This window comes from Manis javanica, chromosome 4, assembly GCF_040802235.1.
Source record: "Manis javanica isolate MJ-LG chromosome 4, MJ_LKY, whole genome shotgun sequence".
In the NCBI taxonomy this organism is placed as follows: Eukaryota; Metazoa; Chordata; class Mammalia; order Pholidota; family Manidae; genus Manis; species Manis javanica.
Genome location: NC_133159.1, coordinates 45537915 through 45682093, shown reverse-complemented (window position 1 = coordinate 45682093; position 144179 = coordinate 45537915). Strand labels below are relative to the sequence as shown.

Genomic DNA, 144179 nt, shown 5'->3' with positions numbered 1-144179 from the left:
GGGCTTGTGTTTATTGGGTACCTACTCCACTGCTTATCTGTAATGTAACCTTGTTAACTTAGCTTCTCTAAGCCCTAGTTTTCTTATCTGTAAAGTAGGGGCTCACCATTAACCCCTCCTTCAGTGGTTCTCTATGGTCGGGGTTCTAGAGCACATATGATTATCTGGGAGTGTTTTCAGTCCTCACAATATCTGGAAGTAGTTACTGTTTTGTAGTGATGGGATGGGGCAAAGACATAAATATCCCAGAATGCCTGGAGCAGTACATCCTAACTAGCAATTGTTCTGTCACAAAATGTTGGTAGTGCTGCTATTGAGAAACAGATAAATCAACTCCTAACAAATTTCCCTCTGATAAACTAATGAATACTAGATGGGAGGACAGGGTGTTTTATGATAAAGAAAAAAAAAGTCCAAATTTAAAATGTATGAGAATGTTCTGCCCTGTTAAAATAATAATTTTTAAGTTGTTGCCTGCAAAAGTCTGCCCACTGCAAATCTAAATCTTCCTGCTGCTATATGGAAAGCATATTAAAATCTCTGATCAGCTCACCATGCAGGTGAAAGGACTACTATTAATGACTTTAGAAACAGCTAATTGGTTTCCATTTTTGTCTGTGTTTCTAAAATATTACTTGACTTCAGTCAAATCAAGTAAGCCATATTCCCAACTGTAAATTGCATCAGATATTTGTTGGATGTATCTGTCTCTTATTCCAGCTGCTGATGGGCCAGTCAGCTCTGTACAGTCTGACAAAGTTCACACTGGCCTGACTTGAAAGCACTTCACCTCCTGGCCCTACCTGGTATATCTCTCCTCCACCCCATAGCTTCCTATTAGGACCCTAAATGCACCCAGATGTATGCAACCTGGAAGTGTAGGGGGCGAACCTAGGATCTCAGAGATCATAGCCAATAGATGAAATCTTCCTCTTTTCTACCCCTTCCCTCTCTAAGTAGCCAGTCCCCAAATTCTTAAGAGCATAGTCTTTTGAATTAAGCAATCCATCACATTTTGCAACAACTAACATCTAATGTCTTCACTTGGGTTTTCTCGGGGTCCTTGCCTCATTTTCCTTGCCCTTCACTCTGTATTCTTTCATAAAATAAGAGCACATAAGCCCGCTGCTTCAGGCTGTGCTTTTGGGAGATTCAGGCTAAGACATAAGTAAAGTGAAGAACTGAAACCATCATCTGCTTAATTCAGACCAAACTCTTGCAGTGATCAGTTTGGATCAATTTACATGACAGGATGTTAAATCCAAAAGAATGGTAATATTGCTAATTGACAGGTTCAAAGGAGCTGTCAATGCTGTCCAACCGTCATACTACTTGTTTCACTTTATAAGCGCACCTTCACATTCTCTGAGATATGTTTCATAGAATCTCTATCCTCAAACATTCTATCCCTGTAGCTATCACCTTCCACTGACAACCTCTCTTCACACTTAATTGGGAAAACAGAAACCACCAGATGGGCACTCTTTCATAATCTCATCACTAGATCAACAATCCCATCTGGGCCTGCCCGCATCTCCTTTTCTCCTATTTCATCTGATGAAGTGTCAGCCACTTCCTCAATATAGATCCGATTCCCTCTGGCGTTCTGTGGGGCTTGGTTCCTTATTTCTTCCTCCTTGCAGCAATAATCTCTCTCTCTACTTCATCATTCCCATCTAAGTTCAAAATACCTCCCATTTTACAAGACCTTCCTTTCCTGCACACTGTCGTCCAGCTATTTCTACATGTCTGTACTTGCTCTCCCAGTCACACTTACCTAAAGGGAAAGCTGCCCCAGCTTTCTTACTTTCTTGTCACTCCTCAGCTCACTATTATTAGGCTTCTACCTCCACCACTTCAGTGAATCTCCCCTTATGGAAGCTACCAATGACTTCTCTGTTGCTCAATCTAATGATCAATTTTTATGGCTTCATTCTAATTCAACCTCAAGCAGCAATCCGCACAACTAAGCATTCTCTCCTTTAAACACGCTTTCCCTGGCTTCCTTTCAGTCTCACTCGTGAGCATCGATTTCTCTATTACATTTGTGTGCTCCTCCTCCTCCTTCTGGCTGTTAATGTTGTCAGTCTTCAAGATGTGCTCTAGGCCTCTCCCATCCTCATTGCATAGCTACACATTCTCACATACACCCATAATTTCAAATTATGTCAATAATTGGTGTCACTGCCCCTCAAGTCACAGAGGCAGAAATAATGTTAAGGGGAACAGCCCCTTAACCAGTCCATCACTAAGTCCCATCTATTTGTAGACAGTTTTAAATATTTTAATTCATTTAATTTATATTAAATCTGTTTTAAAATATTTCTCAAATCTGTCTACTTTGCCACCCCCAGTACCCCCAGAGTGTATCAGTGTCCCTCACATGGACTAATCTAAGTTTTGTTCACTCGGCAGCCGGAATGATGATTTTAATACCCAAATCTGACTGTGTCACCCTGTTGCCAAAATCTTTAAATAGTTTCTATATATTTTAGAATAAAATAAGGAATCCTTAATCTAGCCTGCCAACTCTGCATGTTCTGGCTTCTACCTGCCTCTACAGTTTACTTTCTTTTACTCTTTGTGATTCTTACTCCTTGATTTTCTCACAGTTCCTTCTACATTACATGCACTCTCCTACCACAGTATCTTAGGACATACCTTCCCTATGCCTAGAATGCCTTTTCTCTAGTTCATGCCTGTTTAGCCTTCAGGTAAAGTTTAGGAATTATTTTATTAAGGTAAGTATTCCCTGACCTTCCAACCAAGTCAAATTGCTATACACTCTACCCTATGCACCAAGACACCAATAATATGTATGAAAGAGTATATCCAAAGAGTTTTCAAGAATTTGAATTAAAACAGTGGATTTAGGGATTCGAAGTCAGAACCCAATTTGAAATATCCCTAGAAGGAAAAATTATTTTAATTTTATTCTACTTCAGGGGTGGCAAGCAATAAAAGAAAGGTTGAAGGAAATTTCCAAATGTCTGACTTGTTTGACTGGACAGAGAAAGGTTCCTTGAAGGGAAATGATGTATTAAAGAGTGGAAATGGGTTTAATGGCAAACTAAAGAATGCATGCCAGTTAATAACTAGCAAAATTACATACTCATTTGCTCTTTGACTTGGCAATTACACTTCTAAGGTTATCCTAAAGACAAATTGATGAAAAACACTGAAAGCAACGCAATGTCATCAGTTAGGGATTAGATGAACACGTTACAGCCCATTCATATAATAGAGTACCAAGCAGATTGCAAAAAAGAAATAAAGATTTCTAGATATTAGATATTCTAGTTAACTTTAGGATATAACATTAAATGTAAAAGGCAAGGAGGAGAAAGCACTCATAATGTTTTGCCATTTGTCTAAGAAAAGGAAGGGAAGATTAAAATATATACATATATTAGCTGAAACTTGAACAATATGGGTGTTAATGGTGTGGATCTGCTGCCCATGCAGTTGAAAATCCACATACAACTTTGGCTCCCACAGAATTTAACTACTGAGAGCTTACTGTTGACTGGAAGTCTTACCAATATCATAAACTGTCAATTAACACATATTTTGTATGTTATGTGTATTTATATTGTATTCTTATACTAAGCAAGAGAAAAGAAAGATTAAGGAAATTATAAAGAAGAGAAAATAAATTACAGTACTATACAGTATTCATTGAAAAAAATCTGTGTATAAGCAGACCTGCACAGTTCAAACATGCATTGTTCAAGGGTCAACTGTATTCGCTTATATTAAAAAAACAATATGACAAACCATAGATATTTTGAATGGTTACCAATAAAGGGAGGGCATAAGACTCCAATGCAGACCTAACAGTCTTAAACTAACCCAATGAGGAGCTCTGGAACAAAGTTTAAGAGCTCTTGTTGGGTATAAATGTCCAGGCTATACTAAGCCGGCTAAGTTGGCTTGGGCTGTCGTAATAAAATGTCATTGATTGGGTGGCTTAAACAACAGAAATTAATTTTTTCACAGTTCTGGAGGCTGGAAAGTCCAAGATCAAAGTCTGGCAGGGTTCAGTTCCCGGTGAGAGCTCTCTTCCCTGCTTGCAGATGGCTGCCTTCTCTCTGTCCTCACATGGCCTTTCCTCTATCTTCAAGAGGGGGAAAAGATCTCTCTTTCTCTTCTTATAGGCCACTTATCACATCACCAGGGCTTCACTGTCATGACCTGATCTAACCCTAATTAACCTCAAAGGCCCCATCTCCAAATATCATCTGTCTCAGTCTGTTGGCTGCAATAACAAAATACCACAGACTGGGTAGCTTATATATAACAGAAATTTATTTCTCATAGTTCTAGACGATGAGAGTCTAAGGTCAGGGTACCAACACAGTTGGGTGAGAGAGCCCTCTTCTGGGTTTCAGACTTCATGCTGTGTCCTCACATAGCAGAAGGGGCTAGGGAATTCTGGGGTCACTTTTATAGGAACAGTAGTCCCATCCATGGGACTCCCAAAGGCCATGCCCACTAATACCATGTACACTGGCTGTTAGTATTGCAACATGTGAATTTGGAGGAGACACAAATACTCAGATCTTAGAACCATCATGTTGTGGGTTAAGGCTTTAACATATGAATTGGTAGGGTGCAGACACAAACATACAGTCTGCAACATACATCCACTGTGTTTAGTCATTAACTTGTGGCTCCCCAGGAAGAGTAAGGTCTCAGTTAAAAAACCAGGGTGAATCCTGAAGGTGCTGAACATGGAGGCTGTCAGGTAACTTCACTCTTTGCAGCTGTTGCTGGACAGCAAGTTCTCTCTTGGAGCGAGAGCTAATCAGTGTCCTTCTATGGCCACTACAGTCCACCCCTTGTACCATGCAGTCCACTTCCCCCTATTTCCTCAAGGGTTCTTTAGGGTTTGGGGCACTTGATTATGCAGTTTACCTGTGCCCTTTGGTTATGTTTATATTTGATCCCAGATGTAACGCTTTCATCTTATGATGGATTGCTACTGCGATAGCCCAACTTTATCACTTAGTGGTCTGACAGAACTCACAGATCGTTATTGGCAGTTTTGAACACCTGCTAACTTATTGTACTGTGGTCAGTCATTCCATATCCACTAGGACCCAATAGCATTCAAGGAGCTGTTTTTCAAAGGACATGTAATTCTTTGCTGTGGATGGAGCATCTTTGCTCCAAAAACCCAAAAAAGCCTGCATTGTGATCCTCCCACTAGAGCTTGTCACAAACTACACTAGAATTTTTCCACCACTAGTACATCCAACACTATAGGATCTGTTAAAAATTGTATGGCCCAACTGGCAAAGCTGCTTGCACCACAGCCTGGATCTATTGCAGAGCCCTTTCCTATTCTAAGTCCCACTCAATGCTGACAGACTCTCATGATACCAGTATATGGGCAGTATTTCTGGGTGTGGAATTTGTTACCTTCAGAACCCAAAAAAGCCTGCAGACATTGTGCTTCCTTCTTTATGGAAAGATATAAGATGCATCAATTTGTCTTTTGCTTTGGTGGAGATGTTCTAGCATATGCCTAATGGCTGGAACTTTAAAAACTTTACATGACAGGTCCTTGAATTATCAGAGGATGTATCTCCCACCCACTGGAGTGTGTGCACATGTTTTATTCAGGCTTCTGGTGTACTATCCACTTCTTACTCATCCTGCAAATGCAGCATGTCATCACTGTAATGGACTAATGTGATGTTTTGGGAAACATCTGGAAAGTCCATGTCTCTTTGGACTGCAGTAATGACAAACAGCAGAGTAGTTAACAGAGCCTTGGCATGACAAAACTCTGAATGTATATAATTGTCTGTCCCATAAATGAATTCTGGTCCTTTTCCTTGATTGGGATAGAAAAGAACACATCCTTCAAGTTAATGGCCACATACTATATACCTAAGGTTGTAATTAATCTACTTTAATTGAGATACCATGCCTACATGTTAACTGCAGTTGAGTCTATTACTTGCCTGAGCTTGCAGTGGTCTGTCATTCTCCAGAATCTATCATCTGGTTTCTGCAGAGGCCAGGCCAGCTGGACACATGGAAATATGGTAGACCACCATCCCTTAAGGGTATTCTTTATCCATTCCATCCTCTCTGGAATACAGTGTTGCTTCTATCATGATTAGGTGTGAGGGTGGAGCAATTTCATAGGCTTCCACTTGGCATTCCCTACTATTATATTTTTTAACTCCACAGGCCAAGACTTATTCCTAATGCCAAGTATGTCAATCTGAATTATACATTTAGAGATTGGGGAAATAACTACCGAGTGCATACACAGACCTAGTATACTGATTCTAAGCCACAATTTGACCAAGAATACATTTATTCCCTGGCTCACTTTTACATCCATTCTACAGAGGGTTACATCACTGGGTTTCTAGGTATCTGTATTAATTAGGATTTTCCAGGGAAACAAAATCAAGAGGGGTGTGTGTGTGGTGTGTGTGTAAAGAAAGAGGTTTTAAGGAATAGGTTCACATGATTATAGGGCCTGTCAAGTCTGAATTCTTCAAGTCAGGCTGACAGGCTGGAGACTGTGAAGAGTTGATATTGTAGCTCAAGTCCAAAAGCCATCTGGAGGCAGAATGCCTTTTTCCTATAGAGGACCTCAGTCGTATCATTCTTAAAGCCTTCAGCTGATTGGATGAAGAGAGTAATCTGCTTTACTCAACGTCTCCTAATTTAAAGGTAGTCGCGTCTGAAAAATATCTTCACCACCACAAGTAGTCCGATACTTCACTAAACATCTGGGCTCTGCAGGTTAGCTAAGTGAATACATAAAATTAACCATGATAGTATTGATGTCATATGTCAGACTCTGTTCCAGTAGTTTTCCAAATAGTATTGGTATTTTTCTTTCCCCAGTGCACAGTCACTCAAGCAAATGGCGATAGGTCCTTTTGGGAAAAGACAGGAGATTTGAGAATGTATTTGCTGTGGTATTTCAGAGTCCTCTTTTCTACAGACAAACCACCTCTTTACTCAATGGTGTGCTAGTTATCAATTACCTTTCAGCTCCAAATTCACCCTTTGATACTTACTCTCTCATATGGGTGGAATTCTTTTAAAGATTCATCCTTTACAGTGAGCAAAATGCTAAGCTTTTTCATTAGAGGGCTAGAAGGATGTTCCAGGAGGAAGGCACTTCTTCCACTCATTCTGGGGACTGTGCTATGGGTCAGTGATGTGGCCAGTGGTGCTCTGACCCTGCCATGCCCCAGAATGCTCAGTCCCCGCCTAGCCTGATCTTTCCATAGACCTCTCAATTCAGACATTTGCCCTACAACGTCCCCTCTCCTTCTGCCGGCCTCTACCCCTCCCCAGAGGTTCGTCTCCTACATCCCTGACAACGGGATAGCCTTCCTGATCTTAGACACTATGCTTGCCAGGTGGCCCATCTTCACTAGCATTCTGACTCCCTCTGCAGGCCACCCTCCTCCACAAAGGAGGAGCACTACCTGCTTGCCCTGCAATTGGATGAGATCTGGTCTGGGAAAACCAGCACACTTCTCTGCCATTCAGTGGTTGCAACTGTATCTTCTTCAAGGTCTGAGCCCCAGCCTTTCAGAAAGAACTCCCTCTTTAGAAGTTTGCCTGTCCCTGGGCTCTTTCCCTCAGCCCTAGGGTACTCTTATATCATATACTTACTTTCTTAAATCAGTTTAATTATTTTGAATATTGAACTTCCTCTTTTTAAGTTGTGGTATGGCCCCTGTCTCTTGACTGGACCAGACTGGAGTGGTCCAGAAAGTTAGGATTCAGGAAATAAGTTGGCTATGCCCTGGGCTTGACTGAATGCTGAGCACATTGCTAATGTGAAGTGGGATGCTAGTAACTCAAGGCAGGCAATGGCATCACAATTAATCAAGCTGTGTTTGGTTGTGATGAAGTGCCAGATGAAGTGTGTGCCTGGGAACGTAAGTGGCTTCTGTGTTTGACCACTATGGCAGTCATGATGACTGTAAGGACGGTGGAAGGGGATGGATCTTTGAAAGCACTTCAGCACTTACAGAGAAAAACCCCAACAAATTCAAGCTTATTAACTCTGAGTTCCCATGCTTATATAGCTTTCTCCTGCACCCTGTGCATGCCCACTGGTTGTGGTTTGCTCCAGGTGGTGCTTCTGCAGACCAGCGCTGGTCCAGGAAATTGGAGAATTTTTCACCATCCAGTGGGCTGTAGTTCTCTAATTAGGTCCAGACTCCAATGCATGCATGTCCTTCCTTGGTTACTCTCCCCCAATCAAGGTATATTTATCTTATACTTACTCTTTTATCATAACTTGATAATTTTTTATATTGAACTCCTTGTTTAAATCACAGCATGGTTTCTGTCTCCTGACTAGACCCACACTGAAAGAAATGGACTTCCAGTTTAGCATATGGCACAGGTCCAGAAACTTAGCAAGGAATCATGAACTTTTATTAAGGCAGTGGTCTGCAGCCCTCTGTTTACCCATTCTTGGTTTCTTGTTTCTTTTGATTAGAGACATAAAGCAGTCCTTTTTTATTTTTTTGGACTAAGCTTTCTCAGTACTAGAGGGATATTGCTGGAGGAAGACACTTCTTCCTCTTATTCTGGCTGCTCTATTGCCAGAATTTCACCCATCTGTTTTGCCCCTAGGGACACTGTGTTCTAAACTCTGTGGATCAAGTCCTCTTGGAGGCCACATCAACTTTGCCCATCATAATGGTCACTGTAAACCTGTGGCTTCTGGTGGTTAACCACTGCCACTTGGCCTCATTCCCCTTCCCATCAGTGAGCCGAGTTCTACCTCCCCTACTGTCAGACCCGGCCTTTGAGGAGATCCACAACTAGGTGTCTTAGCGATGACCTCTCTCTCACTAGCATATACCACCTGATGGCCTTGCTGAATTGCGTGATCTTCCAGACTTCAAGGAACAAAATCTTCTGGTGGGTCTTTTAGCCTTGTGTATGTCTACTCCAGTGTTCCCATTGCCTGAGCTTTTTATTCTCTCTGTCCACCATATGACACAGAAATCCAACATTTCAGCTCAGCATAAGCCATTAATTTCTTTCCTCAACCACCCTTCCATTCAGTTTGCTCTGTGCCCCAAGTTTCTCAGGAGAGTACTAAACCCAACATCTCAAGAGCATTCCCGTAAGTCAATAAACTTCCTTATTCAGTCATATGCTCTAGCTCCTTTGATAAAGGGTTTTTCAAAAATCCAGTTCCACAGGATGGTTCCATGTGGACAATGCTGACTAATTCTCACACAGCCCATTTGGAGTACAGACTCTGTCCTCCCTTATTAGGCCCAACATGGACCTAGCTGGGTCATGCTGTCACTCCACATAGCTATTGACTTGGCAGCTTGGGCTGAGTTTTACTGTGCAGGAGAGGTCTCTACAGAGTATTCCTCCATGAAGACAGTGTTAGCTCTTAGTGAGGAGTGGTAGACCTCATCTGTGAGGGTTTAGATAAGACCGGGGAGTAAAAATCTTCAGGAGATTTGCCGATATTCCCATCCCATGGTTCAGGAATCCAGTTTTTCCCAACCTGACTTTGGCATAAAAGACTTACTTTAGTTACATGTTCATATAAGCTAGGAACGCTATTCAATTCTGAGTTTTGTTTTTAGCTTTTCTTGCTTCTCACTACAAGACATAAGGACCTTTTTCTAAATAACAAAGAGGCTCTCTGGCCTCACAATTAATTTTAACACTCCCATTGTTAACTGCCCTCAACTTTTCATTATTTCTCTGCAAGACAGAGGATCTGTAAGATGCAATTTAATAACAACTAGTCAGTTCCACCATCCTTGTATGCTTTGTCTCCCCGTCTCATGCCTGAATCATTACACCAACCAAGGCATCCCCCTTCACTAGAACATTCTTTCAAGTCATCACTGGTAAGTTTTAGCAATTGGGCCACCAGGTTATGTCAGGGGAAATCCATGCTCCAATTTCCACCTGGTATAATTTTCTTTCAGCTTGAGGAACGTCCTTTGTCATTTCATATATTGCAAATCTGTTTGCAATAAATTCTCTCAGTTTTTGTCTGAAAGAACCCATATTTCACTTTAATTTTTTAAAGGATATTTTTCCCTAGTTTCCAATTTCAGAGTAATTTTTTTCCCCTTCTATACTTTAAGTATATTGATACATTTTTTTCCAACTAGCATTTTTTCTGACAATGTCCCCCATGGGTAATGTGTCTATTCTCTGGCTGCATTAAGATTTTTTTATACTGATGTTCAGTAATTTATTTATCAGGTGCTTTGGTTTGGAGTGTGCGTGTGTGTGTGTGTTTCTCTGGGTTTATAGCTTTTATCAAACTTGCAAATTTTTCAGATTCTCTTCTAAGACTCAAATTAAATGTACCTTATATGACATAATATTATTCTACAAGTCATTGCAACTGTTCATTCTTTCTCAGTCTTTTTCATCTTTGTGTTTCACTTTGGATGTATGTCAGTTCACTGTGTCTTCAAATTCCCTTATCTTCTTCCTATCTTATCTGTAGGCCCTGAATTTTTTATTTGGGATATTATATTTTTCCACTATACAATTTCCATTTTATTCTTTTTAAAAATCTTAAATTTTCTCTGCATTATATTTATATTCTCCTTTACATTCTTGAACTGCTTTAAAGTTCCTGTCTTCATCTGTCAGTTCTGAGTCATTTATACTAACTTATTTTTCTCCTGGTTCTGGGTCACATTTTCCCACTTCTTTGCATGTCTAGAAATTCCTCATTGGAAGCTCGGCATTGCAATGGTATGGTGTCAGTTATCAAATTTGATGTATTTTTAAAAAAGAGTGTGGTTCAGGTATCCGGACGATGCTGCGGTTGTGGCTGCATCCAGCCCACCGTCTCCTGGACTTGCCATAGGAATGAGGAGGGAGATGTCTAGGCTGGCATGTGCATACAGTGAGACAACGAATTTGACCGGATCTGTACTGTTGGAACTCAACCAGGAGTTGGGAGGGGTGCAAGTTGTAGCACTCCAAAATCTCATGACTATAGACTATCTATGGTTAAAAGAACATATGGGATGTGAACAGATCCCAGAAATGGGCTGCTTTAATTTGTCTGATGGTTCAAGTACATTTGGACAATATCCATCATATCATAGATAAATTTTCACAAATGCCTAGGGTGCCTAAATGGTTTTCTTGGCTTCACTGGAGATGGATGGTAATTATAGATTTGCTTTGTTTATGTCACCGTATTCCTATTATGTTAATATGTGTGTGCAAATTAGTTAGTAGTTTAAAACCTATACATACTTAAGGTACTATACAAGAAGATATGTCAAAGAAATAATCAATCCTCCCATGTTTCCTTCATATGCTATATCTATAGCTTTTCTTCTTCCTTCCTAATTACAACCCTTAAATAGAATTCGTGCCTCATATCGAATTTACCGAGTATCATAATTCCTCCAGGTGGTAAAGATACCTCGAGACAAGTGCTGGGCATAGAGCCACAGGGCATAAATCTGCAAAGAAATAAAAAGCTAACCTTTGCAAACAATATGGCTTCTCTCTCACTTACCAACTTTACATTTCCCTGTATGGCCCCGGAAGATGACTGGTTAGCCAGAGACGGGTAAGATTCCTCAAGGGAGGAACAACCTAAGACAGGCACAGTCGCAGGGGGGCCATCAGGTGAGAATTTGGGGATCAACAGAGGTGAGGCTCAGAACCTCACCCCCCCTGCTTTGAGAGAAATCTTCTGCATCCGTGGATGTCTTGCTGCCCTTGTCTAGCCTGGATTAATACTTAGTACATAGGCACACACCTGATCATCTGATCATCTACATTTGCCCTCTTACAGCACTAAACTGTTTTCTACCTTTATCTTGCATCTACCTACCACTTCAGCATTTTATTAAAAATAAAAATAATAATAATAATAGGAGAAATGTGGGATCAACATATAAATCAAGTACAAAAATCAAACGAATATTCATATTTGACCTGATTGTTTATAGGTCATAATGCATGATCAAAACTGAAAGTTTCTGTGATGAATGCCCTTGTACTGTTCACCATGTAAGAATTTATTCACTATGTAAGAATTCGTTCACCATGTAAGAACTTGTTCGTTATGCTTCAGAAGATTGGAGACTGACGAGAATTAGGCTTGAGATGGATTAATGATTGTACATTGAGCGTTGACCCCCCTATACTGAATTTTATTGTTAACAACCATTTGATCAATAAATATGAGAGATGCCCTCCCAAAAAAAAAAAAAAAAAAGAGTGTGGTTATTTTAAAATCAGTTTGATGCTTTTGGGGCTTATTTTTTTTAATGCTAACCCAGAGTAGCCTTTACTCTAGAATTAATTTAGTTTTACTACCATGGTATGACTCTTGAATTTCTATGGGATGCTCTAGGTGTTCAACAATATCTCTTTCCTCTGACTTGAGTGGATCTCTATCCCCTCTTTGGTGAGTTCTGAGAATTGTTTAACTTGCAGTTCATCATTCTTCATCCAGCCTCACGGAGTTTTACTCAAGGTATTCACAGCTTAGAATTCACCAATTCTCAGTGGGTTTCCCATGCAATTTACTGGGGATTCTTTTCTTTTTAGCTCCTGCTGCTCTGGTACTTTTCTCTGTAAATTCCAGCCATCTCAGCTTCCCTGATTTCTGATCTCTTTCTCTTCTCAATTCAGTGAGACTGTTGTACTGTTGGTGCTCTATCTCCTTGCACCATATTCTGTGAATGGTGCAAGTGAATTTCTCCAAGTGAAAAAATGGGACAATCATAGTAATTCTCTCATTTATTTCCCATTCCTCAGGGATCAGAGCTTTGTTATGTTTATTGTCCGAATTCTGAAAATAATTGTTTCATGTATTTGTCCATTTTTCTAGATTTCTTATGAATGGAGGGCAGGTCCAGTACCAGTTATTCCATTATTGTGGAAGTGGAAATTTTTCATAATAGGTGTTTTGATAGATCTTTTTTCCAACAGTTAATCCAAACATATAGGTATTATACTAATCTCTCAAAAAGAGTTTCCAGAGAAAGTAATACCTCCTTTAAAAGAGAAGCTGAAAAGAGAAGGTACAAAGGATGTTTCAGGTAAGGGAACAGCATGAATAGAGGCACAGAGGCATCCTGGAACTATCAAAGTATAGCCAAAGCCTGGAGTTGGACTTGCAGGGGATGGGGAAAAGGAATACATAAGGATTATTTAGGAGAGAATGAATCATGAAACCTCTCATGGGTAGGTAGCATGAGACTAAAGAAGGATGCTTCATGAAATTATGGTATAGCCACTATAATTTCTTTTAAAATGATGATTATGAAGACTATTACCAGTGAGGAGGTGCATATAGTACATTAAAGGGAAAAAAGCAGTATTTGAACAATATTGAACTTAAAGGGAAAAAAACAGTATTGGACTAAAATACGAAAGGTGATTATACTAATGTGGTGCAAAAAGGGTAATAGTCCCCACACTTTTTTATGTTCCAGGTATTCAGAACTTTGATATTATAAAAATGCCAGTACATACATACATACACATACATGCATACACACAGGCAGTCTTACCCTCAGTGCCTTGGTTTCCTTCTCTGTAAAATGGAAATTTTGCTAGTACCCATCTTACTGAATTATTGTATGAATTAAATGGGATATAATGTAATTAAGCATTTAATGCACACTGCCTGGACTACGGTCAGTGCATCATTTTTCTTTTTTCCAACAAGACTGCTATTGCACTGCACAGGATCATTTATTACACTTTGTTATGCAAAACTCATGAGTCCTACCCACTAAATGCATATAACAACACCCAGTCATAGTGACTACTGAAAAAATGCCATCTTATGTTTCCAAAAATTTTTTTTGAAAACCACACGTATAAGAGTTACATATTAAGATATACACACAGGAATAGATGTATGAATGTAAAGGCTCTTTCTTTCCCCTATTCCTTATTAAAAAAACAGAATCCTTCACATGCAAACAAAACAAAACAGAACAGAAATGAGGTGCAGTGGAAAGTACACAAAACTAGGAGAGAGAAAATCTGAGAACTTGATTTTTCTCTACTTTAAGTAAGTCCCTTAGTCTCCCTAGGATAATTTCCTTCTTATAAAAATGAGGTTCAAGCTACAAGAGAGTCCTTCTAGCTCTAAGATATGATAATTTTTATGTATAAAAGCAGTAAATCTGCAGAGGTGCCTTCTTTCTGTGGCAAAGGTGGACACTCAGACCTGCTTTGCAACTTATGAATTACAGAGGGGAGGAGTTTAGATTATATCACCCTTCCTCCTGTTCAGAAGCAATCAAATAATCTAGAGGTCAAATGACAAAGCTCAGAAAGAATTTAAATAGCGCCCAAGATCTTTCAGATGAAGATTTCTCTTGACTTATGGGAACTCTCAGTCTTATCTGTTTGTCTTTAGCTCTTTCTGTTTCGATGCATTTGTTTGCCTCATCTAGAATACTAAACTTCTTTCTTCATTTGTCTATACCTTTTAGAAATGTGAACATTTCAATTAGTTACCAAACGTGAAGCATTAATCCTCCATAACAGAATGTAGTTTCTAGGGAGTGGTCCCATTATGTCAAAGAATTATGAAACAGTTACCATGAATTGAACATTTTTTAACACTTTATGTACACTTTAAATTTCATCTGCATGGAAAGCTGGAAAACAGATATAGCTCTCATTTCATAAATCAGGAAACTCAGGGACAGGGAGCTGAGTAACTTGCCTGTGGTCACACATGCTAGTAAATAGTACAGCTTATCTGACTTCATACTATCATGATATCGAAATTAATCAACCGAGTTATTTAGGTAATTCAAGGAAGACATCCACTTTTCTCCAAAACCAAAAATTCAGAAACATACCCATCAAGGGTTAAGAAACTTAAACATCAGCCCTAAACTTCCGTGTTTCCTTCCCTGTTTTAAGAGAGAATATCTATTCAATCCTGGAACCTGAATAACTACTGATTAGTTATCAGTATCAGTCTTAGGAGAAAGACATAGAAAGAAAGCTCAAGGGCACAGATAAACATTTATGTGTGATTACCTTGGGACAGTAACCTTGACCTCCACTCCAACCACAGGTTAGGGCATTAGACAAAATACTTTGTATAGATTCACCTGAAAAATAATGTCTTCTCCATTATTATAATGAAAACTGGATTTTAAAAAATGGAAAAATTTATTTTAAATATTATTGTAAAAAACAAAGACCATTCTTTTATTTTAAAGATAAATAGGTTTATCATTCTTTTAAGAGATTGCGGGGACAACCAAGTCCCTTTGCCTGAACCTTTCTCTGTGATCCTATGGGACTACCTTTATTACTGTTAATCTTTCCCAGTTAAGTCACTAGGACCCCAAGCCCCCAGGTGTCTGCCTTTTCCCAGGGGCTCCTAGCTGGAGTGCTTCTGCTGCTCGGGGTGTCCTCTGCTGCTTTGTTCTAAAGCTGCTCGTTCTAAAGCTGGGCTCATTCTAAAGCTGCTACTTCTTCCCTTCCTGGTCATTGGTCATGCCTGGGAATGGAAAAGGGGTCTCTCTTTCCAGCATTCACAGCTTTGTATTCAGCTCAGAAAGAGCTTTATGAATTCCTCCATCTTAGCTGAAATGAAACACACTTGATAGTGAGTCAATGTCCTATTTGAAACAATTCCTCTTGTCAAAAGATCAATTTGAGTCCTAATCTGATTTCTGTGTCTAACTCTTTCCTTCCTCAAGATGATTTTACTCCATGGAAATTAGAGATGATCTTTATCTCTCACTGCCTTTTTTGAGGCTTAAACACCTCCATGCTATATTCCTCAGAATCATATTTGAAGTTTATTTCATGCTTCCTCAGTAGCTCTAGGTACCACAATGAATATCTGTGAGAATCTTGAGGACAATTTTTTATTCCTAGGATTTAACAAGAGCCAATGTTCAATTGGTGTTTGAGTGAATGGTAAACTGATGAAACATGGTTGTTAAGTAGCACAATAGTTATGTCACATAAGAAAAGTTGTGTACTCTCAGCATTTTTTTTAGATATTGTGTATTTCTTAGATACTATGATTTATCTATTGGGATATATAATTTCTAACAAAGTATAACTGTATATGTTTTGAAACACTTCTTATCAAAGAATATAATCCAGACTTACATTAATAAAATGATGGGAAGCACTTAGGCCAAGAAAGGATGAATCTACATCTTTATCTCTATTTCCATTTCTATCTCTAGTTACCTATACCCTCTCAACTTACTCTGCTAATATTTGTCTCAATACTCTTTCTTTGTGTTTTTAGTGCTAGTAATGATAAGAGTGACAAATCTGGTTCAAGAATTCATTGTAAATCTCTTCTAAAACACTCACAGGATTTTTCAGGGGTTCTGTAGTTTGGCTGTCCATTCTTTTTATATAGCTGACTAGCAGGGGCACTCCGCTTCCCAAAGGCCGGGGGGCTTCATGGAGGTCCATGTGAATGGAGATCCTGGAATTGTGCAGCCACATATGGCGGCCCTCGGATTACATATATTTCCAAAATTTTTATGGAAAATTTCTCTATCTCCTCATCTGAAAATTATAGAGCATGCCTGTTAAGTGAAATTCCTATTAAAGCTTAGCATTAAAGTGGGAGCCTACTAAACTATTCCAGTGAAGAACTTTGATCATTTCAACAGCAAAAATAATGTAATAACAGTATATCTTCTCATAAATTATTTTTTTAAAGGCGATTTTTTTTGAACTAGAGTCATTTCAGTCTACAAAAAGTCCACATTCATTATCTTACTGTATTTCCACATTAACCCAGTGTATAAGGGCTGCAATTCTCGCTTTATCAAATTGGGAACTGAGACTTAGGGAGACAAAGCAATTTGTCCAAAGTCACACTACTACTTAATGGTAGACTTGGGATTCAAATTGCTTGTTCTAATTGCTATAATATTTCCACTATGCTACTTTAAAAAAAAACTCAAAAATACCTCGCCTGTGCCAGAGAGAATTCCATGACCTCATAGGTGTATATAAAATTAAAAGCAGTATAATGATATTACAAAAAAGCTCAAAAGAGCAGAAAACCACCCACGGACATCAGAAGGGTCCTCCTGGGAAATTTTATTTTATTGTATATTTGATTTTTTAAAAGTTATATTATTATGGATAGTTTATTGACTCACTCACTACTTTCATATACATTTTTGGGGAACATCTGTTATTGACAAGGCACTGAACTGAACTGAACACTCTGAGAGCTGTAAAAATAAGTATGAACAATTACTGGCCTCATGAAATGTATAATCTCTAAGTGCATAAATAACATAACAGGCAGAATGTTACAAATGCCATACCAGATGTGTGAGTACAGTGTTATGAGAAATTAGCAGAGAAATTAGCAGAGGCAACATAATTTTCATTTTTGTCTATATTGAATATGTATTTCTCTTGTAATAATAATAATAGTAGTAAAATTAATCTCTTGGTTTTTTAAAGAAGAGAGATTAAGTTCATGGAAAAGAAACAAAGGTATGGAAGTGCCCATGGAGAGTCAGAAATATATATTAAGATGGGGTTATGTCCCAATAAACCTATCATAAATTGAAAATATCATTTCAGTAAAACCTGTATTTCATAACCCTAACCTGTAGAATATCATAGCTTAGCCCAGCCTTCCTTAAATGTACTCAGAACACTTCTGTTAACCTACATTTGAGCAAAATCATCTAACATAAAGCCTATTTTATTGTAGTGTTGAATATCTTTAAAAATGTATTGCATGCTGTACTGAAAGTGAAAAACAGAATGATATAGGGTGTAGAATGGTTGCAAGTATGTTGGTTATTTACCCTCCTGATGGCTTGGCCGACTGGGTACTGTGACTCACTGCCACTGCCCAGCATTACAAGAGGGTGGGAGCACGTACCCCTAGCCCAGGGAAAGATTCGTCAAAGTGAAATAAGTCAGACAGAGAAAGACAAATGCTGTACAGTTTCACTTATTTGTGGATCCTAAAAAAGGAAACAAATGAACAAACAAAAATAGACTCATAAACACAGAGAACAGACTGCTAGTTGCCACAGAGGAGGAAGGGAGTTGCATGAAATAAGTGAAGGGAATAAAGAGGTACTAAATTCCGATTATTGAGTAAATTAGTCATGGGGATGGGAGGTTAGTATAGGGAATGTAGCCAATATTATAATTTCTTTGTATGTTGACAGATGGTAACAATACCTTTCATGGTGAGCATTTAGTAATGTATATAATTGTCCAATCACTATGTTGTATATCTGAAACCAATAGAATGTATAACAATGATATTTCAATTAAGATGAAAAAAAAAAACCCAAACTAGACTCTGTGCTTCTATTTGTCTCTACCTGGTCTATTCTCAAAACAACCAGAATGATTCTTTCAAAATTTATGTCAGATCATCACTCTTCTGGCCCCAGCTCTAAAATAGATTTTCATTTCACTCTGAGTAAAGGCTGGAATCCTTTCACTGGCACAAATGTTTATAGCAACATTGTTCATAATAACCAAGGAGTGGAAACAATCCAAATGTCACCGAGTGGATATATATATATATATATATATAAAAACAAAAATGTGGTATAGCCACACAACAGAATAATGCTTGGTAAGGAAAAAACATCAGGTACTAATAAATGCTACATCTTGGGTGAATCTTGAAAACATCCTAAATGAAAGAAACTGTCACAAAAGGTACATATTACATGACTGCATATATATGAAATGTCCAGAATAAGCAAATCCATAGGAACAGAAAACAGATTGGTGACAACCTAGGGCTGGAGGGATTAGAAGAAATAGGGGTACAATTTCTTTTGGAAATGTCTTTTGAAAATCTGGAAATGTCTTATCAAAAAATTAAAATGTTCTAAAATTGACTGTGATCATAGTTGTACACATCTGTGAATATACCAAAACCACTGACTTTGACATTTACTGGTAAATTTTATAATATGTGAATTCCATCTCTACAACCATTTTAAAAAAAGGTAATAGAAGGAAGGGAAAGGACATAGTAAAAGGAGCAGTATAGGTAAAGACCCCAAATTGGGGGGGAACAGAGGGAAAGCCGACGCTCCTAGACTGCATGAGCAAGGTGGGAAATGAGCTGGAGGGTCAGAGAAGGACCACATTATGAGGGACTTAATAAATTTTGTCACAGGACTCAAGGAAAGTTTGAAAGAGAGGTAAGCAGGTAACATAATCAAATTTCCATGTCAAATATCATTCTGGCTGGTGTATGGAAAATTAGAAGTGAGCAAATGTAGAAATAGAGCACTTAAAAGGTAACTGCAGTAGATGAAGAAGAAAGAGTGGTTGATGTGGAGACAGCTAGGAGATTTCGGGAGGTACTTTGGAAGGAGAATCATGGAAAGTTGGTGGCTGATTGGACACGGCATGAAGAATATGAGTAGATAAGGATTGCATTTACTTAGAGACTAGGGGAAGAGTGGCTTTTGGTGGTGTTGTTTGGGTATGCTAAATTTGAGATTTGAAAACAACCAAATAGATAATGTACATAGGTAGTTTGATTTATTTAGGTTTACTTTAGTAACATTCCTTGAATATCTAAGACACACTGGTTCTTTTCATATGTATTATATCATCTTTTCACGTTAACCCTGTGAGATAAGAGCAATAGCTACCACATATGTTGTGCTTATATGCCAAACCCAAAGCCCTTTGCATGTATTATTTAATGCATATACTATTTATTGACTCTATGGGAAAGACGCTATCATTATTCTCATTTTAGTTTTAGGAAAATGAGATTCAAATAAGTAAATAACTTGCCCAAGGCCACACAGCTATAGTCACGGTAGAGCCAGCATCCAAATTAGGCATTTGGGGTCCAAAGTCTGTGCTCTTAACCAAGAAACTATAATAACCCAGTAGGTTATTACTTGGCTATTAGAAGTTACGGTTATCTCCATTAACATATGAAGGAGTCAGGAAAAAAATAACTTTTCTCAATGTCGCATAGCTAGTAAATGGGACAACCAATATTTGAACCCAATCATTTATAGTTATCAATGGATTATTATACTTTGTTGGTTAAGAGCACAGACTTTGGACCCCAAATGCCTGATTTGGATCCTGGCTCTACAGTGACCGAAGCTGTGTGGTCTTGGGCAAGTTACTTAACCTCTTTGAATCTCATTTTCTTTTCTTTCTTGTTTTTTTTAATAAGATATCACTGATATACACTCTTATGAAGGTTTCACATGAAAAACATTGTTTACTACATTTACCCATAATATCAAGTCACCCCATACCCCATTGAAGTCACTGTCAATCAGCGCAGGAAGATGCCACAGAGTCACTACTCATCTTCTCTGTGCTGCACTGTCTTCCCCGTGACTCCCCACGCTATGTGTACTAACCATAATACCCTTCAATCCTCATCTCCCTCCTTCCCCCTCTGCCCTCCTACACCCCTCCCTTTTGATAACCCCTAGTCCTCCTTGGAGTCTGAGTCTGCTGCTGCTTTGTTCCTTCAGTTTTGCTTTGTTGTTGTACTCCACAAAAAAAAAAGGGAAATCATTTGGTACTTATCTTTCTCCGCGTAGCTTATTTCACTGAGCATAATACCCTCTACCTCCATCCATGTTGTTGCAAATGGTAGGATTTGTTTTCTTCTCATGGCAGAATAGTATTCCATTCTGTATATGTACCACCTCTTCTTTATCCATTCATCTACTGATGGACACTTAGATTGCTTCCATATCTTGGCTATTGTAAATAGTGCTGCAATAAACATAGGGGTTCATATGTTTTTTAAATCTGAGAACTTGTTTTCTTTGGGTAAATTCCTAGGAGTGGAATTTCCGGGTCAAATGGTATTTCTATTTTTAACTTTTTGAGGACCTCCATATTGCTTTCCACAATGGTTGCACTAATTTATATTCCCACCAGCAGTGTAGGAGGGTTCCCCTTTCTCTTCATCCTCATCAGCATTTATTGTTCCTAGTCTTTTCGATGTTGGCCATCCTAACTGGTGTGAGGTGACATCTCATTGTGGTTTTAATTTGCATTTCCCTGATAATTAGCGATGTGGAGCATCTATTCATGTGCGTGTTGGCCATCTGAATTTCTTCTTTGGAGAATTGTCTGTTCATATCCTCCACCCATTTTTTAATAGGGTTATTTGCTTTTTGGGTGTGGAGGCATGTGAGTTCTTTATATATTTTGGGTGTTAACCTCTTGTCAGATATGTCATTTACAAATATATTCTCTCATACTGTAGGATGCCTTTTTGTTCTGTCGATAGTGTCCTTTGCTGCACAGAAGTTTTTTAGCATGATGTAGTCTCATTTGTTCATTTTTGCTTATGTTTCCCTTGCCTGAGGAGATGTATTCAGGAAAAAAGTTACTCATGTTTATATTCAAGAGAATTTTGCCTATGTTTTCTTCTAAGAGTTCTATGGTTTCATGACTTACATTCATGTTTTTGATCCATTTCAAGTTTACTTCTGTGTATGGGGTTAGACAATAATCCAGTTTCATTCTCTTACCTGTAGCTGTCCAGTTTTGCCAACACCAGTTGTTGAAGAGGCTGTCATTTCCTCATTGTATATCCATGTCTCCTTTATCATATACTAATTGACCATATATGCTTGGGTTTATATCTGGGCTCTCTAGTCTGTTCCATTGATCCATGGGTCTGTTCTTATGCCAGTACCAAATTGTCTTGATTTCTGTGGCTTTGTAGTAGAGCTTGAAGTTGGGAAGCAAGATCCCCCCTGCTTTATTCTTCCTTCTCAGGATTACTTTGGCTATGTGGGGTCTTTTGTGGTTTCATATGAATTTCAGAACTATTTGTTCTAGTTCATTGAAGAATGCTGTTGGTATTTTGGTAGGGATTGCATTGAATCTGTAGATTGCTTTAGCCAAGATTGCCATTTTGACAATATTAATTCTTCCTATCCATGAGCACGGGATGTGTTTCCATTTATTGGTATCTTCTTTAATTTCTCCCATGAGTGTCTTGAAATTTTCAGGGTATAGGTCTTTCATTTCCTTGGTTAGGTTTATACCTAGGTATTTTATTCTTTTTGATGCAAATGTGAATGGAATTGTTTTCTTCATTTGTATTTCTGCTAGTTCATTGTTAGTATATAGGAATGCCACAGATTCTGTGTATTGATTTTTTATCCTGCAACTTTGCTGAATTCAGTTGTTCTCATTGTTTTGGGGAGGATTCTTTAGGGTTTTTATGTACAATATCATGTCATCTGCAAACAAGGACAGTTTGACTTCTTCCTTGCCAATCTGGATGCCTTTTATTTCTTTGTGCTGTCTGATTACCATAGCTAGGACATCCAGAACTATATGAATAAAAGTGGGTAGAGCAGGCATCCTTGTCTTGTTCCTGATCTTAAAGGAAAAACTTTCAGCTTCTTACTGTTAAGTATGATGTTGACTGTGGGTTTGTCATATATGGCCTTTATTATGTTGAGGTACTTGCCCTGTATTCTCATTTTTTTGAGAGTTTTTATCATGAATGGATATTGAATTTTGTCAAATGCTTTTTTAGCATCTATGGAGATGATCATGTGGTTTTTATCTTCTTTTTGTTGATGTGGTGGATGATGTTGATGGATTTTCAAATATTGTACTATTCTCGCATCCCTGGAATAAATCCTACTCGATCATGATGGATGATCTTTTTTATGTATTTTTGAATTTGATTTGCTAATATTTTGTTGAGTATTTTTGCATCTATGTTCATCAGGGATATTGGTATCAATCTCATTTTCTTAACCCTGAAATGAGAACAATGATAGCACCTCTCTCATAGAATCAATAAATAGTACATGCAAAGGGCTTTGGACTTGGCATACAAGCACAGTATAAGTGGTAGCTATTGCTATTACCTCACAAGGTTAACATGAAAAGATGATATAATACATATGAAAAGAACCAGTGTGTCTTAGATGTTCAAGGTACGTTACTAAAGTTTCTTTCCTTATTTTTCCACTTGGATTTTGTCTTTAACATTTTGCTCTTACCCAGATTAGATTAACCTGGGACACTCTCTCACTATAGGAAAGCTCAATAAGCTTCTCAACAGTTTAAGATGGGAAATAAAGACAACATTGCCCAAGGAGGGAAAATGGAGAGAGGCTGGGGAGACAGAATGCAGTCAGCAAATATGGAATTCATCTTAGATGGTGAAGCAGACAGTGTAATTCCCAAGAAAAGTGGAGCTGGTTTGGAACATTGGCTGCTAAGAGATCAAACCCCACAGCTGTGTCTTTTCTCTGATGAATAATAATGAAGCAGTTCTCAAGTGAGGACTCTGATTTGACAACTAAAATTATTATTAACTTTTTCTGAGATGTTGTGTGTGCTACTACAGCTAGCCATTCACTCATTCATTTATTTACTGTTTCATTCAATAAATATTTGCTAAGTGCCTGGGACTAAGGAGACAAAAGGAGAAAAAAATACAAAAGTTCTTATCCTAAAGGAGTTTGAAGTCTGGTGCAGGTAGAGAGGGAAGAAACAAATAACATAAATTCTGTGAAGGAAAATAAAGCAATGGCTTCAGCAAAGACGTGGACATGGTGAATGAAGTAAAGGCCTGATGGGGAACATTCCAACAGAGGGGACATTCAGTGAAAAGTCCCTGTAGCTTCCTGCCCCTGCTTTTCTGTGTCCCATTTATATCCCATCCATATCTGGTCCTTTAACTTTTAAAGAAGGAAAGGGAGAAGTTTCTGTTGGACTGAAGAAGATAATGTACTCAGGAACTCAGCATACTAGTTTCTAAGGGCTGCTTTAACAAATCAGTACAAACTGGACAGCTTAGAATAACAAAAAATGTGTTATCTCACAGTTCTGGAGGGCAGCTGTCTAAAATCGGCAAGACTGCACTTCCTCAGGGCCTTTAGGAGAGGAGCCATTCTTTGCCTCTTCCAACTTCCGGTGCATCACCAGCCCCAGCATTCCTGTCGGGATCACTGCAATCTCTGCCTCCATCTTCGTATAGTCTCCTGTGCATGTCTGTGTCTGCTACTCTTCTCTCTTAAAAAGACACGTGTCATTGGATTCAGGTCCCATCTGTGTAATCCAGGATAATCTCATCTCAAGATTCTTAATTTAATTACATCTGCAAAGACCCTTTTTCCAAATACGGTCACATGCGCAAATTCTGACTATTAGGACACAAGTATATCTTTGGGGAGTGACCATACAATCCACTACACCCAGTAAAGGTATTTCAGATCTCCTTTACCCTTGTCCTGGACTTCCTCATGTTAATTTGCATTTCCGTAATGGCTAATGTGTTGAGCACTTTATCCCATGCTCATTGGCCAGTTGTATATCCTCTTTTGGGAAATGCCTATTTCTAAATGCCCCTTTAAAAATTTTGGGGTTTTCTGTATTTTTCTGATTGATTTGTAGTTCTTTATATATTGTGGACGTAAATTCTCTGTGGATATATGTATTTTTCCTAATTTGTCCTAATTGCCTTTTTACTTTCTTACTACATATTTCAGCTGTCAGAGAATTTTTTCTGTAAAAGGCCAGATAGTAAATATTTTAGACTTTGCAGGCTATATGGTCTCTCTTGCAGCTATTTAACTCTGCCACTATAGCACAAAACAGCTGTAGACAGCCTTACATTAACCGAATAAGCATGGCTGTGTTCCAATACAACTTTATTTATGGACACCGAAAGTTTGAATTCATATACATTTCACATATCATGAAATATTATTGTTCTTTTGATTTTTTTTCAACCATGTGAAATTGTAAAAGCCATTTTGGGCTCACAAAGACATGCCCCAGGATGAATTTAGCCCACAGGCCATAGTTCGGTGAACTTGGATGTACTTTGTAAATGTAAGTTCTGAATTTTAATGAATTCCAATATATATGTCTTCTTTAGTCATTAATGCTTTCTATTCGTGTATATCTTTACCTCTTCTGAGGTCTGAATATATTCTCCTTTGTTTAACTCTAAAAGCTGTATTTCAGCATTCACATGTATATCACTGATCCAGCTGGGATTAAGTTTTGTGTATGGTGTGAAATAGAGGTTTCCCATTTTCATTTCTATGTACTTAAGTTATTATATGCCTTTTCCAACTTCATTATGCAGCTGTGACTTATTTGTTCTGTGAAACTTCCCTGATGGCCCTCTGTGGAGCTTATAGCTGTCAGCTAGTCATTCATTCAACAACTACTTTTTGACGGCTTATTATGTACCATGCTAGATGTGAAGGTTTGGCTTTTGTCTGGAGGAGATTATAGTCTTCTGAAGGAAATTAAGTCTTTACAGTAAAATGTGATAAGTGCCATAACATTGAAAATTTTGTTCATTTTCTCCTACCAAAAATGAGTCTTTTGAAGAAAGGGACCATAAGCTTTGATTATCTCTAGCACCTAGTGTGAATTCTAGTGCAGAATAGGTGCTAATGGAAATTTGATGAGTGATAAAATGAAAAAAAAAATACCAGTACCTTTACAGTGAAAAAATATACACGTTTACAGTGAAAATGTATATAGAATATGTATACATATGAATTCACATAATACACATAAATGTATTATATGTGTACACACACACACACACACAAGCCTTGTCTTCTACATTTCCTTCCCAGACATACACAGGTAAAGTACCTCTTGGGGAAACCATTAATCTTTCCTTTGTATATCTTAGACAGAGGACAAAGTTTATTCAGTATAGATAGATGATTAAAGTCTTGGTGGCTCTTGTATCTGACTGCGTTGGTTCAAATCCAGGCTCTATCACCTAGTAGCTGAGTAATCTTAGACCAGTTCCTTAACCTTCCTGTGTCCTAGGAACCTCATCTGTAAAAAGGGAAAACCTTCCTCATAGAGTTGTTTAGAATATTAAATGAGTTCATACATACAAAATAGAGACCTAAAGCCTCAATGAGTACAGGAATTTTTGTTTTGTTCATTACTGTATCACTAGCTCCTAGAAGAATGTTTGGTATATAGTAAGTGCACAGGTAAATATCTGTTGCATGAATGATAATTCCTGGGTAGGGAAAATTTCAATAACTGTTGGCTATTATTTCACATAGCTGTAAAATTCTGAATTCTCATTCAAACCATTCCCCAACCGCCAGTTGTGACAATTTTCTCTTTAGGAGCCATAGCAGTTTTCTACAATGACACAAGGTGGCAGTATCAGTCTCCTTTTGTGCCATCAGCTGTGTTCTAGTACCTTTTCTAAAGACAAACTCTCCACTTTATTGGCAAATTCCTCCATCCGTTTTAGATTCTGGTTGTTTAAATAAACAACATTAGCTGTTCGGATTATCATAAGGTTGGCTCTTAACTGACCTAATTTCTAGCTAAAGAAAAGATTACTGCCTCTAGAAAGATAAAAATATTGACATGAGACAGGTTGCTTTACACTAACACTACTGTTTTTGTGTTCCTAAAGCTCCCTTTTTGTAACAATTAACTGCTTGAAAATAATGAACCCCAATCTTCCCTTTCAGTGACACAAGGTGCAACAATGTCATTCCTTTCCAAACCTATAACAAGAGGCAAAACAAAACTAAACTTCTGTTTTTTAAATAAAGATGTGAGGCTAATTGCCTAGTCTTAAATTACTTTGTGAAACCGCTGCTGAGAAACAGGAATTTCTGAGCACCTTTGAGGGTGAGACCTTGCGTTTAAGTGAAGAATCTTGGTTTGGAAATTAATAGACCTGAAATTCTAGTGGTGCTTCAGGAATTGCCTTACCTCCAACTTAAAGCAGATTTCTTATCTTCCCAAAATTCAGGACCCTTATTTCTAAAACAAAGATATTAATCTTTGCCTTATCTACTTGAAATGAAATCAGTGAATGTAAATATCTTACTAACTATAAAGGGCTCTATTTTATACTGCATGAGCTAATGCTAGAATCACTTCCATTTTTACCTACAGGGAAAACCAGTTCTAGCTAGTTAAAAGGACTTGCTTCAGTTTTCTCATCTATAAAATGGGCTAATGGAAGCACCCCTACCTACTTCAGTGAGTTGAAAGGATAAAATAATAGATGTGAAAGTGCCTTTAAAATGAAAGTACTCTCACATGTACAAGATTATTTGCTGAAGGAAATGGTTTTTCTTGAGTTTCGCAAATAATCCTGAAGAAAACAGTATGCAACTAAAATATCTAAATAAAAAAGCATGTTTGGTTTACTACCTTCAGAAATCTCAAGAAATCGCACATTTAAAAAAAGATGGAATTAAAGTGAAAGTGTCATTGCACTTAGGGAAGAATGAATAAAATGAAATGGTGTATTATGAGTACTTGACTATCGCTTTTTGAATATCTGTACATATTTAAATTAGGTGTGTGATTCGTTCATTAAAATTATTAACATTCAACTACTGTTTGTCAACTGCCTATTGTGTATCAGATATTTTCAAATGTGTTATTTCATTTGTAATGTCTTAGTCCCCAGAAGCAGAGAAAAACATTGGGCCCATTTAAAAGCTGAGAAAACTGAGATTCAGAGAAGTTGCTTGGTTTCCCTCAGATCAAACAGCAGATCCAAGATACTCAGAGACTGAATCCCTTATTCCCTCCTGCCTCTTCTCAGGAGTGTTACTGTGAAGGCCTCTCTTCAGTCCTGTCAGAGCATTCCTGATAATTGAAGGCAACACTTCCAGAAACAAACCAGCAATTTTTGTTTAGTAAAAACAGGAGGTGGAATGTAATGGTTTTAAATAACCTGGAGGAATGAGTACTTTGCAAACAAAACTGATCTGTCTTCTTAAGTAAATTTCAATGGATTGGGAGATTTGGACTCTGACCTTTGGACTATACAATTTTATGTAAAGGGACTGGGTTACCTTTCCCTTAAATATTTCCAGAGCCTGTTCATGCCTTTTCGAAAGATAAAAAATGATTAATTGTTGAATGTTAGGGGTTAAAAAGAGAGAGAAATAAAACTATGAGCTAACAAGAGATCTTAGAAATGAAGGCCGTTTAAATCTCCTGGGATGTATCCATTATTTAAGAACGATGTGCTTTTGTCGCCACACATAATAAGTAATCTTAAAAAGGCACTTATCCCTGCTGCTGTTATAGTTTTTATAGAAACTAGGTTAGTGAACTGCATGTCATTTTCAGGTATCAATTTTTGTAAGTTATGTCTATGATGAATTTCAGTCACTTCATTACTTTGAAACAACACCATTCTAAACTATCAAGTCTGTTCCATTGCATTTTACCTGCTGGTTAGACTGTTCAATTTTAGGGTTTAAAACAAAGAGGCCTTCAAATTTATTTATCTGGTTAGGCTGCTTTATTTTCTATTATCTGAAGAATGATATCAACATTGTATTTATGACCAAGTAAATTTTCATGAGTATCTGTAGTGTTCTCTTGAAGAGTTATCCAATTATACTATTTATTTGCACACAGCTACATGTATCATTTAACACTAAGATCTTTTCTTCATGAAAAAAAGAGCCCACGGAGCCTTGTAAATAAGAATATAAAACCCTTATTTAAATATCCACTTATTTTCCCTTTTATCCACTCCTGGAAGAACAGATTTTAATCCTTAATAAGTGGCTGAGTTAAATCCAGAGAACTTGAATACTAGATTCCTCATATTCAATCTAGTGCCAGCAAAAGTTAACAATCTTACCCAATAACTTTTTAAGGAGACCATCAATGATTGCTGAATGAGAAAACTACTTAACTGTAGTAAAAGCCTTGCTTTAAAAAATGTTCACTCTTAAATTAATAAAAGTTATTTCACAGATAAGGCAAAGCAGATGGGAAATGTAAAGGGAGGTAACTATAAAATTCAAATAATAGAACAGAGTAGTATACAATGGCGCGTAAGTGGCTATGTGAGTGGCAGAGATGCCCAAGGACTTTTGGAGGTCCAAGGAGGGAAAGATGAGAGGGTGTGGCAGTTTCAGGAAGGCCGGCACTTACTCTTTTATTGAATTCCTTAAAGGCAAGGTTTGATGACTTAGAAGTTCGAATGATTATAATTACAAAGAGCGTTGGGTGGGCAAAAGAGACCCTGGAATCCCTGAATTCCTATCAGAATATCAGTAATCGTATTGTATTGTATTGTTTCTGCTATTTCAACATCTCAAGAGAAAGTGTTTCTCACTGAAAAGCTATCTCAAGAATCTGTTGTTTGAGTTACCCTGGCCCTTCTTGCTGCTGCTGGAATCAGTGCTGTGACTGAGGCTCCACGGGATACCCCAGCTCTCTAGACATCTTGGAGATTCAGTCACTCTTGATTCCAGAGAACAGCATTTTTGCCTTTCTTTGCCAGCCTGCTTGCTGTTATCCAGTCTGGACTTGAGCATAATTCAGCAGATACCAAGCCCTGTGCTAGGTACTGGGAGATGCTGTGGAGTGATCATCTATAGAGCTGACTAGCTTTTACTAACTGTAACACCAAATCAGACTGTGGTAAGTGCTACAAGAGTGTTACAAGCAAAGTGTTAAAGACGAAGTTAATTCTGTCCAAGGGTCAAGAAAGGGTCCAGAGAGAAGGTGACATTTCAGAGGACTCTAAAGTAAGAGAAGCATTTTGCTAGCTAGAGAAGGAATAGATGTGCCTTACTGGCAGAGGGAGTAGAACGGGCAGGGGTGTGGAGTGTGAAAGATTGTTCCGAAAGGACAGGTGGCTGACGGTGGATATAGGGTTACTGAACCGTGAAACAAGTCAGTGTGAACGTATCGGAAGGTACAACTATTTCTGTATCTGGATGCACAAAAAGAGATATCTGGGAGAAGTGTCCTTTTATTGTCCATGCGTGTGTAGATCTCTCCTAGGCACTACAGAAAATGTAAGGAAAGATCCTTGCTCTGGAAATGTTTATATTCTATCTGGAAGAAAGATTAACTCACATAAATAATTTAAAATAGTATGACAACCTCTAAGGCAATGCATTAGACTGCCCCCAAACACAAGCTGAGCAGATACCTCCAGAGAGCACTCCTGCTGGCCCGACCACCCCCAGTGGTACAGGCAGGCTAGAGGTCAGCTGAACTAGCAGAGGGCCCTAGGACTCCACCTCAGAGACAGGAATAAAGGTCTTGGGCTAACCCTCAGAGAACACTTCCTATGTAGCTGACACTGTTCGAGGTGCTTACATGATTCCACTAATTAAATCTTCAGAATTTTGCTGTTTGGGAGAAATAGTTATTATCTCCAGTTTACATATGAGGAAACTGAGGCAGGGGGCCACAGTCAGAATTCAAATCCACGGATTCCAGTTCCAGAGTCGTGCAGTCTTTTTCATTTTCCTTCCCTGAGAATCTAGCACTGTATCCAGTGCTGGTGTTGAGATCTTAAAAAAACCAAAAACAGTTTTCCTTGAGAATTTTCAGGATAATAAGATTCAAATAAAAACAGACTTGAATGCCCCAAATTTGTAATTTCATTTTAGCTGTACAGCCTCAACTTCTGCCTGACCTAAGGCCAGCCAGAAAATGTTTCTTTTCATTTGCATATATTTTTTCCTTTTGTGACAATTTGGTGTTTCTGAACGCTAGGGGCTCCCGGATTCTCCGGTTCGAGAGTAACTTTTCCTTTTAGTTTTTTTTTTTTTTTTGAAGGGGGTGGGGGGAAATGTGGCCTTAATTATCCTACGTCTTAGGCAGCTTAAGGAAGGGGCTGTGCTTTCTGAATCCCTTCAGAGCCAAGTAAGGAGGTCCCTCTTTCCCTCTCTCTCTCTCGCTCTCTTTTTAAAAGGACCTAGTGAAATAAAAGTGCAGAAAACAAACCCAGGCGATCACAGCGGCAGCCAGAGGAGGAGGAAAAGTTGGGAGTTGGGGCAGGCGCTCGGAGTGGCTGGGCTCCGCGCAGCTCCCATTCATTAGGTAACCGCTGCGGAGGAAGGTGGCCCCGCGCCCGCGCTGCCCACCCGCTCGCGCGCGCACACAAACACACGCCAGCCCAGCGCGTCCCGCGCAGCGCACCTCTGCAAAAGTTTCTGCTCGGGATTCGGCTCTCTTCCCCTTGGACTTTAGAAAGATTTGGGGTTGAGAAAGCAAAGCGGAGGAGCACCAGAGGATCAGAGAACACCACTGTGTGCAGTTGGAAGCGGGCGGCGGGGGCTGCGTTCTCGCCGCCGCGCCCCGAGCCCCGGCCGACCCCTCCACTCTCCCGAGCAGCCTCGGCCAGGAGGAGACCCGGGCGTCTGGGCGTGTGGCTGCTGTCGCGGGGCGTCTTCGCGGGGCGGGAGGCTCGCGTCGTCTCCAGCGCCATGCAAAACTACAAGTACGACAAGGCGATCGCCCCGGAGAGCAAGAACGGCGGCAGCCCGGCGCTCAACAACAACCCGAGGAAGGGCGGCAGCAAGCGAGTGCTGCTCATCTGCCTCGACCTCTTCTGCCTCTTCATGGGTGAGCCCAGCCCCGCTGCCCCTCGGCCCCTCGGCGCGCCGCGCGCGTCCCAGGCCGGCCCCGTGCTTGCGCGCGGGGCTCGGCGCTTCCTGGCTGGCCCGAGGCCGCGTCTCCTGCAGCGCCGCCCCGCACTGTCAGCCCCGGAGGCCCCCGCAGCCGTCTCGGGAGCTCCGCGCCGCGCTTGGCCCCGCGCCCCCGCCCTCCCCGATCCCACTGGCTCCCCGGCCTGTGCATGGGTGTTGAGGCGTGTTTAGGCTTTCTCGGGCAACTGTAAACCGGCTCCTTAAAAGCCGTATCCAGTTGGAATCACAGGCAGAATCCCACGGAAGGTGTGGGTTCGAACTTTTAGGATAGGGGAAGTTGGCTGAACCGTGACCTAGAGCCACCGCGTAGCTTGTGGCCCTCCATCCAAGTAAAATGGATCTCCTGGAACGCCGGGCTCCTGCGTGGAGCCGAGCTGCCTTCTTTCTGGCTGTGTGTAAACATCCAGCCCTTCCGCTGTGGCAGCCTCGGCCCGGCCGGACTTGCAAGCTGGCCTTTTCACTTGCTTTTCTCCTGAACGCCCCCAGGGGTTTGGAAGGTGCATTCTAGGGGCTCGATGCGGGTTATCGATTTAGCAGTCACTTCTTAGGCGCCTACTTGTGTGCCAGTAGGAGGTCGTTTCTGAGCTTCGGTTTTAACTAGCCCTGTTCCCGACTCGGTGCAGTGCCGGTGAGGAGCCCCATTTCACCTACGAGGAAACTGAGGCACTGGGAAAGCCAAGCCGCGAGCATGTTTGGGGACCGCAATTAATTGCACTCCCAGAAAGTTGGGGCGATAGTACACTTGTTTAAGAAACTGGTTGGAAACCCCAGCTCGAAGAGCGGTGGGAGTTAGAGGAATTGGAGTAGAAGAGTAGGAGGATTTATGAGCTCGGTGGGGGCAGGGAGAAAGCTATTGACATGCATTTGCACGAGTTCCAAGGTTGAAGTCAGCCTAAAATGTATTTTAAAAAGCGATTCATGGTGTAATGGAAAGCGCTCAGGGCCTGTCGTCAGAACACTGCCACTCTGCCACTTGCTGGGTGTGCCACCTAACTGCCACATTGGCCTCAGTTTCCTCATCAGGTGAGTGAGTGGGTTGAAACAGATGCTCTCCTAGGCCCCTTCCTCCTTTAAGAACTCGGATTTAGTCCAGGAGCTGTTCTGCCAGCTCTGCTAACTGAAGAAACATCTGTGTTCCCAATTCAGCTGCCTTAAAATAGAACTCCTGCATGGAGTCTCAAGTCCCCTTTGAAATGGATTTGTCCATGCAGAGTGTGCAAACCAAAGACTTATTGGACTGGAGTTAGACTTCCCTTGTGTTTATGACTCTTTGTAGCAGAGCCCTACTGAGTGAGGTCCATCTGTCCTTGGCTTGACTGTTCCTAGTAAATTTTGAGCAGCAAAGAAAGATGGAACTCTTTAAGAATTTAAAAATAAGAGCAGCCCCCTTTAGATACAGAGAGACGGTAAAATTGTGCACTGTGGAATGGGAAAAAGGTGACTGTAGTTCAGGTGGCAAGTCCCAGTCCCACCTCTTAATAGAAATTCAACATTAAGATGTTATGTAAAGGAATTGTCACTGGGGGGCCTCCCTTCCTGAAGGCCACTGGCTTATGGGCTCAGTGGGAAGATTAGTACTTAAAAGTCTCCCTGCCAAGCTATTGAATTTTTAAAAGACCCTCCTCCGACCCCGGGGAGTACAAGGGAAACACTAAACACATTGAAGCTGTTTGCTGTAAACTTGCCTGGGGCTTCCCAGTGTTTACTGGTGTGTTTTGTTGGTGGTAGGCAAAACTCTTGCTTCCCAGTGTTTACTGGTGTGTTTTGTTGGTGGTAGGCAAAACTCTTTCTAGACTGTGCAGTGCGCCTTTCACCTCCTACTCTGTGATTATGAAAGCATGCTTGACAGCCTTTGTACTATTACATTGTTCTCCTCCCTTCCACTCTTCTGATTTCAAAAGGCAGTCCCAAGAGATGGTGTTATAAAGATTCTTATAAAGGAAGAGTGTGAAGGAATTTGCAAAAGGAACACCTATCAGCTATAGTTTTTAACCAGGGAGGCAGAAACCCCAAGACACTCTTGTGCATTGAAGGTGCAAGCAAGGTGTATCTTTACACGTTTTAGTTCTTCATCTGCCTCAACTCACCCTGTGTACCCCCTCCCCCCTCAAAAAGTTAATATCTGTTTATCATGTTTATTCACTGTTGGTCTGTTTGAACAAATGCTTTTGTTTGCCTCAAAAAAGGTAAAAACATGACCATTAGCTATCCATTTTAAGGGTATGTGCCTTGCCATTAACACCATGTCAACAAAGTCATTTTCAAAGTGACTTATTATCAGTGTCTCTCCTATGATAGACCAAATAACAACATCATTGATTTAATGCCTTTCTATCACCTTTAATAGGAAAAGCTGTAAGGTAAATATTTACTTGAGAAATTTATGCAGGGGAACTCTCTTTGGCTTCCAAAAGAAAATTAATAACACAACATATGATTTTAATATTCCACACACCACAGTCCTACAAAAAAAAATGTTTCTACTTGGTTCACTTTTTGCCTAAGACTGTCAGTATGATTTAATTTTTATATAGTTTATTGATCATATGGTCTGTATTACAGGGCACTAATATATTAAAAAGAGAGACATAGTTTTCTGTTTGTTCTCTCACAGGAATATATACCAAGTTTCATCTCCTTGTATCTGGAAAAAATAAAAGCTGATGTGCTATGTAAGTGTTACGTAAGTGGAAATATGCACACAGTGTAACTTGTTTTACATACCTTTTTGGAATGTTAAATTCTTGGTGAAAAAGCAAAATCCTCTCTTATCTGAAGGCCAAAAAAATCTGTTGTCAGAGAACACCAGAGGAAGTTTACTTCCCATTGAGTAGCTGTCTTCTGGCTGATTGCTTCTATAAATACAGTTACAAATCATCTCGAGGTAGTTTTTCTGAAATTGATTATTTTCCTTTCAATTATGTAATAGTATCACTGCCTGTTTTTTGTGCATTGGTCCTTTGATTCTTTTCCTTTCAATTATGTAATAGTATCACTGCCTGTTTTTTGTGCATTGGTCCTGGTGTACCAGGTTATATGAGAGCAGCAGAGACTATCCTCAGACAGGAAGAAAGGAGCATCTACTGTCTTTCTAAGGTCTGTTAGCTTCTTTTATATAGAAGTTAGCTTATGTACTCCTCACTATAACCCTTATGTAGAGATTATCTCCATTTTATAGATGCAATACCCAAGTGTCAGAAGGGAAGGCCTGAGGTTCACACTGAAGTTGAGTTGATACCTAATTCTCTTCACAGCTGGAATCTATTTCCCTCTTTTTCCCTCATTTGATGAATCCTGAAATCCAGATTCGCATCAGAAAATTCTGAAGCTGTTTGCAGAAGGTTCTGCCTCCACTTTTTCTGGTTACTCATTTGCACCAAAGCAGATGCATAAGGCAGTTGGATTCTGGTCAGTGAAATGGTCTTGCTGCTCCCTGGCATTGTTTTGATGTGTGGCTAGTTATAGGACTACATAATTCCCAGATTTTGAGGGCACCTTTTTACCCCATGAGACAGTAGTTCCAAAGAAAGAACACGCAACATACAGGATTAGCACGAGAGCGGAGATTTGATAAATCCATGCCAAGCCTTTCTGTCTCTTTGTTCCCTCATCTCTGTTCCCTTCCAACACATGCACTTTGATGGGTAGGCAGTTTTAGACAGGTCCAGGTTTTTGCCCTGTGGCCTTTGTTCAAGGCCTTTTATCCTCTGGGTTCAGTTAGCTCGTCTGCAAAATGATGATCAGAATGGCTACTTTATTACACTGCTGTGTGTGGGTCGGAAGAAATAGTGGATGTGATGCAAGGGATTTATAACCTGGAGCCCTGGATGCAGGTTTTGTGGTTGTCTTCATATATTGTCTCTCATTGGTAGATGAGACCATGAAACAAATACTCAATAATAATATCATAGTGGGGACCGTAGAACATTCACTTCAAATAAGAGAATGTCACATTTGCCTAGTACATTGGTAGACAGACAACTTCATTCATTGCTGACCTAAACTTTAACTGAGAAGGCAGCCCCTAAAATTTGGCAGAATTCTTGAGCTGTCTAACTGTCATAGTATACCTTGAGCCCTCTTTAGAAAAGGTTCTTTTGTTCAGAAAGAGTGTTCCTTATTTGGTACTTGATACCAGGAGGTAGGTTAGCTGAGTTTATGATAGGGGTGGCAGACATATGGTTGGGAGGCAGTGGGTGTAGTGAAGAGAACAGAGTCTTGGAGCCAGAGGCTTCATTCTTCTGTCCCACGCTGGCCAGGGTCACCATCTAGTGTGGTTGTGGACAGGTTGGTTTTCCATGGATCTCAGTTTGTTCCATCATTAAAATTACTGTGCGGGATTATGTCTGATATCTAAGGCTGCTGAGCAGTGTTCTGTGACGGATTTCTAGTAGAGAAGGGTGACGCTCAACGTCTACCTCACGCACTTTCTCTGCTTAGTTCTTCATTGTAAATTACCTCCGAGAGTTATCATAACAGTGAGGAGACTAGAAACTTGAGTTCTGTCTTGTAATGCGTCTACATCACCGTATGACTTTGGGGAAATTCACTTGACTTCTCTGGGTCTGGGTTTCTTTATTATCCCAACAAGGAGAAGGGATAGATTATCTTTCAAACCCTCCTAGCACTAGCAATTTATGTAGAAACCCAGTCATTGCTTCTCTTTGACCATTAATCTTCAGTTGAAGTTACATATTTTACCCAAGAATGAATGCTGACAATCACCTTATGTTGGTGTTCATTCTGGAGGGTAGGTAAGCAGTTACTAAAGTTAACCCAGTGTGCTGAGAAATTTTTCCTCAGCTGGATGTGTCCTTTTACTGGCCACCTGAAATTTATGGTTAATCATAAGCAAATAAATAAGCATAACAAGTGACTTTTCCCTTCTTCTGTCACTCAGTCATTATATTCACTAAGTATGTGTTTTTAATGACACAACTGGTTATGATAACTTAACCTACCCTGTGAACCACAGAACATAGAATGATTTTCATCGATCACTTGGTGAATTGCCTGGCCACGCATCCTACCTGCTTAGTGAAAAAAAGAAGGGAACCTCCAATTCATAGGTCAGCCCAGCTGACTTTTCCAGGATGGTCTTCATCTTCTGGAATGGCTAGGTTTTTTTTTTTTCCTTAGCTTTTTCTTCCCTAACTTTCTCTTCTAGTTAAAAGACAGACCAGGGGGAGTATGGCTGGCTGCCTTTGTGGAAGATTGCTAAAACCAGAGTTGGTGGCCTTTTTCACTCTTAGCCCTTTTGATTTCCTGTCAATTTGGAACTCTTTCCCCCTTCCTGTGCAATTGCTCGGGCTGGCAAGCCCAGTTGGTCACAGCATGATGTGAATGAGACCATGCTCAGGGCTTCTCTCCTGTGTGGGCAGCTATATTTATGGACACCCCCTGCTCTGTGTGTCAGTCCAACTGGCATTATTTAAGGAGCAGTCATTTTTTTGGGGGAGGCCTACTATGTCAGTATTTCACAAACTCACATGATAAGGAGCCCCATCTGGTGTGAAACAGATTCTCAGTCTTCTTCCTGGGAGATTCAAATTCAGTAGGCGTCTGGCCAGGGCCTGGGGTTCTATATGTTATAAAAGCTCCTAGTGATTCTTATCAGGTCAGTCAGAGAGTTACTGGTGTCTTAAGGGCAGTTGGTTATGTGCTGGGCTTTTTGTCCCTGGACTGAGTGTTCTGGTACTTTTCTCATTGTGAGGTCCTCTGTGCCTTTTCTCATTTGTGGCCAGCATACCTGTCTTTTTTCAGTAACGATAATCAAGTTTGTTAGGACGCAGGTAGGATGCGTGGCCAGGCAATTCACCAAGTGATCGATGAAAATCATTCTATGTTCTGTGGTTCACAGGGTAGGTTAAGTTATCATAACCAGTTGTGTCATTAAAAACACATACTTAGTGAATATAATGACTGAGTGACAGAAGAAGGGAAAAGTCACTTGTTATGCTTATTTATTTGCTTACCTCTGAGTGCGGGCCTAAAGGCCTCCTGTGATTTTTAGTGCAAGGACTTGGTGGTGTCTTTTAATTGCTGAGAGGCTGGGGTTTTTTTTTTTTTTTTTTTAATTTCCAGGTTCTAACCTGAGTTCTTTGTAGTGGTCGTTGCCAGCGAGTGACCACTTTGGATAAATGAGGTGTTAACTTTACAAATATTTTCTTTTGATATAATTGAAGTTTGTGTACATGTGAAAAGTGAAATGTATAAATGAGATTCCTGAATAGAGTCTTTAAAAGATCAAAGTTAGCCTAGCCAACTACTGTAGAAACAACACGAGCGTAGGAGTCACCCAGGTCTGGGTTTGAATCTTGACATGAAGTCACTCATCGATGTGACTTGGGCAAAAATTATTTAACCTTTCCAGGCTTCAGTTTCCTTATCTGTAAAGAAAGCAAGCAAACCCAGTGACACCCTTGTGCAGCTCAGATGAGGTGATGAGTCTGGAAGCCCTCAGGAAGGTTAGAAAGCACTGTCTCCTTAGCAGGTATTGTGGTGCCATTATTACTCACCCTGGTGGTAGTATCAGCTTTTCCAGTGTTCTTACCTCTCAATGGGTCTATGAAGTCCTCTTTCATTTTTTGACAACAGAGTTGCCCGAAATACATTAGGGGAAACAGTTGTAAGGAGAATCCTAAAAAAAACCAGGCAGAGGGAAACAAGGGTTTTCCATTAACCAAAGAAAAGCAGCAGTAGGTTTTCTGAACCCTGTCTGGGAAAGTCACGGGGCAGGAGCCTCAAGGCGTTTTGATGATTGTGTTCTTCCGCTGTGAAAGGGACATGGCCATATCATCTGAAGAGAAAGTAAATACATCTTAGGAAGGGTGGGAGGGAGTTTGGACAAATGGTCTGTTTTAGGGTCGGCTCTTCTCTGTGTCTTTTGACAGCCCAAGGAAAAAAGAGCAGTGGTGGTTGAAAATGATCAAAATGCTTGTCATCCATGGAATTCTCCATATTTCTGGAGGAAGGGAGTAATTGTGTTAGTTATCAAAATTATTATTCAGGTTGACCATGTGGTACAGGTACCAGGTTCCTCCTACTGATGAGGAAACTGCCACCCAGTGAAGCTGAAAGTAACTTGCACAAGAGAACTCAGCTAGGAAGTAGTCACTAAATTTTGCAGGGCTCTCATTAGTTTACCTTGCTGCCCACTTTATGCAATCAATGCAATGAAGACCTGCTCTTTTCTGTTTCATATCATTTAGTTTATTTCAGTTTTTATTGGGTCTGAATATGTATGATGTGTTTTGCAGGACCCAGTGTAGGACACAAATAAGAGTCTTAACTCAGGGAATTATACTGGACAGTGGAGGAGACAGGATTCATAAATGATTGCAAAACAGCCTGCAGTGTGGTGAACGAACCTCTCTGTGGGACACAATAAAGAAAATACCATTGGAGCAATTCTTTATTGCCTAGGTTCACGGAATCTTTAAAATTTTCAAGCACCTTGGAAATTTCATTAACAGCAATACCAAGGTTATTTTATTTTTTATCTCAGAAAAACAGGCCTCTTGGAACAGGGGAAGGTTGGGAGTATGGAGGGGTTGGGGGTAGCACAGGCTTAGAATCAGATGGATGGGAGTTTGCATACTGTTAGCTAAATCCTCATAAGCAAGTTCCTGAATGTCTCCGAGGCCTGCTTTCTCCTTTGTAAAGTAGGACAGTCAGTGTGTTGTGAACTTGTGATGATATGCCTGTGTAGTGCATGATGCCAGACACTCCATTAGTGCTAACTGCTGTCATCATTGCCACTGCATCCTAGTCACTGCCCTTGATTCATTCATCTATGAGGAACCTGAGGCCTTGACTGGTTAGTAATTGTGCAGTGATAGTGACAGATCAGTGTGTAGCACCAAGGTCTTGGCTTTTATACCATTTCTCTTTTCTGGTGTTTACTTGATAGTTTGAAAACAAAATCATTCCCAAGGTAGAGTTCTCCATAGAACTGTATTCTTGTCTTTCTCTTGCTGTGTCAGTTCAAAGAGGAATAAGACGGACAGATTAACTTTGAATCTATACCAGTAGGTGACAGTTAAGTGAGGCCAGAGATATGTGGGGCAAATTTGATGGACTAGGTAGTTTATTGATATATCACTTTTCTTCAAACTGTCACTTATTCTAGCAAATGCCTATTACCAAGGATCACTGCTGACTAAATTGATCTTGTACAGGTGCCATGTTTTTCAAATGATGTATCCCAGGAGAGAAGAAAGAGAACATGTTTTTGAAACTTTTGCTTTTTAAGAGCCTCTTGAGGTAGAAATAATTCTCATCTGACTGAGAAGGAAACTGAGTCTCAGATTAAATAATTTTCTTAAGGTACATTAATTGATGGTGCCAACAATGAAGGCTAGGTCAGGTTCTCAAAGAGCCTTGTGAAACTATTTTTCACTTTGGTCCAGGTTAAATTATAAATTATGATCGGTATTAAAATTCCCAAGTTTAAAACAAGCCAAAGGAAACAACACATGTAAGATCCAGCTGGAAACTTTTTGAAAGAACTTGTTGATTTCTGTGTGCTTCGAAAGTATACATTGCAATCAGAGTATTTGTGGTAAGTATGTTTTTGAGGCTTGTCACAAATTAACAAAATTATATGCCTAGAGAGTTTTGCAGAGATGCAAATCAGCGTAAGGGCCTGGCCATAATAAGCAGTATGCTTTGGTTCCTGTTTATGTATCTCTATAGCACATAATGCACATGACTTATATTGACATGAAGGAAGCCATTCTCACTGGTAGCTTCTTTTTTATCTGGCCCCCAAATTAGTTTGCAGGATCAATCAGTATAATTTCTAGAGATCCTATTTAATTAAGTTTCTGTTTATATTTTTCAAGTGTGAGTCTCATCTTTTGCAGATGTTTCTTGAGCACCTACTAAGTGCCAGCCCCCACTACCCCAGTGTTCCTTGCCCTTGAAGAATTCCAGGCTGGTGAGTGGAAACCAGATGTGCATGAAGTGTTGCTGACCTTGGAATGGTGAGGGAGAGGCTATAGCAGCCCAGTGCAAGTGATGAAGTTGCCTGAGGGCATGGAGCTGGGTCTTCCACGAGAAATAATAGCTTACATGCCTGGAAGGGGGAGAAGGTATTGCAGCAGAGAAAACTGCGGGTGCTGAGACCCGAACACTAGAACTTATTTGGGAAGAGTGAGGAGTCAGGAGGCTGGAGTGAGAGTATTGTGGTTTTGCATGGTGAAGGGGGAAAGAGGATGTTGGGATGAGGCTGGAGAGAAAGGGTGGAGCTGGTTAAAAAGAGGATTGTAAATGGAGACAGCTAAGGAACTTGAACTTTATTTTGGATGACCAGCAGAGCAAATGAAGTTTTATTTTCATTTTTGTTTTTCTTTTTATTATGGAAAATTTCATATAGAAACCAAATACAGTGTACACCTAGGAGTGGAATTGCTGGGTCATTTGTTAACTCCATGTTCAGCTTTTTGAGGAACTGCCAAACAGTTTTTCCATAGCTGCTATGTCGTGTTTTAGAAATGTCTTATGGTTATTTAAAATTTATCAGGAAAAAAATTTTGAAAGTTTTACAGACAACGTTTGGAATAAACACATTCATGAAAAGTTTTTAAGGGCATTAATCTAATCTGGTTCGTGTTTGAGATCAATGGACTTGAGGGGAGGGACGGTGGAGGCTGAGGAGGGACACCAGTTGAGAGTCAGGTGAGAAGCTAACCAGGGCCCCAGGGACAGAGGAGCAAAGGATGGGTAAGAAAGAGATTGCAGGTAGTTCCCGATCCCCTGCTCTGGAACCTCTGAACTGTGGCGATGGCACGCTCTCCACAGATACTCTCCATCCACTGTTTATAGAAGACTTATGAAATCTAGATTATAGGATTAAAAAATGCTTCTTCATATTCATAGTCTTATTGACACATAGGCTGTAAGTTATCTTTCTGGTTTTTTGTTGTTTGATTTGCTCTGGAATTTTTTAGTTTACTAAATGCCCCTTAAAATAAATGGGCCATTAGAAATCCTTGTGGTTTATAGAAACAGTTTTTCATGGGTTATAATATTTTTAAAACTTTTTTTTTAGATAATTCACATACCATACAATTCATCCATTTAACGTGTGCATTTCACTGGCTTGTAGTATACTCACGAAGCTGGGCAACCATCAGCACGGCCAGTTTTAGAACATTTTCATCACTGCATTAGGAGGCCATACCTGATGGCAGTCACTCCCCATTTAGCTTCCGTGCCATCCCATGGCTGTCACTTTCTGTCATTCTAGATTTGCCTATTCTAGACATTTCTTGTAAGTGGAGTCATAGTAAGTGCTCTTTTGTGACTGACTTCTTTCACTCACATAATGTTTTTAAGATTCATGCATATGGTATCCTGTGTGTTCAGCATTATCGGTACTTCATGTACTTTTATTGCCAAATAATATTCCATTGTATGGACATACCATATTTAGTTGATAAATTTGTCAATTGATGGACATGTGGGATATTTCCAGTTTGGTGCTATTACGAGTAATGCTGTTAATGAACATTCATGTACAGGTTTTTGTGTGGACATCGTTTCCAATTCTCTTGTGTATATACACCAGCAGTGGAATTGTTGGATCATACCGTAACTCTGTTTAACTTTTTAAGGAATGGCCAAACTATTTTCCATAGTGGCTGTATAAACCATTTTAGAAATATCTTATGATTAATTAAAATATGCAAGGGAAAACCACAAAAGTTTTACCAAAGACCTTTGGAATTAACATATTCATGAAACCACTATGGTGTCCCTTTGTTCTTAGGGGCATTTCTCACAAAGAAACAAAGTTTTTAATCAGTTTAGTAGTGTCACTGGGTTTCAGATGAGTGAGCAGAGAACAATAAAGCTGACTGAGGGATAAATGCTGGGTGGTCAGCTAGACCCGCTCACCCGCTGAGGAACATACTTCCACAAACCAGGATGTGGGCAGCAGATTACTGCTTGGAAAGAAAAATGCCTTACATCTTCAGAGTTCCTTGAAAATGGTTAAAAGTGCAAATATTAATATTAAGACCTATATATTCATAGGATCTACTTAACCTTATTTTTAAGACCATGAAATATAACTGTAGTTCCTGATAAGGTTGATTTTTCATCCTTTTCTCCCCTAGATACATGGCTGAATACATAATTACCACCTCAAATTAAAATTACCATCCATCTTTTAGATTCACGTGCTGGATGCTGGGACATATTAAGAGTATAAGACACAAGCACAAGCCAGAGATGGGTAAGATTCCTCAAGGGAGGAACAACCTAAGACAGGCACAGTTTCAGGGGGGCCATCAGGTGAGAAATTGGGGATCAACAGAGGTGAGGCTTAGAACCTCACCCCCCCTGTTTTGAGAGAAATCTTCTGCATCCGTGGATGTTTTATTGCCCTTGTCTAGCTTGGATTAACACTTAGTCTACAGGCACACACCTGATCATCTACATTTGCTCTCTTACAGCACTAAACTATGTTTTCTACCTTTATCTTGCATCTACCTACCACTTTAGCACTTTATTAAAAATAATAATAATAATAAAGGAGAAATGTGGGATTTACATATAAATCAAGTATAAAAATCAAACGAATATTCATATTTGACCTGATTATTTATAGTTCATAATGTGTGATCAAAACTGAAAGTTTCTGTGATGACTGCCCTTGTACTGTTCACCATGTAAAGAACTTATTCACTATGTAAGAACTTGCTCACCATGTAAGAACTTGTTTGTTATGCTTCAGAAGATTGGAGACTGATGAGAATTAGGCTTGAGATGGATTAATGATTGTACATTGAGCATTGAGTCCCCTGTACAGAATTTTATTGTTGTTAACAACCATTTGATCAATAAATATGAGAGATGCCCTCTCAAAAAAAAACACAAATAGACTTATTAAGAAAGTATTAAAAAAAAAAAGTAAAATAAATAAAAAAGATAAAACCAATATTATGTTGGTGGTGCCACACCCATACATGTGTGTGAAATGATTTGTCTTCATATCAACTGGTCTTTAGTAACTGTATTTTTCAGTCCTTTGCTCTGCTTGGCACAAAGAAGATGCTTAGTGAATGTTCATAAATCCCACTGGCTTCTGTTTCTCTGGGACTGCAACATACTCGTCTCTCCTTGCCTAATTTGTTGCTGTGATTTTGGAAGTCAGAAAACCATGTTTGCTCAAGCTACAAATAAAGGCAAATCTCTTCTGAAAAAAAAAAAATAGGATGGAGTGAGAGAAGCACTTTCATATCCTGCTGATAAAATTTAAATTGGAACCTTTCATAAATTTCTTACACTCTTTCAATTACCTATCTTAAGGAAATAATTAAAGAAACAAAGATTTATGTGTTTGAATACTTCCCTATTATTTTACATAGCAAATACCTGGAAAAATCTATTGTTCAACAATTTACCTTTTTTTAGTGGTCATATAACAAAATATTACAAAGCCATTAAAATCATGTATTCAAAGAAAAAAAAAGACACAAGCACAAATCTTTAGGTTAATTGGAACATCAAATTGTACACTACACTAAAAATGAAGCTATGAGTGCATGATTAAATCACAAATACTGTAAGGTTGAGGTAAAGTATTAACCTTTATCATTAGGAGCTTTAGATTTTTCGCTTAATCTTCCCAATAAAAAATAATTTTTTTTTCAAATTACATTGAAATGTAATACATGTCGATAACTTAGTTTTGCAACTCAGAGAGGGTAAATGATTTGCCCAAGTTCACACAGCTGGTTTGTATTGGAGTTGGGCTTTATATTCAAACCTGACTAACATTTATCAAGTGTTAGCTATGTACCTCGTTCTGAGTAAAGCAGTGTGCGTGCATTCTCGTATTTATTCCTCCGAATGAACCTATGAAGTCCTTGTTACTATTATCTTCATTTCACAGAACAGAGGTTAAGGGGGTTAAACATTTAGCAAAGGTTATTCGGCAAGTGAGTTTGGGAGTAGGGATCAGACCACGAACTCTACCTCATGGGGCCATTCCTAAGCACTAGGCAGTACTGCCTTTTCTCCGAGTGTTTCTGAAACCCAGGTTTTCTCCCACTACTCCGTGCCGGCTTTCACATTGGCAACATGTAATGAATAGTCCAAAAGGAGTTAGATTCTCCTTCTCAGCCTGGATTCTCTAGACCTGTAAAGGTCTATAGGGCAGTCACGGGGCATCTTGTGCTATTTCCAGTATTTCAGAAACAGGTACTGTACATTTACCAATGATTAACTTGCCTAGACCAATGCAGAGCGTCAGCTTCTGCCCAGACCAGTGTCCTTGTGATTTGACTGTGGAACAACACCTGCCAGTTCACTCTGGTCTACTTGGCTATTTGTACTAGAAGGTGGGGTTTGCACTTTCTGTGCTTTGATTAACAAAAATGGAGAAATGATTTCGAATATAATTTACTTGGTAAATAAACATGTCTTCCAGACATCACAGAGGGTCAGAAAGGAATAGCAAGGGACCTTTGATGGAGGAAAGATTGGCCGTCCTGGAATGGACAGGCAGCTCTGAATTTAGAGGAAGACCACTGGTTCTTGGGAAGGCTTCCTAACAGGAGGAGGGACTTGAACTAGGCCTTTGTCACTCACATCAGGAAGCAGGAAGGGGTCGCTCTGTTAGTGACCTTTTTTATACCATGTGCTTGATCTGCTGTCATCGTGGTTTGGTGTAATCTTTGGGTCACATTGAAGAATTTTGAGCATCTCTGGTTAGTGGCTGCGGATGCAGCACCTTCATTAAATGCAGTAAATAGAACTTCCACCAGTAGCCTCTTCCCCACAAATGACCCACATTGTTGTCAAGTTAGCAACCACTGACAGGAAGTGGCAGAAATGCTTCTCAGCCACACAGTGGATTTCATTAGACAGTTACCCAAAGTAGCCGTTTTGGTCGATCTGGCCTTTGTAGGGTTCTCTGGAGGATGGCTTAATACATTTTTTCTCACTGTTGTATTTGTCTTGTCATCTTGGCCTTAATGGACATTTTGATTAAATACAGTGTCTTCTTTTCAAGCATACTTCGATGGTATTGTTAACTCTTCTTATCAGTCTTCTCCAGAGGAGTTAAAAAGACAGTTCAAGCAACTACACATACTATGATCCTAGGGAGGACCTTCTGGCAGGCTGAGATTTTGAAAATATTTCCAAAGGTGTTACCACTTTACTTGAGTCTTTTGTTTAGTGGCCTTCTCATTTTGATCTGTTTAGAGAGAGTGGCTCCAGTGACAGGGCGGGAGGGTCGATGGGCTCCACTTACCCTGGCAGCCACTGCTGTGGAAGGTCTGTGCCATAGGTATTGTGTGAATGCAGAATTCCTGGGACTGACTGGAAAATATGCATCTTGAGTCAAAATGCTGAAGATAAGGATTTTCAATCCCCCAGAGAAAATAAGCTGTCGTGAATTTAGGTTTAATTTTCTTAAGGCCATTGAAGGCATTAAAGAATCTTTAATTATGACTTTGACATTGGCTGTTTGCAGGTGGGCTGGCCTCAGCTGTGAACTCCAAACATGTATTATTAATCAGTAATCTCTTTCACTGAACAGTTCTACCGAATGATAATGTGTGCATCTGAGAATTTGAATGCAAATAACCTTTCTTTCCCTCAACTGATTTTTCTCATTCTAGATCCACCAGCTCCCCAGCCCTAAAAAGCCAACTAAACAAAACCCTGAAAACACCACACCCAGAATATCGTCCTCCAAGATCAACTGGAAAAAGGCTGGGAAAAGAACATTTTTTTATCCCTTACACGATAGTCAGCATATTCACGGATCTCATCAAATTGCATAACCCTGAAGGGGAGGTCCTGCTGTAGTTAAGTGTTTTTACAGATGAGGCAGTGGCCCTTCGGAGAGGTTGGGTAGTTCACTGGGGATCCTGCAGCTGGAAAATGGTGAAGCGCCTGGGATAAGAACCAACTGACACCTGTGCTCTTCCTCCCACTGGGAAGACTGGCATTGGAATTTGTGCTGACTGCTATTTTCAATAATAAGCATATGAAGCAAGCAAGCAAGCCAGAAAGCTTTAGCATGAAATTATCAGGCCTTGTAAAGTGTTCAAGTGTGATTTGGGGCTTAAAGCCTTTTGCCCATTTTAGTATTGCCTTTTTCTTTGTAAATCCCTAGAGGAGAGAGCTTAGACCCACAACCTGTAGGCTGAGAGGGGGAAGGGCACGAACTTCACTGACTGCTTCTCTGGCAGGCAGTAATGCAAGGGGCTTTACATGCCTTATTAACTTACTTGAATTTCACAAGGACCCGAAGAAGGAGGGGTTTGGAGTTCATTTGCTTTCTCTCAGAATCTGCTCAGCCATGCTTGTCTCAACTCTTTGTGGTGGGTGGTGAGATACTGTATTAATAATTAATAATTCAGCTAGTTAATCACTGGCAGAAATCATTTACTAAGATTCCAAGGGAAGTGCCTTGCTGGAATCTGCGCTTTGAGCTGCTTACTTGGATCATGCATCCACTTTTATTGAAAATATGTCAAATCTCAGCTCCAACTCTGTAGAGCCGTAGAAGAAAAGGGCAGAAGGCATGGCAGGGAAATACTTTGCCAGTTTCATATAGAAATAGAATTTTCAGCAGAGGGATAGCAACTTCAGATGGTATTGTTAATTCTTCTTATCAGTCTTCTCCAGAGGAGTTAAAAAGACAGAGAAATGTAACATTTTGAGTGAAGTAGCCTATAGTTTGGTTAAAGGCTCTGTGTCTTTCCCAGGCTCTTGTAGGGCTCCTATTCAGCTGGGGTTTGAATGGTGGTGTGATTAGCATGAGAGCAAGTGTATAAAGTAGGTCTTTTCTTCCCCTTTCCTAAAAGAAGTTCTGTGGCATTTTTGGCAGAGTTGGCCTGAAGCTTTGACAAACACAGACCCATGGAAAAGTTAAATAGGAATTAGAGCAGGCACATTTTGTACAGATCCTTCACACTTAGAATGCAGAGCAGCAAAGCAGCTGGCAAGAGGCACATTCAGGTTGTAGGAATCATAGCAAAGGATGCTCCTCAACTGTGGACCAGTGATGAATGGGAAATAACCACAAGCCCAATGGGAAAGTATCTCCTTGGCTATTGCCCATTCTCTGTCATCAGAAAACTACAGGCAAGAGCATTCATGGGATGCAGCATCTCTAGCTTATCTATCTCTCAGTATTTATTGAGATAAACAAAAAGACTGAGGGAGATACAAAGAAGTAAAAGAGGCGGATCCTGCCGTCAAGAGGCAGGTGAGAAGATGAGAAGAGAGCCACACAATCAGTCCGCGGAGAAAACAGGCCAGGTGTCTGGAGCTGATAATGAAATGAAATTTTTGAAAGAGTCTAGGAGGCAGCGTCATGCTGATCCTGGGCTCAGATCCCAGCTTTGCTGTATTAGTTGGGTGACCCCGGCAAATCACTGCTATTTTAGGAATGGGGTGATGAATCATTTCTTGTCTCTCTCATTACAGCTACAGAGACCAAAGGGTATGGTCCCATACACACACACACACACACACACACATACACACATAGGCAAATACTTTGGCGCTGTAAAGTCATGTTTGTACAATGAATATAATTTTTATTGGGTGAAATGCTCTATCCTTTCCAGTCTCCTTATTTCTGTCCCATTTGAGGTACATGCTATCATACATACACCTGGATCTGAAAACATTTCTTCACAGGTTTTGTTGCCAGGATGATAGTCTGTCTGTCCTCTTCCATACGTCTTTTATGCATTCAGTATACAGGACTCATTTCTCAAAACTTCCGTTCTGAACACGTGGATCTGTCTCTTTAGAACAGGATTTTTATAACTTCCTGTTGACTACAGAATAAGCTTCTTAGTATATTTGAGACCCTTCAGAATCTGGCCTCACTCAACGTTTTCTGCTCCCCATTTCCTTGCTTCCTCTGCCCCTCTCTACCCCATACCCTGGCCCCAGACATCCATTCAGTGGCTATTCCAGGTACTTTCCCACTATGTCATTCTTTCTCCTTCTTGGGGTGTGTTACCCTTCTCTGGACACACACCTCAAGTGCAGCCTCCTCTGGGAAGCCTTCCCTGATTCCCTGTGGGCAGAATCAGACCATCTTTGGGCTCTCATAGCCCTTTGTGTTGCCCTTTCTCATGTAAATGTTTTTGGGTTGTTTTACAGTTTTGTAATCCATCTTAGTAAGTTATGACTTCCTTGTAATATATTAGATGCTCAAAATTTTTTGTTGAAGACAATGCCAACAAAAAGGTGTTTTAGAAAATACAAACAAGAAGTAAAAATAAAAACCAAATTTGTGTTGCCTTTACTACCACAGTCCTAAGGTAGCCATGGGCACAGTATCTCTTCTTTCTATAAATAGCTGAGTTATTATTAAGTACAGTTATAAAGTTGAACACTGGGCACTTAATACATACTTCCTGCAAGTCAGTGTGATGAAATGGAAAAAACCTTTGCTTGCTATAGTTTATAATAGCCCATAATAAAGTATTAACTAACCTGAGAGAATTGGGAGTATGTAGCTAGATATTTTTAGGTTCAATTTTGCATTCAAAAAGTGTTTTGAATTTGGTCAACAGACTGGATTTGTACTAATCATAATAGCTTTCATAAAAAAAAAAATGTTTAACTTAGCCTAAAAGCTCGGGCTATATTTATGAGTGCTTTTTCTCATCTTAGTCTTGCCTAAAGATGGGGCTCTGAATGGGGAAAGCAGAAGCCTCTTGAAGGAGGATGCCCAAGCTGGGAGTCAAGACATCTGGGTTTCTGTCCTAACTTTCTTACTGTTTACTGGGGCACTTGGCTAAGCAACTTTTCCTGTGTGTGACTGTGTTGCCTCATTCTGTGAAATGGGACAGTTAAATATTCAAGTAAGAAGAATTCTATAGTTCTTTCTTTTGCCCAGCTGGGTGCTTTCTCTGTTACTTAAAATATGGTGAAGTTCACACTGCCAGGGAAGAAGACAATGGCTTTCTCCTTTTAACCTTTTCTGTTTGATCAGATTGCTGTACTTGTTCTGTCACTTCCAAAGTGTTTGGTTCATTGCTTTTGTTTATTGGAAAACCTTTTAAGAACGATCCCCTCTTATACTGGTACACAGCACATTTGTATGTTTGCCCTTTTACTTTACTTGAATTAATCTTGTTTCTCCGAGAGAGCCAAGATTGAAATAACCAAAATGTATGATTCAGAAGAGAAAGGAACTATCAGTATAGAACAACTAATGTGTTTTATTCATCCCTGCAATGTTTTATTCAATCCCTGAGATCCTTGTGCAGTGGGCACATTACTCCAATTTGACAGATGATAAATCTAAGGCCTAGAGGTTAAATATAGGAATTAGCCCAGAACTGTTTATCTTATTTCAAAACTTGGGCTTGAAGACCATTGAATTAATACTGCCCTTCTCATCCCCATCCAGAGCACAACCCCCCTAAACCAACCATCTTTTCTTAGTTAGTATTAAGCCCCTGCTTAATATTTCCAGCAATGGTGAGTTTGTTCCTTGGAGGCAGTTCTAATTGTTCAAAAGATTATGTTAACAAAAGATCTATCTTCCTGTAATTTTCACCCAGCATCAGCTATGTTTGGTACTATGTTGGTAAGTAATTACTAGCATTATTAAAAATACTAATCAGTTTTATAATTAAAAGCTCCTGAATAAATTGTGATGATGCATCATTTCAACAAACATTCATTGAGCACCTTTAATGTACCAGGTACTGTGGTAGGTGTTGGGATATAATGATGAATTGGATGTGGTCCCTGTGCATGAGTTGTCTAGAGCAGACACCGGGCAGATGCAGTTTTAGAAATACAACATGCACACTGTACAGAGGGGGCATAATTGAGCTGGGGTCTGAGGGTAGTAACATCACAGTAGTTTGGGTGGGCAAAGCAGGAGAATGCTTTAGGTGTCATTGTGAAAGACAGCATTGCAGTGAGGAATTCCCTTTATCAGAGTGGTTCTTCTGCCTCAGATCTGACGAGTATCTGTGACCACCCGTTAGACTAATCTGAGAATGCAGGAGGTGGAGGGGTCCAAGCATCCAGTTTTCCCCTGCCCACCTCTATTTTATAGATGGGAAAACTAGGCTCAGAGAAGTTAACTGTCTTAGTGAATGGATAAAATCCAGAGGAAACAAAACCTTTACCTTGTGCAGGTTCAAGTTTAAATCCAGTACGTGGCATATTTTAAAGCATCCCTTTCACTATGGACTTGGTTATTCTGCAAATCAGATACTGGCCCCAAATGTCAGTAATCCACAAAGCCTTTTAAGCCTTAATACAACATCCCAGACAGCACAATAATATATCCTTATGGCAAAAAATATTTCAAAACTGTGATTATGTTAAAAGGGGTTAATCCTCTCACCATCCCTCCAATTTCTACTCCCCAGAGGCATCTACTGGTATGAGTTTGTGTAGTTCTTGCCAGCCTTATTTTGAAAGCACTGCATTCTCACTGACATCCACCTTCATCCACATTGGTCTCATTGTTTCCTAGACACTCCTGGCAGAGGAATGCCTCTAGCCTTTGATTTGTCTTTGCTCTTCAGAGCAACCTCCCCTCTCTCTTTGCCCCCGGAAAGAATACCCCACCTCAAGGCTGGTTTCTGTTCATCCCACTCCCTCACTGCTCCAGCCCTGGGGACTCGCACCTCCTCGAGGCAAGTCATCCAGCTTTGGCACCAGACCTCTTACACTCTGATGGGCTCACTTTCCTTACCTAAATAATGACGAAGTCGAGTTAGACAGTGTTGAAGGTCTGCCTAGGTCACCAGCATCACAGACTCGGCGGCCAGGACAGAGATGTCCGCTTGGAGGTCTTGGCTGTGTTGAATCACTGAACCCTGACCCAGGGTTGTGACATGAGAGGGCAGGTGAAGAGATCCACCATGCCAAGTTCCCACAGTTTAAACTCAAGAGTCATAAAATTTTAAACTTTTAAGAGGCACTGTGGCACCATGGAAAGAAGACGTGTCTTAGCCGACAGTTCTGGGCTTATGTCTTGGCTGCACCATTTGCTAGCGAAGGTTGTTATCTCTCTGAACTCAGTTTCCTCATATGTATGATGGGTACAATAATTCCTTGTTATCCCAAGATTAGAAGATGCCTGGCAGACAGTGGATTCTTCCACACTAGTCTCTACCCTGCCTCCTAAAAACTTTTTTGAGGAAACTGTCATGGATAACAAATAAGTGTATAAAACAGTGCTATCTGGGCTTACAGAGTGTGTAGTATATAAAGTATGGGTTAGGCACAGTTTATCTGATCTTTGAAAAGTAACTTTGGAGTCCTTCCAGAGAATCATGTGCCAGCTGTACACCTGTAGGTACCTTCCCATGTGCACTTGCTGAAAGAAGGTGTTTTCCAATAGGGAGGGAACATGTTGGAAATTTGTCTTTAATGCATTCCAGTGTTGTGAGGCAAAACTTGCCTGAGAGATGGAGCAGAGCATATTAACCAATATCATTTAAAGTTGATTAAAACTATCATCTTAATTAAATACAAGAGAACAAGAAGTTCTTAGTCTTCTGGTAGCAATTAAAGACTAAAGAGTCAATTTGGAGTTGTTTTTGCAACTCTTAAAATAATACTCCCTCTCCCCCCTCCCATGAAAAGAGTTTCTTAGCTAGAGACATGCCCTCACATTGAGGTTTTTGAAAGCTGTTAGGACCACAAACCTGCTGGCAAAGCCTGCTGCTGCCAAGCATCGGGGTTCTCAAAAGCAAGAGGGTTCAAGCTCAGGATACGCTGATTTGGAAAGAGAGCCCAAACAAAGGGCCTTTTGAGGCAGGAAGCTGGGCTTTGGCCTGAGCACAGAGCAGTGTGGGATTGGAAAGGAGCCCTGGGACTTGCTGAGGAGAAGAGGGACTATGAGATGGAGGGAGGAAAGATAAACTTTCCTCATACAGTGAGTTTATTTCAAAACCCTCGAGAGTTGGTTTTCAGAACCTGTTATCTTTCCTCTGTCAGCTTAATCAGCATGCCTATAAAATGTGGGCTGAACATTATATGTCTGAGCAGAAAAGGGAATTGACCCATAAAAGTACGCATAGACGTTACCTATTCCAGCGAGGATGCCTGACCTGAAGACCGGTGGTTTTCTTTCAAGATCCAGAGCAACTCCATTCAGGAATTCATTTATATACCCACTTAATCATGCAGCATTTCCTGGTCACTTGCTATATGCCAGGTCCATGTAGCTAGGAAGTTAAAACAGTACAATTCCTATGCAAGGAGTTCCAAATCTAGTTGACCAAAACTTTGAAGATTTGAAGTGAAAGAGACCATTTTTCTAAGTACTGCGCACTGTGCTCACATATATATGAGCCTCCTCCTCCACCGTCCAAACAGGTTTTTACATTGCTCTTCTCTGAAAGGAAACTTCTAACACTCATCTTCACTGATCTTCTCAGTGATCCTAAATGTTTGTTCTAATCCCAAGTGAATATGGATAAGGTAGCCATGCTGTGTGTATTCCAGGAGTCAAGAAGCTAGGCATATTGAGTCTCTGCCAGTAGTGTTATTTATGTGGCAGTTAACTATGATTGTTCCTACTGGTAGTTTTACAGACATGTGCTTGATCAGCAAATACCAACATACCTGAAGTCAGGTGCCAGGGCCTTGAACCAGTGTTCAGCGTAGATTACTCTACCATTAGTTGGATGTCATGAGAGGTAGCGATGGCCTTCACCCCACCTTTTGATTAACACTGCAGGTAGTGTTTTTGATAACTGGACTTGCAGAGAAGTTACAATGGCTGATTAACCAACTGAACAACATTTAGAAGACAAGTTTCTGATGTGTTTATAGATCCATGGGCCATACACAACAACCTTTCTCTTCCTCTTTAAATTAGAATGTTTGTGTCATGGATTAAATTTTGGAGAGACTGCTGTGTTCTTGTGCATATTTGGAGAGGTATAGAGAATGAGTATGGGTTTATGTAGACCCTTCACAGTGAAATCTGATGTAGGGACCTTCTCTTTTACATTCCTAGTGCCTAACTCGGGGCCTGATAAACAAGTTGCTCCGTAAAAATTGGACAAAATAGAAAAACCCAAGTCATTTTTGACAGTAGCATAAATCTTGTAGCCTTTTTTCTAAAAGATAAATTTGTTTTTCACCATTGATGTTTTAAGCTACATCACCCAAAATTTGGGGAAAAGGGGGAAATCACCCATAATCTATCACCTCACACAAATGCTATTACGTTGTGGTATATTTCCTTTTACTCAATTTAATTTTCTTTCAGTTATTTAGGTATATACACATATACACACACATGTTACATATGCAGGATTTTCTGTGTTGCTAACAGTTGCCATAACTAAAGTCATTCTATCTTGACCAAATGGCCCATTCGGTTCATTCAGAATTGAGCACCAACTTTTAACCATACAGATTTCTCTTTTATTTTCTTCTGCTCTCCTTCACCCTGCTCCCTGGGGTAGCTCCTAGTGCCCCTGTTTGCTAGGGCTGCTGCAATGAAGTGCCGCACACCGTGTGGCTCCAACAGCAGGAACCCATGTCTCACAGCCCTGGAGGCCAGAGGTCTGGGGTCCAGGTCATGCAAGTGATTGCTTCCGAGGGCTGAGGGAAGCATCTGTTTGCAGCCTCTCTCCTGGCCTTGTAAATGGCTGTCTGCCTGTGCACAGGGTGTCCTCTCAGGATGCCCTGTATGCCTGCCTGGTGTCCAGATACTCATGTCACCAGTCATTGGGTTAGGACTACCCTAAAAGCATCATTGTGACTTGATCACCTCTGTAAGAACCCCATCTCTAGATAAGGTCACACTCTGAGGTCCTGGGAATTAGAACTTCTATATAGCAATTTTGGGGGTTGGGGAGAAGAGGGTGGGAGAGACAGAATTCAACCCATTAAACCCCTCATTTATGTGTGAGGAAACTGAGGCCTAAGTCACATAGTTTGAGATTTTAATTTAGGCCTATGTGACTCTAAAATCACGCCTTATCACTACATCCTGTTTTCTACCTATGAATTGAAAATACCATGAACAAAGAAAAAAAAATTTCTTCCTTGATCTGAATTTGATTAGTGTGAGACAATGTTTGATGGTTATTAGTTGTTAAATTTAACTGAGCTTGGCCAGTTGAAACCTGTATAATCACATTCTTTTTTTATTTATTTTAGTATCATTAATGTACACTTAAATGAGCAAATTGTGGTTACTAGATTCCCCCCATTATCAAGTCTCCACCACATACCCCGTTACAGTCACTGTCCATCAGCATAGTAAGATGCTACAGAGTCACTACTTGTCTTCTCTGTGCTATATTGCCACCCAACTACATTATGTGTGCTAATGGTAATGACCTATAATCACATTATTTAAAAACGAATTTACATACAGCACCGTGTACTTACTTAAAACTTTTCATTGCACTAAAGCATTTGCTATGCCTGTTGCACAGATTCTTCCATTCTTATTGAAAGTACCAGAGAGCACAGTGACCTATAGGCTGTGTAGCATCCCAGTGATTCCCTGGCAATTGGCCTACATTCCATGGACAAACCAGTCAGTGTTGATATTGGTCATCAGTTTTTACCTTCTGTGTCTTTTCCATAGATTCTTTTTAGTTCTTCATTCTCCTTCTCCTGTATAAGTGACTGGCAAGCCTCACATACACATGCACACATGCAGACACATACCCCAGATACCTACACATCTACTAGCCTCAGGGAAGGCTGGAGTCAGTATAACAGTAACCAGCTAAGGCAGCCAGCCAGTCCATGGTCCTCACGGTGTCCATGTTCATAGGAAAGAAAAAGCCCCTTTTGAAGTTGTTAAGCTGAAGAGGTTGTGTGGTACCTACTCAGTCTTCTCCATTATGAAGCAGTGGAAGAGGCTCTGGCTGAGACCAAAGCCTATCGATAGTGTCCCCTGGAGTTGGGCAGTACAGACCCTTCTTCATGAGGACACTTGAGCAAATCATTACTCCTTAATTTCCTCACATGAATTTTAAAACGGGTGTGAACTATGATTGCTGCATATTCCCACTTGCTCTTAAGTCTGTGCTTTGTTCACTGTAGGTATAAAATAAGTCATACAGGAAAAAGCAAATGAAGATAAAGTGAATAAACAGTCTCCATAGAGATGAAGACTGTCAGTATTTGAACCAGAGGTGAACCAAGGAAGTTCCAAGGGACATTCCATTCAACCCAGCATGACCTGCTGAGAAAATCCCCAGTTGTTTTCCTTTAGCTGGAAATAATCAAATATTGATGAGACAGTGGTGCCTTAGACAACTCTACATATACTGTTGTCCTTGCCTGCTTCAAAGGAAGGGAAAAAATGCCCACATAGGCCAAAGTCCTCCTTCCATTCTAATGTATTTTGTAGGGAAGGACATGAGCAATAACAACAGCTTCCATGAATTGAGTACACTTTATATAGGGTACTTGATCTCTAAACCTCACAGTAACCCCTCAGAATTAGCTCTGCTAGCCCCATTTTACAGATGGCCTGGAGAGGTTAACTGCTTGCCTAATGGCATAGGTCTAAAAAGAAGCAGAGACATGCTCCAATCACCAGTCTATTTGACCCCAAAGCCTGTGCTTTTTTCTGATAATCTGTATTGTCAGTCACCCACTCACGTCTCAAAAAAACCAAAAGCTTGGTGACTTTCATAATGCATATTCAGTGCCTATATGTGAAGTAAATCACGGATTTTCTCTATAGGCCAGGATAACCTGGTATAATGTTATAGAAGACACTTAAGGTACGTGCCCTCCTTATAGAAAGCACACCATCCCGTATTGGTAATAGTAGCATATTGAGCATTTCTGTGTGCCAAGCAGTTCATGAAGCATCTACCCACACCATGTCTCATTCCTCTCACATCACTGTGAGAGAGAGGTTAACTGGCTCATTTAAGGTGGAGACAGGACCCAGGTGTGTCTGACTCTAAAATCCACAGGCTTGGAGCTATACCATTACAGTTGCCAGCAGATTGCACTCTTTAGTTCTAACCTACACTCCTGGATGCTCCTGATGGTGCTGTGTGTTAAGATGTCCTGCGAGAGTCTAAGGAGTCCTGCGAGAGGTGTAGGGAAATGGTCCAGACACTCCTGCAGAGCAGGCAGCATTTGAGTTGGGCTGTCCAGGACCTCGCATGGCATCAAGGCAGCGAGAGGTCTTATTACATCTTACTCAGGGTTGAAGCGGATGGGTCTAAAAAATGCAGAAAGCTTTTCCATGGGGCGTTGCTCTAAACCATCTTCCACATGACCTCCAGAGTGAGCTTTTGAAAACAGCCTGGCCGTGCCACCTTCTACCCCAGACATATTCTTTTATTTCGAGCTTCTGCTGTATATCCAGCACTGATAAGAGGATATATAAAAAGATACTGTCCCGGCTAGCTAGGAAGTCAGTCTGTTTGAAAGCCACAAATACAAAACATTATTTTGGAGCTGGTTAGAGAACCATCAGGCTAACTTTCCTTGGAGAGTGTTCTGGAGAACTCTAGTCTCTTTGCTTTGTCCACCTCCCTGTTGAAACCCAAACGTGAATTTTGATGAGGGCTCCAGGGGGAAAGGTTCATGTTGAATGTGCTTTGAGATATTACTGAATAGTCCAGTCTCCTCTCTGAGGCTTAGTGAGGAAAAGGAACTTTAAGCTGCAAAAGAATGCAACCTTGGGCTCCAAGTCCCAGCTCAGGAGCTCCTGATTTTACTCCCCACTGTTTCTGTCTTCAGACCGCACACTCCAAAGGTGCATATTTTTTCCTGTATCTTGAAGCCATATGTTTCTAAGGCTTTTCTCTTCTTCTAGGCCTCTGATGTTTGGTGTCTGAAATCATTCTGTTTCTTTTTTGGAGCCGACCTGGCAAAGGTATTGGAAAGCTGAGCTCACAGTGAGGCAGAAAAAGTGAGAGGACAGCTGCAGGTGTGAATAGAAGACTAGGTTTTCTATTGGGGTGTTACTGGCTCCCAAGACAGGAACTCTTTGAGGACAGGCACTCTGTTTTACTCGTCTCAGTGTTTCTCATGCTCAGTACACCATAGGTGCTCAGCAAACATTTGATATTCAGTGTAGTTTAGAATTGTGTTTATCTGGTGTATGCATCTATAAATTGCATTTCATGCATAGTATACACCATTTTTTTAATGCCCTTGAATTATGTATATAATAATATAAGTAAAAAATGAAATTGTTTTTACTTTCTAGAGCAGTGATTCCCCCAGTCACACTGGGATGGAATCATCTCAAAGTCTTATTGACTCAGGCCCTTACCCTGGAAATTCTGGTTAAGTATTGAGTAGGTCTGGGCAGTGGCTGGATTGTATGTTTTAAGTACCTTGATAATTTTGCTGAATGGCCAGATCTGAGAGTCACTATCCAGAGGATGATCTTGTTCAATTCCCAATTTCCCCCTTAAAGACAGACATGAGAATAAGCACTCGCCTTCAGGCCTGGAAACTAAAACCAAATCAAACCAACCAAACAAACACCAGTATGCAAAGGAATACAGAGTGGAGAGGTCAGAACAAGTGGCCAGTACACCTGATGTCAGACTGAGAGGGGCAATGGATAGAAAACGATTTGCAGGCCTAATTAGACCCGCTCCCTAGTTCTCAAACCTGCAGCTTTGAGCCTCCTGCTAATTGGCAGTCCCTTAATAGATTAGGACTTGGCATCAGGTTTGCATGTTATTATAAACCACACACAGAAAAACCCAGTGGCGGAGGAACTCCTGCCAAACCCGAGCCTGGGTTTCTGTGAGGCTTTTGAAGTGACTGGTCTTTCAGTACTTTGTATAGTCAGTGTACTGAAAGGCATCAAACCATTCCTTTGGCTAGGATTTGTGAAGGGCGAGTTTGTTGAATAATTAATTCCCCAAGACCCATTCTGTCATCTTGATGGACAGGCCGGAGTCCACATACACAGTTTTGTGCTTAGTGGTATTTAGAGCATGATAGGAGAGATTATTTCTCACGGGTCCTGTTGTATACTTGGGAATCTCTTGCCCTCCCCATATTGCTTTTGGCGGGGGAGGAAGAAATATTAGAAAGCATCTGCTATGCTCTGGCTGTTTACCACACAGCAGCTCAGGGAATCCTTGCTGCAGCCCTTCCAGACTGAAGAATTCCCTACTTCTGGGGTCAGGGCATTGCCACAGTCTGACAGAGGGGAGAGGCTAGTAGGATGTAGGTCTGCTTATTCCAAACTGTCAACAAAACTAGGCCAAACCCTAAAACCATTTTGGATTTTTTTTGGTGCTTAGTTGATTAATACAGGCTGTGGAAATTTTCTGCAATTTGCATCATGTACCGGGAATACCTGTCTGCACCAGTGGCTAAGGCATGGACTGCTAGTGCTCCCCGCTCCCCTCACAGTACATGATTGGGTCCCTGCTCTGCGGTGAGGCTAGCCATTTTGGAGAGCCACATGGTGCAGAGGGATGGAAGGCTGGAGAAAGTGGCTTTGTGGGGTTGTGCAGCGGCCTGGCGCAGGCTGTGGAGGTCCAGACAGGTGCTCCTCAGGCCTTTGAGCAACTCCAGGGGCCTTGCTCTCTGCTCCTGTCTGCCCAGTTAGGTTCCAGTTGAGCTCCTTCAATTTCTTTCCAAGTCCCATTTCCACAAAGGGAGAGCTGTAGTGGAGGCTGAGATTTCCATGAAACCTTACATTTTTCAGGCAAACATACCAGGCAGCTCTCCTGGCAATACCATGGTGAAGGGGGGTAATGTTATTTGGCATTTTTCCCTTAAAAAAAATGTATGTGGTGGGGAGGGCGGGTGGGGATGGGTGGGTGTGCAGGGAGGGGGAGGATAGGCAGGGAGAACAGTGGGGCTTTGTAATTTATTGCAATAGCGAGGTTAGGTAGGCAGGGTCATGCGGGGGGAAGGGGTGCAGAGAAGGTCTGGATCCCCCTGGAGCTTTGCTGCCTTCTCCCCCTCTGCCTGATCCACACATTTTGAGAGGTGGTTCAGGGGAAGTTGAGGAGTTCTTATGTTTTTATTTGGAAGAAGGACTCTAGACATTCTGTCCCTCTGAGGGAAGCTGGCTCCTTGCTGCTTTGCAAGGATTAAGGGCCTCGCTTCCAGAACCATTGAAGAAACATCCCAGGAACTACCCTTTTCTCTTGACAGCTGAAAAATACATCAGAGCACTGGCTTCCTGGAGAGTTTTGGCAGAAGAGCCTCCCTCTGGAACAATAGGGTTCCTATAGCAAGCCACCAAGGAGTTTTTACTGCAGCCAGTTCTCCCACGTGTATCTGAATGCCCACATTTTGTTACCCTCATCCTCGTGAGCATAGTGGGGCTGCCAGAGCAGCTGAGGGTGGCCCCAGAGCACATGGAGTTCTGTCTACAGAGGTCCGCCAGTTTAGGACAGGCATCCCTTCTCAGGTCCAGTCAAAAGAACCTCAAGATAGGAAATGTGATGATGACACAGAACTGCCTCCAAGGTCATTCCTGCTATTCTGCAGTCTTGTTTCTGATCTTCAGTTATGGCCTCCAGAAAATTGAGCTTAGTCGAAGGATTATTGAGAGGAATAAATGAGGCCCAGCTATGAAGTGCCTTGAATAGTACCCAGTTTGCAGCAGTAGCTAATGCTACTTCCCAGCTGCCTCCAATCCACACGGCATTTTTGCTGATAGCCTACTTCTTTGATAGAAGCAGGAGCTTCCAGTCCCTAAGCAGTTTGTGTCTAAAGGTCTGCAGATTTGGTGTTTTTAGGAGCTGTTCTTTGTAACTGAGCATCTTTGAGTTCCAGAGGGCTCTGCTGGGCCAGTCTGCCTTCACAAACTTAAAAGCAGTGTGCTCCTCAGGTACCCCAGCCAGAAGAGTGGGCAGGTGCTGATGGTCACCTGCTCTGTCGGATGCCTTGGAAACAAAGCCTTCATTTCAGTTTGCCCTGCCACTGCTTGGATAAATGTGAAAACTCCTAAATTTTGAACGGCCCATAAGACACCTGGTAAACCACCTCTTTCATCTGCACATGAAGAAATAGAGTCTGAGAAAGCAAAATGTATTATACAGTTAATTAGCAGCAGAACTAACAATGCTGGTCAATTATTATTATTAATCATTGTTGGTTAGTATTTGTTTTTTAAGATCACTCAGGCAAAAGAAACTCAGACTCCCAAAACACTTGCGTTATCTTCTTGTGATCAGCATTTCTTCACTGAATCAAAAACTAGTGTGGAAATCCTTCCCTCTCAAGGACATTGGCTGAGCTGACCTCGCTCCAAATGCTTAAGACTCTTCCTTGCTCAGTAGGTAAAAGGTTGGTGAATTGCTAGAACAGACACGCTAAGTAGGCTGACCCCAGTGTATCTATTTGGCTTCTACTTAACTTCAATTTATAGTGATCTTAAGGCTGATTAAACTAGAAACCCTTTTCCCCAAGTAAGAAATTTCTTCAGGATTGAATAACATTTTTAACTCACAGTTTTTCCTTTTTAGCATCTTTAGAGCATCTCTATTGTAGGAATTAGATGCACTAACTCAAACTACTTTTCTCATGTTGCCACAGGGTTAAAAGTTGGGTAGGGGATGAGGGTGGAACACAGCAGCAGTTTTGTTAACTTTTTGGGGGAAGGAAATACTTTCCAGTTCTGAGTTTTGTATGTGTTTGTGTATGTGTGTGTATGTGTGTATAGCCTTAAATACATCATTAGCATTCAAATGACAGCCAGGAATCTTCGAAATGCATTTACTGGCTAGTCAATAAACTGGTATTGCCTGCCTCCTGGTTGCCAAGTCATGTGTTAAAGCGTGTCCTGTGTGCTCCCTGAACGTTTTAGAAACGCCTCTGTGGAGGTTCCTGTCATGTTGCATCATGGGTAATTGTCCCCGGAGTTTGCATTCTTAGAGGGCAGGGACGACATCTTATTAATTTCTGTGGCCCATAATTCTCTCAGTGAGGAGTTTGCTCCTTCAAAGCAGCCTTTTTCTTCTTCATTTTCCTGCCACCCAGTGCAATGTGGAAAACTCGGTGGGGCATGCACCAAGCCTCAGATGTCTGGGAAAAGAGTTTGACTTACACTTTAATCAGGCGTTCTGTAATGCCATTCACTCCCTGGATACTTTTAAAAGGAAAATGTAGCCTATAAGTACAGCACATAGAGAGGAAATAAACTACAAATTAAAAAGTGATTAGCGAACGTTTAGGCAGAAGGTCAAAGGGATTATTTTGGACTTCAAACTTTTTAGCTTTCAGGACTTGTATTCAGTTACAAAATTACATCCCTGAATTATTTGTGCAGGTGGCAGCTGTCAGATTTGAAGAAGGTTTCTGTGTTTTACAAAAGGAACATTGACAGGGCTGGGAATGGGGAGTGTGCTCCTGGGACGAGGGTTGTCTTATCCACAGCTCACTGGAATTGCTCCAGCCTTGCTCAGCTCCAGTGACAGTCCCTGTCTGAGCTGACACAGTCCTGTGCAGGTCAGTCCAGCCCTCTTCTTGAGGAAACCAGTCAAGCCAGTTGACTGACATCATGTAAATGGCTGGATAGTAGATTATCAGGACTGGGAGGGCAGGGGAACTAACCTTGGCTAAATACCTACCATGTGATATATCATCATCATGCTCTTCAAAGTGGGTATTGGCATCTTTTTTTTACAGTTGGGGTTCGGAGGAGGTAAACAGCTTTCTGAAGATTGCATAGATTTTAAGTGGCAAAACTGGTTTTCAAACCCAAGTCTGAGTTGTTTTCTGGAGATTTGTGCTCTTCCCCTGACAGCAGCTTTCTTCAGGGCAGAGATTATCCAGCGGAGCACACAGAGCAAGTGGGTCGCTGTGCTGAAATGGCTCCCTTAGGCCTGGGGGCAGCGGGGCGGTGGGGAAGGGGTTGGGGGGGCCTCAGAATCACTGAGCAGTGGCCTCCTCGGCTTACTTGGGTTTGGCCCTTCACAGTATTTCTGATAGTTCCACTACAGGAACAAGGCTGTAAACTGTGAAGATAAAAGGCCTTAAAGGGATCCATCCCCACCACCAATCTGAGACCCAAAGCTGGTTAGGTTCCCCAGACATAATTGTACATGGAATTGTTTGCTCTTCGTGAAAATAAGTGGTATTGTATTGCTTTGGGGATTGTGTTAGGAAAACAGAATTTGGGATATGAGAGAGATCAGATTAAAATTCAGACAGGTGAAGAAAAAAAAATACAGGCCTAGACTATATTTGGGGCAGAGCCAGGTTGCTAGTTTTTTCCTGTACATTTATCCAATACACATTTATTGTGCACTCACTAAGTGCCAGGAATTATTCTTTGTGCTGGGGGTACAGAGATGAATAATATAGGGGCCCTTTCCTGAAGAGACTCTCAGCTAGTGCAAGAGACATAAAGGAAAGGGATGATGGCAGTGTGGGTGTGTGGGGGTCGCAGTCTCCCCATCAAATAAATGGAGTAAATGACTTCTACGAACTCTTTTTACAAAACTTTATCAGCAAATTACTGAAATGTTCCCAACTCTGTTCAGAGTAAGATTTGTAATGCATCTGAGGGACTTTACGTCCCTTCTCATGTGGCTTTTACTCTTTAGAATTAATGAACTTCTATCAGAAGGATGCTGTTTTGTTTGCAATTTAGTAACTTTTGCCTTAAAAAAATAGAACTCTTTGATAATTCTGCTTAGTATCACAAAGAGATATCTAAGTTGGGTACAATTCTTCTTCTGAAGCATAACCATGTAACTTTTTAACACTTACCTACTGTTTCACTGGCCAGTAAGGCAGATTCATTCTGGTAAACTTGCTAAGGGCTTTGTCTTCAACAAGCTTTGGTTTCAAATTCTCATTGCTTTTACTAACTGTGAGATTTTGGCAAGTCACATAGCTTCTGAGCCTCAGTTTCCCATATGTAAAGTACAGATATTAACTACCTTCCCGTGGTGACACAATCCTTGGATTTATAACTGCAAACATAGGAGGCACAGTCTTGGGTTAAGATTAAGACATACATAAAGACTTGTGCATACTGATACACATATACACATGTCTAATGTGGCTGTTAGCTACCCTGGAGGACATTGTTGAATCAAGAGTTATTTCTATTTTTATGTGTTCATCCAGGGGCTCCCATAGTCTCTAGAGCAGGGACAGAAAAGCCAGATGTCTTCAGGAAGCAGGCAGATAACATAAATGACTAAATTAAACCAGGTGTAGGAAAAATGACAGTACAAGCTTGATGACAATGGAAACCAACATATAGCACAGGTGTGAGGGGGACAATAGGGAGTGATGGCACCCTTTGGAACATTTGTAGCCATAGTTACCACTGCTTGCATTGCTGCATGACATCAGAGCTGGTTTTAAGAAGCTGGAAATCTGGATATTATGTGAGACCTCCTGTTATTAAATGTTAACAACTGATTTAAAAAATTTAAACACTGGGTAGGCCACAAAAAACATCTTTGCAGGCCAGATTTAGCCATGGGCTGCCAGTCTGTGACCTTTGACCTAGAGCCTGGACAATGTGGTTTGACAGGTTACTTTGGAAGTGCCCTGACAGCCTTGGATTGCCTACCAGCATGATTTTGTTCTCACAGGGCCTCCAAAAATGCTCCAGCTCTTCATTTTTGGCACCACATCTGGCTCCGATCTTGCCTTTTGACTATCTTAAACTTTGGCCCTCCCAGGTGTCTGATCTCCTGCCAGTCCACATGTTTATTTTACCTCCCTGTGAACCTGGTGTTTTGTGTACACCTGGGCAGTGTGGCTTGGATGGGAACATGCATGCTAACGAATGCATGTTTCACTGTTTGAATAGTAAAAAGCAATACATATTTTCACCTTTGGTACAGTCTTACCTCCCATTCGGTCTGTGTGATCTTTTGAGAATGCATGGTGGGGTTCTTGCTGTGATATTTCTTCTCTGCATCAGGGTGCCAGTTCCTGCTAACCACTGTCAAAGCCCCTTCTGTTTATACAATCCCAAGAAGTCCCTGGAATTACAGGATCCTGTGAGCATGCTTTTCCCTTGGGATCCAATTGCATTTGGAGAGGGGCTGGCAGTCCTGTGGCTGCTTGGATTCTTTTGATCACATCTGATCACATCTTATCCCTGCTTAAAAGCTTTTAGTGAACTGTGTGTCAGTGTCACTATCCACTGTGTATGCTGGGAACTACTGTACCAAAGTCCTATTGTGCAATGATGAAAATGGAGCTCAGAGAGGTAAAGTGACTTGCCTGAGGTCATACAGTAAGCATGACATGTGAGAAGTGGGATGTGCAATCCTGTTTGCCTGACTCTGAAGTTCATGGGTAAATAGGAAAAAAATTACACTACCAGAGTGGTTTACGTGGCCAAGTGTATTCTTTGTAGAAGAGATACTGAAGTCTTGGAGGATGAAGAGGAGTTTGCCTTTAATCCAGTGGTACTTTATCCAGATGCTAAAAACATTACTTCATGGAGTCTTTAGGAAGATAAAATGGGATCGTTTATGTAAGAGCTATAAAACCCTATACATATGTGTGATTCCTGCTGTGTCCTAGCTCTGGGTAGCCATAGTGCAAAGGAGCACATTTGTGTTATAAAGGAGACTGAGGCAGGAGAGTGACTGGGTTTCAACATCTAAGGAGGAGCCTTGCTTTTTATCTTTGTTCACTTTCCAGAGCTTTGTAGCTTTGCTAATACCCACAGAGGTCATAGTTCATGTGTATTTAGCAAGAAAGGCTAACTGGTTCGCTTTCTAAATGAACTAGAGGAGTTGGAGTATTTTATTACATATTCTGGTTACACCTCTCTTGTCGGCAGAGTGGCACATTATAATCTCTGACTCTCAGTTCTTTGGCTATGAACTGAAAATTAATTTAGAGGATTGTTTTGAGAGTTAATTGATGTATCCAAAGCTCCTGGCACACAGTAGGTATCCAATGAATGTAAATTTATTCTCTCCCTCATTTAAAAGAGGGGTTGAAAGAGAGGAAGGTGTTGGGAAGTGACCCAGTTTTACCTGGGGTAGAGGAATTTTAAGTCCTGTTGGCTCTGAGGATTGTGTATTACTAGAAATAAAATACCTCACTTGTGAAATGTACAATGGCAACAAAAGAGGTCTGGAGCTCTCTCAGTAAAGGTACAAATCATGGGCTGTAGTCAGTTTGTTTTTTAGTTCCTGGTGGATGTGGCATCCCTTTTAAAATCCAACTAAAAATGCCAAGATAGCCAGAGCTGTTTTAAGGTGCCTGATGTTATTTTGAAGAATAAAATGGTTTCACTTTAAGCACTTTCAAAAAGAAAGGCCATCTGAAATTCATTTTTACACCCACAGTTAGCCTAAAGACAGGTAGGTGTTCTTTGTCATCAACCTGAGACTTTCCAAAACTGAGGAATTTCAAAATAGTACAGCATCTACTATCATTGTGTGCCCAGCACCTAATGCAGAGGCCAGTGTTCAGGAGGTGTTCATACGTATTTGTGGAATTGACCTAAAGACCCTGGACTTGGGCTCAGGAAACTCGGGCATCAGAACTAAGTGATTGGCCATTAGTTCTTCATTTCTATCCTGTAGTTTCTTTTGGTTCTGACAATCTTCTTTTTGTTTAGGAAGGGCCTGAACTGTCGAGTTTTGAAGAATGAGCATTTGTCAAAGAAAACCTCTTGACCTAGAATATTGCATGTTCACACCAGCCAAAAGCAAGTGTTTTTCATGGCAATCCATTTCAAAGGTGGGAAACGCCTTCATAGTAAACTTAGTTTTGTCTCATCTGGATTGTGTCCAGTATAAAAATCTGGACAAATATCACAAACCAAAGAAAGTTTGCACACTTCTAAAACTAGTAGCAATTAATTACTTTAAATAGAAACCCTGTCACTTACAAGCAGCATAAATATTTGTATTTTGAACCTCTAAGTAGTAGTTGGGTTGACCATTCTGGCCTTAAGTGATTTTTAAAAAATCAGTCGTATTTTAACAGGCAATACATTTATAAAGAAAGGCAGGGTTAGGTCATGTAGTAAGAAAACATGAGCCAAAAGAAAGACAGACCTGGGTTCAAATCCCAGTGACCAGTTGACTCACTTGGGAACCTTGGACAAGTTACAAAACTTCTGGCTTGTTTTCTGTTGGGTACAAATGAAAATAATAAGCTCTAACTTTTTACAGCTGTTGTGGAGATTAAGATACGCTAATTCCTACTAAGGCTTTAAACTCCTTGAAATCAGAAGCCTAGTGTCTTCCACCTATGTTTCTAACATCTGGTCCAAATTGGTGCCATTTGCAAGCTTTGTACTTTAGATGAGTTGCTTAATCTTTGTGAGCTCCAAGTTTTCATTTATAAGTAGAACAGTGAAGTCAATAGAATGCTGCCCTGCAGGGCAGATGTGTAAATTCCTGTCATGCAGTCTGAACAGCCAGCTGCCTCTACCTTGACACCTATATGTGTATTCCTCATCAGTATTATTTTGTGGGAAGGTACTATCTGCTCTCTGCAGATAGTAGTAGTGTTAATGACCACTCTCGCAGATCCTGGACTTTGCTTATTTTAAGGTAAGCACAGATTAGGTGAGGTGGAAAGTTGGGCAGCTCTGGAAAAGGGGCTTGAAGGGCTTGGTGTATAGGAGCCATGGGCAGCCTCTCCCTGATGCTTTGATTTCATGCAAAAGTGCAGAGGTTGCTTATTCATGCTCCCACTCCCACGCTTTCCTTACTCTCACCAAGGGCTTTCTAAAAAGCACTTTGAGAGCAGGCGGCTGTGTTTAATTTTGTGCAAACGTGAAGCTGTGGCTGAAGGGAGCAGGCCTTGGGGGCCGGGTCATTTTGTAACACTTCCCACATGACTTTATCGATGGGTGGGCCGCGAAAACTTATCCTGTGTTTTTTTACACCCCACCCCCAAACCACCCAACCTGCCCAAGTGTTAGTTTTTCAAAGCCCAAGAAGTTTCAAAGGCCTGAACCCAACACAGGGGCCTTTCTTCATGCTTTGATTTTTCTGCCCATTAAGTGTTTGTCAGGGAGTTCGTATTTCGCCTCCTCTGCAGCCTACACATCCCAAGAGGTCCCTGGAGGTATAGGAAGTTAATTGATCCTTGATTAAAAGAAGAATTGCTTGAGTCTGTCTAGAATCAGCAGATGGGGTGTGTGTGTGTGTGTGTGTGTGTGTGTGTGTGTGTGTGTGTGTGTACACAGTTAACCCTTAAACAGCACATGTCTGCACTGCATGGACCACCTTATACAACGATTTTCTCAAAAAATACATTGTAAAATATTTTGGAGATTTATGACGATTTGAAAAAAACATTTTCTTTTCTCTACGGTACTGTGAGAACACAGTACATAATATATATATACAAAGTATAGGTTGTAGACTGTTTATGTTATTGGCAAGGCTTCTGGTCAGCAGTAGGCTATTAGCAGTTAAGATTTTGGGATTTTCGACTGTGTGGGGGGTCGGTGCCCCAACCCCGCATTGGTCAAGGGTCAACGGTATATACTTTTTGGTTCTGCTTTGCAAAGAGCTCCTAATATACTTTCACTCTAGATAAACCTAAATTCCTGGGTATCGGCTTCAGAGTTTTGGTTAAATTAGATACAGAGGCACACGTGTGGCACATGATGAATGTTTATGAACTATGGCCACTGTTGCCTTGACTGCTACAAAGAAAGAATTTTTGTCTTCAAAGGCCAGGAGATTTGGTGAGCTTCAATTAATTTATTAACATTCGTAGTTGCTTCCTTCTCTCTGTCTTAAGTGACTCACTCACTTTAGAAAGCCCCCAAGAGCCAGGCCATTTGAACCCCGTCCAGCTCCACCACTTACGTGCGGAGCGACTCGGGTAAGTCACTGTAATCCCTTTGAAACGGAGGGTGACATAACATGTTTTTATGGCTGTTTCTCCCATTAGCCTTTGGGCCATTTTAAGGTTGGAACTTAAACTCCCTCATCTCAGTGCCCCAGTCAGTGCCTCGAACCTCCTGGGCAGCCGGCCTGGTCAAACTGCAGCCATCTGTGCAGGGGTCCTCGGCACAGCTGGGGTGCGTGACAGCAGGTTAGTGAGTATTAGGTGTTATTACTATTCTCTGCCATTCTCCTTGACTATCTCTTCCAGCTCTGTAGTCAGATTTAAAATTGTATCCTCATAATGGCCATCAGGTTTGTTGGCTGCCCTGTTGGTCTCCCCAATCTACACTGAGTTTTCCTAAGCATACTTAGCCCCTGGGCCCCAGAAACCTCCTCCTCATTGAAGGGTCTCTCACAACCCCCGTCCTCCGTGGGCCATCATTTGTGTCCCTGGTAGAGGAAGTTTTGGTGCCCTGGCTGCACTCTGTACATATGTCAGTCCTCAGAAATAGTTTAGTGCCCTTGTTTTTGTGACTTTCTTACAGTACCATGAGCCTCTTGAGGGCAGGTACTATGATGTATTCAACTCTAGATTCTCAGTCTCCAGCCCTGGGAATTTTCTCGAAATAAATTATCAGGGACTGCAGGTGCCACTGTTGGAAATGGAGATCCCTCTCTGGAAAAGAGCATTCTCTTCTCTGTGTCATAGAGAGGCAAGGCACGGTTTTATGTTTCTTGAGGACCAGCTGCCTCACTGGGGGACATTTTATGCTTTTCCCACCAACTGAAGGGAATCTGAGGTTGCTCTCTCTCCCTGGAGCAAAGTCAAGATTTGACTGGCATCGCCCCTGATAATACCACAAGTTTGTAGGGGAGACAGAAAAAGCCATTGGCTTTTCTAAATGCTATCCCCATGCCTTTCAAGAAAATAAACAGATCATAGTCAGATTCAACTTCTTGTCTGTTTGTGGTCATCATCTACATAATCAGAACCGGAAACGCTCCCAGGCCTTAGGCAAAGAAGGAAGAAAAGGGATTTGGATGGCTCCCAGGTTAAGAGAGGGCAAAGGGACCAACTAGACAGATTTTCTTTCCAAACCTTCTCTGTGGGACTCCCACCCACCCCAAACCCCTGCCTTTTTTTTTTTTAACGTTGATCGGCATCCATAGTGTGTGCCTGCCTCCATGCTGACCCTGCCTGATGCTGTTGCCTGGTTTCTTCCAACTAAAACAACTTCCTGACCTGATTTTATTCCATTATATGTGCCTTCCCCTACTAAACTGTAAGCTCCCCCAGGGCAGAGTTTATATCACCTTCTGTACTTAGTATGCATAGTTCAGACTCAATAAATATTCAGATGATCTGACCCTTGGGTGCTTTCTAAAGTAAGTGAGTCAGTTAAAACTGAGAAGGAAGCACCTATGATAGTAATAAATTAATTGAAGCTCAGTAAATATTTGTTGAGTAAATGAATGAATTCATATATTAACTTACCGTCAGCACTCACAAAGCTAGATTTCATTCTTCCCATGGAACAAATGAGAAGGGGCTTTTGGAGATGTGAAATAAATGGCTCACGTGGTAGGGAGCAGAGTCAGGATCATTAGCCCAGTTCTGTCTAACTCCACAGCTCTTTTATACGTGTTTTATTGTCCTTAAAAACATATGTTTTACAGGCCTATCATGTGAACACTATTAAAAATGGAAGCTGGGGGCCTAAGAGTGTAGCACAAACGTAAGGAACCCAGGGTCTGTTCCCTTCCTGGGTTTATTAGCAACACTTTGGCTCCTAGGCACCACAGAGGCTGCAGCCAGGCTGGGACGTGAAGCTGAACATTTTTATCACGATGTGTGGAACTTTAAAAGCGGACTATTAATATCATACTGCTGGCTTCTCGACTACTTTTCATAGCCAAATTGGCCACATCTGAAAATATTTAAGCAGTGGAATGAAGATGGTTCAAGCCCATTTGATATCTTTTTTCTCTTGGTTCCCCCAGCCCCAAAAGATCAGCTAAGTGCTCTGGCCATTTCGAAGTCAGAACATTTATCCACTGCCTCCCTTCGTCCCCTTTACTCCATTGCAGAGGCAGCTGCAAGAGCTAATGGTTATTGCCTTTGAGGGCCCCTCTGTGTTTATGTTAAGAAGGTCAGGCACAATGCTGTGGTGTGTTGCTGTTCTTTCTTTTCAAAGCACCAGTATGAATTTGATAAAATAAATTGTTGTTCTAGCAGGAAGCAGTTAGGGGTCACAAAATAAATAGCTGTAGAATTCAAATAAATCCAAAGAATAAAACCAAATAAATCCATGTGTGTATGCACAGTGATACATAAATACACTTTTTAGAAAGTGAGCATTTTTATCGCTGCTGGTCTGGACCAAAGTAATTGAAAAATTGTAGCGTTCATGCTACATTTTTTTTAAGAGGCAGTCTGGGCCTCTGAGCAATGTGATGTGAATTTAATTCTTTTTGAAAAACATGGAAATGGAATTTTATCTTTTGAGCAACCTCTTATCTTGGGATTTTTCAGCTAATGAAATTCACATTTGGACAAAATGAATTTGCAAAGTTAAGTTAGGGATTCAGGCATTTTGGGGTGGACTACAAGACTGAGCTAAATAATCTGAGTCTGTTCTCTTCCCTTGCAGGTGAGCAATAGTGGTGCTTAAATGATTTAACATGACCTCTTAGGGCTGTTGGCAGATTCACTGCAAAAATGGATGTAAAGTACTCTACACATGATGTACGTCAGTGAAGATTGTTGTCATTAATGAGATGTGGTCTTCCCTAGTCCTAACATTCAGTGGCTCACCATTTATTTTGTAAGGTGGCATTGGGGCTTAGCACTGGACTTGGGTGGGAGGGGAGGAAGAGGTCTTCAAGTCTAAGAAGAGAGCATGAACAGAGACAGAGTCTCTGTGTGCTGTTTTTCTGGGGGGTGCATCAAGGTGGGGGCACATCAAGGTGGAGGCAGCAGGCTCTGAGTCTGGAGAGGTGAGGTTCAGGTCGTGGGGCCCTCCAGAGGTCATACTTGGAGACCGTATCTTGTCCTGTGCATTGGGGAGCCATTGAAGACACGTTAGCAAGGTCATGACATGCTCACGGTCAGGAAGTAAATGGGTAGATACATGTAAAAGGCAGTAAAGGCCAGAAGACCGACTTGGAGGCTGGTGCAGTGAGCAGGCAGGAGATCTTGTAAGGCGTCACCTTCTACTTCAGGATTATGAGGGACTTTCTTGGCAGGTGATGGAATCCATTTGCCATGACCTTTAAGGGAATGGCATTTGAGCTGGCCACCGATAAACCAGCAGCAGCTGTGAGCATGGCTTGGCCTTCCCGGGTGCCCTTGGGCTCCCCTCCAGGTCCACAGGAGCAGGGTCCAGCTCAGCTCTACTCCATCTTGTCAGTGACTCTTTGAACAGTGAAAGAAAAAACTGAAAATGGCATCATGGAGCAGCTACAACATGCCAGGCACTGTGCTGAGAATTTTATGTGCTCTGTTCTCCTTTAGTTATCACCATAACTTGTTTATGGGGAAACTGAGGCTCTGGAAGGCAGTATGAGAACCAGAGGTCACATTGCTAGGAAGTGGTGGATCTGGGATTCAAATTCAGATTATGTGACTCCAAGGTCTTCATGCTCCATGTAGCACAGCCTTGGGGTGAGCCGGTGAGCCCCTGTACCAGAAACGGTTAAGACCTAGGAGAAGACAAGAGGGTGATGGAGGGGGAGAGGGGCTGCAGTAGTGAAAGCTTCCTATAGGTTGCAGATGATTGTAAATGCAGGGAATTCATTTTCCTGTCCATGTTGTGACTGGGTCTTTGCTGTAAGTCGTTCTTCTTTGGCCTCTTGGCACTGATGTTTCCCCTTTCTTGTTTCTTCCTGGTGTACGTGGTGGTTCCATCTCTCCAGCTGGTCTGCCCTTCCTCATCATTGAGACAAGCACCATCAAGCCTTACCACCGGGGGTTTTACTGCAACGACGAGAGCATCAAGTATCCTCTGAAAACGGGTGAGACGATAAACGATGCGGTGCTCTGCGCCGTGGGGATCGTCATCGCCATCCTCGCGGTAAGCTCCCGGGCCGTCGCGGCCCACCATCGGACTCCCTCTGTGTCAGCTCAGGCTGGGCAGATCTAAGGGAATTTCATTTGATTACTACTATTTATTTCATGTAGTTAATACTATTACTAAAAGTATTTTGAACACTACATATACATGTGTCCTAAAAGCATTAGAAAGTATGCTAAGTGCCCTTCCGAAATACTTTGCATGCATTATCCTCCCAACAATCCAGTGAAGTCTAGATACTGTTCTTATCTTTCTTCTACAAATTAAGAGAAACTGAGGTCAATAGAGTAAAAATAATTTGCCCAAGGTTGTGTGGTTAATGCATGGTAGAGTTGGGATTTACATCTGCCTGTCCCTTACCCCAGAGACTGCCGAGCCACTGGGCTCTAAAGCTGAGCCCCAGAGGAGGGGGCAGATGCTGTGTCAGATATCAGGCAACTTCTGTATCCCTTCCATGTCATCGCTGTGCTGCTGTAACAGTGATGGTGCCACACGTGTGTTCTCTGGCATATTATTTAGTTCTCTCATTCAGGGGCTGTGGTGTCACTGTGAAAATATAGTGGGACGTGGAATCTAGAGACCTCGCTTCCAGACTGGGCATCCCACCGACAAGCTGCACACCTTCATAGCCAGGGATGACAATCTTGCTTCACAGCCTTGCCCTGGGGAATAAAAGATCATGAAATATTGAAATAATTTGCAAAATTCCTCATTGCTGAGCAGGTTACTCATATGCAAGTGTAAGCTGGAGACTCCTATCCCGATATCCTCTTAAAGAATGAAGTCCTCATTGAGGATGCAAAAATGTGCCATCAACTGTGTTAAGGTCCAGAATTATTTTGAGCAATGATGGCCTGATGAAAATTGGGGTCTGGTCCACCTGGCCTTTACATGTAAGGTCATCCCCTGGTTTTAGATGTGTGAATTTGGGGCAGGGGAGACAGAGCGTAATATACAATATCCAGTCCTATAATTTGTATGTCATACATTTTCACAGCTGTCCGTTTCATACCTCCAGTGTTCTCTAACTTTGTTCTTTGCTCTTGAACCCCAGCCATGTGGGTGAACAGGACAGGCCTCCTGTTCACCAGTATCATATGTTTTCAGATTTTTGAGTCATTTTTGTATTAGCCGTAGTTTGGAAGCTTATCTTTGGCCTGTATTAATAAGTCAAAAAGGAAAGAAGTTACCCTTAAGAACAAACACTACATGTGAAATGAGTGCTAGTATCCCCATTATATAAATGAAAATGCAGAGACTCAAAGGGTAAATGATCTGCTCTAAGTCTACACTAAGTAAAAATTGGGATTCAAGCCTATGCCTGGCTTATTTCAAAGTCCTCTCTCCACCTTGCAGGCTTGATTTCAGATTTCAGATAGGGGGTTACCTATCCTATCCAAATGAACTGCTCAGGGGATAGGCAGTTCACTACTTTTGCCTACTTTCGATCAAATAATAAGCCACTGATGACACATGAGCCACATTTTCAGGAAGTGTTTCTTTTGACTGCCCCACTCTGGGGGTTGGTTGTAAACTTTGAGACCCCTCTTTGTTTTTTAATAACATCATAAACCAGGCACACAGTCAACAGTTTGAAATTGGGGAGGGGGAAGGGAGGCTCGTAGAATTCTTTCTAACCTTTAAAAGTAAAACAGTCCATTTGGCAACTGTACTAGTTTCTTAAAGGTGGACTAAGGATCATTGTGTTCAGAAGCTGAGAAATGTAAAATCTAATTTTACCACTTGCTCTAAATTGACAGTATGGGGTTGAGTTCTGTAGGAAGAGTGGTTTTTCCTGGAAAAGATATTTGTAAGGGAAGTCAAATGATTGTACGGTATCTTGTAATAAGGTTTGAACAGGTGTTTTGACAGTAGAATGAAGTAGGATGATCAGTGAATGGAATGATCTTAGGAAGCCAACTGTACCCAGGAGTGGTTAAGATAAGAAGAGGACAGACAGGGATGTCATGCGCTCTTTGCTGTCTCTACATGCAACTAATCCAGCTTGCCTAGCAGGCCGCTCCCAGACACAGTGCAGTGGAGAGAGAGTCTCTTCAGAGGCCTTGGCACTCCCAGGCTACGTGATTCAGGTGAATCAGTGGTTTCTCTAGCCCTCATTTTCCTCATCTGTAAAATGAGAGTGGTGTTTGAATCCATTCATGGGGATTACTGTAAGAATCAAATGCTATCATCCCTGGGAACGCACTTTGTAGCAGTGGGATAGATGGACATAGGGTATTAAAGTATACCTTCTTTGTGACAATTACTATAGGATTTCACTTATATGTGGATTCTGAAAAAAAAACTAATGAACAAACAAATAAAATAGAAATAGACTCATAAGCACAAAGAACAGACTGGTGGTTTCCATAGGAGAGAGGATGAGGGGTGGGCGAAATAGGTAAAGGGGATAAAAAGGTACAAACTTCCATTTATAAAATAAATTAGTCATGGGCATGAAATTACAGCATAAAGAATATAATCAATAATATCACAATCTTTGTATGATGACAGGTGGTAACTACACTTATCATGGTGAGTATTTGGTAATGTATATAACTGTCAAACCACAATGTTGCACACCAGAAACCAATCTAAAATTGTATGCCCACTATATTTCAATAAAAAGCAACGACAGCAAAAAATAAAGTAGCTTCTTTGAGGTTCATGCTTCTCTTCCATTCATCCTTCCTCAAGCAAAACGCCTGGTCAGCAGCTTTCTCCTTGCTGTTTGCCAAGACCAGCCCCTTCTTCCTTTGGAGAGCTAGGATTTCTAAGAACGATCTGTGGCTTGCCTCTCTCCTTATGTTGATGTTTTAATTAAGATGCTCCCTGGCCTCCCAGGTTTCCTTGAAACAGTTGTGTACTGGGATGTTGGTTACAGGAAGGGCAACAGCGTTGCCTTCTCCTCCCATACACTGTCACCAAATAGGTCTGCATAGTGCTTTCCTGTAGGGCTGAAAAAAGGCAAGAAAATACCACAATAATTGGTATCCTTTGTCAGGTGCTACTATGTGCCATAGAAACCTGTGGACCGTGTTCAAGCATTTCACCCTTGCAGGAAACCCCCAAAATAGGTGATCTCATGGTTCTCAGTTTCACTTGGGGTTAAAGGCATAAGGTGTGGTTCATTTCTGAGCCTCTGGCTCATTTCTGAGCTCCTCTGCTGTGGAACAGGTAGTAAGTTAATGATCCTCATTAAGCCTCAGTAGGCTCATCTTTAAATGGAGATAATATGTCTACTTAATTAGGTTTTCAGAATTAAAGGAGCTAATGTATGTAAAGTAACTCAGTTCTTGGCAACTACAACATACGCAATAAATGTTAGCTATTTTTATTATAAATGAGTAAATAGAGTCAGAAAGTGGTAAAGAGAATTAGCCAAGATCTTATGTCTAATAGAAATCGAACCAGGAAAGGAGCTCCAGCCTTTGATCTCATCCTGTCTCCTGCTCTTTACTTGTAGTTAATTAATTAGAACTCAGGTCTCTTGACTCATTCCAGTGAGCTTTGCAAGAGGACTTCGACCCCTGATCCAGCTGCCCCTACATTTCAGCCAGAGGCATGTAGGAGATGTGGCCTCTTAATGAGATCTGTTTGCCTGCTTACCTGCCAGAATGCTGTGGCAATAGGCAAAGCAAAGACCTCAGAGGAAAACTGAGTAATTCACTTGAATATGCTCCATTCTGGAAAAGCTATAAAGTTGAAATTAAACAAGAACAACAATGACATGTTTCCCACCTTCTGATCAGGACTGGTCCTAGAGCCTAGCTGGCTCCATCCAGGATCTGCTTCTGATCAGAGGGTGTGAATGACAGGGAAGGTGGAGAGGACCCAGAGCTGGAAATCTAATCATTCTGCTACTTGCTGCCCAGACCCTCCCCTGCCGATGTCAGGTTTGTTTAAAACAACAAGAGAGACCTTGACTGATTTGGATGCCCTTGCTACAGTTTGAGTAGCCTCACAACAGAATGGAATGCCAGTGGAGTTTAGAGTTTGGTTTAGGGATGCAAATTGTGTAGTGCATCAGAAGTTACAGGGAAAGCAGACACCTTTCTATGGCAAGAGATACGGAAAAATCTAGTCATTTTGACCTCTTTTTCAGATGTATCTCAGATTCTGGAATTATAGCATAATAGGAATTCCTTCCAAATCCACAAAGCAATGGATCCTATCCCTGCCTTGTAAAGGCTTAATGACTCTAGCAGCAGTGAGATTAGGAGCAAAAGCAGTAAATATCATCTCCTATCTAGCCTCCTCTGAGTTAGCTTTGCACTATACTATGAAGAGTATTATGAGCAAAGATTTTAATACAGAAAAAATGCTCAGTATTCTTTTTAAATAAACATGGACTCTGTGTTTGCCTTGGTCAGACCCTGAAAGGGGTTTATATAGATTATTAATATCTAGGAGTTGAAGCTCGGATGAGTCATGGGTGAATCCCCGTCTTCTTTGGCCATCAAAATGCTACTTTCCCTCTCAGATCCCACTGAATATGATTTAGAATATTATTCCTACTAGAGAAAAAGCTCAGACTTTAGCATCATCTGACTTAGGTTCGTGTCCTAACTTCTGAGCTTATTCATTCTGTTGCTTGTCCTTTAAACTCAGACAAGCCATTGACCCCTTAGAAAAGAGCTGTATCTTCCTTTTCTATAAACTGGTAACAATAGTTCACCAACTCCATAGGCTTGTTCTGGTGGTCAAATCCAGTGACATCATGTGTGTTATTTTGGAGAATCATCCTTTTCCTTCCTTCAGTGTCATATAGCTTATAAAGTGGCCTTTATGCACAAAGCGTTCTTATTTGCACCTGGTAGTGATCCTGGGAGGTTGATTATTACAGCTAAGGCAATGGGAGCTCAAGGATATTAAGTGACTTTCCCGTAACTAATTAGTGGCAGGGCCAGACCAGGAGTCCTCTGGTTCTGACGCAAAGCTGTTTCTTTAAAAAAGAATGATACCACTACTGCTTCTGAAGCTTGCCTCTCTTGCGCACTTACTTACCAAGCACCTTTGGTGTAGCAGGTGCTGGGGACCCAGGGGTGAACGTCAGCCCAACTAGTTGCATGCTGTCTCTTGTCACTGAACTGCCAGAAGCTGCGCCCTCTCAAGCAGACAAACAGCACCTTCCGCACATACTGCCTTGTAATACAATTTGTGTCTGGGTCTTGTCTCTCCAGCTAGATAATAGGTTCCTGCAAGGCTCCTACAATTAACTACAAGAAAAGAAGGCAGAGGCCAGCTCTTTCCCTCTTACACGTGGTAGGTACCAAACAAACACGGAGCAGACATCTCTTTCCAGGAAACATTCCTTGGCTGTCTCCTCCTCCATCTTCCAAAGGTGTCTTTACAGTTACTGTGCGGAACTTCCATGTCCGTTTGCTTGTCTATTTCCTGGTTACCCTGGTAGCCTCAGTCAGGGTGGGGGCTGGTCTGATTGGATTTGCTAGTTGCAAGGCACAGATTTGGGTGCTCAGTTTGTCTGTAAAAGCCTCAGTGGAGGCCAAATACATTTTGGGCAGAAAATCAGAGCATTAGGCCAAAAGATGTAAGGGGATCCATCGAGCAGGGAAAACTGGCCTATTTGCTTCTCTAAAACTTTAATATGGATGATGCACAATGGGAGCAGGCTGCGTACCACATGCAAATTTCTTGCTGGAGAGACAAGAAGAAGAGCTTAACACCTCCAAGACTTGTTTATTCAGGATCAGGCTTCAGTTTGCCCACATCTGGACTTCATTACTTCCTCCCCACCCCCCATCTCCCTTTATCTGAGACAGCCCTGCCAAGAAAACAAGGTTCCCCGAGATTGCCTGCTCATTAAAGGTTAGTCGGGTTTCCAAATCTGAAAAAAGTAAAAGACAGGGCCAGCCCAGCAGTGCCTTAGTGGGAGACCCAGTCCCCCAGTTTACAATCCACTGCATTGGTGCAATTACCAAGACCACCAACAGAGAGTGGCCACATTAATCCTTCAACTGTGTCTTCCTCTGATCCAATGGCTACAGTGTTCTTCTGAGACCTTCTTAATCCCTGGGGGCCAGTGGGTGGGGGCATCTCTTTTGCGATTTAACGAAGATCAACAGACACAGGCATTGAGATTAGGATTTAGCTTGTTCCCTTTGCCCATCAAGCACATTCTCACGCCCGCCCTGGAAGAAGTGGGAGCTGTAGGAACTCTTCCTTAGTTATATATGTAAGTCATTAACTTAGGTTTTTATGACTATTTGAAAAATATATCTAATATGCAGGTGACATATGCTCCATTTTAAGTGAGAATGCTTAGAGGCTGAGAAATCCCTGCTGTGTGAGTCAATGTGTGTTAAGGCCATAGGGTAACAGTTACAAGCTATGTAATGGACTGGAAACTCATATGCCTCATCTTAAATCTTCAACGGTTACATCAGGTAGGTATTATTTACCCTGCTTTACAAATGAGGGAGGGTCCAGAGGCTTAAAAGAGGGCCATGATTAGTGTGAGGTTACTCTACCCTAGTGAGTGGTGGGGGGGAGTGGAATTAAAACCCAGGTCTGTCTGCCTGCAAAGCCCAATGTTTGAGATGACATTTACTGAAGGTCCACTCTGTTCTAGGTGTGTTATGTAGAGTGTTCTTTATTTAGTGAGTTATAAATGCTTTTAGGTCCTGGAACTGAAGAGCTCAACATACGGAGGAAATATAACATCTAGGCCACTGGGCTTGTGAGGGCGTAAGAGCCACAGTATGCATAGTGTTTGTGTGAAGCAGCTTATACACGCAGACAGGAGGTGACAACCTGCTGTGGCAGATGCTTGGTGAGACCTCCCTCATAACAGGCATGGTAGTAGGCACTTGGTTCTAGAAGCTGATGTGTAAGACACAGATACTGCTCTCAGAGCTTACTGCCTAAAGGGGAAGCAGGGCAAGTGTAAGACTGTCTACACTGCTGGACCCTCAAGGAGACCGAAGGATTGGTCAGGGAACCACGTGTAGGGCAGGGCAGGGTGGTGAGAGTTTCAAGGACAAAACAGGCCAGATGCTGTAGATGGTCTGAGGTGTAAGTAAAGAGCTGTAGGACGTCAGAAGAAGATCACTGCAGGTGATTTTCCCTGGTGAGGACTTCATCAGCGTCGTCACTGTTCACTGAGCATGGGTACTAAGTGTTCCCACAGCCCTTGAGCTCTTGGTGCTGCCGTCACCTCTGTTTATATACACCTCAGGAAAAGAGTTGTGTAGTGCAGTTGTCCAAGATGCATGAGAATAAGAGCTAAAACTGTAACCCGGGACATGAGTTGGCATTTGACCTCTACTTTGGAGGATGGGTGGGACTTTGATGAGAGAACCTGACATTCCAGGCAGAGGGGACAGCTTCAGGGGTGGTGTCCCCTGGTACAAATGCCAGCCCAGACAGTGGTCTTCAGGAAATGAAGAGCAGATTGTTTGGAGAAATGGACTGTAAGGGAGTGGGCAAAGATAAGCTAGGAGAAGATTACAGCAGGATTGTAGAGTGTCTTGAATGCTGAAGAATCTGTACTCCAATTAACTGCTTAGAGTTTGGTGAAGCCCTTTGAACCTAGCTCGGTCAGTCTTCCAACCAAGGTAAGCAAGAGGCCTGAACAACAGTGGTGCCAGTGCAAGAAGAGAGAAAAAGATGAATCTGAGACACCTGGCAAAAGAAAGACAACCAAAATTTGATGACAGTGGGATTAAGGAGAGGGAGGAGTCTTAAGATTTTACATCCTTACAGTTACACGTTTGATGGCATCTTGTGCAGAAATGGAGGGAAGAAAAGTGAGATTTTGGGGCAGAAGTTGGAATGAATGTGATCTTAGACTTGATTAGATTGACATGCTAATGACATCAGTTTGATAACTAGTTGGGAGATTTGGCAAAAGGTTGGTACAGGCCTGACGGGTAATGCGTAAGCTGGAGAGAGAGAAAGAGGAAGATGCCCGTTTGGAGATCGTCTTCATAGAGGTACTAATTGAAGCTATGGAAGCAGCCACGATCACAGCATCACAGCAGAAAGGCAAGGATAGAACCCTAGGAAGGCCTATTTTGTCTGGTAGAATCCAGGAGGGGAGCCACAGGAAGAAGAAAGAGTGTTGATAAAATAGAAAGAAAAACAGTGATATGATATTAAGGAGATTTAGGAAATTCAGTATCCAAAAGGGGTAGGAGATGGGCAATAGGAAATGGTACAGAAAAAGCAGTCAGGAGACCCTTGCATGGGCAGGCAGAACTAGTCCCCAAGGAGTCCCATGATTTTGAGTCCCTGACTTTTGGGTAAACAATGTTTCATGCTTCACACTGTCTTCATAAAGCTTTGGGCATAGGGCAGCCACTGCTGATTTCAACCATGAATGGTTCCTATGCCCTCTATCTGGCCTCTTTGCTGTCCATATTCTAGATATTGGTATTTTGACTTTTCCATAGAGCCCAGACACTTGGCTGGTGGCTTCGGACAGATCTGTGTCCTCATTGCCTCTCCCAGTCTGTGAGGTGTGGATCTCAGGCCAAGAGGCTGAAGACAACCAAGTGGAAGAAGAATTGAAGATTAAATTTCTCAGCAGTTATTTCTGGTCACTAAAGATACTGCATTTTATGGTAGTAGGTGGAACATTGAGCTTCAGAGAAAAGACAGCTGCATTTCTGTCTCCATCCTTAGAAGTAGGACGGAGGTGTGTTACATTTTTCCTTTCTTGGGGACTGAGAAAGATAACTCTCTCTTCATTATTCTTCATCATTACATGTTTGTTGAATGAATCTCTTCCGGACTGAAAGAAGTTCATAAATGCATGTAACTGAGATGTGAAACAGCATGGCACCCTGTGGCTGATGGGGACTTAGATGTGCAAGATTACATGACCTTACCAGGTGCTCAGTGAACAACTATCTTTGGAAACACAGGTGCTGCTGCCTGCTAGGCCTAGGAGAAAGCCATGCTCCTGATGCCATTGGAACACAGGGACTAGAACGAGGGGGCCCAGGTTGCAGCAATGGCCCTGCCTATGTGTTGCTTCCGCAAGGGCCATTCACTGGACTCTCTGGCTTTCAGTATACTCATTTATAAGGCGTTGACAATAATTTGTTGATTCCTAGGATGTTGTGAGAAGCAAGTAACACAGTAATATAAAAATGCTTCGTGAAGTGCTATGCAAATATTATTATTCAAGCAGATCAGAATACGTTTAGGGAACTTTGTCCTTCAAACTCAGCAGGGGGATAAGATGTTCTCAGTCTCTAGAAGAGGGATTGTTGGGACACTATGTTCAAAATCTTACTTTCCTTGGGATAATTTTTAAGTGGAATGTTACATATGACATAAGCAACACAGTGGGGCAGCCCTGGCTGCCTTGGGGTTTAGACTTCCCTTCTGCTTTGTTCCCCTGAAAGAGGCAGCCTAGATAAAATGGGCAAGGCAAACATAGCCCTACATGTATTTTTATTTTTTGGTTCTACCCTGGAAGGGTGGAACTTCCAAACTCTTCAGCTGGGAATGTTCTTTTCCAAGGAGCTCTTGGAAGTATCTTGGGAAAGATATTTTCAAAGAGTATTTGTTAATTTGTTTCCCCTTCTGCAAGAGAAGGAGACAAAAAATACTTTGGGAGGGTTTTTCTGTTGGATGCCAGGCACTTGACAAATCACGCTGAATCCCCTGGTAGCTTACCAGGTAGATATTGTTGATATTATTTTATAGATGAGGAGACCTCAGCCCAGAGAGGTAAAGTCACTTGCCTTAGGTGGGTTCAGACTGAGGTATTTCTGGCTGTAGAGTCTTTCACCACACTGTGCTCTCTCCTTTCCAGAAAGTCTATCTTAATGTTTCTCCATATTTCCTCCCTGGAACAGTTTAGTGTTTTTGTGAATATGTGGGAATTTGTGCTCATTTATGCCAGAAAAGACAGGAAGAGGAGATGTGTTAGAGTTGGGGACAACCTCCCTCCAAACTGCAGCTGCTCCCAGGCAAGGATTGACCGACCGGCTTCTGTCCTCTCATAGCTTAACTGCAATGCTTTCCCACTTTATTAGTTTCCAGATTCTTTGCCAAGTGCTTTAAAAGGCAGGTAGGGGAGAATTCTCTTCTTGCCTGGCAGCCTGCCATCACCCCCAGAGTCTGTTGCTCTCTGTTAAAGAAAGTGATCAACGTGGAAGGCATTTTTCTTCAGCAGTGAAATTTACATATCACAACCTTGCTGACTGAAGCAGAAATGAGGGCTCTTTGCAGGGGGAGAGGGAAGAGGAGGGAAGAGCTTATTTTGTTACCCAGGAATAAAAACACTGGGAGTAATGAATAAAGTCCGAAAGCTGTAAATCTGCAACTCTGGAGTTAGGTGTGTAACGTGTCGGAGAACAATTTAAGCCTTTGCCTCTTCTGCAGAGGTGAGGCATTTGGGCTGCCTTTCACAGCCCGAATTTCATTAAATGGTCTTTTAAGAGTTAGGATTACAAGAAGCCAAGTCCGGCTGGTTCATAATGATGATTTATGGCTGTGTTGTCGACTCCTCGACCCCTCTGTGCAGGGGGATAGAGAAAATACATAATTTGTTGCTCATTAACTCCGAGATCTGTCCGGGCTGCCCCAGAAGCCATGTGGCCCTGGAGTCATGTGCCTGCTAAATGACTTCAGGCTGGCCCTGTCCTTGAGAATATGCAATTGCTATTCTATAATGGAAATTGTTTTTAATAACAATAGAAATACAGCTGGCACCTGACTTACAAAATAGTTCAACTTAAAGATTTTTTGACTTTATGATGGTGCAAAAGCAATATGCATTCAGTAGGAACTGCACTTTGACTTTTGAATTGAGATCTTTTCCCGGGCTGGCGATATGTGGTACCATACCCTTGTGACGCTGGGCAGCGGCAGTGAGCTACAGCTCCCAGGCAGCAGGGAGATCACGAGGGTAAACAACTGATACACTTACAACTGTTCTCATGCTTTCAGCACAGTATTGAATCAGTTACATGAGTTATTCAACACCTTATTTTTAAAACAGGCTTTGTGTTAGGTGATTTTTGCCCAACTGTAGGCTAATGTAAGTGTTCTGAACACATTTAAGGTAGGCCAGGCTAAGCTGTGATGTTCTGTAGGTGAGGTCTATTAAATGCATTTTTTACTAGCACAATGTTTTCTATTTATAATGGTTTATTGGGATACAACCCCATTGTAAGTCAAGGAAGAGCTATAATAAAATGACTTCAATCTGCTGTGGGTCTTTGAAATTGAGAACCAGAATAGGGGCTGTACTCCTAACTCTGTCACTTACTGGCCTCAAATTGTTCAGGTAAGTCCTTATTTCTCAGTGCCTTAGCATACCCATCTGTAGAATGCGTGTATCTTCTTCAGAGTTGCAGAATAAATGAAACTGTAAGGTGCAAAAGAAATGTAAGTGATTGCTGCTATTATTAGCATTGTTATTAGGAATTTGAGGTACCAGGAATGTTCTCTTTACCTCATTGTCTTGCCAGAAGAGGAAGCATTTTAATTAGAAGTTTACTGTTTGTACGACCATGGCACTAGAAAACTGAAGTTTTACAGTGAAGGGATGTTCGAGCTGAAAGAAGTCCATGAATTGTAATCAGACCCTTTCTCCCTAAGATGACAGCAGAGAGGTGACTCCTCTGAGATGAATCAGTAAATTCATGTAAGAGATGCTAATCTACAGTGGAAACCTTCATGCTCTTTATCAGGATCAAACAGGAAATCACCCTCAAGCCAAGCCAGTTTAGAAAGAGTTCCTTAATTTGTAGCTTCAAGGAATTTAGAAGCAACCAAAGGTAGAGATTGTGCATGGAGCCTTGGTTCTGCTCCTTGCCTGTGGGGTCATCTCTGAGGAAGTACCTTTCCTCTGCTATTGCTTATTACCTTTCCCTGCTTGGTGAGGAGGCCTGTGGTAGAGGGAGCATGGAAGAGTAGAGAGAAAAAGTCATTGCAATTGTGAAATAATAAATCACGGGATCTAGCACCCTCATTTTGCAAAGTGGAGAAACTGACATCCTAAATTCATTCAGTGAGTAAGGACTTGAACCCTGGCCCTTGACTCCTAGTTTAGTGTTCTTCTGCCTCCGTCTGAAGTCACACGAGCATGATTTATAAAGAAAGAAGAGTAAGAAAGAGAGAACATGATGGTGGTAATAAACATCTGGAACTTGTTAGCCTGGAAGGTTACATAGGGTAAAAGTATATACAGGTTCAAAAGGAGAATTAGACCCTGAATGGTAGGAAAGAATGCTGGATGGAGCGTTAGAACACCTGGGTCTAATCTTTACATGTGAATGAATTTGGACCTCAGTTTCTTCCATATATAATGGACCCTCTCATTTCTGACTTGCTGTGCTTCCCAGATTTTAATCTCTACAACATGTTATCAAAGGACTCTTGGTAATGTTTAGAGGATATTTCCAATTTTGCAATAAAACAACTGTGGGACTACTGTCCTGCTTCCTTTCATTCATTCATTCATTCATTCAGCCAGAAGTCTCTGTATACCTCCAGAGGATCTGATAATAGTCCTGCTTCCCAGGTAATGATCAAGCCAGGTCATTGGACTGAGCTGGCCTTTGACCATCTCTCTAATGTAGAATCAGACTCACTAACTCTGATCTGGGAAACCAAAGTGTAACCATTAGAAATACTACCCATTTTTATAAGCACAGAATCACCATAAAAATGTCAGCAGGGCCAGTTGCTCTGCTCCCTACTGGGCCTACTTGTCCCTGGGCCCAGCTGGCATTGCCTTCCTGCATACCCATCCTGCCCCCAGACTTGAGAGTTCTACAGGACTTGGGTCAGACCCCATGCCTTGATGCCTTCTCCTGCTGTAGAAGAGTAGCAGGAGACTTTGAGAAGGAGTGCCCGGATGTGTCATTCTATTGCTTCCCTTGTGGTTGTGAACATGCTGTCTGTTCCCTGAAAGGGCAAGTGTAGCTCATCATCCTGCCCCGTGAGGAAGTGTGAAAGGGACCTCGTGGTGAGTGACAACTGTCCCTGGACTATGGCTGCAGCCAGGAAGTGGCCAGGGCTGTGCCGTAGAGTTAAGACAAGGGCAGCAGGCTGTGGGGGTGTGCATCACCGCAGCGGAATTGGCCCTCTGGTGCATGGGCGTCCTAGCAGATGATCTAACCGAAGCAGCTGCCCCTGTTCTTAATGGAAAACCAGTTTTGGCTAAGGTGTTTCCCCTCTCTGTGCTTCAGCCATATCTACTCATGGTTGTTGTAAGGATTTCATGAAATACAAGTGTGTAAAAGCAGTACCTGGTATGTAGGAGCTAATCAGAAAGTTTTTGATCAATCTCCTCTAAGCATTAAGGAGTAGACACAATGAGATGGAGGAAAGGTAGGAAAATCAAGACTTGCTCTCTGTCCCTCAGGATCAGGAAAGATAATGCAGATTTGGAAATTCACAACACTGAGGCCATTGCATTAAAAGTTCATTGTTTTGTAGACCAGTGTTCTTTTCATTATACCGTACTTCTAAAAAGTAAAACGAAAGAATTTTATGACCCAGATCATTTCCATCCATGTTACCGCATTTAAGCCAACAGCTCTTCAAAGGTGTATCACCTCCTTTCATGGAGGAGGAAATTGCATCTTGGAAAGGTCATTGCTGACGGTCACCAGGGAGGAGACAAAGACTGACTCAAACCCAGGACTTGGTCTTGGGGACCTTCACCCTTTCCTACACACAGCCCCACCACAGCTCAGTGTTGGCACAAGGCCGAGGCCCTTGCAGATTAATTGTTAGTGATTCTTTACCCCAAATCCCAGAATCCTAAGATTTTCTCCCATCTTCTGACATCCTGGCCACCCTTAACCATGTCCTTGACTCTTCATCTAATTTTTTTCTATAGCTAAGTCCTTATTTGTCTTTTTGTTAAAATATATATATATATATATATTTTTAAAGTTCTATTTTTGTATTTGTTATGTATAACTATTTACATGTAAATATATTTGATTGCATATTTTTCTTGTTTACAAAAGTACTAAATGGCCATGTAGGACTTTTTTAAAAGAGGGAAATATGACCTTGTTAGCACTTTAATCTTTCCTCTCATGCATATTTATGCCTCTGTACTTCTTAAATAGAAAATTGAGATTTTTTAGATTGTAACCTGCAGTTACAATATACTGAATAGTCTCATGTCATTAAATATCTTGCACAGCCTAAGTTTTGATGATGAGTCTCAATGGCACCTAATTCCCCTCTCGGTTTCCTTTCAGATCATCACAGGGGAATTCTACCGGATCTATTACCTGAAGGAGAAGTCCCGGTCCACAATGCAGAATCCCTACGTGGCAGCCCTCTATAAGCAAGTGGGCTGCTTCCTCTTTGGCTGTGCCATCAGCCAGTCCTTCACAGACATCGCCAAAGTGTCCATAGGGCGCCTGCGTCCTCACTTCTTGAGTGTTTGCAACCCTGATTTCAGCCAGATCAACTGCTCTGAGGGCTACATTCAGAACTACAAATGCAGAGGTGACGACAGCAAAGTCCAGGAAGCCAGGTGACACTTCCTCCCATGGCTACAGCGCGTGTATGCAGGTAGTGCAGTAAGGGCTTACTAAGCATCTGCTGGGTGCCCGGCTCAGTGCTGGACTCAGGCTGAGATGGCTGAATAAGGCGCAGTCCCCGTTCTCCAGGAACTCGCAGTCAGTGATTGAGACAGATGGGTAAATAAGCAATTACGTGGCAGCATCGATTAGTCCATTCATTCATGTGTTTATGGTGCCTGCTAGCCTCCAGGCAGTACTTCCAAGCACTACCACCGGTGCAGAAGCAAACATGACAGTGCTGCTCTCAAGGCTGCAGGCTAGGGAGGGAAGCCGGGCAGACACATGTGTATCAGCCATGTGAATATGGCCCTTTCACGCCCTTTCTTGCTCTTGCAGGAAGTCCTTCTTCTCTGGCCACGCCTCCTTCTCCATGTTCACCATGCTGTATTTGGTGGTAAGTACCTACCTTCTGATTCCAGTGGAGTCCAGTGGCCAGCCCTAGTTTAATTCCCTTCTGTACCCTTAAAATGGTTAGGGACAGACTTACTGTGAAATCCTTGAAAAAAAGGTTAGCTAGAAAAATTAGGTTCTGTTTTGAGCTCTGCCACTGTGTTAGCAGAATGTTTTACTTTCCAGGCTTATCCCATTTTTCAAATAAAAATAATATTTACCATGGTGGCTTGATAAGGATTGCATACCCATTTTGAAATTACACAGTGATAAAGACACTTGTATAACATTTTATGGCAACAAGCCCTGTTTTCAGAAAACCCATTAACTCAGTTGCTCCTTACAAGAACCTTATGTTAATAAGTAATATTATCTCTATTGTGGGAAAAGATTACTAAGTAAGGCTCAGGGAATTCGAGTGAACTGCCAAGATTTACATAGATACCAGAACTGCTGCTCAATCCAGGCCATCTGATCAAATTCCATGCAATGTTCATGACCTGTGCCAGTCCTCCTCCAACCCTACCAGTGGAAAAGCTTTAAAGATCATCATTATCTGACAACACAGAGTAGTTTTGAGCTTTACCAAATACTTCTGCATCCGTGCGTACATGTGACCTCATAAGAATATGGTGAAGTATGAAGTCCTTATCCCCGTTGCTCAGGTCCAGGGGCCAAGGCCAGAGAGGCTAAGCAGGCTGTTGGAGGTCTTTCAGCTGGGGGTGGAGCCAAGATCTGAATGCTCCTGTTGCCCTTGCCAAGGCCACGTCTTCTCTGACTTCCTGGAGACTTGGGGACAGTGCAGGTGGAGGGCCCTGCTCCCCTCCAGCTGCCTCACAGGCTGCTGCTGGGGTGTTTCTCTTTGTCAGTTAAATATGGTCCCCCTGCTTTTCCTCTCCCCTCGAATGAAGTCCATGTGCCAAGGCACTTCCTGCTTTCAACTGCTTTGATGGAGTTCAGAGCAAGAAGGTGCTGAGAGGTCAGACATAGCTCAAAGGAGCATTAGCTGTTTGCAGAAAAGAACATTTTGACTTCAGCTTATTTGAAAAACATTAGTTAGGAATTGAAAAAAATAGCAGAGAGATTTTTTGGTTTTGTTTTGGTTTTATCCCCCAATCCTTTCCAAGTCTGGAGGCCTCTGGGCTTCCTGTTACCTTGGATGCAGAGCTGAAAGGTGGGTCTGAACTCTAAAAACATCAGTCGTGGATTTTACTTATTCATGTAGCATTTTCTTCATCCTCCACTTTTTGTTGTTGTCGTCTTGGTGTGTGCTTTGCTCTACAAAGGCTAATTTAACAAAGCTGTGTAGTTTCCTGTTCCATTTTTATATTTTTACACAGGGCTGCAAACAATTTTACAAATGTAATTTCAGTGCTTGGTAAAGGTGCTTTGAGAAGTGTGGGTCTGTGTTTTTAATTTTTCTTTCGTCTGCCTTCTTTTTCTTCATATGCCAAGAGAAAATACCTGATAGTTTTGAACCCAGTACTTTGTCCTCTGGGCCAGGCATTGTGTCAAGTTCACACTGTACCCCTTCAATTCTCTCAGTAACCTGATGAGATGTGTTTTGATTACACTGTTTTCAGTTTAACACAAACAAACCTTAATCTAAGAAGTTAAGTAATAAAAGTCCTTCATCCTGGAAGGGGCATGAAAAGTATCTGCAGGCTGCTCTGGACCAGTCCAGCACCGTTGCATATTCTTTTCATGGTACTGCACTACAAAAAACACAAAAAAACCTTGCCAGATAAACTTAAGGACCATAAACTCCTGACCCTAATTTTATTCCCTTTCTTCAGATCTGCTTCAGTGGGTGAAATCCTATGCCCCTCTCACTTCCACGCCCCTATCACCTCCTACCAGCTATGATTACAGCAGGAGATGTCTGCAGGGGTAATGGGTGAGGAGTAGACTTTGAATGTTTATTTGCATCTCTCTGACGGAGGAAAAAATTTATAGTGCCTTTTTATTGCTGGAGGGAAGGAAGGAGGGAAGAAGGAAAGGAGGAAGGGAGAAAAAGAAGAGCCTCCTTAATTCTTCACTTCCTAGGCATATCATTACCTACATCCACACCCATGCGCACACCACACAATCTTAGGAATTCTTGCAAACATACACACATTCAATATTCATAACTTGCAGATAACCACGTATACAGCATATAAACACAGGGCTCAGTTTTTAGCTCTAAGTTATCTTGCCCTAAAACAACTTCTGAAGCTATTAGGCCAAGAAGGAAGGAGGACGGTGCTCTTTGCCAGGGCTCATTTTTATGTGATATTACACAGAAATTTCAACCCTTTGAATGTCCAATTTGCAAAGCTTTCTGAAGCAAGTTTGAAGAACACCACTGCTGCCTGTCAGGGTTGGTGGGAAATCCTGCAGTCAGTCAGAGAAGCCCCTAGACGGCCACTCCCACTCCCATCCCCTCCCCAGTGCATTTCTGTGGAGCTTCAGGGAGTATCAGAGTTGAGGGGAGGAGACTCCGGCCTCCTCCAGGGTATGGTATGCTTTTGTTAAGGTGGCCTGTGATCCATAGCTTCTCTGGAGCCTTGGGCAGAATCACATTTGAATCAGTTGAGTGTAAGTATTGATGTCTTTTGCCTTAGGGTAAGACAGACCTGCGTGATCCTGGCCAGGTCGCTTACTGGCTCTGGAATTGTGAGTAGACTTCTTTGCTTTCTAGCCTCGGGATGCTCATCTGAAAGTGGAGACAATCTTGTCTGTTTTGCCTAGTTGTTGCCACTTTCCTTCTCCAGACCCCACTCTAGCCATTTGTCAAATGCAAGAGTGGAATTAGATGGTGTCTCATTTCTCAATCTCTATGGCTATGAAAGATGTTTGAACTACCCTTAGTGCTGAGAGAAGACGGGAAGCCATCAGGAACAAACTTAACACTGACATTACCGTGGAGCTCAGAGAGCAGCAGCCGTCCCTACTCCAGCCTTTCGGCACCAGCCACCATCTAGAAACTTCCATGGCTTTGAAGGGCACTCCATTTTAGGTTTTGTTTTGTTTTTCTTCTTTTTTTTCATTTTAGGTTTTGATTTGTGAAATGGTTAGCTTATTCCATGTTAGGTCTTGATTTGTAAAATGATTAGCTTGGAAAAATCATGCCCCGGTCACCAAGTTATTACTGGGCACAAAAGCTTAAGGATAAGCTTGTTAAAAGGCTTGTTAGAGATGAATGCAGATTCTAATAAGAAAAATCCCATAACATATTTAAGCTTCGTATCCATGTCTGAGTCTTGGTCTATACCTCAGAAGACCACATCTGGGTTGGCCCTGTACTTCCATGGTCAGGAATCAAGGATGACTTGGCTGTCTGGATAAAACACCAGCACCAGGGCAGTCCCCAGTTCATGTGGCATACTTGGTGACTCTTCTGTGAGCCAGGCACTCTGCTACCTTCTGGGCTACTGAGATGAATCAGATCTGGGCCTTGCCTTCAAGGAACTCAACATGCATTCACCAACTGTCTATTTAGTGAGTGACTGTTATGCACCAAGCACCATGCTGGGGGCAGGAATACAGACATTAGTAAGGCATGGTCACAGCCCATGGGGTGTTCAGTCTAGGGGAGCAAGTAGCCAATGGTAACAGCCATACACTGTGCAGGAGGGACAAGATATTAAGTAGGTTATTATGGAAGCTCAGAATTGTGGCCCCCAGGTGAACCTGGAGTGGGGGTGACAAGCCCAGGAAGGCTCCTGATAGGATGAAGATGGGAGGACTGGAAGAACTATGTGCAGGTGAAGACAGGGATGGTTGTTTAGGAAATGCAGGTGTTCAGTTCAGAGCAACTTTGGTGGCAGGTAGGAAGCAGGGGGTAAAGGGCACATCGAGAGTTGAAACGACCTTTCAGGTTTTGATCCCCAGCAAACTCAGGTCCAGGCCTTTCCCTGGCTGCTGTGCTCCTCTCCTAGGAATGTTCGCCTTGCCCCTCATCTTCTTAGGTCATCTTGTCAGAGAAACCTTCCCTGGCCACCCTGTTTAAAGTGACAGTCCCTTCCTCTGATACTCCCTGGCTCCCATTGCAGTCTTATTTTTCACCTAATTTCTCACCATGTGACATACTATATATTCACTTTTTCATCTATATCTACCAAATAAGTTGTACACTTCACCTGGGAGAGGTTTTTTTCCCTTGATTCACTACTGTATCTTATTTCCTCAGACAAAGGCTAACATTTTGTTAAGTATACAGTGAGTATTTTATGAACGAGGGGATGCAGGAGGGAGTGCGCGCGTGAATCCCAGGTCTTCCGGCCCTCCAGGCCATGCGCCTTTCCATTCCTGTCAGAATTCCGTTCTGACATGATAGACCACGAAGGGCCTGTGTGGTGAAGGGACGGCCTTTGCTGCCTCTTTGTCGACCTGTTTACCTGTTGACTCCTTACCGCATGTCCATGAGAATTGTTTATGTCGGAGGGCTCATCGGGGTCCAGGGTAACGAGGAAGTGGCTGTACTCTGACAGCTGTGTTCTCCAGCCTGTGGCTGTTAGTCACTGAGGTTTTGTTCCACATGTTTGGAATCCCAGAGCAATGGAGTCTGGTGTGCCCATGAACACCGCCACAGATCCTGGGAGTGTCTGATGAAACCCCTTGCAGGAATAAGATTGTTTCCCAGGGCAGTAAACCCCTGGGCCAGATGTTTTTCCCTTTTCTCCCTCTCTCCCTCCATCCCGTCCTCCTCCGTCCATCTAGGAGCTTCTGAGTACTTGTTCTGTGCCAGACCTTGTGTGAGTGCTTGGTGATACCAGGAGATCAGGGAAAGAAGTAAATGCCACAAAGCAGTTGGATTAGTTCTGTGATGAGGGTGAACCAAAAGTGGGAGTGCAGAGGGAAGGGCTGCCAGCTCAGCTCTGGGGGGCACTAAGTCAGCGCCCAGGCTTTAGATCGGATCAGACATTCTACTCTCACTCTTACAGATCCAGTACACTTGTGTTTCAGACACGGGTGTTATAAAAGTATGTGTCAGGTGAGTTAGAGGAGCCTGAGGTTCCAGGTGTCTCGTGGGGGTCGTCCTTTAGAGCCCATGACAGCCGGGTAGTCCCCTCAACTCGCTTCTTTTCTTCAAAGACAGGAGTCGAGGATAAAGGACTGATACTTTCTGTGCAAAGCGCTTGTTCCCTCGCTCGTTCCCTAGGAGGTGAGATGGTTCTACGGTTACAGCATGGATGTGGAGAGACAAGTCTTACTCTTTGTTAATCATGGCTCTTTGTTACCTTGAGCGAGTGACATGGCCTCTTGGCCTTGATCTCTACGTCTGGAAAATGGGCATGATTTGGTGGTGCACAGCCCAGTTCACACGAGCCACTTCAGACCAGAGGCTTAGGCCTCACCAGGATCCCCGAGTACTTTCTGGAATACCCTGCTCCCTGGAAATCTGAGCCGGGGGAACACTGTGTGGGTCAGGAGGCTCTGTTCATTCCCACTCTGCAGAGGCAGTACCCCTTATCCAGGACAGGACGGCAAACCTCCTGACCACAGAGACCATCGTGGACCAAAGAGCAAAGACGCTTCCCCAGAACCTGAATTCCCATCGGCTTCAGCAAAGTCCTAGGCACCTGAACGGGTGGTTAGGAAAGGGGTGTCCCCCTAACAGGGCGATGGGGACAGCTGCAGGTAATGAAATGTAAAGCACCCAGTGCAGTGTCTAGAATAGTGCTCAGTAAACTGGCAGGTTTTTTTCACCCCTGAGAGTGACAGAAAACAAGATCTGATTCCCTCTGAAAGAGGAGAAAAGTCAACCAAAAGCTCTTCCTTCATCCTGAAAGTAGTTGAATAACTTCCCAGAGAGAAATTCCAGTTCTATGCCATACAGACAAGTTCACCGGGCATGGGACCGAGCCAAGCATGAGTCCTGGGAGAGACGAGAGAAAGGGGAACGGTCCTCCCCGTGGGGGTCAGCAAGCTGGACAGGAGGGCAGACAGGGACACAAGGAAGGACAAAAGCCTCCTTTCCAGTCTTAGCACAGGGTCCCCAAGAGGATGGATATGAAGGGCAAGGACCGTGCAAACCCGTTTCACCAGTATGCAAAACACAGATGACTTAGCAAGAACCACATGTGACTCACCCCACATCTGACTCTGCCAGTTCTGACCAGAGAAGCCGGCTTGAATTCAGTCAGACCTTTCTGAGGAGGTTTTGCTGGGGTTCCACAGGACCTCAGTTTTGAAGCGAGGACCAGAATGGAGAGGAGAACCCCATTTATGGAGTGGGTTCAGTGTGCCAGGGACTCACACACACACATCATTGGAGGAGGGCAGACATGTACCTTTCTATTGTAATCTTCATATTTACAATCAGTTTTACTTTAGCAATTGGAAGAAAAATCTCAGGACGAGAAAGGGACTTTAAGATTATAGTCTTTTTTCATGAAGGAACTTACTTTATTCATGTCTGTGTCTTTAACAGTTTTGAATAGAACAAACGCTCAGGATGTGAGATTGTTTTTTGAATGACCCAGCCTCCTTATGTCATCTAGGAGTAAGCAGAAGTTCAGAGAAGCAGAGCGACTTGTCCAGGGTCATACAACCGGTCAGGAGCACAGCAAACATTCAAACCTAGTTGCTGTGACTGCAAGTTGAACACTTTCTGCTCCATGGCACTGATGATTCAGAAGTGGGTTCTCCCATCCCAGAGGCCTTCACACAGATGCGGAAGTAAAGACCGATGAGACGGGGCATCAGGCTGCTGACCACTAGGAGCGGTCAGGGTGACTCGACTTTCTGGCTTTGTACAGCTATGCTCACCCCTTTCCTAACCACCCGTTCAGGTGCCTAGGACTTTGCTGAAGCCGATGGGAATTCAGGTTCTGGGGAAGCGTCTTTGCTCTTTGGTCCACGATGGTCTCTGTGGTCAGGAGGTTTGCCGTCCTGTCCTGGATAAGGGGTACTGCCTCTGCAGAGTGGGAATGAACAGAGCCTCCTGACCCACACAGTGTTCCCCCGGCTCAGATTTCCAGGGAGCAGGGTATTCCAGAAAGTACTCGGGGATCCTGGTGAGGCCTAAGCCTCTGGTCTGAAGTGGCTCGTGTGAACTGGGCTGTGCACCACCAAAATCTGGCCCATTTAGCAGTGAGATTGAGGTGGAGTGGAAGGAGTTACTAGATCCCTTCGACAACCTCAAAGTCTTTAACATCAGCTTACTTCTCAAAATAGTAATAGCCAGTGTTCAGTCTCTTTCTTTAAATATTTTCTTGTTCTGGTGGAGTCAACCAGTCATTGAGTAAATCTCATTTACCACGGCAGAAGGGTGATGTAGATTTTTGAAGAGTGCCTTGAGTGCCCGCCCTCTGGACAGATCCTGTGTTATCTCACTTGACCCTGGAAACCCTGAGAGGGAGCTACTCTTCTCCCTGTTTCACAGATAGGGGACAGGCTTTAAGAAGTTGAGTGACCATGATGCTCATAGTAAGTGGAGGAGCCAGGATTAGAGGCAGGGCTATCTCATCCCAGAATTCACTGTGCTGCTGCTGTGCAAAGTTTCCCCTGAAGCTCCAGCTGCAGACCCCAGGATCAATCCTGAGATCCTGGGGCATTTCTCAGTAGATGTGTTAGTTACTGAGGGATCTGGGGGAGCAAGCTCCCTCCCATCTGCCTACTGTCATTCTATATCTGACTGCATCCCAAAGGGATTCTTTTCCCAGGGCCCCCTACTCCTTTCTCATTCATAAGCACTCCCTTCCTGCAGCTATTCTGATGACTGGTCCCTTCCTCTCTCCTCAAGTTCCTCTCATGTATTTATTTTTTTCTGCTGTTAAGCTCCTGCCTTACATCTGAGTCAGTGGAAGGGGAGATGGGTGCCTTGTCCGGTTGGGAAGCCCACCCTTCCTCTGCCCCACCCTGATTTCCCAGGCCCAGGACCTAAAATCTGCACAGAAGAGTTGGTGGACTTTGAACAAGCTTTTTCTGACAGCATGCAGATTTTTCAATTGAGGGAAATGAGAAAATCTCAGGACTACTAGGTCCAAATTAAGAAATGTGGTCAGAGAATAAAATCATTTGTGTATCATGTACCATGTGTAGCACATGGTAACCAGGCACTTGATGGACATTATCATCCATCTGTGATAACAACCTACAGTGGTTGTTAACACTGATTTTATATGTGAGAAAACAGGCTCAGTGAGGATTTTCTGATGAAAACCTGTGCTCTTTTTGTTCCCCACCCCACCCCTGCTAAGACTGGCTGGAGAAAGGCCAGACCATACTGGGCACGATGCAAGTTCCCTGAGGCTACCCCACCGTTCTCATCCTCCCCAATCCCCGAAGGAAGGGATTTTTTGATTCTGATCACAGAAGCCGCTGCAGGGTCCTTTCAGCCGCAGTGAAGGGGAGGCTTTTGGCCTGAGGTTACTTTTTATGGTTCTGAGTGCCTGGCTTAAAACCATTCTAAGTTTCACCATTGCTGACGCATCATTTCCCAACTGTGATTCAATAGGTAGATATTCTGTAAAAATAATGATGAGTATTGTAACTGACGAAAATAAGAAAATAGTATAAAGCATTTATCAATCCTTTTTAAAAAGATGTTTTGTATTCCATGGAGTATGGTTTGGGAAAGACTGACTTAGTAAATAAAGGCCAAGGTCTTTAGTTTGACACCCACCGCCCTTCAGAATTACCCCTGCTGGCCTCCATACCTTGTTTCCTCATCAACCCCCCCACCCCCAACACACACGCCCCTTCATCTGCATGGGAACTACGTATAGTTTGCTGAAATTCTGATCGCCAGCTTCTAAGCCATTGCAGAACCTGAAATACACACCTCTCACTACTGCCTCCTTAACCCCTAGCAAGTGCTTTTTCATCTTTAGGATTCAAGAGTCCCTTCCCCTTAGTAATTGACCCTGGCCCCAACTTCTTTCATAATTCCTATAAAACCCATAGTGTATTTATTTGTTTTTGTGTATTCTCCCACCTGTTTGCTACATAGGGCAGAATCACAACTTCTCATTTCTCTGTCCTCCTACCACAGTGCCTGGCTTAGTTGTTTGTTTGCTTGCTTATTTCTTTTTCCTGATGAGTTCCACAGATATGGCCTTTTGGGTGACTGTTTTTGTTTCAAGTTTTTTCTCCAGGTCTTTTTTGGTCATTCATAGGAATCTGGTTGAACTTACATATCAACTTATGAGTTTATAAGTTGAGCATTCTTATAGCTAGCTGCATTCTCATAAGTAAAAGTTCTAGCTATTCAAATTGTCCTTTATGTTCCCTACTGCATATGGGCCCTGTGCAGTTCAGTTCTTAGTGAGCTCATCACTATTTAATCATCTCTGCTATTCTGATGATTTTATCTCATTTAGATTTTGAACTGGTTATTTTTATATATGAGGTGCCATTGATTTTCATCATTTGTGTAGGAGCCAACAACATCAATGCATTCTCTTTTTTTGTTTGTTTGTTATTCTTCGATTTCCCAAAAATACATTCATGTAATTTCATAATCATAATAAAGTTGCCTGCTGTTTTCCAGGCCTGGGTTTTTTGAAATCATATTTGAGTAGTTGAAGATTTGGGATTAGGCACTCTTCCCGTATGGGCGACAGTGACTCTGTAATCTTCGACTCATCTGTCTCCCCAGGACTGGCCCCTGGCTTGCTCTTTCCTGCTCCCCTAAAGGAAGGTGTCCATTTGTCTCAGGAAGGGCAGAGTCAGGCCTTTGCCACTGTCACAGGTCTATCTTTAGGCCATCAGCCCCCTCCCCTCTGCTCTCTTCCCCTTGCTCCTGGTCTCGCCCAGTGCTTTCTTTGATTTGTAGTCGGAAGTTCCCCTTGTCCCGCTGCCACTTCCCCCTCATTTCCCAAGTTCCCACAGGAACCTGGGAAGTAGGTTGTGCCCAGAGGTTAAAACGGAAACTGCAGCAAGATAACTCCGAGGGACAATGCCCAGCTGACGTCATTTCAGCTTCTTTGCTTTGGCCAGAGGTGGTTTTTTTTTTTTCTTCCAGTTTTCTTCAGGTTCCTCTCAGTCCACTGACTGTCAGCTTCTGCCTGAAAGCTCTCTGGCATTGTCTGGTTGGTTTATGTGTTTCCTTATATTCAAATCCACGGTTCCAAGGAGCGACTTAGAAACTGATCCTTTGATAGAGAGTTGCTTTCTTTTGAAGCAGCTGGAAGCATCCCAGTGTCACTATCATGACAGCCTCCCCTTTCACCATTGCTTTATTTCAATGAGAATCCTGAGAGACAGGTAGTAGAGGGGGCATATGGCCATCATCTCCAGGAAAACGCATGGATGCATTAAATGAGTTGTCATCAGCTGCAAAAAAAGAAACCTTTCCTAACCCTGGTTACTATTCTTTTCTTCAACCAAAAAGGTAAAGGGGAGCTAAGGTTTATGAAGTGTCTAGAATGTGCCAGGTGGAGTTTTAAGACCATTGTCATGTATTATCTTCCTCCGCTCTCTAGTTTGTCACCCTAGAAAAGCTCTATTTTTCTTATTTTTTAGTACAGGAGCTAAAGCTGAAGGTTTAAATAACTGGCTTTAAAAATCAAGTTGTGTGTTCTTTCTACAACATGCCGCTCAACAGCCACATGGTTCCATTTAGTGAAAATGTAGTGTGTGTGAACCTTGTTATAACGCAGGTGAACCAAGTCGCTTAGTATCTGTTCCCTTTATCTCTTCCTCCAGCTGTACCTCCAAGCCCGCTTCACTTGGCGAGGTGCCCGCCTGCTCCGGCCCCTCCTGCAGTTCACCCTGATCATGATGGCCTTTTACACAGGACTGTCCCGCGTATCTGACCACAAGCACCATCCTGGCGATGTCCTGGCAGGATTCGCTCAAGGAGCCTTGGTGGCCTGCTGCATAGTAAGTAGCATTTTGTTTTCCGTATGCAAACAGAGCCCTGGGCTGCTTGTTAAATGTTTCCAGCTCAGTGACCAAGGCCAGGGAGCTCCAATGCCCTTCTCTGCTTGGTGTCTGAAGAATTGCCCACCCCAGGACCCCTTCAGTAAAATGAGGGTAATTTCTGCTTCCTTCCAGCCTGTGAATTTTAATCCAAAAGAGTCTGTAATACCTTTCTTCATAAACATGTAAGTAAGATTTGGGCTCATGGAGTGCTGCAGCTGAAAGATATCTTATATATTGTCTAATTTGCTTACTTTATTGATGAGGGCATTTAGGGTTCACGAGAGGAAGAAGCTTGTCAGGTCACATGTCAAGTTACCAGCAGAGTCCAAGTTCCTGACTCAGTGCTCACATGCTGCCTCAGTGGATGCTTACTATTCGGTAAAACTTCTCAGCTTCTTGCAAAACAGCTACCCTTCCCCCTGTGACCTTTATTTTAGGGTGACTTGGGCAGACCCGAAACTTGGTGTTGTTTGGAGAAGAAGGGGTAGGTGAAGGCCAAGCCCTCCCCGAAGGCTGTTTTTCACAGAGCTGCCTAGAGCATGGCCTTGGGACGGGCCATGTTCCGATTTGCCCCAAATGCCTGGGTTACCTTTATCATGTACGTCATCCCTGACTCCCTCTGAGGGTGGCATAAGCTCTTCCTCCTCTCTGAGCCTCCATCTCCTAGGGAATCTGCTTCTCTTGCTTGCTGGGACTGAGGACCTTCTCTGGCATTGCGCTTTCCTGGGCCCTTCCCAGGAGCTCATGGCAGCTCAGTAGGAATCCCGCTACTGGCTGGAAGTGAAGTGGTGCGCGTGTAGGTTTTATTGCTGTTAGTATAATCCTTGCTCATTGCCAATAAGAATCAATATACACAGAGAGGTTCAGATCAGCCCCTCCTTGTCCTTTCCTAATTTGTAAGCCTGGCCGCAGCCCCACGCACCCTACAGTAACCTGTCCATTCTGCTGTGTGATAGCGGTTACACACTGTGTTGAAGTTGTCGATATGTGTCTCCCCTTAGATTGTTAAGCTCCTCGGAGACAGGGACCGAATGGAACAGATGTTCCCCTGTCTCACCAAGTCATCTCAGGGACTCTGGCTCAGTAAGCAAGTATGTGCTTGATCAACAAGAAGTTAGAGTCAAGGAGTTGATCTGCCCTTTCTTGAGAACAGTAAGGGATCTTCTCTTGAAGGCACAGCCGTTGCTCCCGAGGAAGTCCGGGTCTGGCTGCTCATGCAACCAGGCCAAGTACAGGATTTAGAGTACAAGGTGGGCTGCAGTGGAGACACAGACAGGGTGCTTCAGCATCCAGGTGAGGGTCAGACTGTGTGCATGGGCAAGGAGAGGGCAGTGGTTGGGGCCATCAGAGGGGTCACCATGGAGAAAGTAGAATCTCATCTGCCTGCCAGCCTCGCCGTGGGAATCCTAGCCTAAAGGACTGGCTGTTTTGATGGTTTGATTCTTTTTTTTTTAGTCAAGACCAGAAGGGACAAATTGGGGGAGCAAACCAATAATGAGAGCAGCTGTCACAGACCAGCTTGTTCTCTGATGCCTGGCCCCTTAATGTAAAGTGACAGTGGGGGATGAGTGTTTGCACAAAAGGGTAACACTTTGCTGACTGTGCCCTTCTGAGCTTTGCTCTCAGTAGGAGGTCAGCCCAGGGGACCTGTGATTGTGTTTCCTTCTTTGTGCCACTGCCCTAGTTAGAGTTTCCTGCACCCCCAATTAAAAAAGCTTAAAGGTGCTGGGGGGAATCCTTTGTAGGCTTCCTCTTTTTTAAAATCCTAGAGCACCCTCCACGTGCAATGAGACAAAGTGCCCAGGAGGACCAGGATTTATATTTAAGAGAGAAACAAGGGGTCTGACTTTTACCCTGTTTGGCTCTGGCTGACTTTAACCCAGGATAGGAATTTGGCCCAGCCTTTGTAAAGCAGCTGCTCTATGCTGTCTCCTCCAGATACTTCACCCATTGGCTCCTTTTAGGCACACGAAGCCATTTTACAGATGAGGTGACTGAGGCTCAGAGAGATGACTCAAGTCGTCTGAGGTCAGAGCTAGTGGACAGCTGTGCCCAAGATGCTTGCTGACTCCAAAGCTTTGCCTCTGTGCGTGGCAAGGAGGGGTGGCCCCTTGGGTTGAAGGCCAGCTAGAGTTAACCTGAGGTAGAAGCACATAGACTGCTGTTTAAGGAGCATAATTTAAGGGTGTCACAGGGGACTTCCCAACCCACTAGGCTGGTCCAATCATTGCTTTGAATCTGAAAGCCTGTTTTACAGTGTAAAAAATGGTTTGGAAAAGGATGATAAATATCTTTCCCTGTCTTTTGCCCACTTAACTGCAAACACTTGACGTTAGGGACTTGATTGTATTTATTATCTTTCTCCAAATGGCTACTACCAGCCTGACACCAGGAGCTCCTGGTTCTGACTGGCTTGGAAGCCCAGCACTGAGTGATCTACTTCATTTAGGCCATTGAGAGGCTGGGGCAAGAAGCTGTAGCTTGTCAGCAAAAGAGCTTGAGAAAGCTCAGCTTGGAGAAAAGGGCGCAGTGGGTCGTTGCCTACTGTAAGAGCTGCCATCCTGGCATTGAGGACAGGAAAGCTCAAGACCCCAGATCAGATCAAGCCAGGGGTGGGTGCAGGGAACCAAGGGGCTGTCTGAAGACCTGGTGTTCCCGGAGGGAGGGAGCTGTGCGGCGACGAAGGGCAGCTGCCTCACCAGTTCAGCACATCACAAGGCCCTTTGCCGGAGCCTGTAGCCTCTGCTCTGCTTTTGTCTCATTGCAGAATTTCTCCCCAAGAATCAAAGCTGGCCGTCCTAGGGAATCCTGGGAAAAAGCCAAGCTCTCTTCTCAGCTGTGAATGTGGCTGTATCAAATGGATCTTGACGCCCAGAGGCATCACCTGAGTTAGGTTTGGAGGGCAGAGAAGAGGCAGCACAGTTAGATTACAAGACCAGGAAGCCCCAAAACCCCATGCTGCCTGATCACTCCATAAGCCAAGCTTCAGTGGACTCCCCCCAAACCTAAAAATAATGTATTCATTAGCATGTATTGATAGTTCAGTGTGCCAGCCACTGTGTTAAGCAATTTACACAGATCATCTTCAGTACCCCCAAAATATTTTATTGAATCCTACATCCATTGTCTCACTAAAGAGATGAGGAATGGGGACAGAGAAGGATTAAGTAGCACGGAGAGAGGGAAGCCTGCGTTGACCAGACAGTCTGACACAGAGCCAGCTCTGTGCTACCCAGGCTGCTTTTACAGGCCTCATCTCTGCATGCAGAGCCCTGGGCAATGGGTCAGGACTGCTGAGTGCTTCTACTGGCACTCTTACTGGGTCTGTGAAAAGAGTAAGCCCTGTCACAGGACATGTCTAGACAAAAATCACATGCTAAGCAGGAGCAGGTTCAGCTTCCTCTCCCACTGCTCACTAGTTGAACCCTTTCCAGAGAGGGCATAAAAGGGCACCCCACACAGACAGACAACCTGCACAGTGTCATGGATTCACCACAGAGACACGAGCACATTGGGTCACAAGGGCCTGTATGCTGATGTATATCTTTACTCATGTGGATGGAGGTACACAAGGCAGGGCTAGAGAGACCCAGAGGCAGCGGGCAGACCTGGTCCTACCTGGACACACACGCACACATCCTTTCTCTCTCACTAGCACTCAGAGCCACAGACACACACAGACGGGCCAGTGCAAACACAGGCACACACACATACTCAGTCACCCCTACCAAGCTGTGAACTCTACAGCTGGGCTCACAATACCCACCCCTGGACTAACCCCGGGACTTGATGAAGCAACAGACATCAGTGCGTTTCCTGTCTGGTGACAACTTGCCTATCTGCTCACCCCTCCCTGACCCTCAAGCAGATGGCAAATTACCAGGCCCTGGGAGGGGTCAGGGCAGGGCCAGGCCGCCATTGCTGTGGGTTAGGCAGAGGAAGCAGCTGCTCATGGATTTCATAAACACACAGCAGAGTCTTTCCTGGTTTTCCTCTGCCTGGGGGTGTGGCTCAGCCAGCAGTGGCTCTTTTGTGTGTTGCCGTCTTCCTCCAGGATGTAGGGAAAGGCAGGGGTGTTCTTTGTCTCCGCCCTGGTGAGGGGACTTGGGGGAAGAGACCAGCAAGAGTGCCAGTTCTTGAAGATTTCAGTGATGACAGCCCCCCAGGAGGAAATGGGTGCAGAAGGAGGCTGTGCCATACCAGGGACACACGGGGGCGGAGTAAGAACCAGCTCCCAGCTCCCCTGATGCTGTCTCAAAGGGCTGAAAGAGTAAATTCAACATGCTTGGTCTCTGCCACGAATTTGTTAGATTTTCTTCTTGTCGAATGAAAGATTCCCATCTCCTAGCATTGAGGTTTGTTCCACTGCAGCCTGGGCACAGGGGAATGGATGAAATGGCCTCCCAGATCTCTTCAGACCCTACAAAAGCCTCACTTTGACCAGCAGGCCCTGGCGCTGACCTTGCCACTCCAGGCCCCCACTCTCAGGTGGGCAGGCAGTGGTGCCAGGAACATGAATATGAGAGAAGGAAGCAAAAGCAGAGATAAACTTTGGTACCGTAGATGACGATGAATCTTTACAGTTTGCAAAGTCCTTCTAAAACCTCCTTTCTCATTCTGCTGCTGAGATGAATGGGGTAGGGGATGAGGCCGACTCAGAAAGGGGAGTCGTATTCCTGCCCCTTGCTAGTTAGGCACGTCTGGCAGGTCACTTCTTCTCAGCCAACTTTTCCTACATTCTATGATGTAGGGGGATAATATCTCATGTGGTCTTGGATTGAGGATTCAGTGAACAAAAGCATCACGTTGGGCACATGCAGCACATTGACTGAATGTGAATTAAGTACTATGTTTTGTTTTATAGATTCAGAGCTCAAAAGAGTTGGCCCTTAAAGAGTTTAAATAGTGCAGTAGCTTTCCCAGACTCGATCACAATCCACAATAAGAAATAGATTTTTTATCATAACCCAATAGAGGCACTCACACATAACTAAAATATTTCACAAAATAAGATTTACCTTACTGTGTGTGAGACATGCTAATATATTCTATTTAACCTTTTAAAATGCTGGTGGTGACCACCCATTGATTGATTTTCTAACTGACTAATGACTTGTGATATTCACTTTGAAAAACACTGGTCCAGTGGGGACAGACATTTAAACAAACAAGTGCAATAGAAGGACACAGGTGCTAGGACAGAACTCTCTACTGGGGACACTGGGGGCATGAGAGGGGATAGTGATTCCTGCGGGTGTTGGAAGGCTGGAAAGAATTCCTAGAGAAGACGAGTTGACATTTTCTATGAGATACAACAGTAAGGAAGAGCAGTAAAGCAGAAAGAGTAATGCAAGGACATGGAGACGGATGGCAGCCTGTGTCTTGTGGCCCTAGAATCCAGAATGATGGACTGTGTGGGATAATGGGGTGAGGTGAGCTCAATAAATAGTAGCCCCATCCACCCCTGCAGCTGCAAAATGTAGGATTTCTGGAAGTGAGGGCACCTGCTTTTGTCCAGCCTCTGTCACCCTTGGGTGCCATGTTTCTGAATTCTGGCTCCTGCTGGACCTGATACCCCCTGACAGAGCTGTCAGCCCTCTGGGTCCTCCTAAGCAGGAACCCTCCTTCGTGATGGCTCAAAGGGCCTTCCTGGACGACCTCTTGGCAAGACACAGGTCCCTGTTCTCCTTCAGAACTGCCTGCGGTTTTCTCTCCTCCTCAGCTCCAAACCCCTCTTTTTGCGGGACTGACTTCCTTCGTGTCCCTCGGTAGCAGTGGTGACCATGAATGACAGTAACTGAGGTCAGATCTGAATAGCCCTTTATGGGTATGAAGCGTTTTCACATAAATTCTTCCATTTAAGCCTTACAGTAACTATGAGAAGGCATGTTTTAAAATAATGTTTGCATACAAATACAGGGCAATTCCATCTTATGAAATCATAAACCTCTTCATGTTGTATGAACTCAAGGCTAGACAAGAGTGTGACTTAGGTTGGGTCACACAGCAGTAGCCATACGGGACTTGATGCTGCTACTTGACTCCTAGTGTGGTGCTCTGTCCACCCCATCCAGTTCCCTCTCAAATACACCAGGAAATCACTCAACACAGACGCTGGCAAATTCCCAGTGCTGAAAGCCACTGAAAGCCTTTCATTGAGGTCAGAAAGTATTGGTTGCAATCTGGTAACTCCCTTTGAGTCAAAAGACTGGGCTGCCAAAGATACCTTTTTTGCAGAAGGCACTCTCTCCACTTAGGGCATGAGGGTGAGCCAGGGCCCAAGACTTTTCTCCTGCAAAAAAAATGATTCCTTAATCTACGAGATGGTCTATTATGGTAGAGCGGGGTGCCAAAAGGAAATCCCAAGGACAAGGCATGGGGGTGATGCAAAAGGAGCAGTGCATGTGGCCTCTGTCCTCAGGCAGGGAGTGGACTGGACTTACTGAGGGCTTCAGGTGCGAGGGTCTGAGCACTTCATTCCAGTGCGTGGCTTGTAGGGTAAAGGGGAAACATGACATAGCATTTAAAGCATCGAGCATTAAAGCCTATGCTTAGTGCTAAGATGAAAGGTCATTAACAGTTCAGTATGGGTGGCAAAGAGAAGATAGGATGGTCCAAAGAAGGTCCTGAAATCTATTGCATAGATAAAGGAACTACTCTCAAAGAGATTATAAGATGTCAAATTCACACAGCCATTAAATGGCAGGCCTAAGATTTGAGCCCATTTCTTCATCTCCATAGGCTGTCCACTAATCGTTCCCTTAACTTCAGTCTGCATAACAACCCCTGGCAGTGTTTGTTAAATGCAGATTCCAGACCACACTTCCAGTAAGTCTGGGGTGGGCACAGGAATCTGCTTTTTCAAAGAGCAACCAATAATTCTGAAATAGATTATCTGAGGATTATACTTGGAGAAGTACCAGAATAGACAACTCTCAGTTTTCTTCTGGTTCTAAGACTCCAAAATTATTCTGCTCGTATACTTATCTCCTCTTTGCTGACATCTAAGCTCAGTGGGGCCTTATACAGATCTCCTTGTATAAGGATGTGATTCCTATCTTCAAGGAGTTCTCTTATACAGTCTCAGAGATTAAAACACTCAGAGACTTCACAGACTTTTAAAGGACAATTCTGTTCTCAGTATCTTCCCTTAACAAAATGGCCCTCAGAGTTGGCTGACTTGGCCATTTGCAGCAACAGGAGTGGACCTGGCTACCCGACCAGGCTGGTTTCTGGCCAGCTTCATGCTTAGTGAGCTCCAGCCAGGCAGCGCCCCAGCACGGCCAGACCAGTGTGCCACAGGGGGGTGGCATCTCTGGGGTTGGTGAGCACCAGCAATAAGACATCAGAAGCATCTTCTTTTGGATTGTGCTGACTCATTCCCCAAAACAGCCCCAGAAATTGTAGGACTTTGAGAGCAGATCCTATGTGTCTTATGGAAAGCATCTGTACATGGTCTTTATGTCTGCCTTGAATCTGTACAGGCTTTAACCTATTCATTCATATTCTCAACAATCCCTATTTCCCCCTCTCTCCTTCTCCTTTTTTCTAGTTCCTTCTCTTCTCTTTCCACACGAGGAGCAGGGGAAGAGAAGTCACTTTATATAGGAAGGCCCTGAACGTGTAAGCCAGTGATAATAGCTCTCATCCATTGACCTCTTCCTGGGCCACCCTGTGCCTTGTGTAACATCGTAGAGTCACTCTCTGAGGTAGGGATGGTATCCCTTACTTAGGTATTTTGCCAAAAATGGCAAAACAGATCTGAAGACAAGTCTGTCCCACTCCAAAGAACAAAGCTCGTTATCAGTGCTGCATGTTATGGGTGGGAATGGGAGGTGGTGACCCAATGGTGTAATAACAAAGCCAGTAGTAATAATACCAATAAAATAACAACAATGCCATTGATAAGGAGAGTCCCTACATTTCTCATCTCCTCATAGGGCAGATGGGATCCTCCAACCTTAGAACTGCCTTGTTTGTGTGTCACCTTGCTCTTGACAGAAGAGCTGCACTGTCCTGACATCTTGGGTGAGTCAGGTTATCTTTGTGCCCTCACAGCACAGAACAGCCTGAGATTCTGACTCAGAAGGTCAGAACTACCTCCCAAGATCACATCAGAGGGAGCCAAAATAGTAGGAGGCGGAGGAAAGCAGAGCCAGCATTTTTTCCCCTAGCATAGTTACCCAGACTTTTCTAAGAGTTCTGATGGGAACAAGTGCAGAGATTTCTAGAGCTGAAACCAAAACTGGAAAGAAAAGCATTATCTCCCAGTGCACATGCACACCAGCACGCCACTTCTCAGCACAGGCCGCCCTCACGTCTCACACATCCCTCTCTTAGGTTCTCCGGTGCTGTCCTTACCGGTGCCCATCTTCAGGCTCTCTGCACCTTTCTGACTCCTCCATCTTAGTTCTATACCATCATCATCTTAATCAAGTCTTCCCAACATGCTGCTTCCCTGCCTCAGCCTAGCCAGTGCCTCGTAAGGCCAAGAGGTTAAGGTCCAAATTCCTTAATGCATCAGAGGAGGCTTCTCAGGATCTGGCTGTCTCCTGCTCAGCCTCACCAACCGCTGGGCCGTAGGCACACGCACCTCCTGTGGCTCCTGGACATTTGCGCTCTCTCAGTCCTGTGCCTTGGCACACTCTGTTGCCTTTGCCTGGAACAACATGTCTGGCATCCACCACCCAGCTAACTCCGACTTATCCTTCAAAGCTAAGTTCAGATATACCTCCTGGGGGAAGCCTGCCAAGGCCGTCCCTCCTCCCCTCTAGTCTGGGTCAGATACCACCACATTCTCTGTGCTGCTTGCACCCTGGCTTTTCTCTGTCATAATCCTCCTAACACTGCATTGCACCTGAATCTCTCCCCAATTACCTGTGAGCTCTTGGAGGGCAAAGAACTCAGTCTTATGTATATTTACCTTTATCACCCCAGGGCTTGGTACAGAGCAGATGTTCAATATGTTTGCATATTTCACAAAAGCAATTTATAAAATGCAGAGAGTCAGATAAATGGAATTGAAAGCAAGTGCTCAGGGCAGTGTAACTTGGACTTGTCTTGGTGCTTAAGGCATAGGTTAGTTGCTTACTGAGGCTGTTATTACTAATTACTGTGTTCTTCCCTGCAGCAAAGAAGCTATGTGGAGTTTCCTGGGAGCTGGGAGTGGGCTTGTTCCAGGGCCCTAAGAGCTGCCCAGTTTGTACAGACCCCTCCCTGCCTGGGCCTCTGTGTTATTTACTGGATGGAAATAATTTCTGTAGGAAATTGAACTGCTCCAAGTGAAGTTTTCACTTTTACTAGTCCTTTCCGTGTTCTGCTGTTCAAGTGTTAGGAAGACAGAGCCCTGTTTGAGCTTTGACAGGATCATGTTTCAGGATCCCAAAAAAGTTTTTGTGTGACCTCAAGCCATGCTGGAAGTGGCATGCAGCAGCTTACAGGGGCTTCTGCTGGACCCGACTCAGCTTTTCATCATGCTTCTTGGCTGTGTGCATGGGGTATGTGAGTGTGTGGTTGCCCTGAGATCTGTGGGAGGTGTGGATGCCAGTAGGATCCAAGAGTGCTTGCTTCCAGTAGAAAGGAGTTTAGAAATTCAACAGCAAACATATTTTGAGCCCCTGGTATGTGCCAGACTCAACACTAAGTTCTCTGGGTGGCATAGGATGATTAGGGCCAGGGCTCCATCCTTAAAAAGTCTCGCATCTAGAAAGAAAGGCTGACAAGCAAAGCTCTGGAGATGTGAGAGGACATGTCATTTCTTTGGTGTCCAGAGCATTTCAGAGAGAAACACCTCTTATTAGACTAGGTACCACACACAGATTTAGGTCTTCTCAAGTACATTATTCCTTGTAACGTTTATATTACTCCTATCTTGCAGCTAGGGACACAAACCCTAATAGTGGATTAGTGCTCCAACTCAGAAAATTAAACTGGGAAATAAACCAGTAGATTAAGGCGGTGTCAGGATCTTGAAGTGGGGGATGTTTGCTTGTGGGTCCAGGACTGTCCTCTGCCTGCTGTATTTGCCTTCAGCAGATGGGTAGAGGCTGGGAGAAAGATCTGTAAGAAATGAGAGGATAGGAGCCTCTTACTGGAGCTAACTGCTAGGCTGGAATAAGTGGAGCTGAGAACCAGTGATGGAGGGATTGACTGGAACCTCATCTTCAGAAATGAAGTACAGGAGGAAAGGGTAATTTCTACCTGGAGATGAGGACATTGGCTCTGCACCTGTCAGGGGGAAGTTGAAAAGTTATCTCCACATTTAACTTTACTCATGTTCATTAGTGTTTCCTTATACTAGAAGCACTTGAAAATTCCTTCCCTGACCACTTACTTCTAAAGGGTGCCCAGGCAGAGCAGCCTGGACCCTGCTGGCAAGGTTGAGTGCAGATCTTTTCTTTTCTGGTTTTCAGGTTGGGCCCTGGCTAGGAGATAAACCTTTCTGTACCACAGTTCTCACTGTTCACATCTCCTTAGAAAAGACAGGGGCAAAAGGCTTAATGTTTTCCTTTGCAGAATGGCACATTCAATGGCACTCAGACTGTAAATGTAGTAAACTGTTACATTTCTTGGCACACATTGACTTTCTTGTAGAAGCATAGAAACAGCCTTGCCTTCTTTTCTTGTGTATTTTTTTTTTACAAAAAACAATAATTAAATGGTTGAGTGGGTGATATATGTAATGGGTACAACATTTCAAAAGGTATAAAGGGTTTTAGAGTGACCAGTAAGTCTCTGTTCTGCGTTTGTCAGTTGCTCCCCCTGTTCAGCAGAGAGCAGGTAACCGGCGTCTTCCCTTCTGTGCTGTGATGTTTATGGTACTCTGTTGGTGGCTGCATTGCCGTAGAAGCCAGATCCACTGTGATCTGGCTGTTGGTGAAGGCTTAGTAAATTAAAAACTTCATTTTCTTGCCTGTGTCCTGAGTGATGTCACGACACCATCACTATTAGTGAGCACATTACCTCTGCAGGACAGAAACTTTGCAGTCCAGAAAGCTGTTAGACACAGGAACTTTGGAAGTGTTTATCCCCCATTTCAAAGCCCAGCCATGTGTTTCCTATTATATGACATGACTGACAGCTGCCTCTTATGGTTACTTAATACAGACTTCTATTGCTGAGTGGATCAAATGGATGTGTGTGTATTTATTTTGCCACCTGATACAAAGCATTAATTTCCCTTACTCTGTAACTCACCAAGTTCTTGGAATCTTTCATCATAAACTAATTCAGACAGGAACTTTGCCTGAGCCATCCATATACCCTTGCAAGTGGGTGTTCAGTAAATGTTTCTCAATGATTGTAAGACTCAGTGAAGTCACATGCTCAGAAGGAGGAAGGACTTTGGGAATGAGTGGTAGGAGTTTTCACTGACCTTTCCTCTGGGTTAGTTGCTGACTCCCTCAGCAGCACAAGTCTGGCTTCTGGCCCCCCCAGCAAATTGTTGGTATATCATTAGGATTTCAGGAAAAAGTGGTCACAACTGCTTCCTTACCAAACTCCTGCTGATAGGAATTCACGTTGGCTGCTCTTTTTTGGTTACACCCTGGATTCCTTTGTGAGGAAAGGGAAAGTATCCTGGATTAATGACTGACTAATAATGACTTGCTTCCTTAGTTTAGGAATTTATCCTTCATTGCTATTCATTTGCCTTGAGAAATAAGGAAGTTGGTTTGCAGATACCGAGTAACGTACTGAGAGTCCACAGTACTGAGTTTTTCTCCTACCATGGCTGTGCAACCTGGGGCATATCATTGCCCTCTCTGGTCCTCAGTTTCTCTATCTGTACAATAATAGTAGGACAATATGATCTCTGTGGTCCTTCCCTGTTCAAAGCTCTATGGTTTGGGACTCCCTTTTCCTAAAGTCTGTGCTCCTGTGATCTGCCCTTCACCTTTCTGTCCCTGGGCCCCAGGTGTCAGTTACTGAGCTGGGTCTCTGATTTTGTACTTCCAGGTTTTTTTCGTGTCTGACCTGTTCAAAACCAAGACGACACTCTGCCTGCCTTCCCCTGCCATCAGGAAGGAAATCCTCTCACCTGTGGACATTACTGACAGGAACAATCACCACAACATGGTGTAGGTGTCACTCGCCTCCTGAGCTGTTCTTGTAAAATGACTGCAGACAGCAAGTTCTTGCTGCTCTCCAATCTCATCAGACAGTAGAATGTAGGGAAAAAAACTTTTTACCCGATGGATTTTAAAAAGAAAAAAAAAAGTCTTACTTTGTGGCCTTCCAAAATAGGTCATGTTCACCTATCCGGAACAGCAGCAAACTCACACCAAGTGCCGGAATCCTGGGTGTGCAATTGGTTTAAGTGTTCATGTTCTAGTGAACACGGGCTTATTCTTGAAGCAAACACTAAAACGATGTGAGTGGAGTCTGCTGGTCACCCTTGCAACCTGACGAATCCCAGGCCTGTGAGAAAAATTCATATTCACATGTTAGCACACAATGCCAGAAATAGCACTGAATCCAGAAAGCAGCCATTTGGGGGCTCCCCTCTTGTGTCTCCTTGTCCACACCACTCTAGTCTGTCCTGTGACTTCAGTTCAGGAAGTTTTGTTCTTCTTGTTTTGTTTTTGTTTAATATAAGGAAAGAGCAAGTTTGCTCGGTCCAGTGATCAGATCCTGAATCCAGATTCCCAGTCCAGCCTTATCATTCATTTGCCCCACTGATAGGCCAGCAACCGCAGTCCCTCACCATAGTGATTAGGAGACTCTTTGTGGATGAGTGAATTTCACAAATAGCACAAGCTTCAGAAGAGGTTGAGGGTACCGGCCCTCGTTTGTCTTCTTTTGAAGCCTCTTCCTGTGATGGTGAAACGTCAGTTGCAGGATGCTCCTGCTGTGTCCGTCAGTCACCCGGGCACATGTGATCTTTAGCTTTGGTCATTGCCTTCTCCCTGGAAGTCCTTGCCGAGTGCCCACGAGGATTTCCTGTGAAGCTTCAGAGACGAGCAAAGGTGAGCCCTGCTGCCGGCCGATGGAAAGCAGCCTTCCGTACAAGGAGCGGAGGTGTGAGGGACAAGAATGAGAAATGAAGCACCCTTTTGGCTGCTCAAAGTCAAAATGAGCCAGAGAAGCTGACAGTCTTGCGCCTGAGAGGCTGCCCTGCCAGAGAACAGAGCTGAGGGTGTCTGGGAGTTGTTCTTGCTAAGCTGTGTAAAGCACTATTGTCTTGGGGTTGATCTCTAGGGCAGTTCTTGGTAGGTTCTGCTGGGCGGAACACATGGGTTAGATCTCCGTAGCGTTTTCCTCAACCTCTACCTGTAAGTGTCCTTCCCAGCAAGGTCCCACTGTAGGCAGTAGACAGGCATCCCTTCTACTAAACCTTTGAGGAAAGAAGGAAGAAATGCTTTCAGATCTTGGACGCAAACCTTTCAAAGGGCTAAATGTAACCACATGGATCAGCCACATGCATGTCCTTATTACAGAAGCCGTCCTTTTCATTTCAACTTATAGCAAGCTATGATTTTTATATATAAATATTATATAAATAATGTATAAAACATTAAAAGTTAACTATGTAAAATATTATTTCTGAAACAATTTTAGCTATATCCACTATGATTATAAACTGTGTCTCGACCTGTGTTATTTACATTAGCTGCTTAAAAAAGCATTGAGTTAATTTTTTTTAATATCAACTAAAATACTATAGTTCTGTGGTAGACATTGTTTTGTAATGAAAGGAATAACTACAACTAGAGAAGGCTGTATAAAAACATTAAATTGTCAGTATTTTTGTAAGGTCCCATTTTGTAAAGAGAATAATATTCAAAGACTTTTGTAGAATACAAAGTGAAAACTTGTATCTGCGAAACTATACCTGTATTAAATGTGCTTTTTAAATAAAAGCCCATAACACAACTAATAAAGGAGTTGGACTCCTGGGATGTTTGTCTTGGGCTGTGGGTAGGAGGAGGGGAAATCGTTGTCCAGTCTGTGTTGTCCAGTCTCTTTGAATGGGTCTTCCTCACCTCGGGGCACCACCTAATTGTTTCAGTGGGAAATATGGCCACTGGCCACTGGCCTTTGGATATCAGTGCCTGAGCTGCTCTTTCATCTCTGAAAGCCTGTTTGCTGAATGAGGCTCTGCCTCTGCTCTCATGTCAGGCTCTTCTAAAGAGCTTTTGTATTCCAAAGGGGGTTTTTGTCAGAGGGAGGAGCTGTGGTTCCCCCAAAGGCAGATAAGGAGCAGTGCTCTTGATAAGGTGGCTTGGGGAGTCTGCAGACAGACTCCTGCATCAAAGGGAAGAGGGTGCACCACTGAGAACTGCTTTTGCTTGCGCCCCCACTTTCCTTCCCTGATTTCCTCAACCTGGAAGAAGGGGGGAAGTTGGAAGTCCACATTTATCAAGCACCTGTGTGCCAGGCACTTCTGCCTATTTGTCACTTTAGATTCTTAACAGCAGTTCTTATTTTGAGGAGTAAGGACTAAGGAATGCAAAGCTGAAACAACTTGTCTAAGATCCCAGAAGAGTACATTTCAGGCCAGGACTTGTATTCATTTACTCTTGGTGCTGTGTAAGTTACCATAAACCCGGTGACTTAAACTAGCACAATTATCTGACAGTTCTGAAGTCTCTAGGGGAGCAGGTGCCTGGCCTTTTCCAGCTTCTGGAAGCCATCTGCATTGCTGGGTGTGTGGCCTCCTTCCTCTGTCTTGACAGCCAGCAGCATTGAGCCAAATCCTTCTCACTCTGCCATCTCTCTGACTCTCCACTTCGGCCGCTCCTTCCACAGTTAGGGCCCTGGCGATTATATTGGGTCTCCTCAGGTTATCCAGGATACTCTATCTATGTTAAAGTCAACTGATTAGCAACCGTAATTCCATCTGCTACCTTCATTCTTGTTGCCATGTCATGTAACATCTCCACAGGTTTCAGGGATTGGGACATGGGCATCTTTCTGCCTACTACAATTAACCCTGCAGGCTGCAAAAATTCACTTCCATCCCACATGCAGAATATATTCACTTTATCCCAATATCCCCCAAAGTCTCAACATGTTACAGCATCAACTCAAAATCCAAAAATCTTGTCTAAATCCTACCAACTCAAAAGTCCCAAATCTCATCATCTAAACTGAATCATCTAAATCAGGTACAAATGAGGCTTTGGGTTTAATCCATCCAGAGGCACAATTGTGCTACATCTGTGAGCCTGCAAAATCAAGAAACAAGTTATCTGCTCCCAAAATTCAATGATGGAACAGACATAGAATAACAGTTATAGACATTCCTGTTGCGGAAGGAAGAAAGGAGTCATCTGTTCTAAGCAGTTTCAAAATCCAGTTAGGCAAACCCCATTTGGTTTCAGGGCATGAGAAAAAACCATGTGCTTGTGGCTCCTGCCACCAAGGTCTGCCTGCTCTTCGATGCTGGACAAGCCCTCATTCAGGCCCCGGTACTAGCTCAGCACGTTTCTCAGCATTTTCCTGTAAGTGGAAATGTAACTTTGGGCCCCAGGATCCAGCTAAGGAGATCCTTTAGTCCAGAGTCCAAATTTTCCCCTCATAATCTGCAGAACAAAGGTCCTTGCTGGAGGGAAAAAGACACAGCAAGTTAGGGGAGGAACTGGGAGGCCAAATCCCATCCCCCTGTACTATTCCAGTCTTTCCATTATATGTTTCCCATAGCAGTCTCCAGAAGTAACCCCATTTTGTGGGGGCTTAAGGAAAAGATGGAGCCATGCCATACAATGGGGCATCTCTGGGATTCAAATCCATGCTGTTTCAGTTATTTTTTGGCTAATATTAATTACCTACCAGGCACTGGTGTAAGGTAGGATAGTGGATAAAGTGGAAGGGGTGCCAGATTCAGTGGGCTTATAGACAAGAGAATGCAAAAAAATCAAATGATCACAGAAACTGTAATTAAGGACTAAGCTGAGTGGTGTGAAGAAAGGATACAGGAATCCAGAGATGGCAGAGAACCCATCTGAGGGTGGTTTCCCTGAAACTACCTGGGGCCAAAGCCTGTTACATCCTTTCTCTGCCCCAACAAAATGGATGAAAAATAGCCCTGCCAAATGTAGGTCTAGGAGAAGAGACAAGTGAGTAAATAAATAATTACAATGATGTGATAAGCAAAGGAGGGACCTATATGAAATTCTGTGGGGCATCAGTGAAATGAGTCAGGAAGACTTTGATGTCCTCCATATGGACCCTTGTGTGGGCCTCCCTTCTAGAATGCCCAGTCCTGAAAAAGAAACACCAGCTTCTACATGAGCCCTTCCAATGATGATCATTATGTTGTAAGCAGCCCTTTGCAGTTTTTAACACTTGAGCGCACACAATCACATTCAGATTCTCCATGTGTCCTTCTAAAAGAAGACATGGTATGAACGCCCCCAGATGCCGTATGTGAGTGTTAGTGTCAGGGAGGCTTTGATAGCTTTCTTTGATACCAAAACAGTTTGTAAATAATAAAGAGACAACTCATTTTTAAAACTTCATAGCAGAGGATATGCAAATGGAAGATAAACATAAAAGCGTGCTCAACTTTATTAATCTCAGGGAAAAGCAAATTAAAATGAGATACCATTATATACTTGTGACATCCTTGTCTAACTTACATAGCACAAAATATTGGTGAAGATGTGAAATAACTGGGACTCCCATTCTCTGCAGGTGGTGATGTAAACTGGTACAACCATTTTGGAAAACTAGCAGTATCTACTAAAGCCAATAATACACATACCCTAGTTCTCAGAAATTTCACTTCCAAATATATATCCAACAGAAGAATGAATGTATGCTTTCCAAAAGATGTGTACAAGAATACTGTAAGCACTCTCCACCAAACTATCTGAAACAATTCAAATCCACATCAACAATTGAATGGATAATTAAATGGTAGAATATTCACAAAAGGAATACCATTTAGCAATGAGAATGAGCAAACTCCTGCTGTGCACAACAGTATGAATGAAATTTCACAGAAAGAATATGGTGCGAATGAAACCAAGCACATCAGAATAAAGACTATGAGTTAATTTGAAGTTTATTAAGTTCAAAACAGGCAAAACTCACAGCAGAAGAAACCATCCCCAAAATGAAAAGACAACTTATGGGATGGGAAAAAATATTTGCAAACCATATATCTGATAAGGAGTTAATATCCAAAATGTATATAGAATTCATTCAACTCAATAGCAAAAAGAAAAAAAATACAGTTAAGCATGGGCAGAGGACCTGAGTAGACATTTTTCCAAAGAAGATATGCAACTGGCAACATGTACATGAAAAGATGCTCAACAATCATTAGGGAAATGCAACTCAAAACCAAAATGAGGTACCACCTCACACCTGTTAGAATGGCTAGCACCAGAAAAACAGAGACAGCAAATATTGGGGAGGATATGGAGAAAAGGGAACCCTTGTACACTGTTGATGGGGATGTAAATTGGTACAGCCATTATGGAAAACAATATGGAGTTCCTCAAAAAATTAAAAATAGAACTATCATACAATCCAGCAATCCTACTTCTGGAACTTTATCTGAAAGAAATGAAAACACTGCCAAAATGTGGAAGCAACCTAAGTGTCCATTAATAGATAAATGTATGAAGGAGTTGTGGAATATATATATACAATGGAATATTATCCAACCATGAAAAACAAGGAAATTCTGCCATTTGCAACAATGTGGATGGACTTTGAGGGTATTATGCTAAGTGAAGTAAGTCAGATAGAGACAAAAACTGTGTGACCTCACTTATATGTAGAATGTAAAAAAAAACAAAAGACCAAACTCTTTAGGAAGAGAGATGAGACTTGTGTTTACCAGAGGAAGGGGGTATGAATTAGAAGAAGGTGGTCAAAAGGTACAAACTTCCAATTATAAGATAAACAACTACTAGGGATGTAATATACAACATTGTGACTATAGTTAATACTACTGTATGGTATATTTCAAAGTTGCTAAGAGAGTAAATCTTAAGAGCTTAGAGTTCTCACCACAAGGAAGGAATTTTTTCTTTTTCTTTTTTTTTTTTTTTGTATCTACATGTTAGATATTAACCAGTTGTGGTATTCATCTCATGATACATGTAAGTCAAATCATTATTCTATAGATCTTAAACTAATATAGTGCTGTATGTCAAGCATATCTCAATAAGACTAGGAAAAATAAAGAACAAAACAAAAAATAAATGAATAAATAAATTTGATACCTCAAGGAGCTCAATAAGAACAGAAAATTCCAGAGCAATGATTGTACTCTTTGGCAGAAAAAGACACTGGAACCAAATAAATATTTATACTACTTGATTTCTTAGCATTGAATGGGCCTGGTAGGAAACCAAGGAAATTATTTGACTGTCATAATGACACCCAACCTTCTTTCTCTTTACCTATCTCCTATCACATTGTCTGAAAAAAAGGGTCACTGGCTTTCCCAGCCTCCTTGCTCCTGTTCCGTGTGCTTGAGAAAACAGGAAAGCACTTGAGATGCCTCATTAGCCTGGTCAGTGCTGCTTCCTTCCTGCAACATAGCATGTGAGAGGGTGATGTTCGGGCTGAGGCAGCACCTTGCCAGCCACGATGGGCTGTCCTCACGGTCTCGCAGATGGGTTGCCCTGTGCCCTGGATGCCTCAGCTCTGGAAACACCTGCATCTAGACTTCTCATTATGTGTGATCATGAAATGACTCGTTATTTCAGTGAATTTAACTCAACCTTAAACAAAGAAACAAAACTCATGGATGGTGATAGAAGTCATATTCATGTTCACCTTTTGGGAGCATTCTGCCTGGGCAACTTGACGTGTGGGTGGAGGTCACTTTGTGAAAATTTATTAAACAGTAAGTACATTTATGATTTCTGCACTTGTCTGTTGCTATGTCATACTTTGAAAAAAAGAAAAGAGAGAAGTTTGTAAAAAATAATAATAATTAAATACCAAAGGAAAAAGAAAAAGATGGATACTATATTGGCAGTTTTACTTCCTAAATAGCTATCAAGCTCATCACTTCCATTTCCTCCTTGGCCACAAACTTATGCCAGGCCTATTAACTCTTTCCTATCCTACTGTAATATCCCTGCCTTCAACTACCGTGTTATAAGAATTCCTCCACAGGGGCCAGAGGGAGTTTTCCAAAGCACAAATCTAACCATGTCACTCACCTGCTTAGGGAATAAAATCCTTTGCATGGAACTTATTCTTATTTTTAAGTTTCTATGTATTTCAACAATGTAATATAATTCAGAGAACAATATGAGAAGCATGTGCCTACCATTCAGATATAATGGATTAGCATTTTGCCCTATTTGTTCCAAATTAAGTATTGTTATAGTAAGAAATAAATCGTTAACATGCAATTTAATCCCAGTATCTCCCCCAGGTCACTATTTTAAAGCTGTTGAGTGTCCCTTCAAATCGGATCTTCTTACTTGACCCAACATATTTATATATCTATGAACAATGTGTATAGAAAGAACTTTTATGAGTTTTAAATATGTACATATGTAAATATTATCAAAATAGTATATATTTGTATAATCTACTCTAATCACTCAACCGTATGCTTTTGCAATTTAGGCATGATGGTGCACAGATCCAGAGTATTCATTTTAACTGCTCTGTAGCACTATACCCTATCAATCCATTACAATATTGAAGGACATTTAGGTTGTTTCCTGGTTTTCACTATTGCAAACAATGCAATGACGAACAGCCTTATGTTTTCCTCCTTGTCCCAGTGAGAATTTCAGTCCCAATATACATAGAAATGGAATCACTGGATGATAGAGTATATACATTTCAACTTTAATAGACATTATTGCCAAAAACTCTCTGGTGTATTGTATCAAATGTATACTATTACCAGCAGTGTATGAGATTTCTAATTGATTTCCAACTTTAACAATTGGTATTGTCCGACTTTTAAATTTTAATAACCCAGTAAGCATGAATAAGTAAAATCCCTTTGGGTTTTAAGTTTCATATAGATACTAAATATGCTGAGCTTGTGTGGTTGATGATTTTTATTGTGAGTGTATCTACAGCAGAGATTGTGTTTTCTGTGGAGTCCCATGTGCCCTGGTCTCTAAAAAGCAGTTTTGTATTTGCTCCTGCCAGAAAGGAGTCCCAGGGGCTTCAGACCCCTAGGCTATGCACATCTAATCATGTTATTCTCTTTTTGAACTCTCTAAGGAAGGATTTCAGAAAGTAGTTCAAAATTCTAAGATAGATTTACAAGTCTACATGATTTGACCACTACATACCTCTCCAATGTCAACTTCAGCCTCAAAGTATTACCTTGGTTTCAACTGTCCTTTTACTTCTCTTATGTAAAACTTCTGTTCATCTGGGTCATGGATTAATAGGGCAGGCAACTGTTATACTTTATTCAGTGGAGGGAGGTGGTATATTTTATTCAGTATTTCTATGTTTTTTCTGGGACAGATAGTTCTACATTAGTGATGTCGGTCATGTTGCTAGACTTGGAGTTTCAGCATGGGATTCCTTTCACATCTGGGACCTGCTTATCCCTCGACATCCATTGCTTGATGCATCTACCTACTCCTTGTCATCTAAAATCCAGCCATGCTCACATACTGGCAATTCTCCCAAACTCATACTCTTTGCTTTTGCATGTGTAGCTACTTCTTCCTAGTCATCCTCAAAGATCAGACCTGCCTCCACCTGCCACAACTCAGCCCACATGTTGGGTTAGATGGCTTTGCTGGCCTTCCAACTGCCTTCTCACTCTGCAATTGACTATATAGCTATCTCACCTATTGACTGTGAACTCCTTGAAAACAACATCTTAGTCTTCACTTTTTTCCTTAGGGTGGAGCACAGTGACCAGCACGGAGTATGTACTTAATAAATATTTTGAATAGTCCTTCCTTTAGTTTATATATGTGAAGTATGTGTGTGTGCATGAGTATACGTGTAAGTATGTACATATGATTGCAAATACATGATTGTGTGTTTCTGGATATGCATGCAAATTTGAGTGTGTGTCCAAGTATATGCATGTATGTGCATGTTCACTCTGCTTTTCTGAGTGGGTGACACAAACTGTTAGGTGGCATTTGTGGAGATGCTGTGATGTTTGCGGTGATAGTGGAGAGGGGAATTAAAGGATAATTGCCACTTTGGTGACCAAATTGTGGAATATGTGGTGCAAGTGGTTCTCAGTCAGAAACTGTCTGTATGGAAGGTGCCTGTTATAGGGAATGGAATTCATTCTACCTAAGTAAACACCACATGGCTTTTGCATTTAGGGTGGTGGGAGGAGGGGGCGGAATGAGTTTTGACATCAGTAGGACGGCCTCAGTAAATAATTGTTCCTTTGGATCTATTTCTTTGATTCCTGTTGAATCTTATGTGCCAAGTCTCTCATTTTCTTTTTAATTCTTTGAGGCCAATTCCTGCCACACACAGGGGTCTCTTTCTATCCCATTAAGCCTCTTCCTTCTACTTGTTTTCTTTCCTCTCATTACTCTGGCATGTGTGGGCAAACAGAAACTTTCAAATGGCACTCCCACTCGACATCTTTCTCTTTCTGCTTGATTCATGGGAGGCTGTCTGGGGGTCCACCTTTGTTGGCAGAGAGTTGCACGACTGTGATGTCACCTCTGCTCAGTTGGTGGACCCCAGCATGAATCAAGACATCAGAGGAAATGAGTGGTGAGCCCCCAAGGAGACAAGCTCATAAAGTCATCATCAGTGACAGCAAAGGAAATTAAGGAAAACTGAGGTCAGAGTTATAACAGTACAGCCAGTGTTTGTTTATTCATTCCTCACTCGTCAATGAATATTCACTGAGCTCCTACACTGTGAGTTAGACATGACTCCTGCCATCAAGGGATGTATAGTCTCAAAAAGGAATTAATATATGGACAAAGACAAAGATAAAGGTAAGCCCAGGATACAATGGAAACCCAGAGAAGAGGCATCTAAATGACAGGAAGATCAGAGAGGAAACAAATCACACACACACTGATAAGGAACATGTGCTTACAAATTCCTAATAACACATGTGACCCAATATTGTTACAGAGTTTGGTCTATATGTTTATCTTGGGGAATGGTGGTCTGGATTTGTCTGTGTGCCTATGACGTCCTTTAAAGAAGTTTGAGATTATTTTTTTTTAAAAATGTGGACTTAGAGTCAGATAGACGTGGGTCTCAATCTCTACTCTGCTGCTTAACTGCATAAGCCACTTACTAATTGACCCTCTATTTCTTCAGTTGGAATTGGAGATAACATACCTATGTAAAATAGTTATGATGATTGAATGAAAGGAGTTCTCAGTATAGAGTCTGACTCATTGCAAGCATTTATGTGGAAGACATTTTATTATACCTTACAAAAATGATGCTTAATACTTAATTTTGAGGTAACAAATGGGAGTTGGCTACCTGAAGAAAATGGAGCATGGTGTTGTAGTCAAAGAACACAACCAAGTCCAAAGAAAGGTCTGACACATTTAATGAGCTGTTGTATAGTTAGATGTGTTTGATATAAAGGGCTTACATGTGGAAGTAGAGGAAGCTGACATCAGAAAGGTAAGGAGAGGCCAAATCATGCAGTCTTGTATATCTACCTAAGAAGTCTGAACTATTTTCTGAACTGCATCTTCAGAGATTTTAAAACAAGCATAACATGATTAGATCTGCAGTTTAAAAAAGTTACTCTGAGGTGACTTAACAGCAGTGTCAAGAGCCTTAAGCACATTCATGTAATTTGATCTAATAATTCTACCTCTATGAGTTTATCACAGGGAAATAATCAGAGATAAAGACAAAAATTTATGTATAAGAATGCATGTTGAATTAGCACACATAATGTGGGGGGGTTCACAGGGAAGCCAGTATAGCACAGAGAAGACAAGTGTGACTCTATAGCATCTTTCTACACTGATGGATGGTGACTATAATGGGGTATGTGGGGGGGACTTGATAATGGGGGGCATCTAGTAACCACAATGTTGCTCATGTGATTGTATATTAATGATACCTCCCCAAAAAAAGAATGCACAGTGAAGTCTGTTTTATAATAATGAAACTGGCAACAACCTAAATTGTAAATAATTAGAAAATAATTGAATCAATTGTTATACATCCAATTGATGAAATATTTTAAAGCATTCAAATGTAGCTGACAATATTTGAAGGTATAGGAAGTCCTTCACAATAAAATGTCAACCCAAAAAGAATAATTCATTGCTTAATACAGTGATTCTGGTTTTGGTTTTAAATAAAGAAATAAATGTACAGCAAAAACTGCCCCCAAAGTCTCAAACCTGTACCAATAAATAAATAAACCATAAGTGTATCTGTATAGTGTGGTTATTGGTGATTTCTGTTCTCTTTTTTGAGTTTTTCTGTACTTTCCATATCTTTAGAATGAATTTTAGCTTTTACAAGTTAAAAATATTTTTACAATTATCATTTTTACAGGCATTGTACAGAGTAGAGGTTTATGTAGGAGACAGAAAGAAATGAGACAATTAGTTGACTATTATAGTTATCCAGAAGAGAAGCGGTAAGATTTTCAGCCCGAAAATACCCAGAAGGGGTATAGAAGCAGGGGCGGATTCTAGAAATATAAAGAGTTAGAATTGAGAAGACTTTGTTTCCTATTAGATATGGTGAGAACGGAAGGAAGAAATCAAACACGGTGCCCAGGTTCCTGACCTGGGCAGTCAGGCAGAGCAGGTTCTGATCCGAGAGGAGAGGAAAGAGGAAAAGGGGAGTTTAGAGCAGAGAGCAGTAGAGATGAAGACTTCTCTGTTGAAATATGTTGAACTTCAGGTGTTTGTTGGACCTTGAGGTGGACCAGTTCAATAAATAATTAGATGAATAGGTCTATAACTCAGTCATTCATTCACTCTTTCAACAAATATTTCTTTAGTATCTACTATGTGCCTGGCAGAGCTTTGGTTTTGGACATACTGCAATGTACAAAACAAAATAGAGCTTGCATTCCCCAGGTTGCAGTTGCGGTCTAGAATCTCTTGCTCAGAACAGACATCTGGGCTAGAGATACACTTTGAGGAGTTGACAACATGGATGTCGTTGAGGTGGAGAAAGCCATGGGACTTGAATGAGATAGATGGCCTAGTGAGGGAGAGTTGAATGAGAAGAGTGGGCTTATTCTGGATCAAGTTCAGTTAGGGTATTTCTTTTCTATAGCCTAGAGGATTCAACTGCTTTGATAAATGTCTGTAAACCCTTTAAATACCATCTCTTTCTGACCGTACTCAACTCCTAACCTACCTACCACTTCTGTAAAAGGTGGACAAATCACTGACTCTCTCTTAGATTTGGTTGTCATCTCTAAAATAGGAATAACATGATTTTAATCTGCATCCACATAACTTTCCCACTTCAGGACCTCTGCACTCTCTCTTCCTTCTGCCTAGAATGCCCTTCCTTATGACCTTCCTGTACTAGCCTCCTTCTTAACACTCAGATCTTTCATAACTAACACTTCTGCAGAGATTCTCCTGACCCTCCAGTATAAAGCAGTATAAACCCAGGTCTTGCCAGCTAGCACCCTCTTCTAACTGCTGTCTGGTATTTTACTTATTCTTTATACTCCCACACCCCAATCAGATGGTGCATGAGAGTAGGGATCAAGCTTGTCATGTTCTTTGTGACAGTCCCATCTCCCAGAACTGAGCCTGGCAGATAGTACACAAACAGTGCATTAAAAATTTTTTTTTAATTTGAATTTTAAATTATTTGAATAATTTTGAACAAATGAGGGATTTTTCAACTTTAGGAGTAAACATTAGAAAACAATTATTGAACATTTTATGTGCCATGTACCTTTTCAAAGTGCTGGGCTTATAGTTGTAAACCTTATTTGCTTCTTATTGGCAAATTGTCTTATTGACAATATCATGAAGAGATACAAACACATATGCATCTACTGTATGGGAATGCATAAAGGTGGTGCAGAGAGCTGGGTTGTTGTGAGGAAGGATCTGAAGAGCTTGTGTGCTTAGAGAATAGAACTAGGTAGTCTCAGGGTTCCAAATTGGTATATGGGATTATGGTGCCAACTTGCTATTCTGACCAGTGGGTTTGACTGGTGGATGAAAAGATGGGACAGGAGAATGGGTCAACTATTAAATGTACACTAGACTGTGAACTTTATATCTGTCTGGTTCACATTGTCCAGAATATACAGATGTATATACACAAACATAGTAGGTACTCAATAAGCATTTTTTGAATAAACAAAGATCCTATCTCAATGTGAAATAAAATCAAGAGTTGGTTATACCTACAATGGGATATTATTCAGCCTTAACAAGGAAGGAAATTCTGACACATGCTATAATATGAATGAAACTTGAGGACATTACGCTAAATGAAATAAGCCAGTCTCGAAAAAGACAAGTACCATATGATTTCACTCATACGAGGTATCTACAGTGGTCACCGTAATAGGAACAGGAAGTAGAATGGCAGTTGCCAGGGGTTGAGAGGAGGAGGGAATGGAAAGTTGTTTCATGGATACAGAGTTTCTGTTTAGCTAGATGAAAAATTTATGACATTTGGCTGCACAACAATGTGAATATACTTAACACTACTGAACTGTACACTTAAAATGGTTAAGATGTTAAACTTTGGTATATATATCTTACTACATTTAAGAGTAAAATAATAATAATAAAATTCAAAGTGTGTGGCTGGTGATTCAGCTGCACCTGGGTTTGTGTTATTTTGTTTTCCTGACAAGTAAAAGAACTCAAAAAAGTCTGTGTTCCCAGTGTGAGTTCCTCCTGCCTTTAGATTCTGTGGATTCATATGAAAGGGAAAAGAGAAAACAGGCTCAGAGAGGCTTTTACAACTTGTCCACTGAAGGCAGAGATAGTCCTGTGACTAGAACCCAAGTCTTTAGAACAGTTCCCATTGCACTGGCGGTCAGGGCCAGGGTCAGCCTCTGTAGCCAGTCCTCACATCCCATTCCTGCCTGGGGTACCGCTGCTTCTGCCACAGGAGACAGAAGATGCATTCCCTCTATGGCTCTGCTTGAATGACTGATAGGCACCTCACAATTAGCATGCCCTGCACTGAGCCCCGGATTTATTGTTACCAGATGATATATTCTTAAAAATAATTTTTGATGGTAGTTCACTACATGGTTTTTAGAATATACTAGAAAGAGTTCAAAGAATTGAGTTGTATTCCTGTAACAAAACTTTTTCTTTCCTTACCTACTTATTTTTGGGAATAAGTTTCTCAGTGCTGACAACTGTAAATATGATAAAAAGGAATGGAATTGATCATTAACCCTATATCATTCTAGCAATAAATACACACCAATGGATACATGAACTGAGTAAAGAAAATCCTCATATATCTCATCATGAGAGGAATTTCCAATAAAATTTTACTGTATGTTTAGGAACTATTCTTAAAAGTCCATAATATATTTGTTATTTTAATCAGTTGCATACTACTGATAATTATAATACAGATGAAATTTTTTGATACTCAGAACCATGTGATTGCAGGAAACAGAACATCATACATTTCTATTTACATATTTTTGTTAGAGATCTATAATGGCAATAAGCAAGAGACTTTCACTCATGTACTCTGCAGTAGGCAAAGGTCTGGAGGGGAGTTATACAGAACAAAAATATGAGTTCAAGGAATAAAAGAACCATGTAAAATTTCTGTTTAGCTCTTTCATATTTTTTTAAGTAAATATACACATCAGAATGCTACCATACTTAAATTTATTTAAAAGACTGACTTGGTATCTTCATTTTAAAATTTCAATAATATTTACAAATTGCCATAAATAACCTTCTTTGCAACTATTTAAACTTAAATTTAGACATTAACTTAAAAAGGTGCGTTAGATACATGATTTTCCAAGATCCTTGTGGGGGCAGGTGAACCAAACTGAGTCTGAACACCATTGGCATAGGTAGTCCTTGAGCTGTGCTGCAAAGGGATGCAGAGAAATGGATTGGTAGCTAGAAGCAGATATAGAACCACAAGAGATTTTTGTTTTTGGGTTGCTTTTGTTTTTAAAGATTGGAGAAATGACACAATGTTAGTGTGCAGAGAATGATTTAGATGAGAGGGGAAAATGATGGTGCAGATGAGGAGGGAGCGGTGGCTGGGCCTGGAGGCCTCGGAAAACGGCAAGCCAGAGCAACCGTGCGCGGACTCCAGGCGCGCAGGGGTCGGGCGAAGAGGACGCGGACACACTTGTCCCGGGAGGGGAAGCTGGGTGGGTCAAGGAAGTTCTGGTCCGATGGCAACTATTTCAGTAATAAAATCGGAGCAAGACTGGCAGCTGGGAGGATGGGAGAGGGGGGTGTTAGGGCTGATAAGAGAGAGAGAAAACAGTCGTTTATAGGAGTGGGAGAGAGTGCCCTCGGAAATGTGGCAGGACTTGGAGCTGATGCCAGGAATTTAGACAGACCAGTCAGGGGGCCTGCGTACTCTCCACCACGTCCCCAGGCGGGCGCAGGGTAGGGCGGACAGAGAGCTGGGTTTCACCAGCGTGGGGGTGGGCAGGTGCTAAGGATGGGCGCAGTTGCAAGGCAGTTGAGGCCGAGTAATTAGAATGATGGAGCCTAGACTTGCAGCAGCAGAAGGAGAGAAGGGACGGCGTAGGGTTGGTGATGGGGTCAGTGGATTGTTAAATCCGCGTGGGTACATAAATTGATGCGTTTGGAGTATTGGTTTTTCTTTTTTTTAAATGTAATCCATCATATATATGTATTTTTTCCAAGAGCACTTCTGACTCCAGTTCTCCTCTTCCTTTTTTAATAGCTCTGCCGTCGTTTTCACGCGTGGAATACTTTCTTATTAATAGGAGGGAAGTGGTTGGCGGCTCCTCCAGGATGGCTTGTGCTGCGCGCGCCTCTCGGCAGCGTCCTCGGAATTGGTGGCAGCCTTGTTGAAGTCCCGGCCTTCCCTCCGCGCCTGCCGGTCCCGGCGGTCCATTCAGGCCGCGGGAGAGACCAGGGAGCGCTGATCAGGAGCCCCGCGCGCTCGTGCGGAGCCTGTCCCCTGGGCCGGAGAGGGCGCCACGGAGGTGGGCTGGCCTAGGTAGGTCCTCGGCCGCGGGGGTTCCCCCGAGCCCTCGTCTGGGCCTGGTGGTCGGGGGCTGCGAGGGGGGCCCGGGAGTGGGGGCTTGGAGGTCCGCGGGCCAACTGGGACCCTATTTTCTAGCGTTCGTCCCGCGCCCGGACGTTCGGCATGCCAGCGCGGAACGCTTTGCTGCGTTCGCCTGGGAGCTTGTTTAGGATGAGATCACGGCGAAGGGTTTTGTTTAGCCTCCCGCCGCCCCTCACCGGCCTCTAGTGGCGAGGGCGGGGCAGGCGCGGCCCAATGGGAGCAGCCCAGGGCTTCCAGCCTGTTCTTGTTTTGAAAGCAGCCGTATCTGAAGAGTGGCTGAACATTAACTCTTTGTGGCGGTGTTTCATCCGTGGGGGAGGCCTGGTGGCTGGAGGATTTGGATTTGCAAGCCGCCTAACGCACAGCGTGCCGTCCGCCAAACACTTTGATTTCATGCTTTGTGCCACACCCTGGGAAAGTTTTAGGAGAAAAAGGCAACGTCCAGCCCTTTCCAGTGCCTCCCTCTGATTCTCAAGTCCCAGCTGTTTGTTCCTGCACTGAAGCCTTGCAAGCCTATGATGTAGATATTAGTCTCCCTTTTTTTTAGATAAGGCAGTTGAGGTTTAGAGATTTGAAGTGATTTACCAACATCGTCTAGATGGTACGGACAGAACTGGGTTTGGTGCAGATCTGCCCTCAAAGCCCAGGCACCTCCTAGTACTCTGCTGAGTCTTGCCCTCCAGGGGCACCAGCTTCGCTGGGTGGGGAGCCAACCAAGAAACTGTGGTAAGTAGTGCGTGCTGTAACCACGAATGCCAAAGGCAGGGGAAAATGTCAGTGATTATTTTTGTTTGTTTGCTAGTTTCTGTGTGATTCAGGGAAGTATCCCCAGAGAAAGTTAAATTTAACCTGGCTGCGGAGGATGGGTAGGAAGTTCCTGCTCAGGCCCAGGGAGCACAAGGTTCAAAGGGGCAGAGATTCTGGTACCCACAGAAAGTAATGAGTGAAAGGCCCTTAGGAAGTGAAGGTTTCCCTGAGGAAATAAAGGGGGCCTGGAGAGGGTAACTCATTATTTCAGATCACAGAACAAATGAGTGACCAAACTGGGCCTGGAAGCCTGGTGCTCTACCCTTTAATCTGCGGTCTGTCTCACTTAATAACTTGGTAGTCAGGCTTACAGTGTAAGAGTAGTTCATGCTTATTTAACACTTACTAAACAAGGACTTTACATGTTTGTTTTAATTCTGGTAACAACTCCCTGAAATAGTATGTTATCAAGGAGACAGTGGAGACTGAGAGAAGTAATTTGCCCAAGATCACACTGCAAGTCTGAGCCCAAAGCCCTTGTGCTTTCTACTCTGCTATATCCTAAAAAGTAGATAAGGAAAGAAGGGTGTGACAAAAAAAAAAACCCCTTTCAAAGTAGAAAATTGTATCCTGCTTACTCAGATGAGGGAACAGGCTGGGAGATGTTCAGTGACTTGCTCAAGGTCACAGAATGGTCAACTGGTAGAGCTGGCATTGGAGACCACGGCTGGGCTCTCTGCTCCAGCTAACATGGCCCCCACCTTGCATAGAGAAGCAAACACAGTCCTCCTTCTCTGGATAGTCTCTCAAATCTTTTCAGACAGCTCTGCCTTGGGAATGTTGATCCCCGCAGGCAAAATAGCTCTAGGACCGGCCCAGTTGTACTGTCAAATAAAACTTTTCCAATGAGGAATTACCTGCCCAAACGGGGCAGGGATCTGGGTCCCCCATCTGCCAATGTGGTGATTTTCTGCATTCCTCCTCACTTTCTCCTGTAGAGCAGGTCGTCAGGGGATCTGGCTCACATTATCCGAAAAGACCAAAGTGTGAGATGCTTTTAGTGCTGGGGCCTTTTAGAGAAGCCACTTGATAAAGCAACTTCGGTTTAGGTTTGCAGGGTAAATATCAAAGGGGCAAAGGCCGGTCAGGACAGCCTGCCCTGGAAGCATGGGGCCTGCTTGAACTTAGTTAGCACCTCTTAAATTTGGGTGAAGAGTGACAAGCAGACAGAATTATGAATTGGGGGTGGAAAAACGAGTCTCCCCAAATATTTCTGTTTGCCAGTGACTCTCACTGACCGAGTGAATAAGATGCATGAGAATGCTCAAAATTAATTGAGTTCATCTGGCTTGTCTTTGCTGCTAACTAAGGTCTCTCTGAGGGGTTTGGCTTCCAGAAAGGATATTTGGAAGGACTTCCACTGTGGAAGGAAGCTTTGGACTAGATTCCAGGCGAACTGGGGGTCCCCAGCCAGCTCTGTCAGTTACTGGCTGTGTGACCCTGGAAAAGGCAATTCACCTCTCCATGGCTTCAGTTATTATCCATTCATTTATTTTGTCATTCAGTAAACATTTCTTGAACCCCTGCTGTGGGCCTGGTACAGTCCTAAGGAAAGAGACAACTTTTAACAAGACAACCCCTGCAATGGAAGAACTCACAGCCTTGAGAGGGAAAAAGACAAGTCCAGATATTGTGTAGATTCTTACTACTCTAGGGCATGGGCAAAGGCTGTCCACAGGACCACTGTTATCCCTTATGGGAACTTTGTGAAAATGTGAAAAAGGTACCCCTTTTGCTGGACAAATGCAGCCCCATACCGGGATGCACAGTTTTGCAAGCAGAGCCCAAGTAGATATTTGTGTCCTCAGTTGCTGCTCACCCTTGCTTAGTGAGCAACTTGCATATCTGAACACAGCAGCCCTGAATATGAAGACTGAGATGTGAAGGTTGGGTAGAAGGCAAAGGTGGAAGGGTCCACTGCAGGCTGAGGAATGAACATGTATATAACCTGCAGGGTTGGGAAAGAGTGTTCTCGAGTTGGGGACCTGCCCTTGGTTCAATGTGACTGGGAGTGAGTGGTTATTGGAGGAGTTGAAGAGAGATGAGGTTGGAAAGATTGACAAAGGCTGTTTGTTTACTCAGGAAGTCAATATTAGTGGACATCCAAGTTTAGTGTTGTAAACACTAGGGAAATAGTAGTGAACAAAATCAACATAATTCCCAGCCCTGAAGGAATTTACATTCCAGTGAGATCCTGGTGGGCTACCAATATTTAGGAGGATATCATAAGGGCATACTGATTTCTGATCCACCTTCCTTCTAGCACTGGGATGAGATACTGTGTGTAAAAGCTCTTTGAGAACTGGGAACTTCTAGATCGGTCCTATGAATAATCTCTTTCAATCTTAATCTGAGTGACCAACACTAGTGCCCAGGCATTTGGGGGCCTGGCCCTGATACCAGGCACCTACTTGATTCTAAGATCTGGGAAGATGCTATCTTTGCTAATGATCATGATGCTACAGGAACTGTGACACTTTTACCAGTTCTGCTGTCAAGGCCCATCCGTCTCTGGGTCAGCAGAGCAGGTTGGATGGCCTGTGACTTCCTGGGTCTTACAGGAATTCACCCTCAGGCTATGGTCACCTGCTGTGGGCGTAGCTCTGTCTTCTGGCTGAAATACAGTGGAGACAAGACAGTTGCCTAAAAATCATGAACAACAGGGAAGCTCTGTCTCTGGGGTAAGAGTGGACTCCAGGGGGCCATGTGAGGTCGTCCCCAGGTTAGAACTGAGTGGTCGGACTAACAGGTCCGTTTCAGATGGAAGAGGCTGGTTCATGGGCCTGGGAACGCGGCTTCTCCCTCACTGGCTGTGGGCAGGTCACTTCCTCTTCCTGGACACTAGTTCCTTCCTCTATGAACCAGGAGGTTAGACTTACTCAAGCTTGAACAACAGAGCCTTTGAACTCCTCTGTGGAACCTGGTGTGCAAACGGTAAAAGCAGTGTTGCCGTGTTTGAGGCAAGACTTGGAGCTTGGAGTTCTGCTGACATCAGCCCCACCTTGTCATGCCTCAGCCTCTCAGCGCTCCTGCTATCACCAGATACTGCTCTGGAGTCAGAGTGGAACTTAGTTTGAAACAGTTGGATGAGATAATTTCTACTCTAACTGGGTTCCTCTGGTCCCCAGGCTCAGGATAAGAGTGAGGGCAATTAAAAGGTTTTGTGATAATTTTTACAATTTTGTATATACCTTGAAATGATTATTCAGCACTCTCCCCATTTGATATAAATATAATATAGATGATCTAGTTGACCCTCCACCCTACCCCCCATTTCCATTTGTGGACATTAAATTTCAGTGGCTCCCTTTGAATTTGTAGTTGTGACAGTAGCAGCACCTTCAAAACATCTAAAATGTTTCGTATTTCACTTTCCATGCAATGTGTTTCCCCAACTGGGGAATTTATGTGTTTGTTAGAAGACAGTGGTCTAAACGTGATAGGAATTTATTTCTCTCTCATCTATAAAGTCCAGGTAGGCTGTCCAGGACTAGAATGATGGCTTCTTGAGCATCAGGAAGAGTGTCTTTCCATCACGTCCCTCTGTGGTTCTCAATGCAGGCCTCCCATCTGGTGATCCAAGCAGGTAGTCCTGGTGCCTGCTGCCAAGTCAGCACTCCATCCAGCAGGAAGCAGGAGAGGAGAGGGGAGAGCCTACCATTCCCTTTTAAGGGCAGAAGTTGCACAAACACTTCTTTTCACACCCCATGACCCAAAACTTGGTCAATGGCTACCCCTACCTTTAAGGGAGCCCAAGAAATCTCTTTCGCTGGGCAGTCTCCTGACCAACTAAATATTCTATCATTTTGCAAAAGAAGAGAACAAATAAGGAGGCCAAATGGAAATCTCTGCCCCAGGAGTCTAGCCATTTCTCGTCTGAGAAACACGAATTTCCACAGTCTTTTCCAGGTATGAAATTCTGTGGTATGTGTAGAATCTAAGGACTCAAGCTGGAGAGGCTCAGAAGTTTAGCTAATCCATCCTCTTTCATCAAATAATGAAGATATTATGGAGATCCACTTTCCAGATGAGGCACCTGGGGGCCCAGAGCAGTTAGGTGATTTACCCAGGATTAACTGCATAGTAAAGGAATAGGTTAATTTGTCAGGAATCACAGGAGTGGTGGGAGTCACTGGGAACCTGGAACGGCTCTTATCTCTGGTCTTCTTTTTCCTGCTGCCATGATATCTGGACCCTTTAGACCATATCTTACCACTTAAGCAATCATTTGGGACATAAAGTGGACCCTGCCCAGGGATCCAGATATCTTGAAAGGAATATGAGCTTTGGAGTCAGATACAACTGGCTTTCAATCCTGACTCCGCTTCTTATTACTGTGTGGCCCTGAGCAAGGCATTTCATCTCTTAACTTTAGTTTCCTCATGTTTAAAAAGAAGATAAGGTCCCTCTCCTAGGTTTCTTCTTCCTTCCATTCTGCCTTCTGCCTCCCTCCCTCCCTCCCTCCTTCTGTTCACCCTTCACTCTTCTCCTCCCCTCTTTTTCTGTTGTACCTGGAATGAAGCAGTGTGGGGGCCTGATGTAGTGGGGCTTAGACGTAGATGTGTAAACCAAGGGTAGTTTCCTTCCTTGCTCCCACCTCCTCCCCTCCTCTCTTTTTTTTTTCTTTGTTTCAGTCTTGTATGGTTTTATATTTTTTTCCCACCAGGCTTAATAATAACAGGATAGAGAGAATGGAATGAATGTAGCTATTGGTACACACTAGACTCTCTTCAGAAAAATGTGCCCAGAAATAGTTTGCTCTGATTGGTGAACTTCTACTTCCTTTTAACATTTTAATTTTTTTTACTTGTTTTTTAATCAGACAAGGAGAACTGTAGCACTTCTTGGGTTTTCCCCTCTGACCATCTCTTCGTTGGACCCTGACGTGGCTGTCTACCCTCTTCCTCTATATAACTTCTGAACTCTTCCAAGTGTTTATATAATTTCGTACTTTTCATGGGTTTTTCTCCTCCTTGTCTTCAGCTACAGTCTTCTGTGAGCTTCTTGAGGACAGGGAACACACATCTGTGCATCCCGGAAACTTGGCCCAGGACCTGGCCGGCAGGAGGGGCTCAGCAGTCTGTGCCAAATATGTGTAAACTTCTGGGACCACAGAGAAGTAGGTCAGGGAAGCAGGGGTCTGGAGAAATCATCTCTTCCCCCTTCACATTTTATAGATGTGAAAACTGGGGCCCAGTTGGTGATTAAGTTCCTTTGAGCAAGGAATTTGTGTTACACTATGCATTTGTCATAGTACCTGTTAAGAGCAAAGGCAGAAAGGAGTAGAAGAAAGGAGAAAGGAAAAAAGGAAGGGAAAGAGGGAGAAAGGAAGAGGGTGGGAAAACAGCACTTATGAAGCACTGAAAGTAACAGGTTTTAAGTAAGTGCTATTTCTGCTACTCTTGACAACATGAATATGAGCTAAATGCTATTATCCTTTCCTGTGGGGGATGATTTGAGGCCCAGAATGGTGAAATCACTTGTCCAAATTCATACCATGTATACCAAGTGGAATGAGAAGCTGAAATGATGCCTGTGAGGCCAGCACCACACTCTGTTCCTTGAACTATGAGTCGGAGTTACTGACACAATCATGTCTGAGAATTAAATGGGCTGTACAATCCAAAGACAAGAAATAACAAGTGCTGGTGAGATTGAGGAGAAAGGGGAACCCTCCTACACTGTTGGTGGTTATGTAAATTGGTACAACCGCTATGGAAAGCAATATGGAGGTTCCTCAAAAAAACAAAAATAGAAACGCCATTCGACCCAGTAATTCCACTCCTGGGAATTTACCCAAAGAAAATGAAATCCCTGATTTGAAAAGAAATATGCACCTCTATGTTTATTGCAGCATTATTTACAATAGCCAAGATATGGAAACAACCTAAGTGTCTATCAATACATGAATGGATAAAGAAGATGTGGTACGTATACATAATGGAATATTATTCAGCCATAAAAAATAAGTCCTGCCATTTGCAACAATATGGCTGGATCTGGAAGGTATTATGCTCAGTGAAATAAGCCAGGCAGAGAAAGCCAATTTGTGGAATATAAAGACAAAGCAAAATAGAATGAACAAAACAGCAGTAGACTCACGGACACTGAGAAGTGACTAGTGGTTAACATGGGGGAGGGGTTGGTGTGGGTAGATGGGGAAGGTGAGGGAATAAAGGAGCACAGAGATTCTCAATCATAATGTAAGTTGGTCACAGGGATGGTAGTAGTACAGCATGGAGAATATAGTACATGATTTTGTAACATCTTTTGATGTTGACAAATAGTAACCACACTAGTTGAGGTAAGGATTTAATAAAATGGATAACTGTTGAACCATGGTGTTGCTTATTTGAAACCAATGTAAAATTGTATATCAATGATACTTCAATTAAAAAAAAGGAATTAAATGGGCTATGTAGGAAAGTAAGTCAATCTCAGGGATTTCTTTTAACAATAATAACAAAGCTGTGTGCCCTTGAAGAGGGCATTGATGTCTCTGAGCCTGTTTCCTCATCCACGTACTGAAGGATGCATACTCTGAGTGCCTGTGCAGAGATTCAGTCTACCTCTCCCTCATGAATTCCTTTGCCGTCATTGTGAACCATTTAAAAATGATAGATTCGTCCAGGAGGACTCATGTCTCTTTAGTTAGAATCATCAGGTCAGGCCAAGCAAACTTATTTGGGGTTTTTGATGAGATTTCTCTTAATTGATTGGGGTGAGGAGTTCAGAGCAAAGTTGCAGGACTGGCTTTTCAGCTCCAGGCTGGAAGAGACGAGAGCCTGACATGATTGGAGGGTGTTTGATGATGGCTGCGCCCGCCTAGCATTAATCAGCTGGCGAGAGCATTCAGCACCCAGCAACACCCTCTGGTCCCTGGAGAGTAGAAGGGAGTGCTGAGCAATGAATAAATATACTCCTGGTCACCAGAGAGAGAATGTAAGTTTCTGGGGCTTCCCTGCTTTGATTCGGCCCATTGCCTGGAGGGTTTTCAGTGTTCTTCTGTTTGGGGACTTTCTTCCTTTTTGTCCTTCCTTCCTTTTTCTTTTCCTTTCCTTTCTCTTTTTTTCTCACCCCCCCCATGTTCCTTTCTTCCCCCTTTCTCTCTTTTTCCCTCCCTTGCTCCCTCTTTCCCTCCCTTCCCTGCATCTCTTTCTTCCTTCCTTCCAGATATTTAACTAAGATTCATTAATAACAGCAATAGTTACAACCAAAAGAGCTTACTTACAGATGGATACCAGGTGTCATTCTTTCAGGTGCTCCTATGCGCTACATTCTTTCAATCAGCAAATATCTACTGAGCATCCAACCATTTGCAGGTACTGTCATGGAACTCAAGGGGCCCTTTCTACATGCAGCTTGTGCTGTAGTTGGAAACACAGACAATAAGCAAGTAAACAAATATTTCACATATCTTCAGGTTATCTAATTACATTTTCAAAATAACCTCACACAGCGGGTACCACAAGCCAATTTTACATATACAGAAATACTGAGATGCAGGTAATAAAGTTGTCTGCCCAAACTGAGGTGACAAGTTGGAATGCAACCCAGCTTGTGGTCTTCCTAGTACCCAGTGAGGCTTTTTATCCTAAGTCTGGAGGCAGATAAACTGCAAAGCTATAAAGCATAAGCTCCAGGGCCCCTCACTTGCATGGGCTCTTTCTAAATTCATACCTAATTCTTAATTCCTTTTGTAATGAGGCCCCACCACATTTTATAAGCCTTGGGCCTTAAAACCTGGACCAGTCTTCACTGATACAAAGATTCAGAGATGATTCCTCAAGAATTCAGAAGCCAGAAGAGCAGACAGACATGAAAATAAATCACGGTAATACATAGAGAAGAGAGCTGTACTGGAGGTGCTATGGACTGACCCGTGCTCCATTCCCCGAAAGTTGTATGTTGAAACTCCTGACTCTCTCTGTGACTGAACTTGGAGATCAAGCCCTGACCCTCACTGTGACTGTACTTCGAGATGGGCCTTTAGGGAGGTGATTAAGGTTAAATGAGGCCATAAGGGTGGGACCCTGATCTGATAGGATTGGTGTCCCTATAAGAAGAGGAGCTGTCTTGCCATGCACACGTAGGGGAAAGGCCACGTGAGGACTCAGGCAGCTGTCTATAAGCCAGGAAGAGAGCTCTCATCAGAAACTGAATTTGCTGGCACCTTGATCAAGGACTTCTGGCCTCCAGAACTGTGAGAAAATATGTTTTTGTTGTTTATGCCACCCATTCTGTGGTATTTTGGTATGGCAGCCTGAGCAGGAGGAATGTACAAGGCAGATGGATTTGAGGATGGGGCAACATTCCAGGTGCAGGGAACAGCCTGAGTGAAGGTATGGAGGTGGGAAAGTGCACAGCATGTCTAGAGAATCATAAATAATGTAATGCCTGGGCACTCTTCTGGAGTACGAAGGCAAAGATACACAATGACAGGTGGTGGTGAGGGGAGGGGTGGGTGGTGACACACAGAAGCTGTGGGATGCCATGCTGGAGAGTTTGGGTTTATCTGCTTGGCATGGCAGTGCCCCTGGTTTGCCTCTGAGCAGGACAACCTGCAAACCATCACGGTGGCAGTGGTAGGAAGATGGATGGGAGGAAAATTAGTTAGAGGAGTCCTAATAGCCCAGTAAAAAAGGGTGTGGTTCTGAAGTAGGACAGTGGGAATGGAGAGGGGGGCAGTTTAGGAAGTGGAAGAAGAGGACGGCAGAGAGAGAGAGAGGTGGGAGAATTGTACCTGGGTTTTGTTGGAATGCCTGGGTGGATGGCACTTGGCATATTTAGGCCATGTCTAACGTGACTTGAATATATACATAGATTTCATTTAGGAAATCTATGTAAAGGAAAAGCATTTAGAATTCTCAGAGTTCACAGAAAGATCAGGAGGAGGTGTGCTCCTATCCCAGGTCTGCAGGTTTGGCTAACTGGATGCTGTGCCGTTTGGGAGCCAGCAGGGTGGGAACAAGGTGGCCAGGAGGCAGGAGGAGGGTCTGCAGGCAGGCTGCACTCGTGACATTATGCTTCTTAATGGGATGCTGGTTTTGCCCTCTGCTTCCTCTCCTTTTTTTAAGAAACCTGAAAGCTGGGCCAGGGAGTTTACAATGGCCTTTTGGGAGAAGGGGGTCAAACTTGGTAACTACCTGGCTTAGGCAAAGAACCTGACCGGAGTCTTGGTTCTGATCCAACTTTCCATATACCTTTGAGTGAATCATTTACTGTCTCTAGGCCTTCATCTTACCTTTGCAAAAATGAACCATTATGGCTAAATGATCTTTAATTTCCAATTTAGCACTAATAGTGTATGTATCCACGTTTAACCAACCTATGTAAAAATGTACAGATTCAGGAGGAAGATTAAAGTCTCATTTCCAAGGAAAATAGCTAAATCAGTCCAAAACAACAAACTTTAACTCCTTTGTCATTTCCAAGAAGCTTGGACTCATAGACTCATCGGGAACTCTAGAGAGAAGAGGATATTTGAAAGCCACCCAGTCCAGTCTGCTTATTCTATACTCGAAGAGGCTGAAAAATAAGAAAAGCACTGTCCATGGTCAGACAGTTAGTAACAGAGTTAATGTAACAGTTAATAGTTGATCGAGCCAAGTCTCCTGACTGGGTTCCCTGGGGGCTTTTAACTACCGGGTTATGCACTGCACAGCTCTGTAGACACTGATGTGAGTGGTTCCCCTGGAATTATGCAAGGCTAAGGCCCTGCTCCTTACTTCATTTTTGGCCCTCCTTTAACTCTATGTATCTAATTGTTTAAAATGCCTCCTCTACGCCTCTGAATACTTGGAACCCTCTCTTCCTTCCTTTTACCTGCCTGGTGGAGTTCTATTTATCCTGTAAAACTCAGTACAAATGCCACCTCTCTGGTCTACTTTCTTCCTTTTGTACCTACCCCTGGGGCTGTATATACTTAACATAGTACGTGAAAATTGCTATCTTACTTACCTCCCTACAGGTGATCCAATAGGGATGGGAACCATGTCTTATTTATCTACTTTTAACATCTAGCCCAGGTGCTCAGTTAATGTCTGAATTAATGAATACAACAGATACATGATGGAATGAATGTACTGAGATTTGCTGGAGAATATAGCATCAAACAGAAAAGGCTTAGGAAGCCATGTCCCATGAGGTGTAAATGAGACCAGGGTTTTCCTCTCATCTGGTTATTTCTTGGACCTACAGGTCATCACCCTCATTAAGGACAGCTCCCTAAGCTGTAAGCAGGAAATGCCTTAGTATCAGGCCCAATGGCCCATATTGAAGACATAATCCTTTGGCCCATGACTCACCAATGGATTCCAGAAGGCTCAGTGTGGGTGGCCCTCCTCAATCAATCAATGGTTGGGCGTCCCAGCTTGTGATTGGATCCTCTCTCTGCCACCCAAGCTTATAGGGTCTCTCAGATGGAGCCTGTATGGAGACCTCTGGCCATCAGGCCTGCTCAGTTTCTAACCACCCACGAGGAGACTCAGGGAAGCGTCCATAAAAGCTCACTTTATGACCACTGACACCTCCTGAGCATGGTCATTATGATTATTTAACATTTATGAGACACTCTCAGTGCAGTGGGGGCAAGGGAAAGGCAGTTTGGCAGCCTCAACACAAACGGAAGTTTCTCTGTAACTCCATCAAGGTGCTTCTTCCTAGCCAGATTAGTTCATTTACAGTTATGTTCAGGAGCTTATACAAGCCAGGGCAAAAATCACTTAATGCATCCTGTATAATGTTTAACCTAAGCATTTCCAGGAGAGCCTCCACTAACCAAAATCAAACAAAGGAGAACCTTCAATTAACCAGATTTGGATTTTTGCCCTTCTATTGATTGTTCTCTGAGTAAAGTTGATGTGCAAAGTCATTCATTCTTTCTCATTCAATAAAATATATGGGCTTCTGTTTTTCTGCCAGATATAGAGAGAAATAAGACAGCCTGTTCCCCCAGATAACTCAATCTGTAGCAAAGACAGGCATAGAAATGAAAATGCAATATTACAGGTGATGTGTAAGAGCCAAGTTCATAGAAGAGTAGAGGCCCAGAGGAGGAAGTGGTCAACTTACCCTACCAGATAGGTGACAGGCTAGCAAGGCCTTGCAGAAAGAAAAGCCCAAGGCAGCATTTGATGACAACCTCAGAGTAGGTGGATGTGGACCTTATAGGGAGAGAGAATGACTGAGCAAAGGTAAGGAAGGGTGAAATGGCATAGTATATTCAGGGAACCCCAAGCCATACACACAGGCTGAAATCTACAGTTGAGGGACAAGGCGTAGCTGAGATCATAAAGCTCCTTGCTCATCACTGGAGAAGTATGGCCATGACTGCTGTATTTGGAAACACTGGTCACTCTTATTGGAATGCTCTCCTCTCTTCATTTGGGTGACATCACACTGATGGAGCAGCTCCTACCTCCCTGGCCACTCCCCCTCTGTTATTTGCATGGGATTGTCTTTTTCTACCCATCCTTTAATGCCAGTGTTCCTCAGGGTTCCCTTCACAGTTTTTCTCACTGTAGACCCCTCTGCAGAATTTTCCCACTGTAGTGATCCCCCAAATGATATCTCTCATCCAAATGAGTTCTTTCTTGAGCTTTTAGATGTGTCAATAGATCTACCTACCTAGTGAAGTCTCTTCCTGATGGTGACAGACATCTACTTCCTAAACCACCATTCATTCTATATTTCCTATGCTTATGAAAAGCACCAATATACAGCCACTCAGACTTGGTACCATCTTAGACTCCTCACTTTCCCTCATAAGTCACATCTAGTCCATCAAAGATTCACTGATGCATTCATTCATTCATTTGACACTTATTCAGCTCTTACTGTTTGCCAGGGCATTGACTAGCAGGTGGTGCTAAAGAGATGAGTAGACTAGAGGTCTGGCCCTTGGGGAACATACAGTCAAATGAGAAGAAATCCCCATGGACAGGTGGCTGTCACTCTGGGTGTACAAAGTAACAAGAGAGGGATGCAGAGAATGACTTACCCAGATCCTAGAAGGTGCCATGGAGAAGGCACCCTAGCCATGGTGGGCTGGGGTCGGGTGAGGGAGGTCTGGCGTAGCTTCCTCAGGGAGATGATATTTGTGTCTCAAAGTATGAGTAGGGGTTAAGTGGGGTTGGAAGATGGTGAGGGAAAGAGGCATGCCAGGAAGTGGGAACAGCCTGAGCAAATGAACAGAGGTGAGAAATGGCATGTTGTGGTGTTAGCTACAAGCAGGATGGAGCTACTAAAGTGGTAGAAGATGAGATGAGTTTGGGATAAGCAGGGCCTATTTCTGTATCATTCCCATATTTGAATGATGTGCAAAGGCAGCTGACTCTGCTTGAGAAATGTCTCGGTATCACTTCCTCTCCATTCCTGGAGCACCTGCCTTCAGTCAGGCATCATCACCTCGCTGGTGGCCTTCTTACCAACCCAACCTACCCCTGGGGTGATCTTTTTCTAGCTCAATGATAAGCCAATATCAGTGTTTTTTAAGAGCAGAGAAGAGGAAGTAGGCTTAGGGAGATAAGAGTTTTCCATTTTAGACCAGTTTTGAGATATTTTACCCAAAAATGCCTTGTAAGCTTGAAAGATTTTTTCACATGGGGGCGCTGACTGTAGTTCCTGGATCTTACCTTGACCTCTCCTGGTCAACTCCATACCCTTGACTTGGGCACAGAGGCCCGAGACAGAACACAGGGCTGTTTCACAACGTGGACAGCCAGGGTTGAGGTCACGGCGATCTGTAGACTGAGAGGAGGCCTTTTTTACCTTTGCTGACCCACAGGCTGCAGGCTTCTGCTCTCTGCCATTTCCTTGGGATATGCAACAAACCCCCATCCACACCAGGTAGGGAGGAGCTTCTTGAGCTCTGCCCTTCCTGCCTTCATTCCCTTCCATCTCCACGCGTTTCTCATTACCGGGCTGATGGAAGGGGCTGCTGCTGTGGTTGGTGGACTTATCATCACTCTGTCCCTCTCCAACTCAGTCCCCCTAGAAAGCTTAATGATCTTAATGGGAAAACAACTTGGAAGGAAAACATGAATTCTCAGGGAAAAATGGATTTTAGGGCTATGTCTAAATAATGATTCTCTTTTTTCTTTCTTTGTTTTGCTTTTGTTTATTTTGTTTCAAAGGGCAGGTGTTTCCTGTTGTCTTTGGACAGAGCAGCATCTCTCTCGTATTTTTTTGGAGCAAATGAGATGTGGCTGGCCTGAGGGCGAGGACATGAGCATGGATTCAACCCGGAACCACTTCTTGCTTGTCTGTAAAAGACTGGACTAGATTGAAGTTCCCCTTATGTCTGAGCATCTGAGATATGATTCTGAGGGTCAGTTCATTGCAGAGGCATCACCATGAATGGTAAAAGCCCTGGGTCAGGAGCCCTGCTCTACTTGTCAGCTGTGAGATGCTGGGCAACTCAGTTCACCTCCCTGCATCAAGATTTTCCTATCTGTCAAAGGAAGACCATTATCTTGTTGGTGTAATTTTCAGGCTGTTGTGAAGATCAAATGGAAACGCCAAAGTGTAATCTGTAAAAGCCTGTGCGCTTGCAGGGAACATGGGCCTAATGGTGACTCTGCCTGGCCAGCTAATCACCAATTCAGGGCAGCAAATCTGGCCTGCAACATGGTCTGTGTGGACAGCCAGGATCCCTCCTCCGTGGGGCACAGACTTCCTCCTCTGTACCCTGAGTGCCGTGGTAACTATCTCATAAAGTCGTAGTGAAGAATACGGAACGTAATCCCATTCACCTCTTCCTCCATCATCTGTCCTCTGCTCACCCAACAAACTTGTATTGTGTATGGGCTCTTCACCAGTCTCCGTGCTGAGCGCTGGGAATACGGGAGTGAATGAGACATGGTCTTTTCCTCTAGGAAAGCATAGTCCAGGCACAGAGACACCCACTAACAAAAAGTTATAGGACAATGTGGGATTCAGGGAAACCCCTGTACTTGAGGTATTTGGGAGCTCAAAGGAGAGCAGCATCTAGCTGAGCCTGGAGGTCAACAAGTCTCCTTGGAGGAGATGGCACTTGAATGAGACTTGAAGGATGAATCAGCCAGGTGAAGGGGCATGCACAGGAGAGGTGAGTCACCACCCAAAGAGCCCAGCATGGAATGTTCTTTCTCTAACTTCTTGTGGCTTTCTCCCGGCATTTCTTTCCGGCATTTTCTCTGAGCACCTGAGCCATTCTCTCTCCCTTTATTCTGCTTTTTATCACTTGTCATGACCTGAAAACATATTATATATATATGTTTGCATACTTACAGTCTTTCTTCCCTATTGGAATGTAAGCTCGGTGACAGGGACCTTGTCTCTCTTGCTCAGTACGTTGTCCCCATGACTTCAGGCCTGATGCTGTATTCGTTTGCTTGGGCTGCCATTTAGCTTCTGCAGACTGGGTGGTTCCAACAACAGAAACTTATTTTCTCATGATTTTGGAGGCTGGAAGTCTCCAATCAGGGTATCAGATTCCTTTGGAGGACTGCGAAGAAAAATCAGCTCTATGTCTTTCTCCTGGCTTTTGGCGGTTTGCTGGCAATTTCTGGTGTTCCTTATCTTGTACACACAGCACCCTGATCTCTGCCTTCATCTTCTTGTGGCATTACTTCTGTGTATGTGTGTGTGTCTGTGTCCAAATTTTCCCTTTTTATAAGGACACAATTCATACAGGATTAGGGCCCCACCCTATTCCAGTTTGACCTCATCTTAACTAATTACATCTTCAGTGACCCAATTTCCAAATAAGATCATATTCCAGGGCACCGGGGGCTAGGGCTTCAAGGTAGGAATTTGGAGCAGATACAGTTCAACTCACGAAAGACACATAGTACATAGCCAATTTATATTTGATGAAGGAAGGAATGAATGGATAAAGGCACAGAGGCAAGAATTAGCATGGTGCCCATGGGAAGTGTTGGATTGTTTAGGATTCTTGGAGCTGCATGAGCAATGCAGGGATTGGTGAGAGCTGACATTCAAGAGGTATGTGTACCTCCCCCTTAGCACATGGGAAGCACTCAGAAATAGTTGCTATGATTTTCATTTGTATTGGTCGTTAGATGACTATCTCTGTGGCAATTCATCCCTGTTCCTAGAAGACTCAATTCACAGCACAGCAGAGTTGAGGGTCAGTGATTTGGGCCAACACCATCCTGTTTACAGAGGTCCACATGTGTACCAGCCTACTCAGCAGATCCTGGAGGTCCACATCTTGTACGAGGCCTTCTAACCTGGTCATCTTTCCTTACATCTCAACAATAGGCTGCCTTCTGCCCTCTGATAAACAGCCTATCATTCATGAGCTGGGATCAGTGACAGGTTGGCAGGGGTTCCGGAACATTTCCTTTAGAGTCATAACCACTGAGAACATAATTTTGATTAATCAACCCTTGTGATACAGCATGGGCAAGGCAACAGAACATAAATAGCAAAGGAAACCAAGATTAATGTGGAAATGTTCCTAAGCTATCAGGATAGGAAGCTGCGAAGGAGCCGAGGGGGTTCCTTGGAGAATGAGCTGGAAGTCAGAGGGTGATAACCTCATAGTGGAATGAAAAAGGGCTCTGGTTGTTGACCACCTGACATGAATCCAGCCTCTGTCACCTACTAGCTCTGGGATCCAGGATAAGCCATATTCCCACTGTGAATCTCAATTTCCCCAACCCGAAGGTAGCGATGATATGACTCACACCATTGTAAAAATGAGAGAGAATGCATGAGAGTTAAACACAGAGCCTGGCATTTAGCAAGAACTCAATGCATGGTAACAACAATACTAGCCCACACAAACTGAATGCTTATAGTGGACAAGGCATTATTCTAAGTGATTTAATCCATGAGGTAGGTGTGATCATAAAGCTCATTTTGCATTTGAGGAAACTGAGGTTCAGGGAGTTTAAGTAACTACCTAGGTTCAAATAACTTTTAAGTGATGGAGTTGAAATTCAGACTTAGGCACTCTGCCCTAGAGCCCATGCTTGTAATGATTATGTCATGTACTTGTTGGCATCAGTATATTCTTTAGCTGTAAGGTGAGAATTTGGGGCATTAACCAAGAAAACTGGAAATAAGGTAAATAGCAAAAGTTAATAAACAATTCCCAGGTGGTTATCTCACTTAACCCTCACATGCAGTCTGGAAAACATATGAACATCTGCATTTCAGAAATAAGGAAACCAGGACTCATAAGTATTGCATAACTAAGATCCAATCCAGTTCTCTTTGGGCCTGAAGCTCAAGCTCTCTCCACCATTCCTACTGTCTCCAAGAAATTCACTCAAGGTTACATAGAAGGGGCTGCATGCCGTCCAGAGCCCTATTCCTAAGGGGAGACTAAAACAGGCTCTTCCTGACTTGTGTCAGAACTGACAGTGAGATAAGGAGGACCATTAACAGGTTCACAGGACACTGGGTCCAACATGAGGAACAGAGCAGACTCCCAAAGGAAATCAAGAAGGCAATAGGAAAAATACTACGGAGGCTTGATGGTCCATGAAGTGCAGAGGAAACATGAGTGAGTAAGGAAGATGGATAGGAAAGCCTATATTTAAAACTGGCTGGAGGTAAGGAAGGAAGCGATTGACCTAATTTTAGAATACCTCAGACTTTGAGGCTCGAAGCTATCAGACTAGGAACTTGGGTGAGGATTAGTTGCCATTTATCATCTACTGGTCTCCAGAGGAAGAGTTGAGACTAATTCAGCTCAAAATCATCCCCCCGTGGAGTAGTAAAAGGATGAGCTTTGAAGTTGGATAGGTAGACCTAGTGTGGAGCTGCATTTGATCAAGCAACTCCTTTCCCCTCTGTGAGGCTTGGTTTCCTCATCTATAAAATGGGATGATAGTATTGCCTACAGAATTTCTGTTAAGAATTAAATGAGCGAAGGTTGAAAGGGATTAATAAATTGCTTGGCCCATGGTAGGTACTTGATTAATGTTCATTGAATGAATCTTACAGGGAGATGAAATGTTTGTATAAGAAAGTCTTCATTGAATCTCGATTAGAGTATCATCCATATTCTAATTCCTTTAGATCTGGTAAGAGGTTTAATGTCTACTGTCTTTCACCTTTCCCTATTCAATGCCTACTACACTGTTGACGCTCTAAGAATGCTTAGTAATTGCATGAAAATGAATGCATGTATCAAACCCTGGCATAAAATAATGTTGCTAATTCATAATGCACTCTGGAGTTTACATT

General features: G+C 42.6%; 1 protein-coding gene across 1 annotated transcript; it reads left to right on the top strand.

Moving 5' to 3' along the window:
* The first annotated feature begins 30653 nt into the window (after positions 1-30653).
* On the top strand, positions 30654-111944 carry PLPP3 (phospholipid phosphatase 3). The gene is made up of 6 exons (XM_037021754.2): positions 30654-31368; positions 72110-72267; positions 86472-86752; positions 87138-87195; positions 97830-98006; positions 110004-111944. Exons 1-6 carry the CDS (start codon positions 31230-31232, stop codon positions 110127-110129), a joined length of 939 nt encoding a protein of 312 aa, XP_036877649.1. The 5' UTR covers positions 30654-31229; the 3' UTR covers positions 110130-111944.
* The last annotated feature ends 32235 nt before the right edge of the window (positions 111945-144179 follow it).

Bases quoted from the DNA above. Each gene is read 5' to 3' on its own strand.
- PLPP3 (XM_037021754.2), top strand. From the start codon at position 31,230: ATGCAAAACTACAAGTACGACAAGGCGATCGCCCCGGAGAGCAAGAAC. The intron at 72,268-86,471 runs GTAAGCTCCCGG...GTTTCCTTTCAG, and splicing joins TCGTCATCGCCATCCTCGCG to ATCATCACAGGGGAATTCTA. The intron at 87,196-97,829 runs GTAAGTACCTAC...CTCTTCCTCCAG, and splicing joins TCACCATGCTGTATTTGGTG to CTGTACCTCCAAGCCCGCTT.